The 144179-nt window shown below is 43.7% G+C and overlaps 3 protein-coding genes across 9 annotated transcripts in view; all 3 read right to left on the bottom strand.

Annotated features, from left to right (window-relative positions):
- The window catches only part of LOC125447087 (monocarboxylate transporter 3-like), a 13335-nt gene extending 8778 nt beyond the window's left edge, over nt 1-4557 (bottom strand). For 2 of the 5 annotated variants that reach the window (XM_048521186.2, XM_048521187.2), the window contains exon 1: nt 4337-4557. Coding sequence is in view for 1 of the 5 variants with exons in the window: in XM_048521185.2 (XP_048377142.2) it covers nt 2838-2913 (76 nt within the window). In the remaining 4 variants the exon portion in view is untranslated. Of the gene's footprint in view, nt 1-2641; nt 2663-2837; nt 3822-4336 lie in introns of those variants that run through there. The other 3 variants (XM_048521185.2, XM_048521188.2, XM_048521189.2) reach the window with 3 other exon arrangements.
- Nucleotides 4558-32341: 27784 nt separating this feature from the next.
- Nucleotides 32342-56336, bottom strand: c38h22orf23 (chromosome 38 C22orf23 homolog). Its single transcript, XM_048521463.2, has 6 exons — nt 55641-56336; nt 53404-53466; nt 40284-40463; nt 36822-36953; nt 33327-33427; nt 32342-32511 (listed from the first exon to the last, which is right to left on the bottom strand). Exons 1-6 carry the CDS (start codon nt 55738-55740, stop codon nt 32389-32391), a joined length of 699 nt encoding a protein of 232 aa, XP_048377420.1. The 5' UTR covers nt 55741-56336; the 3' UTR covers nt 32342-32388.
- A 2285-nt stretch (nt 56337-58621) lies between these two features.
- On the bottom strand, nt 58622-141029 carry micall1a (MICAL-like 1a). 3 transcript variants are annotated; one of them, XM_048520961.2, is made up of 16 exons: nt 140478-141028; nt 137159-137207; nt 108673-108814; nt 106009-106109; nt 102637-102773; nt 99975-100846; nt 92094-92160; nt 87244-87566; nt 84728-85083; nt 73885-74019; nt 72715-72841; nt 68919-69009; nt 66252-66325; nt 66051-66165; nt 64907-64953; nt 58622-61345 (listed from the first exon to the last, which is right to left on the bottom strand). In XM_048520961.2, the coding sequence occupies exons 1-16, from the start codon at nt 140615-140617 to the stop codon at nt 61221-61223; spliced, it is 2901 nt and encodes a 966-aa protein (XP_048376918.1). In that variant the 5' UTR covers nt 140618-141028; the 3' UTR covers nt 58622-61220. The 3 variants fall into 3 exon arrangements, with proteins under 3 accessions (XP_048376918.1, XP_059496762.1, XP_048376919.1); XM_048520962.2 differs by having other exon boundaries at nt 61232-61961; nt 140478-141029; XM_059640779.1 differs by lacking the exon at nt 137159-137207 and having other exon boundaries at nt 140478-140589.
- Between the last annotated feature and the right edge of the window lie 3150 nt (nt 141030-144179).

Here is a 144179-nt window from a genome sequence, read left to right as displayed (position 1 = left end):
AGCAAACCACTTCAGGAACTCAACAGTAACAGCATGAGGGAGGAGAGAGTGGCACACTCAGAGACCCCACAACCCACCCTGATCTACCCCGCCCCAATCCACCCTCACCCTGATCCACCCAGACCTACAGACACACTCCACAACCCACCCTGATCTACCCCCGCCCCAATCCACCCTCACCCTGATCCACCCAGACCTACAGAGACACCCCAGACCCACCCTAAAAACTCACCCTGACCAAAACTCACCCACACTGACCCTGACCCGTATGGACATACCCTGACCCACACTGACCCTGACCCATATGGACACACCCTGACCCACACTGACACAACCTGACACACCCTGACCCACATGGACAAACGCTGATCCACATGGACACACCCTGACCCACACTGACACACGCTGACCCACAAGGACATACCCTGACCCATTCGGAAACAAACTGATGCACACTGACACACTGACCCACACGGACACAACCTGACCCACACTGACTCATACAGACCCACACGGACACAACCTGACTCACACAGACCCACACGGACACACCCTGACCCACACGGACACACGCTGACACACACTGACACACCCTGACCCACACGGACAAACGCTGATCCACACGGACACACCCTGACCCACACTGACACACGCTGACCCACAAGGACATATCCTGACCCATTCGGAAACAAACTGATGCACACTGACACACTCTGACCCACACGGACACAACCTGACCCACACTGACTCACACAGACCCACACGGACACAACCTGACTCACACAGACCCACACTGACACACCCTGACCCACACGGACACACGCTGACACACACTGACACACCCTGACCCACACGGACAAACGCTGATCCACACGGACACACCCTGACCCACACTGACACACGCTGACCCACAAGGACATATCCTGACCCATTCGGAAACAAACTGATGCACACTGACACACTCTGACCCACACGGACACAACCTGACCCACACTGACTCACACAGACCCACACGGACACAACCTGACTCACACAGACCCACACTGACACACCCTGACCCACACGGACACACGCTGACACACACTGACACACCCTGACCCACACGGACACACCCTGATCCACAAGGACACACGCGGACCCACATTGACACACCCTGACCTACACTGATACAACCTGACCCACACGCTGATCCACACTGACACACGCTGACCCACACTGACACACTCTGACCCACATGTACACAACCTAACCCACACTGACTCACACAGACCCACACTGACACACCCTGACCCACACGGACACACGCTGATCCACACTGACACACCCTGACCCACACGGACATACCCTGACACACCCTGACACACACTGACACACCCTGACCCACATGGACACAACCTGACCCACACTGACTCACACAGACCCCCAAGCTACCACTGATCCACAAAGACACACCCTGACCCACACGGACACACCCTGACACACACAGATCACCTTGACTCAGACAAGGACTTGACTGAGATACAGATGCTGCAAAGAAATACAAAAAAAGGATGAATATCTGCAGGTTATAGCCCACACGTACAGATATAATCTATAGCCTGCAGATACAGAGGTATAAACAATCTAGTCTGCATGGTACACGCACGTAAACAAAAATCTATAAATGGCACATATATTTGGATATAAACAATCTAACAATCTATAGCCTGCGCGTATACATGTATAAACAATCTATAGACTGCACAAGTACCGATATAAACAATCTATAGCCTGCACATATACAGGTATAAACAACCGATAGACTGCACTTATACAGGCGTAAGCAATCTATAGACTGCACATGTACAGATATAAACAATCTATAGACTGCACAAGTACCGATATAAACAATCTATAGCCTGCACATATACAGGTATAAACAACCGATAGACTGCACTTATACAGGCGTAAGCAATCTATAGACTGCACATGTACAGATATAAACAATCTATAGACTGCACAAGTACCAATATAAACAATCTATAGCCTGCACATATACAGGTATAAACACTCTATAGACTGCACATGTACGGATATAAACAATCTATAGCCTGCACATATACAGGTATAAACACTCTATAGACTGCACATGTACGGATATAAACAATCTATAGCCTGCACATATACAGGTATAAACACTCTATAGACTGCACATGTACGGATATAAACAATCTATAGCCTGCACATATACAGGTATAAACACTCTATAGACTGCACATGTACCGATATAAACAATCTATAGCCTGCACATATACAGGTATAAACACTCTATAGACTGCACATGTACGGATATAAACAATCTATAGCCTGCACGTATACAGGTATAAACAATCTAGAGACTGCACTTACACAGGTGTAAGCAATCTATAGATGGAACATACACAAGTATAAACTGTCTGTAGATTGTACATGTCCACATCTAAATAACCTATAGACTGCACATATGCAGGTATAAACCATCTACAGATATAGTGCACATTTACAAAAACACACAAGCCATAAAGCCAAACACAGATAAATACAAGCTATAGATGAACATCTACGGAAATACAAAAGCAATAGATTCTCATCAGCTGAACTACATAAATTATAGACCACATACCCAGAGAGCTGCGCATTTGTAAACCCGCATACACAGATATACATGCAATATAGACTGCACATTGTCACCATCTCTGGGGTAGTGCGTAGAAGATTAAGCATCAGTCTTCCCAGAGGTCTCACAAAGCTAAACATAGCTCCTGGGAAGTAGCATCACAATTATGTAAAGTGATAAAGAAAGTGTATGGCATGCTTACCTTTATTAGTTGGGGAATTGAGTCGGAGAGTCAGGCTGTAATGTTGCAGATTTATAAGACTTTGGTTAGACAACATTTAGAGTATTGCATTCAGTCCTGGTCACCATTTTACAGGAGGGATGTGGAGGCTTTGGAGAGGGTGCTCAGCACGAGAGGTTTACCAGGATGCTGCCTAGATTAGAGGGTATGAGCTATAAGGAGAGACTAGAAATACTCATTTCTGAATAAGGGCCTAAGCCCGAAATGTCAGCTTTCCTGCTCCTCTGATGCTGCTTGGCCTGCTGTGTTCATCCAGCTCTACACCTTGTTATCTCTAGAAAAACCCACGCTGTTTTCTCTGGAGGGGAGGCTTGATAAAGGTCTATAAAATTATAAGAGCATGGAAAGGGTTGACAGTCAGAATATTTTTCCCAGAATTGAAATGTCAGTTACTTGGGAGACATGCAAGGTGAGCAGAGGAAAGTTCAAAGGACTTGTGAGGAGCAAATGTTTTACAGAGTAGGAGCCTGGAAAATGCTGCCAGAGGTTGTGGCGGAGGCAGCTATGATGGGGGCGTATAAGGGACATTTAGCACACGAATATTCAAGGAATGGCAAGATATGGACCAAGGGCAGTCAGAAGGGATTAAATTAATTTGGCATTTTGTTCAGCACAACACTGTGGGCCAAAGGGCCTGTTTCTCTGCTGTACAGTTCTATGGTCTATGATCAGTCTGAACTAAGTACACAAAGTTCCCCAACATGTCTGTCTTTTAGATGAGATTTGACAAAAAGCATGGCAGATTTTTCTGAATGTAGTTTCTTTTCAGTGATAGATTTTTTTTTCCATTTCAGTCCACCGTTCAAAATACAGACTTTACAACATATTGGGTAGTTACAGTCCCATAGGGCTGCTCTCTCAATGGGGAGAGATGACTGGCAGTGGGTTTAACCTACACCTCAGGTGAGGGGAGAGATTTCAGCAATCTCACCTCTCATTCTTCTAAACTCCAATAAGCACAGGCCCCACCTACTCAACCTCATTAGACAGTCAGCCCACATCCGGGGTCAGCTGTGTGAACCCTATTAGGACTGCCCCCAAGGCCAATCTATCTTTCCTTAAATAAGGTGCCCCAAAACTGTATTCCAGCTGTGGTCTGACAAGTACCTCACTCATTCACTAAGTCAGAATCCATTCCCTAAATGAGGGAAGAACATATTTCCAGTGGTTATTAATATAGGCAAAGGTCAGGAAGCAGTACCTGAGCTCTAGGGACTGAGGGCAAGAGGTCAGCAGGTTGAGTAAAGGGAATCCTTTAGATCCCACCTCACTCCGCGAATTCACTACGCTCCTTCTCTCTCACCCCCACCTCCCTCACACTCTTCATTCCACCTCAACATTGTCAAATTGTCTTCCTGAATTTTTCCAAAGAGACCTGGCCTGGTAGTGAAACAGTTAATGGGCTTGAAGAGGTTCCAGCAGTTTTCTGTGATAGAATAGAGCTGATAATTCCCACTCACCCACAATGGTCTCCCTCTGCTGAGATTGTATCCAGGGTCTGGTGAATGCTGGTGGCGTTGGCAGCAGTTTTGTGTCGGCTCTTTGTCCCAGATTCAGCTTCAGTTCATCACCACGTCCCTGACCCTGCCAATTGCTGGCTATTGGGCTGTGACTTGGCTTCACCCAATTGGCAAAGAATGACTCGACTTATCCCAAAATCCCTGAGCTTGTCCGTGAGTGGTTTCACGTCCAGCCGGAGAACAACATCCGTCTTTACAGCCAGGATTCCTGCTAATCCACGCCTCTCAAAGCCAGGCAAATCCCTCACAGGAGCAAAGTTTACATGTTACACCTTCTCTCTCACTCCATTGACACAATCAAACTGGTCTGTAGAGAGAAGCTTCCTTATTCCAAATTTTACAAGCCCCTTAATCCAACTTGTAGCCATGAGAAACCATCCCCACATCGTGGTCTCCTTTTAGTGAGCTTTGGTTCACTGTTTTCTGGGATACAGGCAGCACTGGCTCTGAGGGCCATTCCTTCCCATTTCTCATTTTGAAACAGTCCAGTTGAACAGTGTGAGTTTGTCCTGAACTGCTCCAAACATTCGGAGATAAAATTACATCCGTGGGATCTCAGGTTGCCATGTGCTTTACCCCAGTCTGGTTTATGAATAAGTTGTCAAGGTATGTTTGTTAGTTGTTGCTGATTTCTATCCGAGAGAATCACAGACTGTTGCAGCACAGAAAGAGGCCATTCAGCCCATTATGCTTTCTCTGGGAATATTACCAAGTGCCAACCTTTTCTCCAAATTATAAAGCCCAGTCAAATCCATGCTAGACCACACTTTGCGGGATGAGGTCTTTAAACTGACAACGGGATTCGATGGAGTGGACACTGAGACACGTTTCCCCTCATAGGGGAGAGCTGAACTGGAGGCTGTCAGTGTACGGTCGTCCCCATGAAATCTAAACAGGAATGCAGGAGAATTGCCTTCCCCTGGAGAGTGGGGAGAATTTGGGACTCGGTCCCACTGGGAGTGAGAAATTTCGTGGGTGAGTGAGAGAGCGTGGGGGACAATGAGAAAGTGTGTGGGAGAATGAGAGAGCGTGGGGAGAATGAGAGAGTGTGGGGAAAATGAGAGACCATGGGGGAGAGTGAGAGAGCATGGGGGAGAATGAGAGAGCATGGGGAAAAAGAGCCAGTGCAGGGGGATTGAGCCAATGTAGGGAGTGCAAATCCAGCATAGCTAAGCATTTAAGAAGGGGCTATATGTTGAACTTTTAACTTTATTTCTTTATTTTCCTTCTTTATACCAATAAGGACTTTAATGTTGAATTTTTAATTTGTTTTGCATATTTTTCAACGTTGTACCTAAGATTTTGTATCTAGTTACCTTCGTACCTAAGATGGTGCCAGGAACGACAACTCTGTAAACTTTTTACTGTACTTCTGTATCCCTCTACCTGAGTATGTGACAATAAAACCTAATATGTATATCCTGTATCATTTTAGCATTTAACAAATATGAAGGGGATCTGAAGGGGAAGGCAACGGCCTAGCGGTGTTATCGCTGGACTGTTAATCCAGAGACCCAGACCCCAGATTCGAAAACCACCATGGCTGATGGTGGAATCTGAATTCAATAATAATCTGGAATTGAGAGTCTAATGGTGACCATGAACCCGTTACCAATTGTCAGGAAAAACCCATCTGGTTTATTAATGTCCTTTAGAGAATGAAACTGCCATCCTTACCTGGTCCGGCCTACATGTGGCTCCAGACCTACAGCAATGTGGTTGACTCTGAACAGCCCTCTGGGCAATTAAGGATGGGCAATAAATGCTACAATGTCAGCAACACCCTCATCTCGTGAATGAATAAAACAAAAACTAATAGCCATTGTCCTCAATATCATCAGCCCCAGAAATATTGAAAGTATTTGACTCATGCAGTTGATAGTTATGGCATTGGTTCTCAGTAGTTGGGATGGGCCCTCACCAGCGAGGGTCAGGTGGTCACACAAGGGTAGGAGATGTTTAGAACTCTTCTCCACAAAGGGTGAGAAATGCTGGATCAGTTGTTAATTTTAAATCTGAGATGGATAATTTTTTGCTAAGCAAAGGAATTAAGGGATATGGGCTAAAGGCAGGTACATACAGTTTGGCCACAGATCAACTAAATTGGTAGAGTGGGTAGAGAGGTGGCAGATCAAGTTCAATGTGGAGAAGTTTTGGGTGTTACATTTAGGTACAAGGACCAGAAAGTGACAGCTCAAAATAAAGGATACTATTCTAAAGGGGCTACAGAAGTAGAGAAATCTGGGTGCAATACAAACATTTTACAGAAGTTAATTTACACGTTACGGTGTTAATAAATGGGCCAGCATTTATTGCCCATCCCTAATTAACCCATGAGAAGGAGAATGAGAAAGTGTGGGGGAGAATGAGAGAGCGTGGGGAGAATGAGAGTGTGTGGGGAAAAGTGAGAGAGCATGGGGGAGAATGAGAGAGCACCTCACAGTGCTAGGGGCCTGGGTTTTATTCCGGCCTCGGGTAACTGTGCAGAGTTTGCACATTCTCCCCATGTCTGCGTGGGTTTCTTCCGGGTGATCTGGTTTCCTCCCACAGTCCAAAGATGTGCAGGTTAGGGTGGATTGGCCATGCTAAATTGCTTGTAGTACCCAGGGATGTTTGGGTTAGGTGGGTTAGACAAGGGAAGTGCAGGCATAGATGTTCGGAGGAGTGGTATGGACTTGTTGGGCTGAATGACCTGTTTCCACACTGTAGGGATTCTATGATTCTATGACTTCTTGAACTGCTGCAGCCCATGTGCTGTAGGTAGGCCCACAATTCCCTTATGGTGAGAATTCCCAGATTTTGATTCAGTGACAATGAAGGAACAGCGATATATTTCCGAGTCAGGGCGGTGACTTGCTTTGAGGGAAACTTGCAGGGTATGGTGTTCCCACGTATCTGCTGTCATTGTCCTTCTAGATGGAAGTGATTGTGGATTTTAAGGTGTTGCCTAAGGATCTTTGGTGAGTTTCTGCTGTGCAACTTATAGATAGTACACACTGCTGCCACTGAGCGTTGGTGATGGAGGGGAATGGAAATGGTCCTAATCAAGCAGGGGCTGCTTTGTCCTTCATGGTGTCAAGTTTCTTGAGTGCTGTTGGAGGTTCATGCATCCAGGCAAGTGGGGAGTATTCCATCACACTCCTGACTTATGCCTTGTAGATGGTGAACAGGCTTTGAGGAGTCAGACGGTGAATTACTCACCACAGTTTTCCCAGCCTTTGGCCTGGTCTTATAGTCACTGTGTTTATGTGGCAAATCCTGTCGAGTTTCTGGTCAATAGTAACCCCCAGGATGTTGATAGTGAGAGATTAAGTGAGGGTAACACCATTGAATATCAAGGGGCAATGATTAGATTGTCTCTTATTGGTGATGTTCATAGCCTGGCATTTGTGTGGTGTGAATATTTTTCTTTAATATTCATTTTGTGGGATGTGGGTGTTGCTGGCTGACCAGCATTCCTTGCCCATCCCTAGTTGCCCTTGAGAAAGTGGGGGTGAGCTGCCTTCTTGAACTGCTGCAGTCCTCCCACTGTGGGTTGACCCACAATGCTATTAGGGAGGGAATTCCAGGATTTTGACTCAGCAACAGTGATGGAACGGCAATACATTTCCAAGTCAGGATGGTGGGTGACTTGGAGGGGAACTTGGAGATGGTAGTGCTCCCATGAGTCTACTGCCCTTATGCTTCTAGATGGAAGTGGTTGTGGGTTTGGTAAGGTGCTGTATGAGAATCTCGCGTGCATTTCTGCAGTGCATCTTGCAGATAGAACACACTGCTGCTACTGAGTGTCAGTGGTGGAGGGAGTGGATGCTTGTGGATAGAGTACCAACCAAGCGGCTGTTTTGTCCTGGATGGTGTCAGGCTTCTTGAGTGTTGTTGGGGCTGCACTCATCCAGGCAAGTGGGGAATATTCCATCACACTCCTGACTTGTGCCTTGTAGATGGTGGACAGGCTTTGGGGAGTCAGGAGGTGAGTTACTTGCTGCAGTATTCCCAGCTTCTGACCTACTCTTGTAGTCACTGTGTTTATATGGTGAGTCCAGCTAGTTTCTGGTCAATGGTAACCCCTAGGAAGTAGATAGAGGGGTATTCAGTGATGGGAACACCATTGAATATCAAAGGGGTGGTGGTTAGATTGTGTCTTATTGGTGATGGTCATAGCCTGACATTTGTGTGGTGCGAATGTCACTTACCACTTGTCAGTCCAAGCCTGAATATTGTCCAGATCTTGCAGCATTTGAACACTTCAGCATCTGCTGCTTCAGTGTCTGAGGAGTCACAAATGGAGTGAACATTGTGCAATCCTCGGTGAACATCCCCGCTTCTGACCTTATCATGGAGGGAAGGTCATTGATGAAACAGCTGAGGGTGTTTGGCCCGAGGACACTACCCTGAGGAACTCCTGCAGAGATGTCCTGGAGCTGAGATGACTGACCTCCAACAACTACAACCATTTCCTGTGTGCAAGGATGACTCCAACCAGTGGAGAGTTTATTCTTATTTTTGGATGTGGGCATTACTGGTGAGGCCAGCTTTTATTGCCCATCCCATTTCCTGAAAGGACATTGAGAGCCAGATGGGGTTTAATGGCCATCAACATTGGTTACATGTTCTCCATTAGATTTGCTTTTTATTTAATTCAACATTCTCCATTGTCCATGATGAAATTTGAAACAATGTCCCCAGAACATTAGCCTGAGAGTCCTGGATTACTAATACACTGACATTACCATGACACCAACACCTTCACTAACTTCCCCTGATACCGACTGAGTCCAGTTTTGCTGAAGCTTCTTGACGCCACACTGGGTTGAATGCAGCCTTGATGTCAAGGGCTGTCACTCTCATCTCACCTCAGAAATTCAGCTCTTTTGTCCATGTTTGAGCCAAGGCTATAATGGGGTCAGGATGAGTGGCCCTGGGCGTCACTGAGCAGGTTATTGCTGAGCAGGTGCTGCTTGATAGCGCTGTTACTGACACCTTTCATCACTTTACTGATGATCGAGAATAGAGTGATAGGTGCTAATTGGCCAGGTTGGAGCTGTCCTGGTTTTAGTGTACAGCGTGTGTCCGGGAAATTTTTCACATTGTTGGGTAGATGCCACTGGTACAGCTTGGCTCAGGATGTAGCATGTTCTGGAGCATGAGCCTTCAGTACTATTGCCGGGATGTTGCCAGGGCCCATAGCCTTTGTAATAATTCGGTACATTTAATCATTTCTTGATATCAATGTGGAGTGAATCGAATTGGCTGAAGACTGGTATCTGTGATGCTGGGGACCACTGGAGGATGCTGAGATAGATCATCCACTCAGCACTTCTGGCTGAACATCACTGCGAATGCTTCAGCCTTTTCTTTTGCACTGATGTGCTGGGCTCTTCCATCATTGGGGATGGGGATATTTGTGGACCCTCCTCCTCCACTGAGTTGTTTAATCGTCCACCACCATTCACAACTGGATGTGGCAGGACGGCAGAGTTTAGATCTGATCCATTGGTTGTGGGAGCACTTAGCTCTGTCGATCATTTGCTGCTTATGCAGTTTGGTGTGCAAGTAGTTCTGTCTGGTAGCTTCAACAGGTTAAGCCCTCTCACTTGGGGGTCTCCAGAGTACAATGCAATGGCAAAGAAGTAGAGGGGATAAATTTAAAATGGATATGAAAAGACATTTCTTCAGCCAGAGAGTGATGGGCCTGTGGAATTCATTGCCACAGAGCGCAGTGGAGTTAAATGTTTTCAAGGCAGAGATCGATAAATTCTTGATCTCACAAGGAATCAAGAGCTAGGCGGAGAGTGCAGGGAAGTGGAGTTGAAATACCCATCAGCCATGATTAAATGGCGGAGAAGACTCAATGGGCTGAATGGCCTCACTTCCACTCCTATTTCTTACAGTCTTATGGACAAAACCACCAGGTCATCTTTCCCCTGCCCCCACCATTAAAAGTGTTGGGACGGATGGGGAGAACACAAACCGTGTTCAAACTTTCATTAATAGGAGCCGGGTACAAGAGCAGAAAGTTCGTGGTGCGATTGTAAGGATACGAGAGCTCAACTGGAGTATTGTGTACAGTTCTGGGCTCGACGCTACCTGAAGGATGTGAACATTTGAAGAGTATGCACAGAGGTTTTAAAGGATGGTTCCAGCATCAGACCCTTCAATAATGAGGAACGATTAGAGACGTTTGGGCTGCTATCTTTGAGATGATAAAGGCAACATTTCAAAATCTATATAGGGGCCTGGACATAGAGAGAAGCTGTTTCATCTTATAAGAGGATCAAACGGACAGAACACAATTGGAGTGTTTGTCAAACAATAAAACATGAGATTCTAGATAAAGTGAATGAGGAGTATAGATAAAATGAACGAGGAGTATAGATAAAGGGAATGTGGAGTATAGATAAAGAGAATGAGGAGAATACATAAGGTGAATGAGGAGAACAGATAAAGTGAATAAGGAGTATAGATAAAGTGATGAAGAGTATAGATAAAGTGAATGAGAAGCGCAGATAATGTGAATGAGGAATATAGATAAAGTGAACGAAGAGTACAGATAAGGTGAATGAGGAGTGTATATAAATTGAATGAGGAGCATAGACAAGGTGAATGAGGGATGTAGAGAAAGTGAATGACGAGTGCAGATAAAGCGAATGAGGCGTACAGATAAAGAGAATGAGGAGTATAGATAAAGTGAATGAGGAGTGTACATTAAGTGAATGAGGAGTAAATATAAAGGAAATGAGGAGTATAGATAAAGTGAATGAATAGTGTAGAAAACGTGAATGAGGAGTAGATATAAAGGAAATGAGGAGTAAAGACAAAGTGAATGAGGAGTATAGATAAAGAGAATGAGGAGTGTGATAAAGTGAATGAGGAGAACAGATAAAGTGATGAGGAGTGTTGATGAAGAGAATGAGGAATGTAGATAAAGTGAATAAGGACTGCAGATAAAGTGAATGAGGAGTCTAGATAAAGTGAATGAGGAGTATAGACAAAGTGAATGAGGAGTGTAGATAAAGTGAATGAGGAGAATACAAAAGGTGAATGAGGAGTATAGATAATGTGAATGAGGATTGTGGATAAAGTGAATGAGGAGTACAGATAATGCGAATGAGCAATAGAGATAAAGTGATTGAGGAGTACAGATAAGGTGAATGAGGAGTGTAGATAAATTAAATGAGGAGTATAGGCAAGGTGAATGAGGAGTGTAGATAAAGTGAATGAGGAGTACAGATAAGGTGAATGAGGAGTGTTGTTAAGGTGAAGGAGGAGTATAGATAACGTGAATGAGGAGCAGATATGAAGTGAATGAGGAGTACAGAAAAGGTGAATGAGGAATATATATAAGGTGAATGCGGAGTGTAGATAAAGTGAATGAGGAGTGATGTTAAAGTGAATGAGGAATATAGATAAAGTGAATGAGGAGCACAGATAAAGTGAATGAGGAGTATACATAAGGTGAATGAGGAGGACATATAAAGGATGTGAGGAGTGCAGATAAAGTGAATGAAGAGAATAAATAAAGTGAATGATGAGTGTAGATAAGGTGAATGAGGGGTGTAGACAAAGTGAATGAGGAGTATAGATAAAGTGAATGAGGAGTATAGATAAAGTGAATGAGGAGTGCAGATAATGTGAATGAGGAGTGTAGATGAATTGAATGAGGAGTAGAGGTAAGGTAAATGAGGAATGTAGAAAAAGGGAATGAGGAGTATATATAAAGGAAATGAGGAGTAAAGATAAAGTGAATGAGGAGTAAAGATAAAGTGAATGAGGAATGTTGATAAAGTGAATGAGGAGTGTTGATAAAGTGAATGAGGAGTGCAAATAAAGTGAATAAGGCATGCAGATAAAGTGAATGAGGAGTATAGATAATGTGAATGAGTGTAGATAAAGTGAATGAGGAGTGTTGATAAAGTGAATGAGGAGTATAGATAAAGTGAATGAGGAGTCTAGATAAAGTGAATGAGGAGTATAGACAAAGTGAATGAGGAGTGTAGATAAAGTGAATGAGGAGAATACAAAAGGTGAATGAGGAGTATAGATAATGTGAATGAGGATTGTGGATAAAGTGAATGAGGAGTACAGATAATGCGAATGAGCAATAGAGATAAAGTGATTGAGGAGTACAGATAAGGTGAATGAGGAGTGTAGATAAATTAAATGAGGAGTATAGGCAAGGTGAATGAGGAGTGTAGATAAAGTGAATGAGGAGTACAGATAAGGTGAATGAGGAGTGTTGTTAAGGTGAAGGAGGAGTACAGATAAAGTGAATGAGGAGTACAGATAAAGTGAAAGAGCTGTATAGAAAAGGTGAATGAGGAGTATAGGTAAGGTGAATGATAAGTATAGATAAAGTGAATGAAGAATGCAAATAAAGTGAATGAGGAGTATAGATAAAGAGAATGAGGAGTGTAGATAAAGTGAATGAGGAGTATTGATAAAGAGAATGAGGAGTGTAGATAAAGTGAATGAGGAGTACAGATGAATTGAATGAGGAGTATAGGTAAAGAGAATGAGGAGTATAGATAAAGTGAATGAGGAGTGCAGATAAAGTGAATAAGGGCTGCAGATAAAGTGAATGAGGAGTATAGAAAAAGTAAATGAGGAGTATAGAAAAAGTAAATGAGGAGTATAGATAAAGTGAATGAGGAGTGCAGATAAAGTGAATAAGGGCTGCAGATAAAGTAAATGAGGAGTATAGAAAAAGTAAATGAGGAGTATAGATAAAGTAAATGAGGAGTATAGATAAAGTAAATGAGGAGTATAGATAAAGTGAATGAGGAGTGTAGATGAGGTGAATGAGGAGTGTGGATAAAGTGAATGAGGAGTGGAGAGAAAGTGAATGAGGAGTGTTGTTAAAGTGAATGAGGAGTATAGATAAAGTGAAAGAGGAGCACAGATAAAGTGAATGAGGAGTATAGATAAGGTGAATGAGGAGTGTAGACTACGTGAATAAGGAGTTTAGATAAAGTGAATGAGGAGTATAGATAAAGAGAATGAGGAGTGTAGATAAAGTGAATGAGGAGAGTTGATAAAGAGAATGAGGAGTAGAGATAAAGTGAATGAGGAGCATAGAAAATGTGAATGAGGAGTATAGATAAGGTGAATGAGGAGTGTAGACTAAGTGAATGAGGAGTGTAGATAAAGTGAATGAGGAGTATAGATATAGAGAATGAGGAGTGTAGATAAAGTGAATGAGGAGAGTTGATAAAGAGAATGAGGAGTAGAGATAAAGTGAATGAGGAGCATAGAAAATGTGAATGAGGAGTATAGATAAGGTGAATGAGGAGTGTAGATAAAGTGAATGAGGAGTGTAGATAACGTTATTTAGGAGTGTAGATACGGTGAACGAGGAGTATAGATAAAGAAATGTGGAGTGCAGATAAAGTGAATGACGAGTATAGATAAAGTGAATGAGGAGTACAGATAAAGTGAATGAGGAGTCTAGATAAAGGAAATGAAGAGTAAAGATAAAGTGAATGTGGAATAAAGCTAAAGTGAAGGAGGAGTACAGATAAGGTGAATGAGGAGTGTAGATAAATTGAATGAGGAGTATAGATAAGGTGAATGAGGGGTGCAGCCAAAGTGAATGAGGAGTGTAGACAAAGTGAATGAGGAGTATAGATAACGTGAATGAGGAGTGTAGATAAAGTGAATGAGGACTGCAGATAAGGTGAATGAGGAGTATAGATAAAGAAATGAGGAGTGGAGATAAAGTGAATGAGGAGTATAGATAAAGGAAATGAGGAATGTAGATGAGGTGAATGAGGAGTCAAGAAAAAGTGAACGTGGAGTACAGATAAAGTGAATGAGGAGTACAGATAAGGTGAATTAGGAATGTAGATAAGGTGAATGAGGTGTATAGATAAGTGAATGAGAAGTGAAGATTATGTGCATGAGGAGTACTGATAAAGTGAAGGAGGAGTGTAGATGAGGTGAATGAGGTGTACAGATAAAGTGAATGAGGAGTGTAGATAAAATGAATGAGGACCACAGATAAAGTGAATGTGGAGTATAGATAAGGTGAATGACGAGTGGTGATCAGGTGAATGAGGATTATAGATAGACGTGAATGAGGAGTATAGATGATGTGAATGAGATGAACAGATAAGGTGAATGAGGAGTGTAGATAAAGTGAATGAGGATTGAGGATAAAGTAAATGAGGTCTATTGATTAGGTGAATGAGGAGGGTTATTACAGTGAATGAGGAGTATAGATAAGGTGAATGAGGAGTGTAGATAAGGAGAATGAGGAGTGTAGATGAAGTGAATGCGGAGTGTAGATAAAGTGATTGAGGAGTTTAGATAAGGTGAATGAGGAGTGCAGATAAAGTGAATGAGTAATGTAGATAAAGTGAATGAGGAGTACAGATACAGTAAAGGAGGAGTTTAGATAAGGTGAATGAGGAGTGTAGATAAAGTGAATGAGGAATTCAGATACAGTAAAGGAGGAGTATAGATAAGGTGAATGAGGAGTGTAGATAAAGTGAATGAGGAGTGTGGATAAGGTGAATGACGAGTGGTGATAAGGTGAATGAAGAATACGGATAAATGGAATGTGGTGTAGAGATAAAGTGAATCAGATGCACAGTCAAGGTGAATGTGGGCTGTAGATAAAGTGGATGAGGATTACAGATACAGTGAATGAGGAGTATAGATAAAGTGAATGAGGAGAGTAGATAAGGTGAATGAGGAGTATAGATAAGGTGAATGAGGTGTGTAGATAAAGTTTTTGAGGAGTTTACATAAGGTGAATGAGGACAGAAGATGATGTGAATGAGGAGTATAGATAAGGTGCATGAGGAATACAGATACTGTGAGCGTGGAATATTGAAAAAGTGAATGAGGAGTACAGATAAAGTGAATGAGGTGTAATGATAAAGTGGACGGGGAGTATAGATAAAGTGAATGAGGTGTATAGATAAATGAATCTGGATTGTAGATAAAGTGAATGTGGAGTATAGATAACGTGACCGAGGACTGCAGATAAAGTGAAAGAGGGGAATGGATAAAGTGAATGAGGAGTATTGATGAAGTGAATGAGGTGGAAAGATAAGGTGAATGAGGAGTGTAGATAAAGTGATTGAGGAGTGTAGACAAGGTGAATGAGGTGGATAAATAAAGTGAAATGGAGTGTGGATAAGGTGAATGACGAGTAGAGATAAAACTGAATGAGGAGTGTATGTAAAGTGAATGAGGAGTACAGATAAAGTGAATGAGGAGTGCAGATAAATTGAATGAGAAGTATAGATAAGGTGAATGAGGGGTGTAGAGAAAGTGACTGAGGAGTATAGATGAAGAGAATCAGGAGTGTAGATAAGGTGAATGAGGAGTGTAGATAAAGAGAAAGAGGAGCATAGATAAGATGATTGACGAGTGGTGACCTGGTGAATCAGGCGTATAGATAAAGTGAATGAGGAGTATAGATGAAGTGAAAGTGGTTTACAGATAAGGTGAATGTGGAGTGGTTGTAAAGTGAACGAGGAGTGTAGACAAATTGAATGAGGAGTACAGATAAAGTGAACGAGGAGTGAGGATAAAGTGAATGAGTAGTACAGATAAAGTGATGGAGGAGTATAGAAAAAGTGAATGAGGAGTGCAGATAAAGTGAAAGAGGGGAATAGATACAGTGAATGAGGCGTATAGATGTAGTGAATGAAGTGGAAAGATAAGGTGAATGCAGAATGGAGTGAAAGTGATTGAGGAGTGTAGATGAGGTGAATGAGGAGTGTAGATAAAGTGAATGAGGAGTTTAGATCAGGTCAATGAGGAGTGCAGATAAAGTGAACGAGGAGTGAGGATAAAGTGAATGAGTAGTACAGATAAAGTGATGGAGGAGTATAGAAAAAGTGAATGAGAAGTGCTGAAAACGTGAATGTGGAGTATAGATAAGGTGAATCTGGAGTGTAAAAAGCGTGAATGAGGAGTATTGATAAGGAGAATGAGGAGTGTAGTTAAAGTGAATGAGTAGTGCAGATAAAGTGAATGAGGAGGACAGATAAAGTGAATGAGGGGTATAAATAAAGTGAAATGGAGTGTAGATAAGGTGAATGACGAGTAGAGATAAAACTGAATGAGGAGTATAGGTAAAGTGAATGAGGAGTACAGATAAAGTGAATGAGGAGTAAAGATAAAGGAAATGAGGAGTGGAGATAAGTTGAATGAGGAGTGTCAATAAGGTGAATAAGGAGTATAGATAAAGGAAATGAGAAATGTAGATAACGTGAATGTGGAGTATAGATAAGGTGAATCTGGTTTGTAGATAAAGTGAATGAGGAGTATTGATAAAGTGAATGAGGAGTGCAGACATAGTGAAAGAGGGGAATAGATAAAGTGAATGAGGAGTATAGATAAAGTGGATGAGTTGGAAAGACAAGGTGAATGAGGAGTGTAGGTAAAGTGAATGAGGAGTGTAGATAAAGTGAATGAGGAGTATAGATTAGGTGAATGAGGAGTACAGATAAAGAAAATGAGGAGTGGAGATTAGGTGAATGTGGAGTGTAGTTAAGGTGATTGAGGAGTATAGATAAAGTGAATGCGGCATGTAGATAGAGTGAATGAGGACAATAGATAAGTTGAATGAGGAGTGTAGAAAAAGTCAATGAGGAGTGGAGATAAAGTGAATGAGTAGTATGGATAAAGTGAATGAGGAGTATAGATAAAGTGAATGAGTAGTGTAGATAACGTGAATGTGGAGTATAGAAAAGGTGAATCTGGAGAGGATACAAAGTGAATGAGGAGTATAGACAAGGTAAATGAGGAGTGCATATAAAGTGAACGAGTAGTGTAGATAAAGTGAATGAGGAGTTCAGATACAGTGAATGAGGAGTACAGATAAAGTGAATGAGGAGTGTAGATAAAGTGAAAGAGGGAAATAGATAAAGTGAATGAGGCGTATAGATGTAGTGAATGAAGTGGAAAGATAAGGTGAATGCAGAATGGAGTGAAAGCGATTGAGGTGTGTAGATAAGGTGAATGAGGAGTGTAGATAAAGTGAATGAGGAGTTTAGATAAAGGAAATGAGGAGTGTAGATAAGGTGAATGAGGAGTGTAGATAAAGTGAATGAGGAGTACAGATAAAGTGAATGCGGTGTACAAATAAAGTGAAACGAGTAGTGTAGATAAAGTGAATGAGGAGTTCAGATACAGTGAATGAGGAGTACAGATAAAGTGAATGAGGAGTGCAGATAAAGTGAAAGAGGGAAATAGATAAAGTGAATGAGGCGTATAGATGTAGTGAATGAAGTGGAAAGATAAGGTGAATGCAGAATGGAGTGAAAGCGATTGAGGAGTGTAGATAAGGTGAATGAGGAGTGTAGATAAAGTGAATGAGGAGTTTAGATAAAGGAAATGAGGAGTGTAGATAAGGTGAATGAGGAGTGTAGATAAAGTGAATGAGGAGTACAGATAAAGTGAATGCGGTGTACAAATAAAGTGAAATGGAGTGTAGATAAGGTGAATGACGAGTAGAGATAAAACTGAAGGAGGAATATAGGGAAGGTTAATGAGGAGTATAGATAAAGCGAATGAGTAATGTAGATAAAGTGAATGAGGAGGACAGATAAAGTGAATGAGGAGGGCAGATAAAGTGAATGAGGAGGGCAGATAAAGTGAATGAGGAGTACACATAAAGTGAATGAGGAGTGCAGATAAAGTGATTGAGGAGTAAAGATAGGGTGAATGAGGAGTGCAGACAAAGTGATTGAGGAGCGTAGATAAGGTGAATGATGAGTGTAGATAAATTGAACGAGGAGTTAGATCAAGGAAATGAGGGGTGTAGATAAGGTCAATGAGGAGAAGAGATGAAGTGAATGTGGAGTGTAGATAAAGTGAATGAGGAGCATAGAAAAGGTGAATGAGGAGCATAGGGAAGGTGAATGAGAAGTACAGAAAAAGTCAATGAGGAGTGTGGATGAAATGAATGAGGAGTATAGAAATGGTGAAGTAGGAGTATAGATGAGGTGAATGAGAAGTATAGATAAAGTCAATGAGGTGAGTGGATAAAGTGAATGAGGAGTGTATATAAAGTGAATGAGGAGTGTAGATAAGGTGAATGAGGAGTTCAGATAAAGTGATTGAAGAGTGTAGATAAAGTGAATGAGGAGTAAGAAAAAGTGAATGTGGAGTGTAGATAAAGTGAATGAGCAGTATTGATAAGGTGAATGAGGAATGTAGATAAAGTGAATGAAGAGTATCGATAAAGTGAATGAGGTGTATAGATTAGCTGAATGAGGAGTGTACATAAAGTGAATGACGTGTTTAGATAAAGGAAATGAGGAGTGTAGATAAGGTGAAAGGGGAGTACAGACAAAGTGAATGAGAATTGGAGATAAAGTGAATGAGAAGTACAGTGAAAGTGAATGAGGAGTGTAGATAAAGGGAAAGAGCAGTGTAGATAAGGTGAATGAGGAGTGTAGATAAAGTGAATGAGGAGTACAGATAAAGTGAATGAGGAGTACAGATAAAGTGAATGAGGAGTGTTGATAAAGTGAATGAGGAGTGTCGATAAACTGAATGAGGACTATAGATAAAGGAAATTAGGAGTGTAGATAAAGTGAATGAGGAGTCGCGATAAAGTAAATGAGGAGTAGCAGACAATGTGAATGAGGAGTGTAGATAAGGTGAATGAGTCATGCAGATAAAGTGAATGAGGGGTATAGATCAGGTGAATGACGAGTGGTGATAAGGTGAATGAGGAGTATAGATAGACGTGAATGAGGAGTATAGATGATGTGAATCAGGAGTGTAGATAAGGTGAATGAGGAGTGTAGATAAAGAGAATGAGGAGTATAGATAAGGTGAATGACGAGTGGTGACCAGGTGAGTGAGGCATATAGATAAAGTGAATGTGGAGTATAGATGAAGTGAATAAGGTTTACAGATAAGGTAAATGTGGAGTGTTTGTAAAGTGAACGAGGAGAGTAGACAAAGTGAATGAGGAGTGCAGATAAAGTGAATGAGTAGTATAGGTGAAGTGAATGCGGAGTTTAGATAAAGAGAATGAGGAGTATAGATAAGGTGAATGAGGAGTACAGATGAATTGAATGAGGAGTGTAGATAAAGAAAATGACGAGTGGAGATAATGTGAATGTGAGCATAGATAAAGTGAATGAGGAGTGTAGATAAGGTGCATGAGGAGTACAGATGAAGGGAATGAGGAGTATAGATAAAGTGAATGAGGAGTATAGATGAAGAGAATGAGGTGTACAGATAAGGTGAATGTGGAGTGTTTATAAAGTGAACGACGAGTGTAGATAAAGTGAATGAGTAGTATAGGTGAAGTGAACGAGGAGTGTGGACAAAGTGAATGAGGAGTATAGATAAGGTGAATGAGGAGTATAGATAAGGTGAATGAGGAGTGTAGATAAACTGAATGAGGAGTACAGATAAAGTGAATGAGGAGTATAGATAAAGGAAATGAGGAGTGGAGATAAAGTGAATGAGGAACATTGATAAATTGAATGAGGAGTACAGATAAAATGAATGAAGAGTGCAGATAAAGTGAAAGAGGGGTATAGATAATGTGAATGAGATCTATAGATAAGGTGAATGAGGAGTATACATAAAGTGAATGAGGAGTATACATAAAGTGAATGAGGAGTATAGATGAAGTGAATGTGGAGTATCGATAAAGAGAATGAGGAGTGTAGATAAAGTGAATGAGGAGTACAGATAAGGTGAATGACAAGTGGTGATAAGGTGAATGAGGATTATAGATGAAATGAATGAGGCGTGTAGTTAGATTGAAAGAGGAGTACAGATAAGGTGAATCTGGAGTGCAGATAAAGTGAAAGAGGAGTATAGAGAAGGTCAATGCGGAGTGTAGATAAAGTGAATGAGGGGTACAGATAAAGTGAATGAGGAGAATAGATAAAGTGAATGAGGAGTTCGATAAGCTGAATGAGGAGTATCGATAAAGGAAATTAGGTGTGGAGATAATGTGAATGAGGAGTTGCGATAAAGTAAATGAGGAGTGTAGACAAAGTGAATGAGGAGTATAGATAAAATAAATGAGGAGTGTTGATGAAGTGAATGTGGAGTGTAGATTAGGTGAATGACGAGTGGCGATAAGGTGAATGAGGAGTATAGTTAAAGTGAATGAGGTATGTAGATAAAGTGAATGAGGTGTACAGATAAGGTGAATGAGGAGTGTAGATAAAGTGAATGAGTAGTGCATATTAAGTGAATGAGGAATACAGATAGAGTGAATGAGGAGTGTAGATAATGTGATTGAGGAGTGTAGATAAGCTGAATGAGGAGTGTAGATAAGCTGAATGAGGAGTGTAAATAAAGCAAATGAGGAGTGTAAATGAGGTCAATGTGGAGTATGTACAAATTGAACGAGGAAGGTAGATAAATTGAATGAGGAGTATAGATAAGGTGTATGAGGAGTACAGATACTGTGAACGAGGAATATGGATAAAGTGAATGAGGAGAACAGATAAAGTGACTGAGGGGTATTGATAAAGTGAACAAGGAGTACAGATAAAGTGAATGAAGTGTATCGATAAGGGGAATGAGGAGTGTAAATAAAGTCAATAAGTAGTATAGTTAAAATGAATGAGGAGTATAGACAAGGTGAATGAGGGGTATTGATCAAGTGAATGAGGAGTATAGATGTAGTGAATTAGGTGGAAAGATAAGATGAATGTAGAATGGAGATAACGCGATTGAGGAGTGTAGATAAGGTGAATGAGGAGTGTAGATAAAGTGAATGACGAGTTTAGATAAAGGAAATGAGGAATGCAGATAAAGTGAATGAGGAGTGTAGATAAAGTGAATGAGCAGTATAGATAAAGTGAATGCGGTGTATAAATGCAGTGAAATGGAGTGTAGATAAGGTGAATGACGAGTAGAGATAAAACTGAATGAGGAGTTTACGTAAAGTGAATGAGGAGTATAGATAAAGTGAATGAGTAATGTAGATAAAGTGAATGAGGAGTATACATAAAGTGAATGAGAAGTTTAGATAAAGGAAATGAGGAGTGTAGATAAGGTGAATGAGGCGTATACATAAAGTGAATGAGGAGTGTAGATAAAATGATTCAGGAGTATAGATAATGTGAATGAGGAGTGTAGATAATGTGAATGACGTGGAGATAAACTGAATGAGGAGTATAGATAAAGAGAATGAGGAGTATAGATAAAGTGAATGAGGAGTGTAGATAAGGTGAATGAGGAGTGTAGAGAAGGTGAATTGCAGGTGTGTTTTCCCTCGGAGTTGGGATTTCAAGTCCAGGGGCGTAGCTAAAGGTGAGAGGAAAAAGGGTTAAACAAGGTATGAGGGGCACAGACAGTGGTTCGTGTGTGCAATGAAGTTCCAAAGAAGGTGGTGAATGTGGGTTCAGTCATGTTTAAAAGACATTTGGATAAATACAGGAGTAGGAAAGGTTTGGAGGGGTATGGGCACGTCAGACTCATTCAGTTTGGAGTTATGGTCATTATGGTCTTTTGGACTGAAGGTTCTATTTCCGTGGTGTATGACTGTATGGGGTGTGGGAGAAGCCTTATCCCACAGCGAGTGGTTAGGGTTTGGAAAGCACTGCATGGAAATGTGGTGGCGACGAGCTCAATTGAAGCATACAAAAGGAATATTATATGATTATTTAGAAGAAACAATGTAGAGGTTTCAGGGGGAACGGTGGGGGATTGGCACTGCTTAGGGAGCCCGAGCAGATATGCTGAGCTGAGTGGCCTCCTTCTGCCCAATAACAGCTCTGTGCCTCTGAGACAATTCTGCATGCTTGATGTTTGGAATTTGAGACTGGAATTCCTTCACCGATTAGCGGTCTCTGCTCGGTCAGAGCTTATACTCAATGAGGCCAATTCATGTAAAACCCCAGCAATGTGCACCACATGACCCTGAATGTTACAGAACAGAGCCATTAAATAAAGATATTTAAATCCTGTCTGATACTCACTAATTATTCAAATAGTTAAACCCAGGCAGCTGGAAATTCTCCAACCTCTGGCCTCACAGATCATCTTAATTACACTGGCATTCTCCCCAATGCTATTCACACTAAACCGCTCAGTGACACTGGTTATAGTGAAACGATTATAAGTAGGTGGACCTATTGCGTTAATATTCGGTTGAAGACTCCAGCACAATGTGAATATTGTCAGGAACATGTGAAACAGTCACGGAAAGTGTTAGACCATAGCCAGTCCCCAGCATTAAACTCTCGGCCAACAAAAATCAGCTGTGAGTGGGTGAGGACACTATCCCTTCATTCCCGTCTGATGTTCGGTGTACAGCAGAGATTGAGATCTATTGGTTATAGATAACATGGTGTGGAACTGGGAGAACACAGCAGGCCAGGCAGCCTCAGAGGAGCAGGAAAGCTCCTTCTTAAGAAGGGTCCCAAACAGAAACGTCAGCTTTCCTGCTCCTCTGATGCTGTGCAGCCTGCTGTGTTCATCCAGCTCCACACTGTATTACCTCTGACTCCAGCGTCAGCAGTTCTTAATATCTTTGAGATCCATTGGTTTCTGTTTGTTAGCATGTGGTTGGCTCTTTGTGCTGAGTGTATCTACTGGATTCTGTGAGGTAATCCTCCACAGTGAGAAACTCCCCCAAGTGAAAGACCCCCACGGTGAGGGACCCCATAGTGAGAGACCTCCACTGACAGACCACCCCACACTGAGAGACTCCACTCACAGTGAGAGACTCTCCCAAACTGACAGACCCCCACAGTGAGAGAGACCTCCCCAAAGTGAGAGACCCCCACAGTGAGAGAACCCCAGAGTGAGAGAGACCTCCCCACAGTGAGAGACCCCACAGTGAGAGACACCCCCAAAGTGAAAGACCCCCACAGTGAGAGAACCCCAGAGTGAGACACCTCCACAGTGAGAGAACCCTTCAGTGACAGACCCCACAGTGAGAGACACCCCCAAAGTGAAAGACCCCCACAGTGAGAGAACCCCAGAGTGAGACACATCCACAGTGAGAGAACTCCACAGTGACAGACCCCACAGTGAGAGACCCCCACGGTGAGAAAACCCCAAAGTGGGACAACCCCACAGTGACAGACCCCACAGTGACAGACCCCCATAGTGAGAGACCCCCACGGTGAGACAACCCCAAAGTGAGACAATCCCACAGTGACAGGCCCCACAGTGAGAGACACCCCATAGTGAGAGACCCCCACAGTGACAGACCCCACAGTGAAAGACACCCCATAGTGAGAGACACCCACAGAGAGAGAACCCCACAGTGACAGACCCCCACAGTGAGAGACCCCCACAGTGAGAGACCTCACAGTAAGAGACTCCCACAGTGAGAGACCTCACAGCGAGAGACCCCACAGTGGGAGAATCCCCCACACTGAGAGACCCCCCCACACTGAGAGACACCCCCACACTGAGAGAACTCCCTACACTGACAGAATCACCTCACACTGAGAGACTCCCCCCACATTGAGAGATTCTTCCACACTGAGAGCCCCCCCACACTGAGAGACCCCACAGTGAGACATTCCCCCCACAGTGAGAGACTCCCCTCACAGTGAGAGATTCCTCCACACTGAGAGACACTCCACATTGAGAGATCCCACGGTGTGAAACCCCATAGTGAGAGACCACCCCACAGTGAAAGATTTCCCACACTGAGAGATGCCCCACACTGAGAGAATCCACAGTGAGAGACCCCCACAGGGAGGACCCCAACATTGAGAGACTCCTTATTGAGGGCTCCCCTCCCTCCACCCTTTCCTTTATTCAGGAGGACCCTCTGTCCCCAGGCCCTTGGTTCCCTTTTCTCCATTACGTTTTCTCACTGAGTTGAGTGCTTTGAAGCTGGTATTGAAGCTGTGATTGGTTGTGAAGTGACTATAAATTTGGAAATGGCTGCACTCTTGACAGGGAAACTCTCCATTATCAGTGTCTTTCCTCAGCAAACATTGGAGCTCAGATGGCCGCACATTTCCCACCAGCAGCATGGTGTGGGCTGTGTTCCCACTGACGGGGTGAATGGTGTGATGACTGTGTCTCACTGACACAGTGCTGCCCTGTCACTCCAGCCACCTCTCCGGGGCTTGGTATTGCTGAGGTTCAGCAGCTGGAGGAGTTCATTCAGCTCCTGGGTCTGGTCAGGCTTTTGTTATCATCATTAAATGGTTGTGGCTTGACCCACAATCCCAAAAAAACCCTCCATCCTCCAACACTCTCCCTTCCACTTAACCCCCATGGAAAAAAAACCTTTGAAGGTTATCCCCTGACCTTAACCTTCAAATATTCAACAACATTGCTCTCTGAGGAAGAGAGTTCTTTAGATCTATCACCTGCTGAAAGAAAGGACATCTTCTCTTCTAAGTTTTAAATAGAAGGCCCAAGGTTTTTCAAGGACAGTGATTTGCCCTCCACAGTGGTCGAGAACGCTCTCGACTGTGTCTCCTGCATTTCCCGCAGCTTATCCCTCACATCCCTCCCTGCAATAACAATCAAAACAGAATCCCCCTCGTCCTCACACCACCCCACCAACCTCCGGATCCAACGCATCATCCTTTTTGACCCATACTTTCTCAATCAGGTCTCTCCCACAAGGGGAATCTTCTCAGTGCTCTCCCTGTCAAGCCCCCTCGGGATTTTCTATATTTCAATTAAGCACTTCTCAATCTTCTCAACCCCGATGAATACAGGCCCAATGTTTCCTCATAAGACAAACCCCTCATCCCAAGAATCTGTCAAGTGAACTTTCTCTGAACAGTCTTGAAAGCAATGACTTTTATTAAATAAGGAGACCAAACCTGCTGCCAAATCTCAAAATGTGTCCTCACCAATCCTCTGTACAAAACAGTACAAACATCCCGACTTTTATATTCCATTTACCTTGCAATAATCAACATTTTATTTTCCTTCCTAATCACATGCTGTATCTGTGCCTATTGGCGTTTATGAAAGCAGCCTGCGATAGACAGAGATAACAAGGTGTAGCGCTGGACAGGACAGCAGGACAGGCAGCATCAGTGGAGCAGGACAGCTGACATTTCGGGCCTGGAGCCTTCTTCAGAAATGGGGAAGGGGAAGGGGAATCTGACATAAATAAAGAGAGAGGGAAGAGATGATAGAGGTGGATAGAAGAGCAAATAGGTGGAGAAAAGACGGACAGGTCAAGGAGGTGGGGATGAAGCCAGTAAAGGTGAATGTAGGTAGGGGGTTGGGATGGGGTGTTGGTCAGTGAGGTGGGAGGAGTGGATAGGTGGGAGAGAAGACAGACAGGTCAAGGAGGCGAGGACGAGATGGGCTGGTCTTGGGATGGGTTCGGGGTGAGGAGATTTTGAAGTCCACATTGAGACAATTGGGATCCAGGGCACCCAGGTGGAGTATGAGATGCTGTTCCTGCAATCTTTGGGTGGCATCGTTGTGGCACTGCAGGAGGCCCGGATGGACATGTTGTCCAAGGAATGGGAGGGGGAGTTGAAATGGTTCGCGACTGGGAGGTGCAGTCATTTGTTGTGAACTGAGTGTAGGTGTTCTGCAAAGCGGTCCCCAAGCCTCCGCTTGGTTTCCCCGATGTGGAGGAGGGCACAATGGGAACAGCGGATACAGTATACCACGTTGGCAGATGTGCAGGTGAACATTTGTTTGATGTGGAAAGACTTCTTGGGACCTGGGATGGGGGTGAGGGGTTGGCGTAGGGGTAGGTATGGCTCTTCCTGCAGTTGCAGGGAAAAGTGCTGGGTGTGGGGGGGCTGGAGGGGAGTGTGGAGTGGACAAGGGAGTCCCAGAGAGAGTGGCCCCTCCAGAAGGCAGACAAGGGTGGGGAGGGAAAAATGTCTTTGGTGGTGGGGTCGGATTGCAGATGGTGGAAGTGTTGGAGGATAATGCGTTGGATCTGGAGGGTGGTGGGGTGGTACTTGAGGATGAGGGGCATTCTGTTTTTGTTGTTATTGCAGGGAGGGGGTGTGAGGGACGAGTTGCAGGAAATGCGGAAGACACAGGCGACGGCATTCTGGACCACTGCATGGGGCAAATTGACATGCAGAATGTCTGGGAGTGGAATGCCTCATCCTGGGAGCAGATACGTCGGAGGCAAAGGAATTGGGAATAGTGGATGGCATTTTTGCAGGAAGGTGGATGGGAGGAGGTGTATTCTAGGTAGCTGTGGGAGTCGGTGGGCTTGAAATGGATATCAGTTTCTAGGTGGTTGCCAGAGATGGAAACGGAGAGGTCCAGGAAGGTGAGGGAGATGTTAGAGATGGTCCAGGTAAACGTATGGCTGTGGTGGCAGGTGTTAGTGAAGTGGATGAACTGTTCGAGCTCCTTGTGGGAGCATAAAGCAGCGCCGATACTGTCATCAACATAACGGAGGAAGAGGTGGGGTTTAGGGCCGGTGTAGCTTTGGAAGAGGAATTGTTCCATGTAACCTACAAAGAGGCAGGCATAGCTTGGGCCCATGTGGGTACTCATGGCCACCCCCTTTGTCTGTAGGAAGTGGGAGGAATTGAAAGAGAAGTTGTTGAGGGTGAGGATGAGTTCGGCTAAGCGGATGAAGGTGTCCCTGGAGGGGACTGGTTTGTCTGCGGGAGAGGAGGAAGCAGAGAGCCTTTGGGCCATCTGTATGTGAATGCAGGTGAGATGAGGTGTTGGGGACCGGGGAATTAGAAGTTCTGGAGGAGATGGAGGGTGTGGGTGATGTCACAGATATAAGTGGGGAGTTCCTGGGCCAAGGGGGAGAAAATGGAGTCCAGATAGCTGGAGATGAGTTCGGTGGGGCCGGAGCAGGCGGAGACAATGGGTTGACCAGGGCAGGCGGGTTTGTGGATTTTGGGAAGGAGATAGCAGCAGGCGGTGCGGGGTTGGGGAATGATGAGGTTAGAGGCTGTGGGTGGGAGTCACCTGAGGTGTTGAGGTTGTGGATGGTTTGGGAGATGATGGTTTGGCACTTGGGGGTGGGGTAATGATCCAGGGTCGGCAGGAGGAGGTATCGGAGAGTTGGCATCTGGCCTCAGCGATGTATAGGTCAGTGCGGCATACTACAACTGCGTCCCCCCCACTGTCTGCGGGCTTTATGGTGAGGTTGGGATTGGAGCGGAGGTAGTGGAGGTCTGCACGTTCTGTGGTGGAGAGGTTGGAGTAGGTGAGGGGATGGAGGGTAGGAGGCCTTGGGGTGGTGTCCAGGAGGAGGGGGTGTGTTGGAGGTGGGAGAAGAGGTCTATAGAGGTGGCACGGTTAGGCTCACAGTTAAAGAAGTAAGCGTGGAGGCGGAGGCAGAGGCAGTGGAAAAACTGAGGACTGACCATTCGTCCTCAGTGAGTGAGAGGTCTGGTAGGAAGGAGAAGACCCAGCTGGGCTGGGGGCTGGTGTTAACAGTGGGGCTGCTGGCTGTTGTGGTGGTGTGCAGAGGGGGCGAGGTGTTGGTGGTGGGCTTTATTTGGACACTTGTGTTTGGACACAGACTGCTTCCATATCTAAGGAGTCACAACTGGTGTTTAATATTGTCAATATCATTTTACTGATGACCAAGAGTGGACTGATGGAACAGAAATTGGCCAGGTTGGATTCCTCCTGTTTTCTGTGTACAGGAAATTAAACAACTCACTGGAGAAGGTGGCTCCACAAATATCCCCAACCTCAATGATGGAAGAGCCCAGTGCATCAGTGTGTAAGATAAGGCTGAAGATTTCACTGCAATCTTCAGCCAGAAGTGCTGAGTGGACGATCCATCTTGCCCTCCTCCAGTGGTCCCCAGCGTCACAGATACCAGTCTTCAGCCAATTCGATTCACTCCACGTGATATCAATAGACAATTGGAGTCTCTGGACACTGCAAAGGCTATGGGCCCTGACAACATTCCTGCAATAATACTGAAGACCTCTGCTCCAGAACTTGCTGCTCCTTGAGCCAAGCTGTTCCAGTGCAGTCACAACACTGGTACCTACCCGGCAATGTGGAAACTTGTCCAGGTATGTCCTGTACACAAAGAAAAGGATGAATCCAAACCAGCCAATTTCTGCTCCATCAGTCCACTCTTGGTCATCAGTAAAGTGACATTCACAGTATTAAGCAGCAGTCCTGACTCCTCAGATACCGAAGCAGTCTGCATCCAAATATAACAAGACCGGACAATATCCAGGCGTGGGCTGACAAGTGGCAAGTAACATTTGTGCCTCACAAATGCCAGGCAATGACCATTTCCAATAAGATAAAATCTAACCATTGCCCCTTTGGATTCAATGACATTACTATCATTGAATCCCCACTTTCAACAACTGGCAGATTACCGTTGACTAGAAACTTAACTGGACTCGTCATATAAATACAGTGGCTACAAGAGCAAATCAAAAGCTAGGAATCCTGCATTCAATAACTCATCTCCTGACTCCCCAACCCATGTCCGCCATCTATGAGGCACAAGTCAGGAGTGTGATGGAATACTTCTTTTTTCTGAAGAAGGGCTCAGGCCTGAAACGTCAGCCTTGCTGCTCCTCTGATACTGCTTGGCGTGCTGTGTTCATCCAGCTCCACACCTTGTTGTCTCACATTTTCCAGCATCTGCAGTTCCTACTATCTCTATGATGGAATACTCTCCACTTCCCTGGATGAGTGCAGCCCCAACAACACTCAACAAGCTTGACACCATCAAGGACAAAGCAGCCCACATGAGTGGCTCTACATCCACAATCATCCACTCCCTCCACCACCGATACTTAGTAGCAGCAGTGTGTACTACCTGCAAGATGCACTGCAGAAACCCCCCAAAAGATGCTCAGACAGCACCATCCAAACCTACAACCACTTCTATCTCAAAAGACAAGGGTAACAGATATATGGGAACACCACCACCTTCAAGTTCCCCTCCAAGCTGCTCATCATCCTGACTTTGATATATATATTGCCATCCCTTCAGTGTCGCTGGATCAAAATCCTGGAATTCCCTGTCTAAGTGCAGGTGGACAGCAGTCATTCGAGAAGGCAGTTCATGAGCACCTGTTCAAGGGTAATTAGGAATGGGCAATAAATGCTGGTCTAGACTAGATACCCACAAAGCCATGAATCAATAAAATAAATATTGTTACGTTTCACCTACTCGGACACTCAGGTCTAAGTAGCCCAGAGTTCAGGAATCTCTCTCCATACTGCTTTTCTATTGTCCTATCTAGATACCTTTGTTGATTCCTTATGCCATTTTATCACAACTTGTCTCTGACCTATTTTGTGTCCTTAATACTATTGTCACTATACCTTCCCTCCCTTCACCTAAATAAATAATTGAAGCCTGACCTGGAGGCACTCAAATTGTTACATCTTGTCAACCCAAAGTGATCTATTTATCCCTATTCTCTTCCCTTGTTTATTCATCAGGGGATATAGAAATCATTGGGTGGGCCTATATTTATTGTTCATCCCTAATTGCCCAGGAGTAACTTCCTTCTAGAGCCACTGCAGTCCCTGGGGTGAAGGGGCACCCATTGTGTTAATACCCTGTCAACTAAGCAATCCTGTAGCCATGTCACCCTTATACCAGAAGCTCTGTTTTTGTGTAGTAACCTTTGAAATCGCCCACTGTCCAATGCCTTCTGGAAATCTAAGTACATCACATCCACTAGTTCCCTGTATCTGCATTGCTTGTTACTTCCTCAAAGAACTCTAACAACATGCTTGTTAACTTTGCCTGAATGCTTTGAGATCTTCTAAAGGCCTTGCTACTACCTCCTTAATCATGGACTTAATTTTCCTGTAATTTCCCAAGACAGATGTTAAATACACCGTCTATTTCCTGTATTTTGTCTGCTCTAGACTTGAATATGCCAGTTACATTCACTATTTCCCCATTTGACAGGATCTTTTGGGGATCGGGCGAGTTTTGGAAATGTAAAACCAATGCTTCGATGTTCTCAGTAGCGATTTCTTTTAAGACAGTGAGATGAAATCTGTCAGGACTTTGGGCTTTGTCAGTCATCAGTCCTAATAATTTGCTCAGTCCCCTTTGCTGGCGATTATAATTGATTTTAATTTCCTCAGTTTCTTTCACTCCAGATTTACAATTTCAGGGTTTTATTAGTATGCATTACTATTTACTTCATTTACCATTTTCTTACTTTCTAATATTCAATTCCCCAGACACGCTCCCCAGGGGACCAATCTGGTTACATTTCTTTTACTGTAACTCAGAAACTCTAGCTATCTGCTTTTAAATTTGTAGCAAGCTGTCTTGACACTAACATATCTCCTTTTTAGTCACATTTTGCTGCTTTTTTAAAATACTACTCAATTTTCTCATTGTCACCAATTTTCACAGAATTTTACAACACAGCTTTCATTTTATACAAGCTTTAATCAGAGTCATAGTCATAGAGTCATACAGTACATACTGCACCTTCAGCTCAACCAGATTATGATGAATTAAATCCCAAACTAACCTAGTCCCACTTGCATGCTCCTGGTCCTTATCCCTCCAAACCTTTCCTATTCATGCACTAATCCAAATGTCTTTTAAATGTTGTAACTGTACCCACATCCACCACTTCCTCAGGAAGTTCATTCCACACATGAACCACCATCTGTGTAAAAGATTTGTTCATGCCTTTTTTAAACCTCTCCTGTGTCCTTAAAAAAGTGTCCCCTAGTCTTGAAATACCCCAAACTAGGAAAAAGACAGTTACCATTTACCCAAAATATACCCCTCATTACTTCTGTAAGATTGCCTCTCAACTTCCTATGCTCCAATGAAAAAAAAACCCAACCTTACCAGCCTCTCTTTATAATTCAAACCTTCCTATCTGGCAATATCCTGGTAAATCTTTACTGAACCTTCTCCAGCTTGACAATATCTTTCCTATAACTGGGCAACCAGAATGGCGGATTCCTCCTCTGGAGTTCCTCCCTCACTAGAATAATTTTTATTTAAAAATTCAAAAAGTATTAAAAGGCAGGAGGCCATCATGTTCACACTGACTCTCTGAATGAGCAATTCACAGTGATCTCAGTAATAGTACATACTGTTATCCCAGTAATCTTATACAGTGACACCAGTGACCCTGCACAATTGATCCCAGCGACTCTGCAGTGATCCCGGTGACCCTGCAGACACCCCAATGACTCTGCACAAAGTGATCTTGGTGAACCAGCACAGTATGATCCCAGTGACCCTGCACAATTGATCCCAGAGACCTTGCAAGACACCCCAGTGACTCTGCACAGTGTGATCCTGGTGACCTGTGCAGTGCGATCCCTGTGACTCTGCACAGTGTGATCCCAGTGATCCTGCACACAGTGAGCCCAGTGATCCTGCGCAATGTGATCCTGGTGATCCTGCAGAGATCCTGGTGACCCTGCACAATCCATCCTGGTGACCCTGCAGAGATCTCGGTGACCCTGCACGACGTGATCCCGGTGACATGGGCATGTGATCAAGTTCTTGTTAGAATTGGAAACAGTTAGAATGGAATTAGTCTTAGGAATATGCAGAAATGGCTGAAGAGAGGTAGTTGAGAAAGAGATGCTGCTGCTGTGAGGGAAAAACAGAATGAGGCAAATAAAAATGATCTGAAAAGACCAAGATCAGAGTCACTGGCTACCCTCTCACAAAATCAAAGGGTGGCTCAGTGGCTCGCACTGCAGCCTCACAGCGCCAGGGAACCGGGGTCGATTCCACCCTCGGGCTACTATGGAGTTTGCACATTCTCCCTGTGTCTGTGTGAGTTTCCTCTGGGTGCTCCGGTTTCCTCCCACAGTCCAAAGATGTGCAGGTTAGATGGATTAGCCGTGCTAAATTGCCCGTAGAGTTTAGGGATGTGTAGCTTTAGGTGGGTTATAAGGGAATGGGTCTGGGTGGGATGCTCCAAAGATCAGTGTGGACTTGTTGTGTCAAAGGGCCTGTTCCCACGCTGTAGGGATTCCATGATCTATGACCCTGGTTAGGATTAAACACAAGGGGACTCATTGCAGGGAACCCACAAATCACAACTTTGGCAGGAATCCACAATGTATGTATCCGTTTTATTTGAAATGAATTTGTTCATTTATATTATTAATTAATTTATAACACTTCAGGCTTTATTTTCATTTTTGATTTGCAACTGTGAACATGTGTTGCTCCTCTCTCGCTCCCTCGTAGCCATCTCTAATTCATGGTTCCTCTTCTTGTCAATGTCCTCCATCTCTTGGAGTTTCTGTAAGAGACAAGGAGATGTGAAAGATTCCTCTCCCTCAGTAAATGCCCAGTCACTCCCATGTGGAATATTGACACTTGTTGATGATGACTGAGCAGATTATAGCAAAACAGGCAGGTGACAGAGTGTGAATGTGGGGGCATCACTATAGTGATCACCTTGAGCCTGCCTGTCTACACTGTTTGTTCTCAGAAACATCAGCTCATGCCAGGGTGGACAGGTTTGGAAAGAACTCTGAGGATGGTACAATCACCTCATTCCAGAAACCAGAAAGTCTTTCACATGAGCCATTGGGATAATGCAATAATGAGCTCTTGCTGTGCTGCAGTTCTGTCTTCAGGACTCTCTTTCTCAACCTCTCCCCTCACCCTGAGGTATGGTGACCCTCAGTTTAAACTCACCACCAGTTGTCTCTCTCTAATGTCAGAGTAGCTTTATGGTCCTTTGGGACTATGGTGACCTCGTTTCAGACTCAGCAATGCCTGTGTTCTGCCAGTGAGAACATTCAATTCATGTTCTCCCTTCAGAGGCTGGAAACCATTGGATCTTTTCCTGTCACCTCATCCCATGATGTTTGCAGTTGAGACAAGCATTCTCACTACTTGTTTCTCAAGAATGGACTCCTGCCTGCATTAGAACAGGGTCTGCCCTCAGCAATGGGGAGGTGATGGGATGGGGACAGTGATCCAACCCAGTCAAGTTTGCAGGGCAGAGACATTTTGTTTTCTGAACAGGGATGGGGACAATCCAACAGCTGGTCTCCCTCCCAGGATTAATTCCGTTTACAGTGACTGTAACAGTATAGCTGCATTCACCTGGGAGATTTCAGTTTGAATGATTGCCCGGAATTCCTTTCCTCGACCAAATGATTCCATCTGCTCCAGAAACTCTCGCCTTTCTTCAATCTCATTACACACTGGAACAGAAATGGAGTCAGACTTCAGAACAGTCACTGTGACGCCCCCTACAGCAAACTCCTGACACAGGCCTCCTTCACAATGCCAATCTCACCCTGCTCTCACCTCCAAGAACAGCACGCTCTCTCAGAGACAGCACCCTCCCTCAGGGACAGCACCCTCCCTCGGGGACAGCACCCTCCCTCGGGGACAGCACCCTCCCTTGGGGACAGCATCACCCCCCACCTCAGGGACAGCACCCTCTCTAAGGGACAACACCCTCCATCAGGGACAGCACCCTCTCTCGGGGACAGCACCCTCCCTCGGGGACAGCACCCTCCCTCGGGGACAGCACCCTCCCTCAGAGACAGCACCCTCCCTCGGGGACAGCACCCTCCCTCGGGGACAGCATCACCCCCCACCTCAGGGACAGCACCCTCTCTAAGGGACAACACCCTCCATCAGGGACAGCACCCTCTCTCGGGGACAGCACCCTCCCTCGGGGACAGCACCCTCCCTCAGGGACAGCACCCTCTCTAAGGGACAACACCCTCCATCAGGGACAGCACCCTCTCTAAGGGACAGCAGCCTCCCTCAGTTACAGCACCCTCCCTCGGGGACAGCACCCTCTCTCAGTAACTGCACCCTCCTTCAGGGACAGCACGCTCTCTCAGAGACAGAACCCTCCCTCAGGGACAGCACCCTCCCTCGGGGACAGCACCCTCCCTCAGGGACAGCACCCTCCCCCAGGGACAGCATCACCCCCCACCTCAGGGACAGCACCCTCTCTAAGGGACAACACCCTCCATCAGGGACAGCACCCTCTCTAAGGGACAGCAGCCTCCCTCAGTTACAGCACCCTCCCTCGGGGACAGCACCCTCTCTCAGTAACTGCACCCTCCTTCAGGGACAGCACCCTCTCTCAGGGACAGCACTCTCCACTGGTGTATATGGATTTTAGCAAGGCATTTAATAAGGGCCCCCATGGTAGGGTCATTCAGAAAGTAAGGAGGCATGGGATTGAGGGAAATTTGGCTGCCTGGATACAGAATTGGCTGTCCAATAGAAGACAGAGGTTGGTTGTAGCATGATGTTCCACGGGGATCTGTTCCGGGACTTCTGCTCTTTATGATCTTTATAAATGGCTTAGATGAGGAAGTGGAAGGGTGGGTTAGTAAGTTTGCCGATGACACCAAGGTTGGTGGAGATGTGGACAACGTGGAGGGCCGTTGTAGGTTGTAACTGGACATTGATAGGATGTACAGCTGGACAAAGAAGTGACAGATGGAATTCAACCCAGAAAATTGTGAAGTGATTCATTTTGGAAGGTCAAATTTGAATGCAGAATACAGGGTTAGGCAGGATTCTCCGCAGTGTGGAGGAACAAAGGGATCTTCAGGTCCACGTCCATAGATCCCTCAAATTTGCTACCCAAGTTGATAGGGTTGTAAAGAAGACGTATGGTGTGCTAGCTTTCATTGGCAGGGGAATTGAGTTTAAGAGCCATGAGGTAATGCTGCAGCTTAATAAAACCTTGGTTAGATCACATTTGGAATATTGTGTTCAGTTCTGGTCACCTCATTAGAGAAAGGATGTAAAAGCTTTAGAAAGGGTGCAGACGAGATTTACCAGGATGCTGCGTGGACTAGAGGGTAGGTCTTATGAGGAAAGGTTAACTGAGATAGGGAATTTCTTATTGGAGCGAAAAAGGATGGGAGGTGATTTGAGAGAGGTGTACAAGACAATGAGAGACGTAGACAGAGTGAATAACCAGCGACTTTTTCCCAGAGTGGAAATGACTATTACAAGGGGCCATAATTTTAAGGTGATTGGAAGAAGGCACAGGGGAGATGTCAGAGGTAGATTCTTTATGCAGAGAGTGGTGGGTGCACGGAATGCACTGCTGGCGGTGCTCAGTGGAGTCAGATACATTATGGACATTTAAGCAACTCTTGGATAGACACATGGATAATAGTAAAATTTTGAGAAGATTTGTAGCTCAGGTTGAGGTTCTGGATGTGAGTTTGCTCGCTGAGCTGGAAGGTTAGTTTTCAGACGTTTCGTCCCCATTCTAGGTAACATCATCACTGAGCCTCCGATGAAGCACTGGTGTTATGTCCCGCTTTCTATTTATCTGTTTAGGTTTCCTTGGGTTGGTCATGTCATTTCCTGCGTTGGTGATGTCATTTCCTGTTCTTGTTCTCAGAGGATGGTAGATTGGCTCCAAATCAATGTGTTTGTTGATGGAGTTCCGGTTGGAATGCCATGCTTCTAGGAATTCTCGTGCATGTTTCTGTTTGGCTTGTCCTAGGATGGATGTGTTGTCCCAATCAAAGTGGTGTCCTTCCTCATCTGTATGTAAGGATACTAGTGATAGTGGGTCATGTCGTTTTGTGTCTAGTTGATGTTCATGTATCCTGGTGGCTAGCTTTCTGCCTGTTTGTCCAATGTAGTGTTTGTCATAGTTCTTGCAAGGTATTTTGTAGATGACGTTTGTTTTGCTTCTACATCTACAAAATACCTTGCAAGAACTGTGACAAACACTACATTGGACAAACAGGCAGAAAGCTAGCCACCAGGATACATGAACATCAACTAGCCACAAAACGACATGACCCACTATCACTAGTATCCTTACATACAGATGAGGAAGGACACCACTTTGATTGGGACAACACATCCATCCTAGGACAAGCCAAACAGAGACACGCACGAGAATTCCTAGAAGCATGGCATTCCAACCAGAACTCCATCAACAAACACATTGATTTGGAGCCAATCTACCATCCTCTGAGAACAAGAACAGGAAATGACATCACCAACACAGGAAATGACATGACCAACCCAAGGAAACCTAACCAGATAAATAGAAAGCGGGACATAACACCAGTACTTCATCGAAGGCTCACTGATGATGTTACCTAGAATGGTGACGAAATGTCTGAAAACTAACCATCTAGCTCAGCGAGCAAACTCACATCCATAATAGTAAAATGTAGAGTATGCAGGGTAGTTTGATCTTAGAGTTGGATAATACGTTGACATAACATCATGGGCTGAAGGGCCCGTACTGTGCTGTACTGTTCTATGTTCTCCCATGGGGACAGCATCCTCCCTCGGGGACAGCATCCTCCCTCGGGGACAGCACCCTCCCTCAGCTCAGCACCCTTCCTCAGGGAAAGCATCCTCCCACCACGACAGCACAGTCCCTCACTGACAGCACCATCCATCAGGGACACACGCACTGACTCCATCACCAACAACAACCTCCTTTACTCACTGACAGCAGTGACCTTCCCTGACATCTGCACACATCCACACTGACACCAAGCCCAACACCACACAATACTGAAGCTGAATCCAAGAATTAGCCAGTGACACATCACACTGAGGATCTATTTAAGGAACACTTACATTCTTCAAACCGATCAATTTCTGGAGCCTCTTCTTCATCCTTCTTGGGTTTTGGTTCGAGATTGGGCTCAGGACCATCTTTCCCAGTTGCCATGAGATTCTGCAAACGTTGCTTTTCTTTTTCCAGGTTTCCTGAAGGAAAACAATGAGGCAGCACCAGAGAGATGAGTGAGTAGCCAGTCTGGAACCATTAGCAGTGAATAGGAGAGGGGGAGAGACAGAGTCTGAGTGAACTGATGGATTGTGAGCCAGGGAAGGAAAACGGAGCAGGAGAGGAAGGGAAGGAGGGGAATAGAAAGAAATGTGTGAGTAAAAGGTACAAGAAAGGGATCTTAATTCAAGGAGGGAGCAAATAGACAGCAGGAGATAAAGGGAAGAGAACAAGAAGAGAAGCAAAGGTAGCAAGGAAGAAGAAGGTGGATATAAAATAAGGAAAGGCAGAGAGGAGGAATGGAGGTGAAGAAGAGAGAAGGGTAAGTAAATGGAGTAGAGGGTGGGGATGGGAAGGAGAGCGACAGAGGTGAAAGGAGGAAGAAAATGCAGTGGGTGGAAGAGTGAAGAGAAAGAAGGATGGAGAGGTGGTGGATGGGGAAAGTGGGATATGCAGAGAGAGGGAAGTGGAATGGCAAACGAGAAGAAAAAGTAACAGAGGGGCAGACAGAGATGGAGAGGGAAAGGGAGGACCAGGGTTTCATGGAAGAACAGGGACAAGAGAGGAATGAGAAAACAAAGAATAACTTGCAAGACAAAGGAGTGCAAAGAGTTAGAGGGAGCAGATTGTCACTGCAATCACTAGGTTAAACGTGGCAATGAGGGACTGACCATTTTGATGGGAAGAGCCATTTGTATATAGAACTGGCTCAAAGGTAGAAGACAGAGGGTGGTGGTGGAGGGTTGCTTTTCAGACTGGAGACCGGTGACCAGTGGTGTGACACAAGGATCGCTGTTGGGTCCATTGCTTTTTGTCATTTTGTATAACTGATTTGGATGTGAACATAGGAGGTTTGGTTAGTAAGTTTGCAGATGACACCAGGACAGTGAAAAAGATTAATCAGAGTACAATGGGATCATGATCAGATGGGCCAATGGGCCAGGGAATGGCATTTGGAATTCAATTTGGATAAATGTGAGCTGCTGCATTTTTGAAAGGCATATCAGGCCAGGACATATGCAATCAATGGTAAGGTCCTAGGGTGTGTTGCTGAACAAAGAGACCTTGGAGTGCAGGTTCCTAGTTCCTTTGAAAGTGGAGTCCCAGGATAGGATAGAGAAGAAGGCATTTGGTGTGCTTGATTTCATTGGACAGTGCACTGTGTATAGGAGTTGGGAGGTCATGTTGCAGCTGTACAGGACATTGATTAGACCACTTTTGGAACACAGCGTGCAATTCTCGCCTCCCTGCTACAGGAAGGGTGTTGTGAAACTTGAGAGGATTCAGAAAAGATTTACCGGGATGTAGCTAGGGTTTGAGGGTTTGAGCTATAGGGAAAAATCGAATAGGCTAGAGCTGTTTTTCCTGGAGTGTTGGAGGCTGAGGGGTGACCTTTTAGTGGTTAATAAAATCAAGAGGGGCATGGATAGAGTAAATGGACAAGGTCTTTTCCCTGGGGTGAAAGGAGCCCAAAACTAGAAGGATAACAAAGTGTAAAGCTGGATGAACACAGCAGGCCAAACAGCATCTCAGGAGCACAAAAGCTGACGTTTCGGGCCTAGAACTAGAAGGAATACTTTTAAGGTGGGAGGACAAAGATTTAAAAGGGATTTAAGGGTCCTTTTTCACAGAGGGTGGTGCATGTATGTAACAAGCTGTCAGAGGAAATAGTTGAGGCTAGGACAATTACATCATTTAAAAGACATCTAGAATGGTATATGAATAGGGAAGGTTTAGAGGGATATGGGCCAAATGCTGACAAATGGGACTAGATTAATTTAGGATATCTGGTTTGCATGGATGAGTTGGATCAAAGGGTCTGTTTCCATGCTATACAGCTCTATGACTCTAATAGAAAAGCAGATTATCTAAATAGAGGGGTGCAGTAAGTGATTAAAGCCTATTTTGCAAGGAGAATGGAGTCTAAACGTAGGGAAACATTGTCAAAACTGTACATGGCATTGGCAAGGCCACACCTGAAGTTTAATGTGCAGGTGTGGCGTCCTGACTTAAGGAGGGATAAAGTTGGATTGGAAGCAGCTCAGAGCAGCTTCACTGGATATCAAAGTCTCTCAGCCAGAATACAGAGTGAGGTGCTCTGTCACCTCAGTGCTTCTTTGAATTGGTGTTCAAAAGGGGAGTGGTGGGGAGGGCTGGTTAATCAACTGAGAGAGTGCAGAAGGTGGTCATCAGCAAGAAGGTTTCTCTTCTGTGTCTGACCTGAAGGCTTCATTGGATCTAGGGTCAATCACACAATCAGAACCATACAGCCCAGGGGCTGCTTGTTATGTTGTCAGGGTCTCAGGGTCATTTCTTCCTGGCTGTTTCCCACTGTCAGCGGGGTAGGGCATACAAAACCCTGGTGATGGGGACACTGGCTGGAAGGTTTGTGAGAGTGACCATGTCATGTTGTTGTTTGACTACTTAATGGGGCATCTCTCTGTCTTGGAAGAATCCCAAGTTATCAGTGAGAACAACATTATGGGGTCAAATATGTGAACCATTCTGGAAAGAGAATATTCAGAAAAGATATTTCAATCATCATCCTGAGCAGGATGGAGGGGTGAAGCCCAGTAGGCACGAGACTGGGAGATTGAGAGCTTGGGATGTGAGTTGGGGTGAAGTCAGAAGTGTTGTAAAACAGGCTTCATCATCAACCTTGGGGGCAAATTCAGTAGTTGGGCATTTCAACAGTATATCCACTCAAAAGGTACTTCAGCAGGAGGTAGGGGGTGGTGGCAATGTCACTGGACTCATATTGCAGAGGACCAGGTAAATGCTCTGAAGCCATGGTTCCAACCCAGCTCAGTAGCTGGTGGACTTTAAATTCAATAGGTAATTAATCTAGAATTCGGATCTGGTTTCCAACTGGCCTACATTTGACTTCAAACCCGCAACAATCTGATTAGCTCCCAACTGCCCTCTGAAATGGCCATAACAAATCCTGAAATAATAAGCAGAAAAAGATTGGTAATTGTGGCAAGTGCCATATAGATTCAAGCCTTCCTTTATTCTTTTATTGATTGGGAAAAAGTTTCAAATTGACGCCTGGCCACCAGGCAAGTATGCTGAGCCCTTCAGTAAAGACCATGAAACAACACAAAAAAAATCAGTGGATAAACATAAAGTCATTATTTTGCATAATCAATGATTTAATGTACATTTTAATTCAAGTCATTTCAAGCAGTTTCTTGCTGAGATCTGTCTCTCTGAGGGGTCTATCTAATCACTAATCCAGTGATGACACTAACTTTGTGACAGATGAGAAAGTGCTGTGAAGTTTAGCACACTGCATACATCTGAACACCTACTTGTTGGTCGTGGCCGAAACCTTTCTCGTACATATGCATCTCCAGCACGACAGCTCTCTGCGGGTCTCAGGTGTGGCTTGGAGGAGGGAAGCAGTCGAACAGAAGGGGCTGTTGGCAGCGGAGGGGCTGCTGATACCTTGCTGGAGCTGGGATGGCAGCTCACAGGAAATGTATCACCCTCTATAATGAAACAACAAACAAGGACCGGGCTTAAACATCCAACAAATATTAGACTGGTTTCATAAAGCGAAGGCCAGATACTCCACTTGGAGATAGTCAGAACTGCTGGAGTCAGAGATAACACAGTATGGAGCCGGAGGAACACAGCAGGCCAGGCAACATCTGGAAAGCTGACATTTCGGGTGGGGAGGCCAGATGGTCCATTCTGTCTGAACTGGCTCTTTGCTAGAGCTTTCTAATTAGTTGCATTCCCCAGCCAATTCCCCACTGCCCTGAAATTCTCTCTCCTAATTGCCTAAATCAAATTCTGTTCATTTCTTGCTTTATCAACAATGCTAAGCTGTGCTCTCTGGTTTTGCTACTGGGCATGATTTATTCTTAACTGCTTAATCAAAACCATTCATGAGTTTGAACAGCCCTATCAAATCTCGTCTTAACCAGCTCAGTTATAAGGAGGATAATTCCAGCCTCTTCACATTAACTGAATTCCCTCATCCCTAGTTTACTTTTTCAGTAGATCTCCTCTGGACTCTCTCCAAGACATTCACATTGGTCCAAAGAATTTGATGCATTCCTCCTGCAAGGGTTCAGCCTGTCAATAGGATGGCTCACTCTTGCTTTTGTACTCATGGTTTCCCTATATAAAGCCATGGAGAATTTTTTTTCTGTAAGAACAGCCTTATCAACTTGTCATACCAATTTAAAGATTTCTTTATGTAACCAATCCCCTCAAGGTCAAGTTTCTGCACCTTCATTATAATTACACCTTTTAATTCAAGGATTTTTAACAAGAGATCTGCGGCCAATGGAACCTGTCAAGAATAATCACAGAAATTGTTTCTTTCCAGCTATGGGAGGTTGTCTTTGCATAAAACTTACCAAACCTCTAGATTGCTCTTGGTGATCGTCCCCAAGCTCAGTTATCCTCAGCAAAGCCGCTCCCATTAGGGCGTCATGAGAGATTTTTGGCTCAGTGGCTCAGTGGTTAGCACTGCTACCTCACAACACCAGGGACCTGGGTTCAATTCTGCGCCCAGATGATTTGTGCAGTTTGCACATTCTCCCTATGTCTGTGTGGGTTTCCTCTCACAGTCCAAAGGTGTGCAGATTAGGTAGATTGGCCATGCTACATTGCCTGTGCTAGGTGGATTAGCCGTGGGAAATGCAGGATAGGGGGCTGCAGATCTGTGTGGGCTTGGTGGGCTGCATGGCCTGGAGGGATTCTATGATTCATTGCTTTCTGAATCTCAAACCTCCCTCCCATCCTCCTCCCATGCTGGGCATGTTGTTTCCAATAAGCCATTATAACCCATCCAGTTTTCCACTGAAGGCATTTTTCTCTATTCATAAACGTTTGGAGAATTTTCATAGAATCATAGAATCTTTACAGCGTGGAAACAGGTCCTTCAGCCCAACACGTCTACACTAACTCTCAGAGCATCTCACGCAATATACACACCCCCGAATGCCACGGGCAATTTAGCATGGCCAATCCGCCTCGTCTCCAAATCTTTGGGCTGTGGGAGGAAACCCACGCAGACATGGGGAGAATGTGCAAACTCCACACAGACAGTTGTCTGAGCGTAGAATCAAACCTGGGTCCCTGGCGCTGTGAGGTTGCAGTGTTAGCCACTGAGCCACCGTGCCACCCTTTTCTGAAGAAAGATCGGGCTATAGGCTGCTAAAAAAGCCCACACGTGAAAGTAGAGCAAATTGCATAAGGGTAAAGTATAACAAAGCAGAAAATAGTGACAAGGTGAACAGATAAAGTGTAGTACTCCGTAGAAAAGTCACCTGAAGAAGAGCATGTCATGTGTTACAGAAGAAAGTAAGGATTGAAACTGGAAGCTGTGGCCAGTCACCAGTCCTCCTTCAATATTAGATTGGTGGCCGAGGATTTTGGAAGGGCTGTATACAGAGTGATTGCAAGTGTTAAAACCCCTGTTCAAAAAAATACAGAGGAATAAACCAGGCAACTCCAGCCCCAGTCAGTCTAACATTGGGAGGATACTTGAGATAATATTTATGACCATTTAGAAAATTATGGGCTAATGAATAAAACTGGCTATGACTAGTTAAGAGCAAATTGTATTTCACTGGCTTGTTTGACTTCTTTAACCTAATGGAGAGAATGGATGATAGCACAGCAGCTGGTATTGTTTACAGGATTTCAAAAGCACTTGACACAGCACCAAATAGACTTGTTAGCAAAATGGAAGCCCTTGGAATGGCAAGGTAATGACTGGCCAAGTCAGGCAGAAGTTTGAAAGTTGTTTCTCAGGCTAGGTACAATACCTGGGGACCTGGGTTTGAATCCTGCCATGGCAGATGGTGGAATTTGAATTCAATTTTTAAAAAAATCTCGAATTAAGAATCTAATGATGACCATGAATCTATTGTCGATTGTCAGAAAAACCCATCTGGTTCACCAATGACCTTTAGGGAAGGAAACTTCATCCTCACCTGGTCTGACTCCAGATCCACAGCAAGGTGGTTGGCTGTCCTCTGGACAATTAGGGATGGGCAATAAATGCTGCCTGGTCAGGGACGCCCTCAACCCGTTTACAAATTAAAAGAAAACACCCATTGCCTTCTCTCCAGCAAACTCCTCCCCATTATGTCCATTCAGAGTATGCACCACTTTTCTTTCTAATGACCTGGATGAGGGGACACAGTAAGTAATGCCAAAATTTACCAAATAGATGAAACTCAGTAAAACAGTAAACAGGAGCTGGTTTCATGAACATGTGAAGAGATTGAGAAATGGGCAGACACATGGTAGCGGAAATTTAACACAGAGAAATGTGAAAAGATACGCTATCTTGGGAAAAATGAACAGAGGCAACATAAATTAAATGGAGCAATGTTAATGACAATGCAGGAACAGAGACACCTGGGGGAAAATGTGGGCAAACATGTTAAGCTGAAAGCAGAACTTGTGGAGGCACATAGCAACATTCCAGGTGTGAAGCATGAAAAGCAAGGAAGTTTAAACCTTTATAAATATAGCTTCGGCCACTGTACTGTGTCTAGTTCTGGGCACTAGAGAGTATGATCCAGTTGTGATGGTGGTGGATAATAAAGCAACTGACAGGAAGAGCAGGCATCAAGACAGCACCTTCCAGTGATAGTGCTATCAAGTGGAATTTGCTCATCAACAAGTATCTGGAGGAACACTTAAAAGATCTACACTTGCCCCATCAAACACATTTGGGACAGGCACAACACAGGGTTAGATGCAGAGTAAAACTCCATCTACTCTTTTAAACGGAGCATAGATTTTATCTACACTTTTAAACTAGAGGTAAATGGAAAGTAAAGCTGTCTCTACTTAAAGCGCTCTAACACTGTTTCCAGCAAACACTCCCAAGGACAGGGACAGCACAGTGTTGGATACAGAGTAAAGCTCTTTCTACTCTTTTAAACTGAAAATAAAACTTGCTCCACTCTTATAACAAGGTGTAGAGCTGGATGAACACAGCAAGCAACAGAGGAGCAGGGAAGCTGACGTTTTGGGTCGAGACCCCTAGTTCCTACTTTCTCTTGCTCTATTCTTAAATGGAAAGTAGAGGTCACTCTACAATTATAAACTTAAACTAAATGGAAAGTAAAGTTTCCGTGATGCAATTCCCAATAAACACTTACAGGACAGAGACAGCATGGGGTTAAATATAGAGTAAAGCTCCCTCTGCTCTAGTAGACTAAAAGTAAAGCTCTCTCTCCTCTTTTAACACTGAAAGGAAATGGAAAATAAAATACCCTTGACACCGACCCCATCAAACACTCCCTGGTTAGGGACAGCGTAAGGTTCCATACAGAATAAAGTCTTCTCAGCTCTTTCATGAAAAGCTCCCTCAACTCCTTCCTGAAAACAGGAAGTTGAAAATAATAACAATGAAAAGATCCTGCTGGGGCACTGTATTGAGATCAAACCACAAATAAACAGTTGTACAGAAACTTTTTGAATGTAACAGAAACTACTAAACTAAATTAACATTGTCTGGGCTGATGATGCACCCTGCCCCTGTGGTGTCCATCGATCTCGAAAGGCCTTAACGCTGTGGTGAGCACTGAATGCTCCCTCTCCAGGAAAACCTGAGCACGGATGAAAGTGGGGCAGACGGTTAGGAACGATGACCACCTCTGTGCCCCGCTGTCTGGATCTGGTGAGGCCACCTTGGCCAGGCCCACATACAGAGCCACAAGAAGGTCTTGAGACTTGTTCATCCCTCTCCATACCAGGTGCCTGCAGATCAGGTACATGCGGCTGAAATGTAACCAAACCTTAAGCAGCAGCCCCTTCAAAAAACTAAAATAGGGCTCCAAACGGACACATTCAACACATATGTGGGAATCCAGGCTACAGAACGTGCAAATAGTCTGGCACCCGGTCACCCTACTTAGCCTACAGTTGCATGGGATGGCCACATGCAGCACACTACACCCCAGTGGAAAAGGGGAGGTCCCCTTTACATAAGGCCTTCCACTTGGGATCTCCAACATTAGTGAGTCAAATATCTTGCCAAGCCAAGTAGCAGTGGAGACTGTGTGCGTCAGCCTGTACAGATAATGTCTCTATGCCATTTGAGAAGCCTTGGAGAGGATTTTCCTAAGACAGCGCAGAATGTGGTGTGCTGCATCACGGGGCTGGGTCCAGTTCACAGGCTGATGTCGATTTCTGGATGGAAAGGGGTCAGTTCATCCGGAAGCACACAGCACACCTGAGCCACCTTGATTTCATGTGACATATTGGGGCTGAGTACCTCATCCCTTAGGCTATGGGTGGCACAGTTTGTGAACTGGGTGTTGACCAATGCCATCTTGACCACCTGCACCAATATCATCCAGTTTGCCCCTCCATCATCCAGTGTGTCCCTGAGTCTGGTCAGCCCAGCATCCCGAACACTCTCCTCCCTCGGCTGGTGCAAATCACACTGAAGGAGGAAACTGTTCCTGAGCAACGGTTACTCCAGGTCCTGAGGTGCTCCCTGCTCAGGCCCAGAGACTTTCTACTGGGAAGTTGGTTGAGGGCACCAGTCAGCTCATCCAGGCTTAGAGGGACATTGAGTGGGCTCATCTTCATTGGAAAGGGTATTGTGTATAAGGATAGACAAATTATGCTGCAGCTTCATAGAACTTCAGTTAGGCCACTCATGGACTATTACATACAGTTTGGTCACCACAGTACCAGAAGGATGTGGATCCTTTGGACAAGGTGCAGAAAGGTTACTAGGTTGTTGCTTGGTATGGGGGATTTTAGCTATGAAGAAAGGTTGGGTAGACAGGGTTTATTTTCACTGGAACGCAGGAGGTTGAGGAGTGATCTGGTAGTTTATAAGACTGTGAATGGCATAGATAAAGTGGAAAGTATGAGGCTTTTTGCTCATACTTATGGGTTTGGAGGGTCAGTTACAAGGGGGCACAGGTTCAAGGTGCAGTGACGAAGTTGAAAAAAGATGCGCGAGGCAAGTTTTTCACACAAAGGATGGTGAGTGCCTGGAATGCACTGCCAGAGGTGGTGGTGGAAGTAGATATAATAGCAGCTTTCAACAAACACCTGGACCGATACGTGAATAGGAAGGGATACGGATCCTGTAAGTGAAGACAGTTTTAGTATGGAAGGGCAAAATGTGTCGGCGCAGGTTGGAGGGAAGAAATGCCTATTCCTGTGCTGTATTGTTCTTTGTTCTTGGGACTGTCCTCCCACAGAACTTTATGTGCTTTGTTGCTGGATGGATCCAGAGAGAAGAGGGCTGTACGTAAGTCCCAGACTTGGGCCCTGGTGTCCTCTGCATCTGAGATGAGGGATCCCTCATCAATGAGTGGCACAAGGAGCTGCTGGTAGATCCTGTGCCTTTTTTCCAGTGAGTAGAAGAAGGAGGAGCTATGGTCTGGATCCCAGAGGAACGGGGCCCATGATCCCAAATACACACACCAGGACCAAATGAGATGCAGATCCTGGTGCACAGTCTTCTTCCTTTCATACATCTCCTGCGGGGCCGGATCCACATCAGACTGACAGAGACATGACTCTGGTCAAGCACCTTCTTCTCCAAATACTCAATCCTGGACTTCCAGCTCTTTGTCAACTCCTGCACGTACTGCTGACAGGAGACCTGGATCTGAGTGTTGCCCACATTCTAACAAAGTCTCAAAGACGGGAAGCCTTTCCCATCGCTGCTTCTTTCTCCAGGTAGTCTAGAAGTGATGGAATGAATCCCAGAACCGCTCATCCTTCAGCAGCAGGTTGTTAAAGGGCCAGTACATCAACCTTGCCCTTGCATTGAATGCGATGTAGTCCATCCATACCAGCTTGTGATTGGTGAATGACATGTGCTGCACAGAGGCCTACAGAACACAGGAGGTATATGCCCTGGAAATGTGTAGGTAGTCAATTCTGGACTCTTCAACTCCAGGCTTCACAAAGGCGAAGGCGATGAAATCAGGGTGGACATTCTGCTAGATGTCTACCAAGTCAAAGGATTGATCAAGTCCCTCAACCTCCTCACTCATGCTGAGCTCCACTGGGCACCTTGATGTACCCTGCTGTCAAAGATGCGATTGAAATCTCCCCCAAGGATAATGACTTTGCCCTCAACAATGGAGCTGAGAAGAGTAGACATTTTGTCAAATAAGCTCACCTGCTCAGGTCCTAGCTGAGGTGTATACATGTTCATGAAGTGCAGTACCATGCACAGCACTGGGTGGCAGGGATTCCCAGTTGGGGGCTGTCCATGTGGGAATGCTTCTTCTTTCCACTAAGGACCTGGGAAGGAAGGTGCTGTACACAAAAGTCTCATTAAACTGCAGACTGCTGCAGTTCACACACCCCAAACCCACATGTTTACTTTGGGGCTCTGTGAAGTTCATGTTTATACTATTTCTGGGCATTTACACTCCCTCTTTAGTTATTTGAGAAACCTTTTGTTGTGTTTTAGTTGCATTTGAGCCCTATGCTCCTGATCTTTGGATATCGGAGGAGTTCCTTGAGGGTCTGCTCCTGGGCTTGGCCAGGCTGGCTATAAAACAGCTCTAGGCAATGGAGAGGCTCATACCTACTGACTGCCTGCCCTCTTCCACGGTTATGTTTGTGCCTGGGTCCTCCTGGAGTGGAAGTACGTGGTGTCCATCAACGCTCTCAATGTCTTTAGACAGAATTGGGCACTACAGGGGATACAGTGCTTTGTTTTCCCCTGAAAGAACTCTTCAGGTGTGGCAACCCATTGCTAATCATCCTTTAATTACAAATGTCTTGTCTTACACAAAAGCACTGCCCCTCACTGTGTCAGGCATTCAGGGGGACCAATATTGCTGGCACTTACCCTTATATGTCAGCCAGGGCTCCCTGAGTGGACCAGATTAACAACTCTAAACAGTCAAGTCTATTTTATACTGTCCTGCTTTCTGACCTCACTACTATCATTATATCCTTCCCACCCTAAGTCCATAGATACTGGGAAGTCCGATTGCTTTGACAGCCTTTTGGGGCATTCTGACACCAGGTCAGTTTCCTCCAACTTGGAATCTGATGAAGGAGGTATGTTATGAATGGGAGCTCAGCTCTTGTGTCTGGAGTACCTTGGTACTTACTTCCATCATATTCATGTATGATTCAGATGACTTGATAATGTTTGATGGAAAGGGTGAATCAATGAATCCCTGAAGTATTTCTAAAAGCTCTGAAGTGCAGGGCAAGTTTTGCTCCCACAATGCATCTTTCAAATGCTTATTCAGGACAGTTGTACCTACCCAAACTTGATAAGTCTCTGGTCCTGATTTCAAGTTGGTCAGGCCTCTTACCCATGCAGGAGCATTTCCATGATTCTTGCACCAAACTTCATCCCCTGTATCAAACTATCCCTTTCACTCAGTGGCTTCTTGAGCCTGGCATTAGTGTTCCTGCTGCTGTTTCACCCTCACTCCAGGTGCAGGATGATCAGACTTAATGTGGTGCGGAATCTTCTTTTCAATGGCAACTTTGCCAGCACTATCCTTGTAGTTACAGGTGGGGTGGTTCTACAATCAAGCACGAACTGTGGCAGCTTGGTATCTAGTGGGGCTACAGGCTGTTACTTCAATCCAACTTTCAAAGTTTGGCCTACTCTATCTGCCAAGGCCATTAGATGATGGGTGGTATGGAACTGTCTTAATATGTTGAATCTCATTTGACTTTACAAAGTAACTAAAGCCGCTGTTGGTAAATGATGGCCTGTTATCCATTACCAATATCTCCAAGATTCTGTATGTTGCAAGAGATGTGTGCAAGTTTTCTATCATTGCTCCAGTATTTGACAAATTGGCCCACTTTGAGTGGGCATCTACAATGACCAAAAACAATGAACCCATGAAAGGACCCCCACTGTTGACATGCAACTGAGTCCAGGGTTTACCCAACCACTCCCACAGATGTGGGGGAGCTGCTGTCAGTAATTTTTGTCCTTGTTGACACTCTGGGCACTGTGCTACCAACGCAGCTATTGTCTGTGTCTAAGTCTGACCACCAGACATAACTCCTTGCCAAAATCTTCATTGTGGAGACCGCTGGATGGCCCTGGTGGAATTCAGCCAGAATTTGAGGGTGACCATGCCTCGGGACAATTACATTTGCTCCCTGTAACAGTATGCCATTGTCTACTGTGAGCTGGTGTCTCTGGGTCCGAAACGGTTTCACTTCTAATCACAATGACCCTATTAAGACTAATTGTTTCAGTTTGGAAAGGACTGGATCTTATTGTGTCCAAAGACTGACATTGTTAGCTGACTCTGGTAGCATGTTCAGAAAATTCAATGTCATGACTGAGTCTTCCACTTGGGATACCATAGGTGATATATTTGCTTATTGAAGGCAGCTCAATGCATCCGAATTTGCTACTCTGCCTCCCGGATGGTGCAGTAATTTGAAATTATAAGCACTTAATTACAAATTAGCCTAGTGCTGAATGTCGTCGAAAGCTATGGGCAGCACTCCCTCATCTTCTTTATGCAGACCAAGTATGTAGTCTCATGATTATCACAAATTTTCACCCATAAAGGAACTTTCTGACTCCAAATGTGACCGTTAATCCTTCTTTTCCTTTTTGGGCGCATTTACGCTCTGCATTAGCCAAAGTCCTGGATGCATGAACTATTGCCAGTGGGCCACCTATGAGCTAATACCACCCCAGTGCCATACGGGGAGGCATTGCACGTCAATATTAGATCTTTTTTGGGATCATAGTGTGCCAACACCATGGAAGAAGATAGCTGTTTCTTTGCTTCATCGAAAGCTAGGGCCTATCTATGAGATCATTTCTAAGGCTGACACTTTTTCAGCAGTTGATGCAAGGGTGTGTATGAACTTGCTGTAATAATTTACCAGACACAGAAATGACCTAAACTCCTGGACAGACTTGGGAACAGGATATCTTTGATCACCCTCACTTTATCTTTCAACTGGTATAACCCAGTCTTGTTGATTCAGCAGCCCACGTAGGTCATTTGGGGATCTAGGACACATATTTTTCCCTTCTCAGGCATATGCCTGCCTCGGAAAAATACTTTAGGACTATATTCAAGTTCTCTAAGTGCTCCTTATTAGTTTACCTGTTATGAGGATGCCATTGAGGTAAATGGTGACCTGAGACAGACTTTGCAAAATATTAAAAACTGAAAGAACTATGGAAGCTAGAAATCAGAAACAAAAGCAAAATTGTTGGAAAAGTTCAGCAGGCATGGCAGCTGCAGAGTGAAATCAGAATTAATGTTTTGGGTCCAGCGACCCTTCTTCAGAACCAGGTTCTTCATTATCCATTGTAAAATTGAACAAATGGCAATAGCCCAAATGGCAGTCTCAGACCATTATGGGTATTAGTTGCAGCACATTTCTGAGAATCCTGGTCTAAATGCAATTGCAAGTAAATGTGGCTCATGTCCAGCATGAAAGACAGAGCTCCTGCCAGCTCCGCATACAAATCCTCTATCTGAGGGATTGGGTATTTATCCAACTGTGAAACATAGTCCATTGTTTGTTTAAAATCCCCACAAAAGTGAATTGGCCCAACAGGTTTCAAAAGTATTATGACTAGTGCCTGCCTTTTGGACTGGTTTGCTGATTTCTTCAATTTCTAGCCTTTTGATTTCTCCTTCTACTTTTGTCCGTAAGGCAAATAGCACTGAGTGGGCCTTGCAGAATCATGAAAATACTTTCTGGTCAACGTGCAAAGTGGCCTTAGCTTCTGTGATACTCACTAGACGGTCCTAGAAGAGTTCTGGATATTTAGTTAGGACATTAATTAAGCAGCCATTTTCTAATTGAAAAATGTTGAGGCAATCTAGGTGAAGAACTCACAACCAATTTTGCCCCATCAAGCTTGGGCCTGAGTGTTTTACTACAATTACTGGTAACTGAGCTAGCTGCACGGGTGTTTACTGTTGGTGGTAACTAGTTGAAAAAAGCAAAAAGAAATAAAAGAAAGTTATGGTGATTTTGGTGGGATTGGAGGGTTGTGGTGGGGGTGTGGGGAAAGAGCTGGAGGTTGATCAGTTGTGTGTAATAGTACTTCTGGGTATAAAATAGACAATTAAGTGTTGCACACCTGAGCTGAACCATGATAGTAAAGTTCTCTCTAATCTTTCCAACTGGAAGTAAAGCTTCCACTACATCATCCCTAGCAAACATTCCCAGGAAAGATATCGAGTAAAACTGCCTCTACTCTTTTTATCTTAAAATAAACTGAAGATAAAGTTTCCCTAACACTGCCCACATCAAACACTCCCAGGGCAGTTACAATATTATATTAGATACAGGGTAAACCTCTCACAATATTGTCCCCATCCATCACTCACAGAACATGGACAGTATGGAGTTAGGTACAGAGAAAAGCTAGCTCTATTCTTTTAAACTGAAAGTAAAGCTCACTTGACACTGTTCACTTCCAGAACAGGTACAGCATGGGGTTAAATACAGAGTAAAGCTTCTTCTACTCTTTTAAGTCGACACTGCTTCCTCAAACACTCCCAGGACAGAGAGCACAGGGCTAGTGTTGGAGTAAAGCTCTCTCTACTGTTTTTAAGGGAGCTTAGAGTTCCCTCAAAATTATTCCCATTAATAGCAGAGCCAGGGATCACAGTCTGAGAGTTCTGGGTAGACCATTTAGGACAGAGATGAGGGACATTTCTTCACCCAAAGAGTGGTGAGCCTGTGAAATTCATTACCACAGGAAATAGTTGATGCCAAAACACTGAATGTATTCAAGAGGTGGCTAAATATAGCACTTGGGGCAAATGTGATCAAAGGTTATGGGGAGAACGCAGAATTAGGGTATTGAGTTGGCTGATCAGCCATAATCATGAAGAATAGCAGAGCAGGCTCGAAGGGCCAAATAGCCTCCCCCTGCTCCTATCTTCTATGTTTCTATGTACTGAGACAATATTGGGTCAGATACAGAGTAAAGGTGCCCCTACACTTTAAACTGAAACTAAAACAACTTCCACTCTTTCAAACTGCAAGTAAAGCTCTTCCTGCATGCTCACCATCACACTCTCCCAGATCAGGTACAACACGGAGTTAGATAGAGTGTAATGCTCTCTGTCCTCTTTTAAACAGCGAGTACAGCTCCCTGTTCACTGTCAACATCAAGCTCTCCCAGGGCATGGGCACATAGGATTACATTCAGAGTAAAGTTGCCTCTACTTTTTCAAAACTGAAATTAAAATTCCATCTAGCCTGTCCCCATCAACACTCTCAGAACAGGTACAGTGCAGTGTTAGATATAGAGTAAAGATCCCTCTACACTGTCCCCATCAAACACTATCAGGACAGCGAGAGTTTGGGATTAGATATAGAGCAAAGCTTCCTCAACATTGTCCCAATCAAACACTCCTAGGACAGGGACAGCATGGGGTTAGATACACAGGAAAGCTTCCTCTACTCTTTCAAACGAAAATCAAAGCTCTTATGACATTGTCCCCATCAAACATTCCCAGCGCTGAGGCCGAGTGGGATTTGATACAGAGTAAAGCTTGCCTTACTCTTTTAAACTGAAAGGAAAGCCCCCTTGATACTGCCCCCATCATTTATTCCCATGACAGGTACAACACATAGCTAAATACACAGTAAAGCTGCCTCTACACTGTCCCAGAGATAATAAGGTGTAGAGCTGGATGAACACAGCAGGCCAAGCAGCATCAGAGGAGCAAGAAAGCTGACGTTTCGGGCCTGGACCCTTCTTCTGAAAATCTACACTATCTGCATAGAACACTCCCAGGCCAGTACAGCATGGGGTTAGACAGAGAATAAACTGTTTTCTACTGCTTTAAACTATAAGTAAAGCTCCCTCTTCTCTCAAGGTGCCGCTACTCTTTTAAACTGAAAGTAAATCTCCCATAACACTGACCCATCAGGTACTGCCATCACAGGTACAGCATGAAGTAGACAGCAAACCGACTGCACTATTTTTAAACAGAAAGTAAAGTTTCCTCTGCTCTTTTAAACTGAAGAAAGTTCTCTCTACACTGTCCCCATTAAACACTCTCCGGACAGGGACAGCAGGGGTTAGATACAGTATAAAGCGCGCTCTACTCTGCCTCCGACAAACATCCCACAGCATGATACAAGGTTAGATTTAAAGTTCCCTCTACTCTGTTAAACTGAAAGTAAAGCTCCACCTACACTGGCCCCATCAAACACTCCCAGAACAGGGACAGCATGGGGTTAGTTAAAGAGTAATGCTTCTTATACTCTTACAAACAGAAAATAAAGCTCTCTCCACTCAATTAAACTGAATGTAAAGCTCTTCCTACATGATCCCCTCCAAATATTCCCAGGACAAGAACAATATGGTGTTAGATACAGAGTAAAACTCTCTACTCTTCTAAACTGAACATGTACTCCCATCAGGACCACACAAAATTTTCTTTATGAAAAGTGCTGAGTGAGATGCTCATGTTTGATTATACTCACCTTGAAGCTTTCTGTTAAGTTGTCTCATCTGGAATTGATTCAATTTGGATTCCTGCATCATCACTGAAAAAAGACAGGGACATACAGTTAGTAAGAGCAGCGACTGGAACAGCAATGGGTGAGGTCACGGGCTCAGACTTCCCAAGAATCAGGTCATGCAATGTCTCCTTCCTCACTAGGCTGGAAGCATGTTGATGTTAAAAGCTCTTCTGAACTACTCTTGAAATTCTAATCTTCTCTGCACTTTGAACTATTACTAATCCAGTTTACTTTTGGATAATTGAAGTCCAACTTTATAACTACTCTCTAATTCTTGTACTTCTTCGTAATCTATTTGCAAATTTGTTCTGAGGGACATAGGAGCAAGAGGAGGCCATTCAACCACTCAGGTCTACTCCCCCACTCTAAATTTCTTTGCTATCATCAACATCTGGAAATATGTCAACTTCTTGAACCTTTCAATGACTGAGCCTCCACTGACTTTGGGAAGAAAATTCCAAAGATTCACTCCCTTCAGAGTGAAAAAAAAATCATCCCCATCTCAATCTGAAAAATCTTGCCCCTTGTCCTGATCCTGCCTCTTGGTTCTTGAACCCCTCCCAGCTACAGCAGAAAGCTTTTCTGCACCCAAACTGTCTCCCCTTTAAGAATCTTGCAAATTTCAATGAGATCTCCTCCCATTCTTCTAACCTCTCTAAGAATACTGTCTCAGCCTCATCAATCTCTCCTCATAAAACAATCCTGCCAATCTAGGGATCTATCTAGTAAATTTTCATGGAGCTTCGTCTGTGGTAAGTACATCCTGCAAGTAAGAACTGTGCACAACATCCCAGGTGCAGTCTAACCAAAGTTCTGTACAATTGGAGCAACACACCGATACTCCTGGTACTCAAATTCTCTTGCAATAAAAGTTAACACACCTTTTGCCTTTCTACTTGCCTGTTCCATATTATTTTCAGTGACTTAGGAACAAGGACATCCAGGATCCTTTGGCCGTTAACACTTTCCAATCTCTAATAAAAAACAAAAGAACTGCAGATGCTGTAAATCAGCAACAGAAACAGAAGTTGCTGGAAAAGCTCAGCAGGTCTGGCAGCATCTATGTAAAAAAATCAGAGTGAATGTTTTGGGCCAGGTGACCCTTCCTGTTCTGAGGAAGGGTCTGAGGGAAGAGTCACAGGATCCAAAATGTTAACTCTGATTTTTCTTCACAGATGCTGTCAGACCTGCTGAGCTTTTCCAGCATCTTCTGTTTTTCTACCTTCCAATCTTTCACCATTTCAATAAAAACACGACACCTCTGTTCCTCCTACCTAAGTGGATAACCTCACACTTATCCATATTATATTCCAACTGCTCACTTGCTCAGCCTGTCTTTGATCAGGGGTCTCCATTTATCTACAACTCCTCTGGGTCTGGGGAATCCAGAATGATTAGGTAGTATTTTATAATTAGACTGTGAAGCTTCATGATACAAGAGGGGGAAATAGAAATTTGGAGCTCTTTGCCTTAGAAAGCTGTGGGGGCGGGAGTCAACTGAAAAATTAAAAACTGAGACTAATGGATTTTTGTTAATCAAAAACATTAGACAAAGCACATGAGAATACCACCCCCTGCAAGTTCCCCTCCAAGTCATTCTTTGTTCAGGATTGGGAATATATTGTTGTCCCTTCAATTCTCCTGGTTCAATATCCTGGAGCTCCCTCACAGCATTAACAGTGTGCCTTAATCCTAAAGACTACAGCAGTTCAATAAGGCAGCTCACCATAACCTTTTCCAAGGCAACTAGGGATGGGCAATAAATGCTTGCCTAACCCTAGCCTCACATTTCCTGCTCTCTACTTCCACGCTGTGCTCCCTGTACAGTTTTTTTCTTTATCTATAGAATCATAGAATCCCTACAGCATGGAAGCAAGCCATTTGGCCCATTGAATCTACACCAAACCTCTAAAGAGCATCTCACCCAGACCCACGCCTCTACATCATAACCTTTCATTTCCCATGGCTATCTCACCTAGCCTTGATGTTGCTCCCCATTATGGGCAATTTAGTACGGCCAATCCACTGAACCTGCACATCCTTTGACTGTGGGAGGAAACCAGAGCACTTAGAGGAAACTCACGTAGATGCAGGGAGAATATGCAACCTCCACACAGACAGTTGCTTAAGGATGGAAACAAACCCAGGTTCCTGGTGCTGTGAGGTACCGTGCCAACCTAAACTACGAGCCATCTCACCTTTTAACAGGTCCTGGGTCTCTTTGCTGTATGAAGCTCTGGCACAATTCCAGAATCCAATGCCAGTTTGCCCTTTAGCTGCTCCCTGATCACTGGCCATGTTCCAGTGGTTGACAATCTAATGCTGGTGTTGATGAATAGGCTGGACCAGGTCAGTGTTAGACAAAGAGCAGAAAACTCACAACCTGAACTTCATTAGTTACCGGAAAGGACAACAACCAGAAACTGGACCACAGCTCAGATAGATAGTGACCAAAGACTGACCATGGGCTGGGATACAGAGACAGGACAAGGGGCTGGTGTGAAACACATTTACCAGTGACTGGACTAGGAGCCAGGTCGATACTAATTGGCGTGGACAGGTAGGAACAGTGACCAAAGAGTGAGGAGCTGGGTTGGAGGCTTGGAGGATTGTAACCAGCGACAGGCCAGGGACTGGTTGGGTGGAGGACACTGACCAATGTCTGATTAGGGGCTGGGGTCGATGGTGACCAGAGATTGGGCCAGAGGGACTGTGATCAGTGACTGACCAGGGTCCGGTAGTGGTGGGTGTTTTGGGGGTTAACACTGACTGATGACTGTTTAGGGGCTGGGGGCGTGTACAGTGACCGTGACAGGGGATGAGAGACAGTGACTAGGGGGAGGGATAGTGACCGGGGTGCAGTGACCAGGGGGGGACAGTGATCAGGGGGAGGTGACCAAGGGGATAGTGACTGTGGGGACAGTGACTGGGGTGGGGGGGGGGGGGGGTAGAGTGACCAGGGGGTCAATGACTGGGGGAGACAGTGACCAGGGACACAATGACTGGAAGGGACAGTGATCAGGGGGGCAGTGACCGGGGGGACAGTGATCAGGGGGGCAGTGGCCGGGGCGACAGTGACCGGGGGGGGGGGGGGTGCAGTGAGGGGGGGGACAATGACTGGAGGGTAGTGACCCGGAAGGGGGATGGGAGTCAGTAATCAGGGGGCAGGACAGTAAAGGCCGGCTGAACCGGGTGGGGAGAGTGACCAGTGGCCGGAGGGACTGTGGTCACATCAGGGCACAGAATGGTTTGTCTCTGTTGCTATGGTGACGGAGACCCCGCCCCTACCCCCAGAATGCAGCGCGCGGACAGGAAAGTGAAGTTCGAGGGCCCGGGAGCAGCGGCTGTGGAGCCGGTGCCGGTGTTCACTGAGCTGGGTCACCCCAGGGCTGTTGGAACCGGTACCTTTACACTGGCTACGGGGCAATTGAAACATGTGGCCATGATCCTGTACGCAGTGGGAGGGAGAGGGACCATCACACCAGATCCAGGGGAGGGTCTTCAGTACAAGAGCAGGGAGGTTATAATGAACAAAAACAGAAGCTGCTGGAAAAAGCTCAGCGGGTCTGGCAGCGTCTGTGAAGAAAAAAAAAGTTAACGTTTCGGGTCCGGTGACCCCAGCTCCAGGTTATATTGGAGCTGTGTGTAATGTTAGTTCGGCCACGGCAGAAGTATTGGTGGTGTAGTTCTGATCACTAGAACACAGCAGACCGGGCAGCATCAGAAGAGCAGGAAAGTTGACCTCTCGGGTCGGGACGCCTGGCTTGTTTGTCGAGCTCCACATCTCTGTCTCAAGCATTGGCAGTTCTTACTATCTCTGAACCAGTATTGGAAAATTGTGTTTGCACTGGAGAGGGAGCAGGAGACATTCACCAAGATGTTGCCTGGGCTGAAGCACTTTAGGTATGAAGAGAGGCTGGATAGGATGAAGTTCTTTTCCTTAAGAGATGTCAGAAGGTTGATTTGTTTGAACTGTACAAAGTTCGTGGGACATTAACAGGGACGACAGGGAGAAACTCCCCCTCCCATAGAGATCAGTAAGCAAAGGAGCAGGAGGTTTAGACAGAGTTTGAGGAACAATTTTTTTTCACTGAGAGGGTCCTGGGTATCTGGAATTCACTGCCTGAAAGGGTGGTAGTATTTCTGTAGTATTTGACTGAGCACCTGAAATGCCACATAATATAAGGCTACGGACCAAATGCTGGAAACTGGGACTTACGATACAGGAATAATGGGAACTGCAGATGCTGGAGAATCCAAGATAACAAAGTGTGGAGCTGGATGAACACAGCAGGCCAAGCAGCATCTCAGGAGCACAAAAGCTGACATTTCGGGCCTAGACCCTTCATCAGAGAGGATACAGGACTTCTTCCCATGCTATAAATACTCCGACTCTAAAGTGGATATTGAGGCACGTACAGGTGGGCTTTCGACCACACATTTTCATTGTCGATAAATTTTAGTCATAACATTGTCAATTCTGTTCATCAGCTCCTGAAGCCTCAAATTGTACCTTCATACCTCTGGGTGTTTGGTCATATATTTTGTGGCCTGGTGACATTGTTCTGTTTTGTAATTTATCTTCAAAACTCCTTTTGATGTTTGAATATGTTAAAGGCACTACTGCAATATAAGTTGCTGATCTGTTGTTGCAGACAAACAACTATCAGTGATTGACAAGCAGGGCAATTTCTTTTGTATTCACTCGTGGATGTGAACATTGCTGGCTATCCAGCATTTTATTGGCTGTCCCTAGCTGCCCTTGAGAAAGTGGTGGAGATCTGCCTTCTTGAACAGCTGCAGTTAACATTCTGTAGATTGAACTTTATGGAGGGAATTCCAGGATTTTGGCCCAGCGACAGTAAAGGAATGATGACATATTTCCAAGTCAAGATGGTGAGTGGCTTGGAGGGTTACTTGGAGGTGGTGGTGTTCCTGTGTATCTGCTTTTGATCTTCTAGATAGAAGTGATCATAGGTTTAGAAGGTGCTGTTTAAGGATCTTTGGTGAATTTCTCACTGCATCTTGTGGATAGCACAGGGGCATTTAGAAAACACCACATGCACAGTAACACGCTGCTAAAAGAGAAATGTTCCCCTTGACCAGGGTACTTGCATAAAATTGATTCATAAGCTTGTTGACACCAAAGTCAACTGTCATTCATAAACCAGACACATACTTGGACAACATTTCATTTTATTTGTCTCAATTTTACCCATTTTGTTAGAATAATATAGCTTTAGAACAGTGTTTGGGTGTTTCAATAAATATTATATACAAATAGGTAAGGCAGAGTAACAGCTAAAGAAAATATCTGCATTAGCAAAACCATTCAGTTCACTTGAAGACAGCAACTTTATAACTACCAAAACAAAAGAAATGGCACTAATTCTCATTCTACAGTTAGTATAAAAAAGCTATCAATAAAAGGTTTGACATTAAATTGAATTAAGGCTTATATTTGGCATCTGTTCCTGTATGTGTTAGATAGAAATATAATTAATACTAAGAACATAAAAATCACAAAAATAAATTGTTAACTAGGGCAACTGTGTATATGCCACAGCTTAGAGCAATGTATGTATTTTGCATTCAAATGTCTGGAAGCATAAAGTTTCAAAACACAAATCTGAAAGCCCCTGATAAAACTCAGTTTGTTTGAGAATGCAAAATAATGTTTAGTTGTTTGTTGGTTCTGTGTTCAAGTGTAAATGAACCTTCACAAGATAGAACTGACCATTTAAATCCTAATCAATCAGATACGAAGACCTTTACTGTCAGGTTAGTGTTAGCAGCCCATCAGCGTGCTGAGGGTTAGGCTCAGGTCGAAAGCACAGTCATTCACCAGCTCGGGGTAAATGCCCATCGCTAGAGTGGATCTATTGCAGGATGGGCACTGTGACTGGCAGATTAAAAACCAATGAAGGTTTCAGATTGCACCTGGTGAAGAATTACATCAACAGTACAGTGCAAGTTGAGAGACTTGAAGCACAATATTATCATGGACATGACCTTCATTACAGATAATAAATTAAACCATAAAGCCACCCAGTGCCTGCAGCTGCACTCTGTCAAAACAGCTGCTTGCATTGTGCTCAATTCGCATGCTCAGATTACGTTCGTACTCCTTACTTTCCACAGATAACAAACTCTACTGCTAAGCATTGTTTGCATCAATCAGTGTCTCACTTCTGAAACTTAACTCTAACAGAAGTGATGTGAGAATATGACAACTGTAGCAGAATTGAGTGTATTCAGTTTTGAAGTTTTCAATCTGCAGCTTTGTTACTGTTCAGATATTCCCCTGATGATAAATAATGAGTTGGAGGTCCATAGCGCAAAGATTCTATAAAGATCATGAACACACATTGTCACTTCTGTTTCATTCTGAAAAGTGCTTCTTATTTACTCGTATGGTGCAAAATTCAGGAATAAAGCCATGCTCATAATGAGCAGTGGACTGGTGTCAGCACTATGTCTCAACAACAACCATTTGGGATCTACAGCAAAACCTATGTGACATATGAGAGAGTCTTGAGAAACATCTGAACACCTTGGGCTCCAGCCCTGCTTATCCATTCTCAAACATGTTGATTCTGTCACTGTGACCGCTCATGATTTGGATGCAGAGTGCCCAGTGTCTGATCATGATTCATTGCTTTAAGCGCTCTCTGCATTAAAAAGACTGCTTTTATCTAGCAGAAGAGAGACACAGTAATTGCAGCAGTAACTGGCATCATAACTCCACAGATAGTGATCAAGTTGGATTCTGGCCACGCAGAGTCAGTTATTGGCTAAGGATACCCTCTGACCTTGATTACTGATAAGCAGAGGGCAGTAATCATTCTATTGATCTGTTCAGACTCTCAACAATGGGTAAATAAGATAATAAGAAATAGTATCCATCACTGGCATTGGGCAATACAGTGAAGAAATTATTTAGACCAATCTCAGCCATGACACAGAATCTTATGGTTCCAGCCACCACACCAGAATCCAGCAACTGCATCCGCAGCATTGTCAGTGCTCCTTATCTCCAGAGTATACAGCGCACTGTACTAAGTGTCAGTATGTGTGCACAAGACATTGATATGTTGTCACTGGTAAGGTACTGTTTTGGGAGATTTTGATAGCTTCTTTGCAAAGATTTCAGTTGCAACTGGGAAAGATTTATAAAACTCTTGCAGTGATAGATTAATAGTACATGCTGTACCACAAGATAACCAGCACACACAGGCAGGTAACAACCTGGTGAGTTCAGAACTGTTGAGAGTTGTTAGGTCTCGCGACAACTATTTGTGCAGTGAAAGGGCACTGCATAGCAGGAACTGAACAGAACATCACACACTAAACAAAACTCCACAGCAATAAGTGATGCCAGTTTGACTTGGCCACAGAAAACAACAACAGGGTCATGCACAGGCTGGTCCCGAGCCTGTACCTTTGAAACAGCACAAAAAACTGGAGAGTGGGAAAATGCAGACTGAAGCTTGAGAAAGACTAATGAATGTGTCTCAGCCGTTGTGTAAAATGCACTAAAACATAAATTATACAGGACTGTAGTGACTTCTATTGCACATAAACTAAGGATACATAGTAAATAATCTCAGCCAGCACAATGACGGGCCTGTCTAACGTCAGTGTGAGACCACATCTTCTTTCTATGAACAATCACCAGATGCTGTCAAGTTGAACCAGTCCCAAAAGGGGTAGTCCTGTTGGTCAAAGTCAGCTGTGCTACACACGCAGCTTCCCATTCTTTTCAGCATTTCCACCAATCATAAATTCTTCTCTTTGGCAGTTTTTGACCTTACTTCTGGCTTGTTGCCTAGAAATTTCAACATCTTGCTGGGCTTGAATTTTAACTTCTTCTTTATTTCACTATTGGAATCCTTGTGAAAATCTGTTTTTAAAAAAAAGCAGTCGTCATGTCTTTCAAGTAGGTAAATTGCATGGTCAGGGCCATCTGTTGTACCACAGACCCTCCCCCTCCCCCTCAAAAGCATCCAGGAGGGGTCATGGTCTCATCCTCAAAAGCCCAAACATGACAACTAGCAGCTAAAATGTAAAACATGTTCCAAGGTGCTTCACAGGTTCAGTACTGAACACAATTGGACATTGAGTCAGGCAAGGAACTACTGGCACAAAGGACTGAAAGTCTGGTCACGAAGAGAGGTTTGAAAGGACCATACGTGAAGGCAGAACGGGACGGAGAGATTTATGGAAAGAATTCAGTGTTTAAGATCTTATTGGACAGGTGAAGGTGCAGCTACCAACTGTGGAGTAATTAATACTGGGGAATTGCTGGAAGCCAGAACACGAGCAGACATATCGTGGAGGATCTAACGACAGTAGGATTGGGGAAGTGAGGCCAGAGAAGGATTTGAATACGTGGACACAATTTTAAAATCAAGGCATTAGGCAACCAGGTACCACAGTAGCTCAATACACATAGTGAGCTGGACAGGCGACAGTGCCCTGCCCATTGTTTTGATATTGGTGAACACTATTTGATGGACCTGTGAGGGAAAAAAAACAGCATTAGAATGAATATAAAACCATTACTAGACACAGGCAGAAATCATGTCTGAAAGATCCCAGCAAGATGGGAAAGGTTACTCCATAGAGTAATGTGACATTACTATTAATGTATTTAACATGATGATGTCCAGCAGTGGGAAAACTTGAATCTTCCAACCAAGAGATGGCCGACAGGGCTGGATTTAATGTTCCATCCTTCACCATTGCCTGGGAATGCCAGATTATATTTCCAGAAGACATCCGATTAGGTGCCCCATCTAGTTACCGCAGAAAACAAAAGCATGTGGAGCGAGGGTAGATGTGGTGAGCAGGAACCATAGAAGTATGCATAAATGGATCCTTGTTTGATCAGCAGGATGTGATGAGTTGAGTCCTGCAGGGGGTAGGGGATCCCAGCATATTACAATCTACACCAATGACTTAAGTGTTGGGTGCAAAGGCATGGTGGGAAAGCTAATGGGATGCTATATTTTATGACGAGATCTTCAACATAAGTTAGGATGTTATGCTTCTATTATACAGGGCACTGGTGTGATACAACTCAGTATGTGTATCTTGGAACAACTTATTTAAGGAAGGATGTAGTTCAGAGAATGTTTACGAGATTGATACCTGGAATAAATCTGCCAGGTTGGACAGACTGGGCTTGTTTTCACAGGAGTTTAGAAATATTTAAAATCCTGAATGGTCTTGACAGGGTGGATGCAATAATAACGTTTCTTCTTGTGGATGAGTCCAGAACTAGGAAATGTTATTTTAGATTTCAGAGATTGTGGAGATTGTGCTACTTCAGAACTCCCTGCCTCAAATCTGGTGGAGGTGGGGTCAAGGAATGTATGTAAGACAGATGATTTTCTTTTAGGCATGGGGAAATGAATGGTCAGAGATAGATGGCAGCATGGAATTTAAAACACAAACAAATCTTATTAAATGGTGGATTAGGCTTCAAAGGCTGATTGGTCAATTTCTGTTCGTATTTTGTATGTTTATATGTACATTTATGTCACTTCTCTGCAGTATGACGGCAGTGCAAGGTTTTGTGTGGTGAGAAGGTACAACACCTTGACATGTTGTTGGTTGTGACTGGGTGTAAGTCTGCACAGTGCTAGCTGGCAGCTCGCAAGTTCTTCATCGAGTCAAATTCATGGAGATGCGACAGTCTGACATACAGTGTAACCAATGACCGGCTCTTGGTGGAAGTTTTGGAATGCAAATTAAATGCTAAAATATCCACTCATAACAGCACTGGATGTACCCATTTGGCCCACAATGCTATGCGGTGCTAGGTCCTCAACTGAGTTTTATTCCAATCCCAACTTAATACCTTCTTTTGAATACTTATCCAATTCCCTTTGAGATTATGATTCAGTCTCTACCTTGTTCTCAAATATTCACAGATCCAATAACTCTAAATGTAAAAACACTCATTCCAACTTCTCCCTTTGTTTTTCAGTAGGTGTGGTTTGGGTTTGCATTTGGGTTAGGTCAGGTGGCCTGGGCCAGGGTTAGTCTGCGGTATGGGGGATTTGGGGATAGTGTGGGTTGTATAGGTGCCCATCGCTACTGAGAGTGCTACTACCCTGCAGCTGAACCCAACTAACCTCTCAGTTTCTGGGAGAGGTCCTTTATCTTCTTAGTAACTGAGATCCTGCTTCCAGGTAACATTCACACTAACTGCCACATGTAGCCCTCCAACTGAGTTCCAGAAAGGGAGGCCCAAAGACCAATATAAGTCCCTCGCTGCAGACGTGTCTCCATAGCAAAGATTTTGGTATCTTAGCAAGACCCACCCTCACCTCGTCCACTTCCACATCCCCCACTGCTCAGGTTACAGGGGAGTATTCAGATCAACCCTCATCTCATTTCTCCACACCACCCCCCCACCAGATTCAGGAGAATACTCAGACTCATCCTCACCTTGTTCTCTGTCCCCACTCCAGGTACAGCAGAGTTTTCTGACCCACCCTCACCTCATCCATCACCATCCCACCCCCAAAGTTCCAGGGGAGTATTCAGACCCACCCACAGCTTGGCGCTCTCTCTCCCTCCGAGCTTCATGTGCTGCAATTTTTAGTGGACAGAGAGAGCAATAGAATAGGGCAGGAATCAGCCTGAATTCAAACTGAACTGTTTAAAGAAACTGTCTTCTCTTATACATGTTAATCTCTTTAGTCCAGAAATACATTGTTCAGAAACAGCAGTTATCCAGAGATGTGCTTAGTGGATCCAAGTGACCCTCAGCACCATTTTAGTTCCATTCTTCAGGACCAGAACTATAGAAGGTACAGTATTTAGATAAGAACATTTTTATTATTGCTGTAACACCGTTTTATGCTTCTGGTAAGTATTTCTATTGACTGTGTTCTCTGGATAGACATTCTAAACTTACTCTATATATTCAGAAAACGTCAAAATCCAGAAAGACTTGGTCCCAATATTCTGATCTGGAGAGGTTACAGTATATATTATAGCATCTTGCATTTAAATGGTTCCATTAAGGTAGTGAAACATTGTGCGACGATTGACAGAAGTGTTGTCAAACCAAGTTAACACCAAACCAGGTACGGAGATATTGGGGGAGATGACCAAAAGCTCAGCCAGAGAAGTTGCTTTTAAGAAACACCTTAAATGAGAGAGCAGAGGCAGTGACATTTAGGAAGGCAAATCAAGAATTCAGGGCCTTGGCAGATGAAGACAGCATTAATGGAGGAGTGATGAAAATAATCAGGGATGCTCAAGAGTCCAGAATTAGAGGATAACAGATATCTTGGAGGGTTGTAGAACTAGGGGTGATTAGGGATGAATGGGCAGGACCATCGAATGAGGAAAGTGAATTTTTACATGTTTTTAACAAAGTCAATGTAGTTGTGTCAGCAAGGTGGTGGTGTATAAATTATATTTACATTTGGAGCAAATACCTTACCTTTGTTTTTTATCATTGCTGCCAGCAATTTATCCTCTTCTTCCTCTCTGTAATACAGTAATATGAGAATTACCTCATCATTTTCTCTCTCACATTGAGAAAAATTACAATGCACTTGACAATCCTGTAGTAGTCACCCCCAGATAGGAACCTCAATATCCCGTGTCAGTTAATCCTACAGAAAGCTGGTAACCCACTATCCTACATCTATTACTCCAGCACCATAACAAAATGACTCTTCTCTCACCTGATCCATTATCTGATCTATCGCAGACTCTTTCCTTCCTTAATTTCACTGTTTCTATTTCTTGGGATAGGGTGTCCAAAAATGACTCCCACAATTACCTTGACTGTACCTCCTCACACTGCTTCCTGCCAGGTTTCCATTCCCTTTTGCCACATCTGTTCCAACAGTGTCTCCTTTCACCAAACTGCCTTAATGGATGACTACTCCTCTGCTAATAAACATGGATAACAGAGCTTTCAGCCATGTCGGTCTCAACTCCCACAGTGCTGCTCTCATCCCTTCCCCACTCTCCCAGATCAATGACCGGGTTCTTGTCCTTATTCTTCACCCCATTAGTCTCTGCAAAGGATCATATCCTGCCATTTCTGCCTCCCCCATCAGCATACCACCACCAAACACATCTGCTCCTCGTCTCCTACACTGTCAGCATTCCAGAGGAAACATTCCCTCTATTACATCCTGGTACACTCTTATTAGACCTAACACTTCCTCACTGCCCCATGATACATCTCCTGCACATGCATGGCCAGGTAACATTTACCATATCACCTCCTTACCAAGGTCCTAAGCACAGCTTCTTTCAATCTGTATTCGCTGCTCACAACTGCAGCCTCCACTCTGTGTCGACACCAAACACAGGCTGGATGACCATTTTGTGGAATACCTCCTGTCAGTAAGAATGACAGTGACCTTCCAGATGCTTGCTACTTTATACACCATCTTGCTGTCATGTGAACATTTCAACCTAAACTACCATTTTCCAGCCCCTTTCAGTTCTGAAGAGGAGTCATACTGAAATTGCAATGTTAACTGTTTCTCTCGCCACAGATGCTGCCAGACCTGTTGCATTTCTCCAGCACCCTCTATTTGTGTGATCCTAAATACTGAATAGATTACCGCTGCCGGTCTTCATCCAGGCTGTTGATAATAGCATTTCTTTGCTCGATGACTGTAATCAACTCCTGCATCAATTCTGCCTCTCGCGCTCGATCCTCATCTGTCCAATCTTTTTCTGCAGGAACAAGTGAAGCAATGATCAGCCCGACGGAATTGACTGCGGAAGGTAAACCCCGAATGCATCGTGCAGCTATAACTCACCTGGTTTGTTGAGCAGACAGCGCAGTTCATACTCCACATCAGCTTGCCGCTCCTCCAGATTCTGTTGTTTGAAACTGCAACACAGGACAGGGTTCACATTATGGCAAGACTTCAGACTGTGGCAGCCTCCTCAGTTAAACAGCAATGATTAGTATATAAATTACCTATTCACAACTCCTTCATTAAGCCAATGGGGCTAGGAAATTGCAGCTGCACTTTTTCTAATAGATCTTGTCCTCATTCCCTCACCATCTGTGCAATCCCTGGAGACTGCCAATGTATCGTCAGTTCAGGCCCATCAGTCATGGACTGGGGACTGGGGCAACTCATTGATTTAAAGCTCTACTGCAGAATGGAGCAACAACCTAGGCCAAAACACAGGGGCCTGGCTGATAGACCAGGCAGTACAAGCACTGCAACACTGAACCTGACAGAGGAAGAGGCGCAGGGAGCATGGAAGTACAGAGATGAGGGGGATGGGAGTCAAGGGAAAGAACTGGAAAGGTGGAAACATGGAGCTGGAATGGCACTATCACTCTGTTTCATTTAAAGACCAAAATCAGATGATAAATTACATCAGTCTGAGTTGATCTTGCTGTGCTGCAGAGGAACACAGGTGGAAACACAGCTTTGTATAAACACTTAAGCTTACGCAGTGCATAAGAACTTTAATGAAAGGTCTTGTCTCACAAATTTAATTGAGTTTTTGAGGAAGTGACAAAGCTGATTGATGAGGGGGTAGGGCAGTGGATGTTGTCTACATGGACTTTATGAAAGCATTTGACAAATACCTTCATGGTAGGCTGGTCCAGAAGATTAAATCACACGGGATACGTGGTGAGTTGGTAAGTTGGAAACAAAATCGCTTGATCGTAGAAGGTAATTGTGCAGGGGTGTTTTTCTGATTAGAGGTGAAATAATTCTACACAGAGGCCAGTACTCCATCACCAAGTCATCCTTTATTTACATGTGGAGAGTCTTTGACACTGATCCAGCTCCCTCAGAGCCAGCTCTCCAAGAGAACAGACGTCTGACATTCCTGGTCTTATCTGTCAGTCAGGGCTCCCCAAATGGACCAGATTAACAGCCCCAATCAGGAAACTCATACTCTGTTTCCCACCTGGCTGACCTCTTTACAATCACTACAGGAGGTCTATGACCTATGGTGTTTTGCAAATGTCAGTGCTGGGACCTCAGTCATTTATAAATGAATTGGATAAAAATGTAGGTGGTCTGAGCAATAAGTTTGCAGACAACACAAAAAGTGATGGATGTGTGAATAGTGAAGAAGGTTGTTCAATGGTACAGCAGGGTATGGATCAATTCAAAAGGAAAGTACACAGTAAATGGTAGGACCCTTAGGAGCACTGATATACAGAAAGATCTTGGGATGCCAGTCCACAGCTCCCTGAAAGTGGCAACATAAGTGGTACGGTTGTAAAGGAGGCATATGGCATGCTTGCCTTCATCAGTAAGGGCACAGAGTATAAATATTGGCAAATCAGGAATGACACAGATAGGGTAAATAGCCAAGGTCTTTTTCCCAGAATAAAGGAGTCCTAAACTAGAGGGGCATAGGTGTAAGGTGAAAGGGGAAAGATTTAAAAGGGACCTGAGGGGCAACATTTTCACACACAGGGTGGTGAGTTTATGAAACGAGCTGCCAGAGGAAGTGGTAGAGGGGTTAAAATAACAACATTTAAAAGGCATCTGGATGGGTACCTGACTAGAAAGGGTTTACAGGGATATGGGTCAAACGCTGGCAAATGAAACTAGATCAGTTTAGGATATCTGGTTGGCACAGACGGGTTGGACTGAAGTCTGGTTCCTGTATAACTATGACTCTAAGTTACGTTGTAGCTGAATCACAGTTTAGTTCAGCCACATTTGGAGTATTCTATGCAGTTCTGGTTGCCACACTATGGGAAAGATCTGGAGGCGTTTAGACAGGGTGCAAAAGAGTTTCACCAGGAAGATGCCTAGATTGGAATGTAAAAGCTACAATGAGAGGTTGCACAAAGTTTTGACTAGCCCATGAGAGGCTGAAGAGTGATGGAAGCATATAAAATTATGAGGGACACAGATAAGATGGATAGTCGGAGTCACTTTCCTGGGAGGAAATTTTAAATTAATAGGTTTAAGGTGAAACAGGAATGTTTGAAGGATGTATGCAAAGTTTTTTTAATGCAGAGTGTGGTAGATGCCCAGAATGCAATGCTGGGGAGACGGTAAATACAAAGCAATGTTTAAGAGGCATTTAGACAAATATACGAACAGGGACAGAGTAGATGGATACAGACTGTATGCAGGCAGGTTCAAATGGCATCATGGTTGGCTCGTACATCATGGGCCGAAGGTCCTGTTCCTGTGCTGTCCTCTTGTACATTCTTAACGAGCTAGCTCAGGACTAGCTGATGTCAGACCGACAGGTGATACGACAGGGGTCCCTGCAGACAGCTTTTCCTTTCTGGCCCCCTTGCATACCTGTCCCTCAGCCGCAGACACCTCGGCAATGCCCCATCACCATCAAAAATAAATGAATGAGGGACCGGGAATGGCTGGTATCTCTATTCCATGGCAATCCAAACATGCAACAAAGTTATTGTGACACAAGTAGTTAATATGTGGTAAAGGGAAGAGAATGAATGCAATAAAACAGCAACTCACGTGTAAACTAGCTCTGACTCACGACGAACCAGCATGTGCTTCTCATGGATTAGTTTGAACCAATCAACCAGGAGATCATCTTCATCTTCATCTGTGAATCCAAAAGAAATCGAGAACGAATACTGACTGGAGATGTATCAAGCCCTCTTTCCCTTCCTCGAATCATCCCCACCTGCCCCTCCCTCCTAAGGGGTGCCACCTCCCCATAATGTGACAGATCGAGGACCACTTCCCAACCCCTCCCTCAGCCTTTAGTTGTGAATGCTTTAAATCCTCCAGCCAGCTGAACAGCACACAATTCAGGGATAGTACTCCTACAACCTCCAGCAATCCAGAAATTCTGTATTGTTTCAAACTGTGGTTTCTTCTCCATTCGTGATTTATTTCGCTCTGCAACTGGAGGCCATGTCGTCAGTTGTCTAGGCTCCAGATGATGGCGTTCCCTCCCTGCACCTCTCCCACTTTTTCAGAAAACAAATTCAACTTAAAGAGTATGATGTTATTGGCCATCACAGCATCCTGATTCAAGCTGGGCATAAGTTGGAAAATTGTTTACAATGTCTTTAGAAACAAAAGGGAGATTGAAAGAGATGAAGATGTGGCTGTATCAGGATAGAAGACAGTTACAGCATTAGAAATATTAGGAGTGAGCACTAAGTGGAACTGAAAATCAAAAAGACTTTTGGATTAGATTACTATCTTTGGATCACAGTGATAAAGTAACAGGATATAAAAGATAGAGGAATAAGTGTAGCTCATTCAGTCCCTTAAGCCTGTTCCACCATTCCGTTGAGATCATACCTGATCTACGGCCTAATGGCATATACTTGCCATTGGCCCATATCCCTTAATACCCTTGCTTCAATCTCAGATTTAGAATGAACTAATCCAGCATCCTTTGCTATTTCTGGAAGACAGTTCCAAACATTTACCACCCTTTTGTGTATAGAAGTGCTTCCTAACATCTCTCCTGAATGGTCTGGCCCCAATTCTTAGACTTGCCTCCAGGTCTAGAATCCTGAACCAGCAGAAATAGTTTATCTACCCTTTCTTTTCATGTTAATATTTTGGAGACTTTGAATAGATCACCCCTTAGCCTTCTAAATTTTAGAGAAACCAGACCTAATTTTTATAATCACTCCTCATTATTTAACCCAGACATTATTCTTGTAAACCTACGTTATACTCCCTCCAAGGCCAAAACATCCTTCCTGAGATGTGGTGCCCAGATCTGCTCACAATAATCCAAGTGGGGTCTAACCTGTGTTTTGGATAACCACGACATAACTTCTGCATCCTTACAATCCAGTTCCCTAGATGTAAAGGCCAGAATCCTACTAGCTTTCTTGATCATTTTCTGTGTCTGTTTATAATCATTTTAGGGAGTACCCTGAGCAATACTTTATCAATTCAAAATGGATAACCCCACACTTGCTTTGCCTAATCACTTGGTCTATCAATATTCCTTTATAATTTTATGCTATCATCTACAATGCCTACAATGTCACCTTGCTTTGTCACACTATCTTAGTCACCTCTGAGACCACCTCTTCTGGTCAGTTCAGAAGAAGTGATTGGACACAAAGCATTAACTCTAATTTCTCTCCACAGATACAAACAGACTTGCTGAGTTCCTTCAGCAATTTGTTTTTGTTTCAGATTTCCAGCACTCACAGTTCTCTGTTTTAGTTTAGAGATCAGAGACACTTGCTGCAAAGGCAGTGGGATATAAGTTAATTTTCACTTTACATTAACTTTCATGTTAAGTTTAGGAAACCTGGTCAGCATGGAGGAGTTGGGCTGAAGGGCCTGTTCCTGTGCTATATGACTCTATATAGGCTGGGGAAGCAGAATAGGATAGACAATTTCTGATGATTGCTCTCCGCGCTTTCCAGCCACATCCCTCTCGCCTCTTGGAACCTTACTTCTCTTCCTGTAATCAGGAAAAACTCACTGCCTAGAATTGTGATAGAGCTGGGAACCCCAACTACACTAAAGAAGTATTTAGATGATAATTTGAAGCACAAAGAGCATACAAAGCTACAAGTTAAGTGCTGGGAAATGTAATTAGGATAGATAGATGCTTCATGACCAGCATGGTCACAATGGACCAAAGGGTGTCTTTCCATGCTTTAAATCTATATGACCATAAGGCAACGTGTTAGTTGGGGGGGGCACTTTGGGACCAGTGACCATAATTCCGTCAATTTTAAAATACCTATAGAGGAGGATAGGTCAGGTCCTCAAATAAAAGTTGAAATTGGCCTTGTCCCAATTTAGAATGGTCTTAGACAGGAACGTTCAAAAGTTGATTGGGAGAGGCTGTTTGCAGTGAAAGGGTCTTCTGGTGAGTGGAGGTCTTTCAAAATTGAGTTAACGAGAGTTCAGGACTAGCATGTTCCTACGAGAGTGAAGGATAAGGCTGGCAGGAAGAGGGAGCCCTGAATGACTAGAGCTATTGAGGCCCTGGTCAAGAAAAAAGAGGCATATGACACATACAGACTGCTGGGATCAAATGAATTCCTTGAGGAGTTTAAAGGGTGTTGGAGTACACTTGAGAGAAAAATCAAGAGGGCTAAAAGGGGATGGCTTTGGCAGACGAGGCAAAGGAGAATCTGAAGAGATTCTACAAGGATACAAAGGGCAAGAGAGCAACTAGGGAGAGAATAGGGCCTCTTAAAGATTGACCAGGTCATCCGTGTGTGGAGCCACATGAGACGGGTGAGACCCTAAATGAATAGTTTTCGTCAGTATTTATTGTCGGCAAAGGCAAGGATGCTGAGGAACTCGAGTAAATAAATAGTCTTGGAGATAGTCTACATTACAAAAGAGGTGGTGCTAAAAGTCTTAAAATGCACTAAGGTAGATAAATCCGTGGGATCTGAAGCAGTGTATCTCAAGACTTTGTGGAAGGCTGAGGCAGGAAACTGCAGGATGCCTAGCAGGGATTTGTATCAACAGCCATAAGTGAAATGCCTGATGATTGGAGAATGGCTAATGTTGTGCCATTATTTAAGAAAGGCTGCAGGGAGATGCTGGGAACTAGACTGGTGAGCCTAACATCTGTTGGGTAAGTTGTCAGAGAGGTTATTTTGAGAGACTGGATTTATATGCATTTGAAGAGGCAACAACTCATTTGGGATCGTCAGCATGGCTTTGTGCATAGGAAACTGTGTTACACGAATATGATTGAGTTTTTTTTTGAAGGGGGTGAGCAAAAATGTAGATGAGGGCAGTGCAGTAGGCGTTGTCTACACGGACTTTGGCAAGACCTTCGACAAGATTCCGCATTGGTGGGTTGTTGAGCAAGGTTAAATCTCACAGGATTCAGGGATAGCTAGCCAATTGGATATAAAATTGGCTTGACAGTAGAAGACAGAGGGTGATGGAAGAGGATTGTTTTTCACATTGGTAGTCTGTGACCAGTGGTGTGCCACAGAGATTGGAGCTGAGTCCACTGTTATTGGTCATTTATATATACGATTTGGGTGAGAATTTAGGAGATATGGTTTGCTGATGACACCAAGATTAGTATTGTGGACAGTGAAGGAGGTTATCTGGGAACGTGGTAGGATCTTGATCAACTGGGACAGGGGGCTGACGAGTGGCAGATGAGGTTTAATTTAGCTAAATGCAAGATGTTGCATTTTGGTGTGTCAAACCAGAGCAGGACTTAGTCAATGGTAGCACCCAGGCGAGTATTATAGAACAGAGAGATCTAGGGAAACAAGTTCATAGTCATGTACCATCAGCCAATTCTGACTTCCCAAGTTCAAGGAGTTTCCGCTGAACTCACCATTGTCACAGCTGCGAAGTTTCTCCTCCAGTGCAACCCCATGATGTTCTAGTTCATCCAGGCTCTGTTCTAGTTGTTCCAACTCTCCCTGGATGTTCTCCTCAGGAATATATTGATCTGCATGCACCTTAAAAAAAAAATCACAACAACAAGAACTTAAAGCTACTGAGAAATTACAAGCCTTTCAAAAATAAATAAAATATATCAGTACAGAAAAACAGAAGTGTGAATCACCCTCAATTTCTGTATTCAAGGTACAGATCTAGGGATACAGGGTCCATGTACTCAATCCCATTTGCCTCGGATCATCTGTACAATTGAACTGTACTCTCAAATGGGTGCCAGGCTTTGCACTCATGCTATGCTCACTTCTGAAGTGAGAGCAATACTCTAAGGTTTTGGAGTAGATTTGTAGCTCGGGTTGTGGATGTTGAGGTTGGTTGGCTCGCCAAGCTAGATTGTTGTTCTGCAGGTGTTTCGTTACCGTGCTTGGTAACGTCCTCAGTGCAGCTTCTGATGAAGTGATTGTGTGTTTTCCCACCTGGTTGAAAGCAATACTGCCCAAACAATCCTGCTCAATTTAAACATCCTACTGTTACATCAAGTAAAAAGTCAGTCTGAGTGAGGCAGCAGCACGGGGGACAATCAGTAGAAGTGATAGCAGCTCTCTCTATCTCACTCTCAGACAATCATCAAGTGTGATAACAGGTCAACCACACATGGCAGAATAGTGGTAACAGATTAAACATATGCAGGGCACAATCAGCGAATGTGATAAACTCCTGCTCCCTCACACAAGATGGTGCACAAGTCAGGGCATCAGAGATAGTCAGCAAGGTGGTGTTGGAGGAGGCAGTGAACAAGGAGAGGAGGGAGGGGGTCCAAGAACGAGGAGACTGAGCATGACACAAGTAGTGAAAGTGAGGATTCAGCAGATTCAGGCAGAAACCAGAATGACCAGCAGCTGACAGAGGCATGGTGTTAATGTCAGCACTGAGACAGACGCAACATACACCGACAAACAGATTGGGTGCCGAGAATGAACATACACACAGCTTATCCTGTTCAGCATCAGCATTAATGTTTCTGACATCAGAAAAAGCAATTTAACTGCACGTAATTGAACAAAAAGATTCATTTCCAGCAGGAGATGAAAAGCCTTACACTTACCTTGCGCTTAATCAATGGGAATCCATGTCCTGGGGCTGGAGGACGTGCTGGTTTTGGTCCTTTCCGAGGGCGGGGTGGAGCAGTTAGTCCAGTTGGACTGGATTTTCTGTCAAATGGATTTTCTTTGCATGAAGACTGTAAAAAAAAATTATTCCCTGAACAAAGTGAGATTTCCCACTTATAATCTTCCAAAGTTCTCTCAATTTGGGAACTGTTCAGAGTTTACAAAGATAAGAAAGTCACTAGGATACACGATTCAACAGTTAAGGCAATAACTGACACTTCTGAGGCTGCAGGATGGTGGGTCATCTCCCACTTGTTAAGGTCAAAGAGGTCACTGGGCGGTTCGCAGAGTCCTGAGGGGCGAGGATGAACAGCAATGAATTGCGGTCTGCATTGGTAAGAAAAGGGTGGGAAGTCCTTTAGGCAGATTGCCAAGTGCTGGAAATGAATTAAAAAGTAGGACCTTAAAAGGTAGCAACACCTGAATTACTGCAAGGTCATGAGTTGGCAAATACTGAAATAGGAGGATACAGCAAATGGAAAGATGATGTAGAAACAAATTCTTTAGACTTCTGGGGAATTGGGACTGGTTCTGGAGGAAGGTGTAATGTGTGTAAGGCAGACAGGGTGCGCATCACTAAAATAAAACAAAACTTTGGATGGTAGAGACTTGCCTCGATGTGGCTGAGATCAACATCAATAGTGGGTTTTGTCAGTGCTTTTGGAAAAAGTTTAAATTAACCTGGCAGCGGGCGAGAAGCCTAAGCACAGAATCAGAAAGGAGAGTCAGGAATACAAAGGATAGCATTTGTGAAGGTGCATGGAAAGCAGAGGAACAAAGTCTAGAAAACAGACAATGGAGTTGTTCCAAGATCAGTAGTACAGGGAAGATAATGGCACCTTGGAGAAGGACAACAGAGTAATGCCTGAAATTTGGCTGAAGGAGGAATGGAAACTCAACATTGCTGGTTATTTTTCTTTAGCAAAATAGGATGAAAAATGGACCCCGACAAGAGGCAATTCTGAATTCAGATGGGAATGTTTAGCTAGTAATGAAGCAGGACAAGTGGAAGGGGCTGCTACATGACGTCCTTCAGCAACATTTATCCAAAAGCAAGATTTTGGTTTGTATAGGTTTGTTGCCAACACTCAGCTCTACATAAACCCCTCCGCTGTTTCAAAATTCCCAAATTATCTGACTTCCAGATCTGGATCAGCATAAACTATTCCAATTAAATATTGGGAAGATTGTTTTTTTTGTGCATCCTAAATTCAGTTCCTGAACCATTGATTTCACCCTCTTCCTTGGCAGAGTTCAAGATGGTGACAGTCTGTTTGGTGTCATGTGACTGGATCAAGTTTTTGACTTCATATTTGCCCCAATACTAAAACCGTTGATTTCCACTGATGTATCATTATCCTTTACCCTGTGATTCCGTCTCTTCTCCATTCACACACTGACAGTAGATTAAAAAGCAGGTCTCAATGGTTGTAATCTCTGGATTACTACCAGTCCCATGTTCCAGAGAGTTTAGAAAAGGAAAATAGGACAAATTAGATGAAGAGATGTACAGCTCGATGAACACAGCAGGTCAAACAGCATCACAGGAGCAGGAAAGCTGACATTTTGGGCCTAGACCCTTCATCAGAAATTGAGGAGGGGAAGGGGGTTCTAATATAAATTGGGAGAGAGGGGGAGGCAGATAGAGGATGGATACAGGAGAAGATAGGTTGTCAGGAGACAGACCGGTCAAAGAGGTGGGGATGGAGCCAGTAAAGGTGAGTGTAGGTGGGGAAGTAGGAAGGAGATAGGTCAGTCCAGGGAAGATTGACAGGTCAAGGGGGTAAATTAGGTTAGTAGGCAGGAGATTGGGGGGGGGGGGGGGGGGTGGGAAGGTGTCGGGGCAGGTGTAGCGCATCCTGCGGTTGCAGGGAAATGTGCCCGGTTGGTGGGGCTGGAGGGGAGTGTGGAGTGGACAAGGAAGTCACAGCAAGAGTGGTCCCTTTGGAAGGCAGATAAGGGTCAGGATGGAAAATGTCTTTGGTGGTGGGATCAGATTGCAGGAGGATGGCATTTTCCTTCCTTAAGGGACATCCTGAGGATGATGCGTTGGATCTGGGAGGTTGGTGGGGTGGTATGTGAGGACATTGGAGATCCTGTTTTGGTTTTTATTGCAGGGGTGGGGGTTGTGAGGGATGAGTTGCAGGAAATGCGGGAGACGTGGTTAAGGGTGTTCTCGACCACTGAGGAGAGGAAGTTGCGGTCCTTGAAAAACAAGGATATCTGAGATGTATTGGAGTGGAATGCCTTATCCTGGGATCAGATGCGGTGGAGGTGAAGGAATTGGGAATAGGAGATGGCATTTTTGCAGGAAGGTGGGTGGGAGGAGGTGATTTCTAGGTAGCTATGGGAGTCGGACTGCTTGAAACGGATATCGGTTTCTAGGTGGTTGCCAAAGATGGAGACAGAGAGGTTCAGGAAGGAGAGAGATGTATTAGAGATGATCCAGGTGAATTTAAGGTTGGGGTGGAAGGTATTGGTGAAGTGGATGAACTGTTCGAGCTCCTCGTGGGAGCACGAGGCGGCGCCGAAACAGTCATCAATGTAACGGAGGAAGAGGTGGGGTTTAGGGCCAGTGTAGCCATGGAAGAGGGATTGTTCTTCGTAACCTACGAAGAGGCAGGCATAGCTTGGGCCCATGCGAGTATCCATGGCCACCCCCTTTCTCCGTAGAAAGTGGGAGGAAATGAAAGAGAAGTGATTGAGGGCGTGGATGAGGGGGAGGGGGACCATGGAACTGCAAGTTCTGGAGGAGGTGGAGGGCGGGTGTGGGTGGTGTCACGGATGGAGGTAGGGAGTTCCTGGGCCAAGGGGAGAAAACGGAGTCCTGAGAAGTGGGGATAAGTTCGGTGGTGCAGGAGCAGGCGGAGACAATGGGTTGACCAAGGCAATCACGTTTGTAGATTTTGGGAAGGAGACAGAAGTGGGCGGTGTGGGGTTGGGGAACGATGAGGTTGGAGGCTGTGGGTGGGAGGTCACCTGAGGTGATGAGGTTGTGGATGGTTTGGGAGATGACGGTTTGGTGATTGGGGGTAGGGTCATGATCCAGGGGACGGTGGGTGGTGGTGTCGGAGAGTTGGCATCTGGCCTCAGCAATGTATAAGTCATTGCGCCATACGACAACTGCGCCTCCCTTGTCCGCAGGTTTTATGGTGAGGCTGGGATAGAAGAAGAGGGAGCGGAGGGCTGCACGTTCTGCGGGGGAGAGGTTGGAGTGGGTGAGAGGGGTGGAGAGGTTGAGGCGATCGATGTCATGATGGCAGTTGGAGATGAAGAAGTCGAGGGATGGTAGGAGGCCTTGGGGTGGTGCCCAGGAGGAGGGAGTGCACTGGAGGTGGGAGAAGGGGTCAGTAGAGGGAAGGTTAGGCTCACAGTTAAAGAAGTAAGCGTGGAGGCGGAGGCGTCGGAAAAACTGCTCAACGTCCAAGCGTGACCAGTATTCATTGATGTGGGTGGAGGGGGACAAAGGTGAGCCCTTTACTGAGGACTGACCGTTTGTGTGGGGGGGGGGGGGGGGGGGAGAGGGGGGAAGAGATGGTGAAGACTTGGCAGGGCTGGGTGCTGCTGTCTCCTCTGGAGCTGCTGGCTGTGGAGGCGGTGGGCAGAGCGATGTTGGCATCTGCTGCAGGCGGAGTTGCATCAGCATCGGTGGTGGACAGAATGGGGTAGGAGGCGACAGCAGCGGTGACAGTAGGTGCACCCTCAGTATCGGCCTCGGAAATGGAAGCCGTGGCGTTCGCTGTCCCGGAAGTGGTGTATCCGGTGGCAAAGGATATGATGTCATCCATGGTTGCTCCGACAGTGGCCGCAAGGCCAATGGCGGCGGGCACATAGTGAGGAAGGTCCTGGGTAGGGTTGGGGTTTTGGGAGGTGGGGTAAGCCCATTTTGGGTGGTAGGCACCAGTACGTTTACTGTACTTATGGTTTTTTTTTGTCCACTACAGCCAAGTAGAATTGCGAGTTCAGGTTGTGGATGCTACGAAGAATAAAAAACAGGAGGGGTCCTTTGCAGGTCTAGGAGAGGGAGGCTCTGAGCTGGGGTAGACTTGATTGGTGCCTGGAGATGCCTGTGCATTGCTGCGAGTGTGTGTTTCAGGTGTCGCAGGGAGAAATGCTTCTGAAGGGTCTCAATGTTCTGAAAGTAGCCTTTGTCACGGTTGGAGCCAAATTGGGAAGGCTTGAATTGGACTGTAGTCCATTGGGAATGATCTGGTTCCATAGGCAGGTACTAAAAAAGGTGATTGTGGCTGTAGTACCTGGTTTGCTTCAGGATGTGGTCAAGCAGTTTAAAGGCCGAAGGGATTATGAGAAAGTTACAGTGGGAGAGAGATCCACTGAGGTTTTTCAGGAGGGAGAAGGGTAACTTCTTCATGGCAGGCATCCTTAGAAGAGGTGTCGCAGTGGGGTTAAAATTGTTTCAGATAGTCAGAACTGCAAATGCTGGAGAATCTGAGATAACAAGGTGTAGAGCTGGATGAACACAGCAGGCTAAGCAGCATCACAGGAGCAGGAAAGTTGATGTTTTGGGCCTAGACCCTTAGACCCTTCTTACCCACCAACTCCTACAGCTACCTAGAATACACCTCCTCCCACCCACCTTCCTGCAAAAATTCCATTCCCTATTCGCAATTCCTTTGTCTCCGCCACATCTGCTCCCAGGATAAGGCATCCCACTCCCATACATCTCAGATGTCCACATTTTTCAAGGACTGCAACGTCCCCCCGCTCAATGGTCGAGAATGCCCTTGACTGTATCTCCCGCATTTCCTGCAACTCATCCTTCACACCCCCTCCCCACAATAAAAACCAAATCAGAAACCCCCTCGTCCTCACATAGTACCCCACCAACCTCCAGATCCAATGCCTCATCCTCCGACACTTCCGCCATCTGCAATCCGACCCCACCATGAAAGACATTTTTCCCCTCCCCACCCTTATCTGCCTTCTGGAGGGACCACTCTCTCCATGATTTCCTTGTCCGCTCCACACTCCCCTCCAGCCCTACCACACCCGGCACTTTTCCCTGCAACCACAGGAAGAGCTACACCTACCCCTTACCCCCATCCCACGCCCCAAGAAGATGTTCCACATCAAACAGATGTTCACCTGCACATCTGCTAGTGTGATATACTGCATCCACTGTTCCTGTTGTGGCCTCCTCTACATCAGGGAAATGAAGCGGAGGCTTGGGGACCGCTTTGCGGAACACCTACACTTGGTTCGCACTAAACAACTGCACCACCCAGTCGCAAACCATTTCAGCTCCCCCTCCCATTCCACAGATGACATGTCCATCCTGGGCCTCCTGCAGTGCCACAACGATGCCACCTGAAGGTTGCAGGAACAGCAACTGATATTCCGCTTGGGAACCCTGCAGCCCAATGGTATCAATGTGGACTTCACAAGCTTCAAAATCTCCCCTCCCCCCACTGTATCTCAAATGTAGCCCAGCTCATCTCCGCCTCCCTAACCTGTCCTTCCTCCCCTCTCAAGCCCCACCCCCATCTCCTACCTACTAACCTCATCCCACCTCCTTGACCTGTCTGTCCTCCCTGGACTGACCTATTATCTCCCTACCTCCCCACCTAAACTCACCTTTACTGGCTCCATCCCCACCTCTTTGACCAGTCTGTCTCCTCCCCACCTACCTTCTCCTCTATCCATCTTCTAATCAGCCTCCCCCTCTCTCCCTAATTTATTTCAGAACCCCCTTCCCCTCCCCAATTTATGAAGAAGGGTCTAGGCCTGAAACGGCAGCTTTCCCGCTCCTGTGATGCTGCTTAGCCTGCTGTGTTCATCCAGCTCCACACCTTGTTATCTCAGATTCTCCAGTATTTGCAGTTCCTACTATCCCTGAAACTAATTAGATGATTTTGTGACTCAAGCATTGGTGCAAGAGGGAGGGTTTTAGATTCCTAGATCACTGGTACCAATTCTGGGCAAGGTGAGACGTGTAAAATTGGGACACAGAACATAGAACAATACAGTGCAGAATAGGCCCTTTGGTCCTCGATGTTGCGCCAACCTGTGAACTAATCTAAGCCCTTCCCCTACACTATACCATCATCATCCATATGCATATCCAAGGACTGTTTAAGTGCCCCTAATGTGGTTGAGTTAACTACATTGGCACACAGGGCATTCCACGCCCTTACCACCTGCCTCTGACATCTGTCTTAAATCACCCCTGAATTTGTAGCTACGCCCCCTTGTACAAGCTGAAGTCATCATCCTGCACCTGAACCACACTGGGACCAACATTCTTGCATGCAAATTTGCTAGTGCTGTTGGGAGGAGTTGAAACTAATCTGGCAGGGAGAAGGGGCATATCGATGAAACACAGACACATCATGCTACAGCAAAGGAAGCAAGTTACGACGAGTTCAACTATGTTGAATGTCAAGAGTAAAGCAAGGCTGAATGGTCCTTAATGCAAGAAGTGTAATAGGTAAGACTGATGAATTAATGACATGGATTGAAACACAGAAGTATGATATTGTTATATTCACAGAAGCACGTTTGAGGAAAGGACTGGAGTGGCAACTCAACAGTCCATGCTATACAATCTTCAGGATAGACCTGAGGGGGATGTTAAAAGGGCAGTTGTACAGCACTATTAATTAAGGAGTCAATTACTGTACTAAGGAGAGATATCTTGGAAAGGTCCTCAAATGAGGCTTTGAGTGTAGAACTGAGGAATGTTAAGGGGCATCTACTTTATTGGGATTATATTGTAGGCCCACAAACAGTCAGCCATAAAAAGTGGAGCAAATACGTCAACAGTGCATAAGAGTAATAATCAAGGTATTGGAATAGTCATAGTGTTAAGGGTTTAGAGGGTGCAGATTTATTGAAATATATCCAGAGAGTTTTTTATATTAATACGTAGAGGGTGCACTGCTGGTTTTGGTTCTGGGGAAAGAAGCCACACAGATGTTCCATGTTGCAGTGGGAGAACAGTTTAGCAATTGCAACCATAATGTTGTACGGTTCAAATTTGTTCTGGTAAAGGAAAAAGCTGGCCTGCCAAAGACAGCTTTGGATTGAGGGAAGGCAGATTTTTAGAATAAAGCAGCATCTGGTCACACAAACTGGGAACAGCTGCTTACAGGTAAGTCTACAGCAGAGCAATAGAAGGACAATCAAAAAGGAGCTGAGCAGAGTACAGATCCAACCTGTATCCTTTAGAAGGAAATGTAGGAGCAATAAGTTCAGTGCACCCTGGATGTCCAGGACAATAAGAATAAGCAAGGAGAGTAGGGGTTTTATCAAGTCCAAAGAGAACAATTCAGCTGTGGCCCTCGAGGAATATAGGATGTGCAGAAGAGAACGCCAGAAAGCAATTAGAAGGGCAAAAAGGGGCATGAGAAAGAACTTGTGAACGGGAGTAGGAGAATCGCAGGATAGTTTATAAATACATTAAAGGGAAGAAGCTAACCAGAGAACGAGCAAGACCCATTAAATACCAAGGGAGCAACTGTGTGTGAAGCCACAGGATATTGGAATGGTGTTGAATGAATACTTTTCTTTGGTCTTCACTCTGGAAAAGGAGAATATGGGTATGGGATTCAGGAGGAACTTGTGCAGGTTGACCTAGGAAAGGAGGTGGTATTGGAGGCTTTGTTGGGCCTAAAAACAGATTAAATCCCCGGGTCTGGATGAATTCTAACTCAGGCTGCTGTAGCAGATGAGGGAGGAAATTGCAGGGGCTGACAAATTTTCAATTCCTCTGACTCCAGGGAAGTACCAGAGGACGGTTAATGTGGTTCCACCTTTTAAAGAGGGTGACAGAGATGAACCAGGAAATTGCAGACCAGTGAGTCCCCTGAGAGTGGTAAGGAGACCACTGGAGAAAATTCTGAAGGAGCATCTTAATAACCACTTGGAAAGGCACGTGTCAATTAGGGACAGTCAGCATGGCTTTGACAAAGGGAGATCATGCCTAACAAATTTGCTAGAATTATTTGAAAAGATGATCAATTGTGCGGAACAGGGAAGTTCAGTTGATAGAGTTTATATGGATTTTAGCAAATCTTACGACAAGGTCCCACATGGGAGACTGATTGACAGGGTTAAAGCACATGGAATTGAGGGAAACTTGGTGAGATGGATCAGAAATTGGTTTAGTAAAAGGACACAAAAGGTAGAAGGCTGTTTGAGTGACTGGAGGCTGGTGTCTAGTGGTGTACCAGGAAGATCAGTACTGAGACCCTTATTTATTGTTACAGACATAAATGATATAGATGAAAATGTGAAGGAGATATTAAGCAAATTGGCAAATGACACCAAGATTGGTAGAGCGGTTAATAGCAAAGATGATGGTCACAGGAAGACACAGACAGGTTGGTCAGATGGAGAGACCAGTGGCAGATGGTATTTAAACTTCATAAATGTGAGGTGATGCACTTTGAAGGAAGAAACAAAATGAACAACTATTTAATGAATGGCAGGACAATGGGTAGCTTAGAGAAACACAGGGATATTGGGGTAATTACCCATAGATCTCTGAAGTCAGCAGAACACGTGAATAGGATAATTAAGGCAGCATATGGGACACTTGTTTTCATCAGTTCTGGCACGGAGTACAAGAACAAGGAGGTAACATTGGAGTTGTATGGAGTGTTGGTCAGGTCACTTCTGGAGTACTGTATGCAGTTCTAGGCACCTCATTATAGGAAGGATGTGATACCATTAGAGGGGATACAGAGGAGGTTCATCAGAATATTGTCTGAAATAAGAAACTAAGCTATGAGGAGAGACATAGGCTTGGATTGTTTTCTCGACAGCAGAGAAGACGGAGATGTACATGATTGAGGTGTATTACAGTTATGGACATGGTGAAAACACAGCAGCCATTCCCTTTGGCTGAAGGGTCAATCACAAGGAGGGGGCATAGTTTAAGGGTAAGGGACAGGAGATTCAGAGGGGATTTGGGGAAAAAAACTTTTTCACTCAGTGGGTGGTGGGATTCTGGAATGCAGGAATGCACTGCCTAGGAAGGTAGTGAAGGCTGTGATGGCCAGAAACTTTACAAAAGTTTAAAAAAGTATTTAGATGAGCACTTCAAACGTCATAACATTCAGGATATGGGATAAGTGCAGGAAATTAGAATTATGCGCCTTTAGTGGTAGGTATTGTGGGTGCAGACTCGATGGGTCAAACAGTCTTTTCTGTTTTAACCTATTAATTGGCTGAGAGACAGGAAACAAGATGGGAGAATGGAGGCAGACATTCCAATTGGCTGGATGTCATTATGTCTTACATGGATCCATGTTGGAGCCTTAATTATTTACCACATTTAAAACATCATAGATGATCCGATATAAAGTCATTTAAATACATTCGCTAACTGAAAAAAAGATAGGCAGGCATTGTAGGAAGTGTGGCTGTAATTTGAAACTGCCAAGAGAAATGGACAAATGAACTGAATGGGCAAAGTTGTAGCAAATGGATACCAGTGCAGACAAATGGGAGATCATCCACATAACAAAAATGAAAATGTCCAATGAGAAACAGAGGACGTTTATGTACTTGTATCACTAAAATGTTTTAAACTGGTACAGAAAGTAATCAAAAAGGCAAACGAATCTTGGCCTTTACATCACCAGGACTGGAAAGAGGGGTAGAAGTCATGCTTGAGTTTTATAAAGATCTGATTTGACCATGTCACAAATATATTGTTTAGTTTAGGAAGCATACGTTGGCCTTAGAGACAATTACCTGAATGATACTTAACAGTCTGACAGAAAATAGAAAAAACAATTACACTGCCTAGAACTTTGTGTTTTGAGCAAAGTTATTTTCAAGTTATTAAGAAGAATGCATACATAAGCTGTTCTGTAGGGCTACGGGAATAGCCTAAAGCCAAGCTTAATAGAAACTGTTTGACTCACAAAGGATGGAAGAAGTTTAAATCTGTGTCTGTAAATGACAACTGATACTTGTTCAAATGTTAAATTTAAACAAGAGATTATACGTGCTTTCGACCACCAAAGAAATTGTGGGACAGCCATTGGTTTATGGAGTTAAAACAATATTAATTACTAAAGTAGGATCATACTTGACTTGAAATGTTAATATCATTTCCCTCTCCAGAGATACTGCCAGATCTGAGGATTTTACCACTTCCTATTTTTACTTCACCTTTACAGCATCTGTAAAATTTTATTTTTAATTAAAACTACTTCTTTATTTGTTTAACCTGTACATGTAAAATGCAGGTAATGCAGGAACTAGTTGTGGGATACTGAGAACAGTCCCCAGAACTGAGACTTGGAGCACTGCTGTGACTAAAGTTAACACTTTGGGTCCAGTGATCTTCTCTCCACAGATGCTGCCAGACCTGCTCAGTGTTTCCACACACTTCTGTTTTTGTTTCTGATTTCCAGCATCTGCAGTTCTTTCAGTTTTTTTGTTGTGATTAAAATGTTTATTCTTGTAAGCTGCTTGAGCAAAAGTTCACAACAGAAGCAAGCTAAAACCAAGGTGGATAAATTGCAGGTAGATGAAAGGGGAGATAAAGGGAAATTCTCAGATTAGTGGGTGAAACACATAAATACTACCCACTTTCTGTGCAACCCTCAGGATTTGCACTGTAGCCAGTAAGTAAATTGTAAATAAATAATCTTTGAATGATAGCTGCCTCACATATAATCAGCTAGTATACTCTGCTCCAAGAGGCAGTCTCTACAGAACACAACTTGACATTCCTGGTGACTTGTGTCTTTATGGAAGGATTTATACTGTACTATGCAGTTATGCAACAGCATTATAACCTACCTTTGGCTGAAGGTCAGTGCTGCAGAGTTTTACCCTGTTTGTTTCAGGGGATGGATGAGCAGGTAACCTCGGGCTACGGCTGACGGGAGGCTTCGGTGGAGGTCGGTGATAACTGGATGGTGTGGGACTCTCAGTATTTGACAGGGCGGTCTCACTGGCTATCGGACTCCCATTGGATGTGGCAGGACTCCTGCTGTCTGTAGCTGGACTATCGGCTGCCTCAGCTTCACATTTTCTATGCAGTTCTGGAGTAGACTTTGCAGAATTCCCAGAAATACTCTCCATGCTCAGGGAAGGGGATGGACTTGGTTCAGAAACTAAAGAATTGTGGGTCTGATACTGGAGCGAACGAGAGGCTGTAAAAGAGGAAATACTCTGAAATCTAGTCTTCTAAACACAGAAATGGAATAAATGAGAACTACCAAACGAAGGTGCGCTCATTTCATTGAAGTGACCGTAACAAACACAACTGCTGATAAAACTTAAGTTTGACAGAACAGAGCAATTTAATTGACTTTCACAGTGTACATAATCTATATACACTTAACAAAATATAGGAGGCATTTGTGGGAGTTTGTTTCCTTACTACACTGCAACCCCAACAATGTCAAGGAGTGAAATGAACCCCACCCACATCCTGTAGGGTATTTGAGAACATTGTGCCAAGAAGAAATAAAGTCAGACACTGTTAGTTCCAGTGTTTTTGGCACATTTACCTGTAGTATTTGCAAGTCAAACAAATAATTGGAAGAGATCTTATTCTAAAATCCAGCCTCTGATTTCACTTGCAATTAAGACTCATGCGATTAGAGACTGTTAAAATTCTGGAACTCCCTCCATATGAAGCAGATGACAGACATTGTGTGGACTGATCGAGAATGAGTGGCCATAGTTTTACGATAATGGGTAACAGATTTAAAACACAGGAGGTTTTGCTTCTCTCAAAAGGGTTTCAGTCTGTGGATATGGAATAAATTTGAGGAGATATACAGATTTTTTTCTTATTAGCAACTGGGAGAGCAGGCAGCAAAGTGAAGTTGTGGCCGTGATCAGAGCAGCCGTAATCGGACTATATGGCGGAACAAGCTTGAGGGATTGAATTGCCTACACCTGTTCCCGTTCCAACACCATTACAGTATACCTAATATCCTATGGCCTGTAGTGGCTCAAGATCATTATGAGCTTCTGCGGGGTAATTAGGGATTGACAATAACTACTGGTCTGGTCAGTGGTGTCACAGCCAATAAACAATTTTTAAAAAATTGAGCTCGACAGGAATGCTTAATTTAACCAGCACCACTCTACCTATGATAGAGGTGCCAAGGCAGAACTGAACCACTATTACTGGGAGTAATGTCACTAAAGCAATAACACTGGTCATACCTTTCCGGTAATTAGGCGGAGGCCAAGTGACCTGTTGGGAGTTTATTTAGATTTTCAAAATACAAAGTCTGTGTCAGGTTAAGCCCCCAGCATAGATGACAACTTATGTGACTGGCTCAGTAATGCCAGCAGAGAAATAGAAAATTTTGAAATAATCTTGTTCGGGAAAGAGCACCACAGGTACCTGTCCTGGCCCGGCCCCTTGTTACTTTTAATATTTGTGAATGATGTGAAACAGACAATGGTATTGCACAAAAGGAGGTCATACGGCAGGCTCTAAGACACAGCTATCAAATGAATTCATGCTGCTCTTCCATCATGGCGCTGTGAACTATTTCTATTTGAGTATTTATGCGCTTCTCTTGTGAAAGTTACTAAGGAGTATGCCTCCAGTGTCATTCCATTCATAACAATGCTGCATCAAACCATCATTCAAATTGCCCTGAGTTACTGACTCTTTAGGGTTTTTAAATTGCTGATAACAATGTACCTTCAGGCCAATTTGAACAATTATGTAAATAGCTGCAGTAAACAGATTGAGTATACTGGGATAACTGTATATGTATTTTATAACCTATATTGTATCTGTAAAGATTATGTACACATATACCTTAACATCAGCCGAACAGACATGAAGACTGAGACAGATTTGAGATTCCAAATTATGGGGAGGACAAATCTGGTAGCATTTTGTGGATGTTTACCTAGGTAGGAAGGAGGGATCTGACCAGACATAGGAGATATTACCATTGCCCAAAATGCCTTAGAGTGCCTCATGAGCTTCGAACCTGGGCTCACCCTGCAGTGACCTTAAATAGTATGTTACGTTACATAGTATTTTGCTGCTTGTCGTTTGCACATCATCCACAAACTGCAACACCAGCTCCCTCTCGCTTTTCATTAGTTTGGCAATGCTGAGCAGCCAAAACTGAAATTCTGGAAAAGAAAGGTCATTTTACAAAGCAATAAAGGACTTCAGATTGGGCTCTATCACTGAATACTGTTGCCACTCTAGATATCTCTGTTTGCAAAAATCTCTCTTTTCAGGAACACAATCCACTCTAAACATTCTACACATATCCAACATGAACCCACAGTGAGCTGAGAGTACAGGAACTCAGTATCCGACTCACCTGAAGGGGATGCATTTGGTGCTGGGGGTGCAGGCCGCTTCTTGCTCCTAGGACTGTTGGCTGGTTGAATGCCATACCATGGATGGTTTGATTTGGGAGTTGTTTCCATGGGTGCTGCACTCTGCACTTTCTCAGACACATTGCTTGTTTCCTCCTCCTCATCCACTTCAAACGGATTTAAGGGAACAGATTCTGTGGTTTCTTGCTGAGTGCTGCTGGGGTTGGTGGGTGCTCCGGGCCGGGGGGGCGCGGGTCTTCTCTTCACTTCGGAATTCACCAATGCCATCCAAGGATGGTCTTTAGGTTTGTTGTCTTCGCCTTTCCTGTTTGAAACAATTAAATGATCAGAAAACCATGGCAACAAAACTGCCACATTTCCTACAAAAGGCATTACTGCAGAAATTTTACTAAATTGAATTCAAATTGTGGAGTGGTGGAAAGGGCATGATTAGGTCTGGAAATACGCAAACAGCTTCAAAACGAATGTAGTCATATAAAGCATTCAAATACTTCAGTCTGTAAGTTATAGCATTACTTTGTACGACACTACTCACTTTAACGTTGATATCCATTTCCAAATGAGATATGTAAATAAAATACCGAAGTTTGGCTTTAGGGAATGATTTGTGCCGTGATTTTCAATTTGATCAGGCTTTTTCGGACAGTAGTTACATTTCTTGCCATTTAAGCCATACCTGTGCTTTATACTGCCATTGCAGACTTTGAAATGAAAAACCTTAACAAACAAGAAACTAAGATGATTACTGGTGACTTGAGAGATACTGAGTTTTATCCAAAAGTAACTGCTCACCAACAAACACACTGCAAGATCACCAGACATCACTTTCAAAAGAAGGAAAGATAATTGCATCTAACAGGCTAAAGCAATACAGCTTCTGTCCCTTTGCAGCTCAGCATCCAGCAGCCTCTGAACAATGTAACAGCTTCAAGTTCACTCTCAATTATATGCTTCCTCCAGTTGAGAAGTGAATTGGAAGAGAAGTGAATTGGAAGAAAGGCCCATCCATTGGGACACTCAGGGCAGGGAAGATGCTGCAAAACACACTTTCCTGGAGGATGATCCCTTCCTCCCTCATTCATATTTTAACCTGCAATCAGAGCCCAACTATTGAACGAAATAAAAGAGAGATGTGAAAGGACAACGATATTTCCACTGCAAAGTCATTTCTTCCTTCATCCCAAAAGCAGTCAAAATTCTACAGCTTCAAGACCTGAAATGCTCCACAGGCTTGAGTGACAAAATACACATTTGGGACGGATTGTATCCAAGTGTAATTATTAGACAGAATAAATGGCAATGTCACAATGATGAGAGGTGGAAAAGAGAATAGTATGAGCAGAATGGGGAACATAGTTCTTATCATCAAAAATGGAGCTGAAACTGTGACTTTGCTGAACACTGGTGGTAGAAAGGATAATAGGATCTTTACTGAAAGATATAACAGGAAAACACGTAAAAATTGAAACAGTCAGCATAGATTACAAAAGGGAAGTTCATGCTCTCAACCTTATTGAATTATTCTACAAACATACAAAACAGAAGCAGAAGTACACTATTTGCCCCTTGAGTCTGCTCCACCGTAAGATCAAATGATCTGTGTGTTTCAAATTCCACATTCACATTTACCTCCAACAACTCCCAAATCCGCTGCCTTACAAGAATCCAACCACTTTGGTCTTAAAAGTAGTCTAGGACACTCTTTCTATCTCCTTCTGAGGCGGTGTGTTCCAAAGCCACACAATACCCAGCCAAAAGTTTCTTCTCATCACTGTCCTAAAAGCATGACCCCTAATTTTAGAAGTGATGCCTGTCCTAGTCTGACCCACAAGGACAACCATCTTTTCTAAGTCCATCTTGTCAAGACCATTCAGGGTCTTAAAACACTTCAACCAAGTCTTCCTCACGCTAACTTCCAGTGGAAACAATCCCAGATTGTCCAACTTTCCTCACAAGATAACCTGTTCATTCAAGCTGTCATCTGGTAAACCTCTTATGAAATGCGTCCAACGAAATTACATAATTCCTAAAGGCTCCCCTTGGTGTGTGTCACTCTTTCAAAGAACTCCAATAAATTGGTTCGACATGATTGCTTTTTGATGAATCCATGCTATCCGTTCCTGATTATGTTGATTTTTTTTTTACTTGAACTGTGTAGTTTATAATCTCTTTAATGATCAATTCTAATATCTTTCCCAAGACCGACGTCAAGCTCACTAATTCACATTTTCCTGTTTTCTGCCTCTTCCTTTCCTGAATAGAGGGGTTAAATCTGATACTTTTTAAAACAAGGAAACCTTTCCTGAATTTGGGAAATTTTGAAAGATCAGTACGAACACATTTATTACCTCATTAGCAATCTCTTCTAAGACCTTAAGATGAAGTCCATCAGATCACTGAGACTTGCCAGCTTGCTGCTCCATCAGTTTGCTCAGTACTAATTTCCAAGTGATTGTAACTGCACCAGTATCCTTTCTCCTTTCCATCTCCTGATTTACAGGCATTACTGTGACTTTCCTTGTATCCTCAGACAGAAACAAGATATTTATTTATTACATGTGCCACTTCTTTACCTACCATTAGCTCCCCATTTTCACTCTCCAGAGACCACTACTCACTTTACTTGCTCTTTCCTTTTTAAGGACTGGTAGAAACTCTTGCTATCCGTTTTGCATTCCTAACTAACTTTGTCTCACAGTCTAATTTCTTCCTTTTGGTTAAAGTCATTCTATACCTTTTTAACATTCTGATCAATAATCTGACCTGTCCTTTGTCTTAGTGCTGTTCTATGCATTTTCCTCAAATTTGACATTGCCCTAACTTTAGTTAACCACTGAAAGGTGGGTTCTCCTCTTAGAACCCTTATTAATAATAGGAATACGCTACTAGAGTCAGGCATAAGTGGCAGAATGGACTGCTGCTGGCTTAACTTAAAAAAAAGAGTAGGAGTAAAGGATGTTTTCTCAAAATGGCAGGAGGTGTGAACTGCTGCTCCACAAGGATTGGTGCTGAGATTCTGTTCACAATTTACACTAACCGCTTGGACTCTGTAATCAAAGTTATCAGATCTAAACTCGCGGATTATACCCACTTAGAGGGAACATGCTGTCGTGGAGTGTAAATAGTTACAGGTGGACATGAACAAATGGGCTAAATGGAATATAATTATCAAATTAAGTCCAACATAGATAAATGTGAACAAGTATGTTGTATGTTGTGATAGAAAGAATAAAGAGGTCACTTATTACCAGAAAAGGTGCATGTCTAGGTGATGTAGAGAAAAGAACACTGGTAATTAATTACACCAATGAGACTACAATCACTAATGGGGTGAACAAGACCGTAAAAACAAATCAAACACCAACCTTACTTCTACAGGGATAGAACTGAGAAATAGGGAAGGTCTGATAAACTGCATAGAGTCTTGCTTAGCCAAATTTAAAATTCTGCATGCATTTTTGGAGAAAGTTCTTCTGGGCAACAGCATAACCAGATTCCATCAGTATTAGATAATCACCAGAAAGTTCAATTGGAAATTCAGAAGAAGCTTCTTTATTATTGGCAATGTGGAACACATCACCACTGGAAGTAGTTCAAGTGAATGTTAGAGATGGGTTTAAGAGGAAATTAGATAGGTATATGAGACAGAAGGGAATAGAGAATTATGTTAGATTTAGATGGGAGAATGTTCGAACAAAGAACAAACACAAGCATGGACTCATCATGGATACCTGGAGCTAAAATTCTCAAACTCTCTAACAGCACTATGATTGCAACAATGCATGATGGACTACAATGGCTCAAAGGCGGCAACCCAGCACCTTCTCAATGGCAATGAGGGAGGGATGACAAATTTTAAAATAATGCAGTCCTATGCTCTAGATGGTCAGAAATAGAGAGAATTCATGCTTTCAAAAGGTAGAGAAATATTCATTTAAGAATGATGGGAGTCGGGGGATGCAAGAGTGAACAGGAAGTTAGGAGCAAAAGGTAAGATGACAGGTTAGATGATGAAGTGAATGTGCCACTACGATAACTAAATTAATTAATTAAAGGATGGGTGTAAAAAGCCAATGCTTACACTCCTGATCAGCATCTAGCAATGACTACTGGAAAAGATTTCGTGCACACAAAAGAAAGACAATGTCGTCCATAGCCCCAATCCAATAGATGGTCAGCATCAGTAGAACAGCAGTGAAAAATGAGGCAAGCACCATTTCTCAAAACAGCCATAAGGAAAATCACAACAATTGGAGTGGAGACTAATTCAGAAAGAAGTTGATCAGATGTTCTTGAAGAGACTGAAAGCGACCTGAGGAGCTAGGAGATACTGGGCTACATGAATTACAAAGATTCAATCCAGTGCATAAAGCCATCAAGAGATCTCAATGACTAACACCAAGTACCAAGCAGTTTCCCATCAGATAATAAAAAAATCACAACTGATGCAGCATGTCATATTAACTGAAAATAGGACCTGGTTCCCTGTCCAAGTCCTGTGCCCTGACAATGACATTGTCCAATTCAGTTAAATAAAACAATTTGTTTTCTAACAAGTTCAATATCAATATCTAACAAATGAAAACAATAAACATTAATTGCTGGAGAAACACAGAAGGTCTGGTAGCATCTGTGGAGAGAAAGCAGAGTCAAAAGAATCCAGTGACCCTTTCATCCAAAATGTTGATTCTGCTTTCTCTCCACAGGTGCTGCCTGATCTGTTGATTTTCTCCAGCTATTTTTGTTTTTGTTTCAGAGTTCCAGGTCCACAGTTCTTGGTTTTATGATATATTAAATAAGAGTCTTGGTTAACCAACCAGAACACAGATACCTCTCTGTAAAGGTTTGCGGACGGTCACGTGGCTTTGGTATGGGTGCAGTTTGCTCAGTCACTCCTCCTAAACAAATGGGAAAAGAAATGATTGAAACTTCTGCAGGAGAGATTTAATAAACAGTGACAAGGACAGTTGATGCAATGTTTGCAAATTCCTCCACTTTTTAAAATTAAACATCATTAACTCTTACTGGTTACAAATTTCATATATGTTCTCCAGAGACTTGCAGGTTCAGTGTCATCGGGATTGCTCGTAAATGGATCCCACATGCTCGAAAATCAGTTTACATTTACTGTCTAGTTTTGAGTGTGGCTAGGTGACCCAGGAGTTATAAGAGTGAACTGCTGTCCGAACTGGGTCACAGAATCACACGCACTCAACAGTTAGAGCTTTCCCAGCATCTCAAAAAGGGAAGGGTCTGAAGAAGAGTCACTGGTCCCAAAACGTAAATTCTGCTGTCTCCCCACAGACCCGAGTGGTCAGGTGTCAGACCTGATGAGTTTTTTTCAGCAATCTCTATTTGTGATTCCAAATATAGAAATTAACTCATATTTTAGTGAAAGATACCAAACAGGCTCTTTCAGTTCCTGCACACACAAGTGACATTACTTGTCTGCTTCCTCAAATTCCACAGCATACATTAAAGTACAGACAGGGAATTATTGCCGGTATCCTGGTCAATATCTTGTCTGACAGCTATCATTAAGACAAATCTCATCATACAGTTTGTGGGATCTTGCTGCGCACAATTGGCCTGCGAGTCGCCCATTTTGTGGGAATGACTGCCCTTCAAAAGTATTAAATTGACTCTAAGGCACTTTGGGACACCCTGAAGGTGTGAAAAGCATTATAAAATGTAAGTTTTTCCTTTGTTCTTAAATTATGTAGCTCGATATCAATTGTCATTCCTCTAAGAATGAAACCTTTAATATTTTGGCCAAGTCAAGACTATCCTCTCTGAAGAGTCATTTTGGGTTTGGAGCAATAAGTCTGTTCCTCTCTCCACAAATGTTGCCTGACACACTGAATTCCTCCAACACTCCCCTTTTCATTCAGATCTCCAGCATCCACAAGACTTGACTTTTATACTTGAATGTGTAAAATGAGTTCACTACGTTCAGAGACAATGCATTTTGGAGCTGGAGGAACACAGCAGGTCAGGCAGCATCAGAGGAGCAGGAAAGCTGATGTTTTGGGTCAGGGCCCTTCTTTTCTGAAGAAAGGTCCCGACCTGAAACGTCAACTTTCCTGATCCTGTGATGCTGCCTGGCCTGCTGTGTTCCTCCAGCTCAACACTGCCTTAACTCTAACTCCAGAATCGGCAGTTCTTACTATCATTACTTTCAGAGTACTAATTACAGATTGCTACCTTCCCTGGTCTAGATTCTTAGCTTAAATTTCTAAACTATAGACATTGTATGATCCAGACTTCAATATTCCAGTGAAAATAACTGTTCCCTTAAAATACTCAGCACTGTGGTGACGTCTAGTACCTTTACAGTTCTCCTCTATATATGGTCTCGTTCTCAGCCATGTCTGCTTCTGTTTATAACCTTATTCCATAAACCAGCTGCCAATTCATTTTACACAAGTTTACACAATGACCCCATGGAATTTGCACACAACAGCTTTGCCGTAACTAGAAGCTTACTGTCCTTCCTAAATAAGATCTATATTCATACAGCACCTCATCACACTGAAATGTCTCACAGGATGTGACCGCAATTCAGTGTCTCCACTAATTCTTTAATGTTAGCTGTTTACAGTAATCATATTTCCCTGCATCTTTTATAACCTCCCTTTTCAATTCCTTATCTAATTTAATTATAAATGTCTTGTCACTGTCTCAATAATATGGCAAATCATTCTCCACTCTAATTATCCGCTATTTGAAAACATTCCTTCTAACTTTCCCCGTTCATTTGCTGAGTATTAAATTTTAACTTCTGCTCATGATCGAAATGCTTATTACGCCATATCTCTAAACTTTGAAATCGTCTTCTGTTTCAAGTGAAACGGTTTCACATTTCCCAGCTTTCTGATTACTGAATCTGGGAATCATTCATGTAAACCTTTCTTATGCCTTCCTTCTAAAAAAGTAGTCACATATCAACTACACAGTGTAGGAACAGGTCATTCAGTCCAGGAGATCCAGACTGGTCATAACGCTTCACACAAGCTCCATGTAACTCCATCAACTATCTCTCTAAGTACATCTAAGCTACTTGCCACAGCTATACTGAGTTCCGCAGTCTAATCATTCTCTGGGTAAAGAAACTACTCCTGAATTTTTCATTCGATTTTTTAAAGTGATTATCCATTGTCAAGATTACAGGTGCTATCAACAATGAAACCAATGAATTTTCAGAGGCCTCAAAGGCTGCTCCAGGCAGATCGCCCATTGGGAAGAGAACTTGTATTTCCTTTAAGCATTCTTGAGGAAAGTTACATACTATCACTCACTCTTTAGTCTAGGCATACACTCATCGAAAACAGGAGGCTTTTATGAGTAATTGAAGAGGAAGGTGTAGGACTGTGAGGTGTGAAGAAATGAGCAGAGAACTTGTGCCCAATGGATCACTACATCCCCTTATATTTAGGCTCATAAGTTTCCACAGCTTTTCTCCATCACCACTTTTACAAAACTCTAATTTGACCATGTCTTGAACCTCTGTAAAGAGACCCACCCACACCCTCCAGTCTATCCCAACAAATTCTCAGTTCTAATGTTATTTTATCGTTGAGTTAATTAGCCTATAGATGGAAAAGTGACAGAGTGCTTTAATCATAGAATCCCTACAATGTGGAAGCAGGCCATTTGGCCCATCGAGTCTACACTGACCCTCCAAATGCATCCCACCTAGACTCACCCACTGCCCTATCCAAATAACCCTGCATTTCCCATGGCTAATCCACCTAGCATCCACAACCCTGGACACTAAGGGGCAATTTTTTTTAGCCTGATCAATCTACCTAACCTGCACATCTTTGGATCGTGTGAGGAAACCTGAGCACCCAGAGGAAACTCACACAGACACGAGTAGAATGTACAAACTCCACACAGGCAGTTCCCTGAAGCTGGATTTGAACCCAGGTCTCCGGTGTTGTGAGGCAGCAGCACTAACCACTGAGCCACCCTGCTGTTATTTTTGAAGCAATAGCTTGTTAAGTTTACAGTTATTGAGTAATATTGTAAAATGTGCTATAAAGATGAATGCGGAAAGGACGAACTGTACTGGGATAAAGAAAGATTCCTGATCACGGCACACAGTGATAATAAAACATTGTAGTCAACCTGTTGGTCATGTGAGGATTTGGCAAAACGTAGCTGTCACCACTTAAAAATAGCAGCTCCCATTCCTCGGTGACTGACTCACTCAATTGTTACAACCCATTCTACAGCATGATCCTATTTAGTTTAAACTAGAACATCCCCGATGGAAAAGGGGTGTCATAAAGTTTTATAATAGATTGTCCTTTACGAGAGATCCCGCTGATCCAGGCTGAATTCTGGCAATAATGTGTGCAGGAAACAGAGGAATGTTGGTATTGCAGGCTCTGCAATTATTACAATGAATCATGCGATACTGAGAGCACTATAATAAAATCATAAAAAGTAGGAGTAGATCATTCAGCATTTTCAAGCCTGTTCCTCCATTCTATATGGTTATGGCTGATCATCCAATATAGTCCTGTTCCCACTTTCTCCCTGTACCCTTTGATCATTTTAACCCGAAGAACTGTATTTAATGCCTTCTTGAAAATATTCAAGGTTTTGGCCTCATCCCTGTGCCAGAGATTTCTACAAGCTCTCATTATCCGGTTGAAGAAATTTCACCTCATCTCCGTCCTAAATGGCCCACCCCACATCCTTAGATTGTGTTTCCTGCTTTTGGACTGTCTGGAATACTGGAATACTGCGTCCAGTTCTGGGCGCCCTATTATAGGAAAGATGTGGATGCTTTGGAGAGGGTTCAGAGGAGGTTTACGAGGATGCTGCCTGGACTGGAGGGCTTATCTTATGAAGAGAGGTTGACTGAGCTTGGTCTCTTTTCATTGGAGAAAAGGAGGAGGAGAGGGGACCTAATTGAGGTATACAAGATAATGAGAGGCATAGATAGAGTTGATAGCCAAAGACTATTTGCCAGGGCAGAAATGGCTAGCACGAGGGGTCATAGTTTTAAGCTGGTTGGTGGAAAGTATCGAGGGGATGTCAGAGGCAGGTTCTTTACGCAGAGAGTTGTGAGAGCATGGAATGCGTTGCCAGCAGCAGTTGTGGAAGCAAGGTCATTGGGGTCATTTAAGAGACTGCTGGACATGTATATGGTCACAGAAATTTGAGGGTGCATACATGAGGATCAATGGTCGGCACAACATTGTGGGCTGAAGGGCCTGTTCTGTGCTGTACTGTTCTATGTTCTATGTTCTATGGTCATCAGGAACATTCTTCCTACATTTAGTCAGTACAGTCCTGTTAGAATTTTTAAGGTTCCTATGAGATTCCCCCTTCATGTTTCTGAACTCTAGTAATTTAGCCCTAACTGATCAGTCTCTTTTCATATGTCAGTCCACTATCCCAGGGATCATATTTTGTGGCACTCGCTCCATAACCACAACATCCTTTCTCAGATGGGGGAAGGTAATAGCCTAGTGGTGATTTCATGAAATTGTTAATCCAGAAACTGAATTTGAATTCAACAGAAAACTGAAATTAAGAGTATATAATGACCATTAAACTATTGCCAAATGTCAAAAAAAAAACCATCTGATTCACTTTAGGGAAGGAAATCTGCTGTTCTTACCCCGGCACTGCCAACGTGTTGGCATTTGTGGCAAAAAATGTTAACAGGAAGGGTTTAAAAGTGTGTCATCTTGAGCTACCAAACAGCCTGGTTCAGTCTGATGCCCAGCTCACATTCCATACCAAAGCTGGCTGCCCACAGACTACAGGAACAATCCGAAGGGTTGAGCCGCACAGCGTAGATCAGGCTGACTACAGCTGCTTTCAGATTTAGTCAGTCCTGGTTCATTAAATTTGTGTAAGTTCTGGCTGCTTATTCAAGCATGTTCATTCTGCACTGTTACAAATGATTTGTTAAGGTTGAAGGCTTTACTTAAAGCAATTAACATGAAGCTGTACAATCCGGCCTCTCCAGCAGAAACCCAAGCAAATGACAAATTGGTAACTGAATGGCAATTGTTAGTGCAGTGGTGGCTCAGTGGTTAGTATGGCTGCCTCACAGCTCCCCAGAGACCGGGGTTCAATTCCAGTCTTGGGTGACTGGCTGTGTTGGCACGTTCTCCCCGCATCTGTGGGGTTTCTATGGGGTGCTCTGAATTCCTCCCACATTCCAAAGATGTGGTCAGGTTAGGTGGATTGGCCATGCTTAATTAATTGTCCTGTAGTGTCCAATGATGTGCAGGTTAGATCAGTTAACCATGATAAATGGGGTTTCACAAGGATAAGATGGAGGCGTTGGGCGTGATGAGATGCTCTTTGGAGGGTTTGTGCAGTCTCAATAGACCAAATGAACTTTTTCTGCTCTGTGAGGATTCTGATTCCTAATTCTCTGCCCTCTCAGATAGTAATCTGCCTCTCTGCTTTTGCTACCAAAGCAGATACTCTCAAATTTATCCACATCATACTTTACCTGCTGTACCTTTGCCCAAATCACAGAAACATCTCTGCATCCTCCTCACAGGTCATTCTCCACTCAGCTCACCATCACAGAATCTCTACAGTGTGGAAGGAGGCCATTCGGCCCACCAACCCTTGAAAAAGCATCCCATCCAGATCCACCTTCTGAGGTAGATGTAAAAGATCCCTGTGCATTATTCAAAGGGGACAGAGAAATTATCTCTTGTGTCATGACCAATATTCCTCAATGATAAAAAAAATTCTGTTTATCATCACATTGTTGATCATGGCATCTACCCATCTGCAAACTGGCTGGCATATCCCTAACACTGCAACCACTTCAATCATTTCCAAGAAATTTCAACATTCTTAGGTCAAAACGTTCATTTAAAGTTTTGATTCATCAGAATGACATCAGGACAATAAAAATATTAAGTTAAGATTTGTGAGTTTCTTAAGAATTTCTACATTTTTCAAGCACAAATCTTAAAGACGGCATAAAATGATATAAAAATGATCTAATGGGCAAATTCAATTAAACATCAAAGTAACATTAATCCTTTTAATTTATTTCGGTCAAAACCTCATCTTGGACGTGAAAAATATCCATTACTAATACAGCATAAAATGCTTGTTTATCAACAAACATGATGTGGAGGTGCCGGTGTTGGACTGGGGTGGACAAGGTCAGAAATCTCACAACACCAATTTATAGTCCAACAGGTTTATTTAAAAACACAAGCTTTCAGAGCTTCAGTCCTTCTTCAGGTGACACGTCAAGGAGGAGCGAGTCTCCGAAAGCTTGTGCTTCCAAACAAACCTGTTGGACTATAATCTGGTGTCATGTGATTTCTGACCCTGATCAGCAAACATTGTAAGATCCTATAATAAATAATTTCACAGGTAGTTTCCATATTAAACATGAGAGCGTTAGAAACTTTGTCACCAGGAGGGTCTATTGATAAAAGTACTGCTCTTGCATGCATTTTCTAAAATATGTGCAAGAGCAGTATTTTTAACATATTTTCAATGTAGCCTCTCTCCAGCCAAACTGAAATAATCCTGTTGAACAAGATTTTAAAATATTATGCAATCAGGTGACAGTAAGATATAACAGACTTATAACAGAAAGACATTCAAAAGCAGTAGGAGTTCCATGGCTGCAACTGACCATGGTTTCTGCACTAATCTACAACTTGGTTATGAATATAGAAATAGGTGGTGGCATCTCAGTTGCTATATCCTGCTCCAACATTAATCTGGAATATGACACCTGTAAATTCTACAATGGTATCACACCTCCTCACACAACATCTAACAGAAATCTATCAATCTCAGTTTTGGAGTTTTTAATTGACTCTCAGCCGCTCAACATTTTGGCAGTGTTCAGATTGCTACTTACCTTTGATAGCTTTTGACATCATCACTGTGGGCGTGGCTCTAAATTTGAAGTCCTGCCCCTGACTCTGGATATTTTATCCCTGAACCAAAAATGAAACCCTCCCCTAGAAGAGGTGATAGCCTCTCCCTAGACACCCTATAATCTCCTTTAATCACCTGAAACACGAGTGTGTTGCAGGGGCAGAATCCATGTGTACATTTAAGGCTGAGATAGATAGATAGATGATTAGTAGGAGAATCAAAGGTTCCGGGCAAAGCAGGAAAGTGGATGTCAGGAATGTCAGAACAGCCATGATTCCATTGAATAGTAGAGCAGATTTGGGATGCCAAATGGCCTACTTCTGTTCCTACATCTTATGGAAGACAGTAAGAATGAGTCGAGACTACAATCAGATCAGCCATTTTATCAAATGGTGGAGCAGGCTTGAAGGGTTGAATGGCCTCCTCCTGATCCTAAGGCCTATGTTTCTGTTAGACATCAGTTCCACACAGAGAAAAGTACAGAAATTAAGTGAATACATTAGCATAAATGGCATACCAATTGTAAACATTCTCTTCAGCTTTACAACTCCCATTTTGATCTCTAGCAATATATACACTGTCTTCCTCTGTCTCTGGCCCAAAGTCAGGAATTTCCAACTTTACATTCTTGAACTATCCATTCATTTAAAACTTTCCTTAAAATCCAATTGTTATCAAACTTCTGTACCAACCAGCTTTACTCTTGTTCTTTAGCTCAGTAGTCAAGCCTTTCCTCACTGACACAATTTGTGACATTTTTCTACATTCAAGACACTGTACCAATAAAAATGGCAATCATTCTAGAGTTATCACCTACCATTTACCAGCAAACTGTCTTCCGGTTTTTGGACAGATGTTTCACTTGTTCCACCACCACCAAAGCTAATTCGTGGTCGAGGCACTGGATGTGGGGTTGCTATGGGTGATGATACAGAGTCAATCGTTTTCCTTGGGACAGGAATCGGAGGCTTCAGCTTCTCATCAGGCGTTGTTTTGTTTACTGAAACGAAGTTTGTGTTCTGGCTTTCATTGACATATCTGGCTGGAGTCCCCGAGGTGTTGCTGTTCACCACATTCTCTGTGGCATTGCCCATGTCCATATTTGTTGCTTGCTGCTGCTTGTTCTGAGACTCTTGCAGTTTTGGCTCCAGTCCTGATAACAGCTGTTCGCCCATCTCATGCTCAGCCTGTTCTTTGGGATCAGAAGAGTCTGATGATCTTCGTGCTTCCTTTGTTAGGTGAGATTCCACTTCAGGCTCTGATGTGCCCTTGTAATCAGAACTGTTGGAAAGCTCCAGCAGTCCTGATGCTGTGCCAGTGCTAGGGTGGCTCTTCTCAGTGGAGACTGAAAAGGCTGCAGAAAGCTGCTTAACTGAAATGGAAAGGCCCTCTTGGGTGCTTGATGGCTCCACTCCTTCCTCTTCGTTTACTTTTGGCTCTAATGACAGGCTGCCTTTATCATCTTCTGATCCTTCTGTGGTTCCTAGGGAATAGTGCAATGACAGTGGGGTAGCTGATGAAAGTGTCTGTGCAGGCAAGGAGCCAGAGCCCTGATGCGATTGCAGAACGGACAGAGGACGTTGCAGCCGACCGGTGACTTGCCCTCGATGGTGCGTACAGACAAAAGTGCCCAAATCTGAGCCAGGTTTATAGGCTCCAGGGAGCAGAGTACTGGAGCACTCCTTACACCTGCATGGAAAGGGAACACGTGAATGATTAAATCAGCAGGGCAGAGCATGCAGCAGTACTTGACCAGGATAAAAACAAATTGGTGTTGAAACCCAGGTCTGACAGCATATGTGGGATGAAAGCAGAGTTAACTTTTGGTGATTCTTTATCAGAATGACAGGTTGGTCACAAAGGTTTGGGGTACTTTTCCCAACATAATGTAAACTACCTACCCCCCCAAACCTAAACCTCCCCATCACTATAACAACACTTCCTATACCCGTTGCTCTAGGAGAAGCTGATCTGCTTCAATATTTTCTTTCATATTTTATTATACTGCCAAGCTTGGCACTTTTTTTAAAATCACAGAGGAACATTTAAGCTTTTCACTTTTGTTAAAAAGAAATTGTTCATGGGACAAACATGTTACTAGCAAGGTTAGCATTTATTTCTGCCTCAAAATAGATCTTGAGAAGTTTTAGGACAGTGGTCATGATAAGACCAGGTCAATGATGGTCACAACACAATTCTCAATTGCTATTATTCAGGTCGCTGCTTCTGTTTTTACATTAGAAATCAGAAAGTCCTTTCTTTCTGGGCCAGTTTCCACTCTTTAGTCTGTATATATAACCAAAGAATTTCAGAATATGAAGCCACTGAGGAGTGGGGGCGTTTAATAAAGGGAGTCACACTCGACACAAATGTGATTGTCAGAGCCAGTTACTCAGCACAGGACATCCTTGCACGATTCAGTCTAACCATCTCCAGCCGCTTCACCAATAAACTTTGCTCCATCATAAGATCAGGTCTGGGGCTGTTCACTGACCGTTCTGGTGTTCAGCTCCAAATACAATTCCTCTGATAACGAAGCAGCCACTGTATAGCAGAATCTGGTTCATACACAGGCAGGTGCTGACTTGGGGATGGTAGCATTTTTACATATAGCTGCCCTCTTAGATAATCAAAAGCCCAGTGACTTCAAGTCCCCAGCAGCAGCATCTGGCAGGTCATCATTGGCCAGAACCTTAAAGTCAATCATATCAACACCCTGAATGCAAGCACAGGCGGGATAAGCAACTCAAACTCTGACTTCACCCCCTCCAAAAAGTCTCATCTAGGTTGAACATGGAAAGCTGATTTGCTTCAATATTATCTTTCATATTTTATTGCTTAATTTTCACTGCTTATGGATGGAACAGGCAGCAATACTCAAGAAGGTTGACACCATCCTAAACATAGCCTGTTGCCGTGTTCATGATTCCTAATCCTTTCATGCATTGGATGGAATACATATAATTCATAGAGCATTGGTTATCAACAGCACCTTAAATCAGTAGCAGCGATAGAGAAAGCCACTATCTCCAGGTTCCACACTGGCCTGATCTGACCACACATTTGTTCCTCCGCTATAGCTACATTAGAATCCTGGAATTCCCTACTGAACAGCATTATACTTCACCATACAAACTGTAGTAGCTGAAGACATACAGCACCAGCTCCTAGGTCAGCTATAACGGGGCAGAAAATGTGGTTGTGTTAGTTCTCAGGTTGTGGAAGACACTAAGAAAAAACTAGAAAAGCTAAATTAAACACACAATATATAATTGATATTGATATCCTGTTAACGTTCTTCATAAAGATTACTCATGTGCCTGCTGAACTGGGCCTATGTCAATATAGGAAGCCACTAAATAACCCTGGTGAGAAAACATTACAGGTCTAAGTAAGTGACTTTTACTGTTGTGCATTGTGTAAATGAACTTAGATATCAACAACTTCAGCCAGGAATCTGTACTTGCATTTCACCTTACCTAAAGCAGTTGCGATGATATAGTTTCCCATCCACCAAGTATCTCTGCACCAAGTGAACGTGCTTGCTGCAAATTGCACATGTGCTGCTGAGCGTATTCCAGCGAGGCCTCTCAGCAACTTCCTCTGAGGAGTGACTCTGGGAGATAAAGGACGTGGAGGTTAGGAATGACAAATCAACTACAAGGAATCTGTGAAGCAGACTGACACCCACCCTTTACACAGACTTACGTAGTGCACAGCTTAGAAGCAGGCCATTCAGCCCAATAGATCCATTCTCCAACAGCGTCCTTCCATCCTTCATCTAATCCTGTACAAAAGCTCTTCCATCCTTTCTTTCATATGTTTATCCAGGTGGTATCTACGCAATTTATCAGCCACTCCCTGTGATAGTGGGTTCCACATTCTTACCATTCTCTGGTTATGAAAGCTTCCTCTACAAACTCACAATTCATTTTACTGGTGACTGTTTTATATTTATTTCCCCACAGACAGAAATATGTTCTCACTGTCTGCTCTGTCAAACTCTTTCATATTTAAAGACCCTTAACACTGCCCTCAGTCTTCTCTTTTCTAGAGAGAGAAACTCTGCTGTGTTCAATCTTTCATTATAATTATAACCTCTCGGTTTTGATGACTGTTTATAATAGGAACCAAAAACATGCATGGTGGGTATTAATTCTGAGCACATGGGGTTTGAGGGAATGCAATCACTTAGTGCCAGGTGGCTGGCATATCCTTTCCAGACAAATGATGTTAAATTTTAAGAATGCTGACAAGTTAAGAGGCATAGAATGCAAACCAGCAGCTGAGAGATTGCTTTAGATGGTTGATTTGACAGTTTTACACTCTGAAGTGAAGAGCCTTAGGCTAATTCAACAATTCACCTGATCAAAGCATTTAGTTTCAAATTGTAGTCAGAGACTCCACTCTCCCCTTCACCCCACCCTCTTCCCACACACCAACTTGACCCTCCCCTCCCCAGTGACCATCTTTCTCTCTGCCAGCTGAACACCGAGCTAATGAAGAAGGCTGCTGCCCTTTAAAGGACACAGCTCACCTTTTCTGTCCATTGTATTACAAAGAAATAAAATTAGTTGAGTCCAATAACAGAGCCTCACCTTACTCTGTCCCACACCAACATCAGATTACTTCCCAGGTAGATATAGACTAAACATTACCACATATACTACCCATAACTTCAGCTGAAGAATTCCAATAAAACACACCAAGAATTTCTGAAACAATTCATGTCAGAGACAGAATAAATGAATGTAAGTAAAAACATTATCTCAGCTCGTTATTTTTGTCTCTTTTTAAACCAGGCCTACCTGTTTCAGCAATAGAGAGACAGTATCATTGCTGTTGCGTACTGCAATGGCAGGATTTGTTATTTGCTAGCTGGTAGTCTCCAACAGCTTTGCGTATTCAGATCTCATCTTACACAGAATTACGGGTACAGCAGACAGTTCATTTGGCCCAATCAGCTCATACATCACACATTTCATCACATTCAGCCACTTCACTGTTGAGAAGCTTCAGTTATGAAGGTAGATTGGAAACACTGGGACCATTCACCTCAGAGGATAAGAGCAGATCTGACAGGAATGTTGAAGATCATGAGGCAGCAGAATAGAATAGCTATGGAGAAACTGTTCCTGCTCATTAAAAAATCAGAAATGAGATGACACAGCAATAAAGTGATTTGTAAAGGAAGCAAACGCCACGTGAGGAAAAAAAAAGTTTTTCACAATGGGTATTTTGGGTCTCAAATGCACTGGCTGGAGGTTTGGTAGAGCCAGGTTCCAATGAGGCATTCAAGAGAGCATTAGATGATTATTTAAATAAAAACAATATGCAAAAATAATGATCTAAAAGCAGGAGAATGGTACTAAGTGTGCTGGTGCACCCACAAGGGCTAAGTGGCCTCCTGTGTCATAACACTTCTGTGAAAAGAACTTCTGGAGATGAGAAATGGTAGCATGTATATAAAAGGACACAGAGGCATCAAAGCTTAGATGATTTCAGTGGGGTAGTGCAGGTAGGATGCTGACAAGCTCCAGATTCAGAAACTAAGAATAGGCAATGTTACATTTGCTACAGCTGCTTTCGTTAATTTAAGAAAAACTGCTGCATCGACTGTTAGAGGTGAGAAATGTTGTAAGCAGAGGTGTGGAAGTTGAACAGATGCGTCTCACTTCTTTAAGACAGTGCTGGCCGACTAGAGTTTGTTGTGGGCTGCTGTCGACAGGAGACAAGAAACTGAAATTCTTTGCTAAGGCAGATTCTTGAAGGACGTTGTGACTGAAATTGGTGACATATATGCTGAATGGACTGCCAAGCCAATTTAGAATATCTGTCTTAGATACAGCTGCCATTTAACATGTCATTTATAGTGTAAAATTAACTACAAGTGGTTGATTAATGCTGGTTCTGAGTATGCATGCTTTCCAACACAGTATTTAGTGTTTGCTTTGTTGACTCTTGTACAGTAAAAGCTGTTATGTTTAAATAATGGAATCTTGTGGTTTCATTTTTTCAGTAACTAACTGGGAATCCAGGGTTCATTTTAAAAATGAACCACTAGTTTTGATTAAATCATAACAATTATCAACAGTTATACTTCTAATGCTAAACAAGTGTGGATGCTGGAAATCTGAAACAGTAACAGAAATAATTGGAGAAATTCAGCACGCCTGGCAGCATCTGTGGCGACAAAGCAGATTTAACATCTTAGGCCCAGTGACCTGAAGAAGGATCCAATGTTGCTGCTTAGATCCTATTTGTAATGACTCTTGAAGAGCTCCTCGTGGTCCCAGTCTCTGAGCCAGAAGGCCCCGGTTCAATTTCTGCCTGCTTCAGAGGTATGTCATAACATAGCAGAACAGGTTGACTAAGAAATATCTATAAATTCTATGAATTTAAAATTATTATCCCTCAATTCAAATAATTTATAGTCTCACCACTCCCTGCCTTTTTCTAACTCTATTCCTAGAACTTTCCATTCTGTTGAATCGCTGCATTCCCTCTAATTACTCCACCACTGGTAATCAGGCCTTCAGCCAACTTGGCCCAAATTCTTGAATTCCTCACCATCAATCCTTTCCTTTTTCCTTCCTCTAAGTTCTCCTAATTAAAAACCACCTGTTCTTCAATATCTGTTCCTTTTGGTCTGCAACAATTTTTTTTTCACACTCATGCCTCTGCCAAGACCCTGGGATGCTACTCTGCATTAATGATGTTATCAAAATACAAATAGTTGTCAATGAGATTACAAGGACAACGTGATTGTCAAGAAATAATTTTCTTTCTAGTTAGTAGGATTACCAGAGTCAAGCTATTCAAATTGTTTTGAATGAATGGCACAGACTTACATTTGGTAAGAGGACTTGTTTGCTCACGGTGACTGGTTTTTTGATCGATGGTTCTGATGGTGATATTCCAGCAGGTCTCTTCATGGAGGGGGGAACTCCAGCTACAGAAAAAGCGAAAACATAACCCTGGAGTCTTCAAAATCCTAACTAACCATTCACACTGTTTCCCTTTTTACAGGGTGCATGTCAACAGCAAAAGGAAGAAACAAAAGGTCTTTTAAAAAAAAAACTGACACACATTCCATACACAAAAGCCATCACCCTAAATATCATTTTCACTGACTGGTGAAATTACAGCTAAACTATTGCATGCTTGCCTGTAATACACAGTCATTTCATCTCAGTAAGTAAAATGCTTGGATTTGTGATAACATATTAATGTAAATCTTTATGGAATTTTTTTCAATAAAAATTGCACAATTGATATTTTATTCACTACAAAACCATCCACATTTACTCTGTATATAGTACCTCCTAAACTGCTGTAGCTTTAAACGAGAGACTCCAGGCTGATTTGCAAGGAATTCAATGTCCGCTTGGACATTCAAATGAGAGAAATTCAATTGGACAGTGACTTATTGGACTCTCTAACGCACATGAGTCAATTCGATATTTCACTATCCTTAACATATCTGGTCTACATGAAATCCCAGATCCACAGCAACGTTGATTTCTAACTGCAGTTTGGGATAGGTAATAAATTCTAGCCTAGCCAGTGACACTCAATGCATGAACCAATAGGGGAAAAAATGTCTTAGACATTTGTAATTTATAATTTCCATCCTTTCTCTTTCTTGAATGCATGACTCTGTTGTAAACCATTATCAATGAATGCAGTAATAAACCTTTGCTTTAAGCTTAAAGAATTTGCTATGGCTAGAAAACAGAAAGACTTCCATTTCCCAGAGCTGTTTCTTATTTTTCCAAAGCAATTGGTAGAGCCTAATAATTATAAATATAAATGAGCTTTTTCTCTTTCTGGCAGGTAAATGGGGGAAACTCCTTGGCCATTACTGCTTTGAGATTGTAGTCACATTGAATCAAACAGATGCATTCATTCTGCACCCTTTCATATCGCCAAAGATACCACACCTATAAAAGGAGCAACAGTAGCTTGGAAGACTTGCTACCAACATTTTCAGGCAAAACCTTGGTGGGGAATGCACGTTCATTGTGACCACAATCTCCAAGCAGTCCTCCCTCCGGAAAAACCTCAGGGGATCTCTCTCCCACTGCAACTCTCTTGTCCATCCCCGCCTCTAACTTGGCTGTCTCCTCTCCACCTATCTTCTCCTCTATCCATCTTCAATCTGCCTCCCCCACCTCTCCCTATTTATATCAGAACCCTCTCCCCCTCCCCCTTTTCTGATGAAGGGTCTGGGCCCAAAACATCAGCTTTTGTGCTCCTAAGATGCTGCTTGGCCTGCTGAGTTCATCCAGCTAAACACTTTGTTATCTAGCAACTAAAGAGCTCCTCCTTTCAGCTGACAGAATGAGAAATGGATATTTTCAGCTTCTCAAAGCATGCAATATGACAAAGTATCAGTTTTGGTGCCAGTTTAATGGCAGTTTAGTGACCATGACTGAAAACTGTTTTATTGCGTTCCTTCACTTCTGTCTTGTTTTATTTTATTCAACTGTGAACATATATCAGCTTTCACATTTCACAAGACAATTATTATTCTAGATGCCCTTGATCAGATGGGCCAATGGGCCAAAGAGTGGAAGATGGAGTTTAATCCACACTTTATGGTAAGGTCCTAGGAAGTGTTGCCAAACAGATATTTTGGAGTGAAAGGTTCATTGAAAGCGGAGACGCAGGTAGATAGGTTAGTGAAGGTGGCATTTGGTATGCTTGCCTTTATTGGCCAGTGCATTGAGAATAGGAGTTGGGAGGTTCATGTTGAGGCTGTTCAGGACATTTGGTAAGGCTACTTTTAAAATACAGCGTTCAATTCTGGTCCCACTGCTATAGGGAAGATGTTGATAAACTTGAAAGGGTTCAGAAAAGATTTGCAAGGATTTTGCCAAGGTTGGAGAATTTGAGCTATAGGGAGAGGCTGAATAGGCCGGAGTTATGTTCCCTGGAGTGTCGGAGGCTGAGGGGTGTTCTTTTAATTTTTTAAACCTCTATGACGAGTATGGATAGAGTGTACAGTAAAATTCTTTTCCCCAGGGTAGGGGAGCCCAAAACTAGGTTTAAGGTGAGACGGGCAAGATTTAAAAGGGACCTAAGGGGCAATTTTTTCATGCAGAGGGTGGTACATGGATGGAATCAACTGCTCAAGGAAGTGGAGGAGGCTGGTAGAATTACAACGTTTAAAAGGCATATGGATGGATATATGAGCAGAAAGGGTTGAGATATATGTGGGCCAAATGCTGGCAAATAGGACTAGATTAATTTAGGAATTCTGGTCGGCATGGACGAGCTGGACCAAAGGGTCTGTTTTTGCGCTGTACATCTCTATGACTCTATGTAATAGCCTGCAGAGTAGGTAGACTGCGCCTGAGAGTTCCTCAGTAGCTCACGCATAGAAATGACTGTACTTCACTAACTAAAACAAGCTATATAATTACCAGGTTTCAAGTTTCAATGGAAGTAAAAATCTAATCAGAGTTCCAAAATGCAGCGGAACTGCAGTGGCTCAGTGTGCAACTCCATACCGTGGGTTTGGTTGGTGAAATAGTTGTAGAGCTGAGAAACATAGGTCAGAATGCTGAGACGGTCTGGAACACGCATGGCCACCATATCCTCTGGGTCCAAGAGCGCTGGAATTCCCAATTCCTGTTCAGCCACTTCAAATGCCTATGGAAACAGAGACACACAAGAAATGAGCGCTAAGCTGTTTAAAGGTCTAATGTTTCAAGTTCTCATGAAAGCTTAGTGATCTTTGTTATCACTTTATAGTGGATTAACTCATATAAACAGTATGCACACATTATCCAGACCAGGACTCTGACAACCTTTGAGCAATCAGGATGGCCTCAAAGCACCTCTCCCTTCCATGGGAGTAAGGCCATAAGACACAGCATAAATTAGGCCATTTGGCCCATCGTGTCTGCTCTGCCATTCAATCATGGCTGATACGTTCCTCAACCCCATTCTCCTGCTTTCTCCCCGTAATCCTTGATAATCAAGAACCTAAGTCTTAAATGTACTCAATGATTTGGCCTCTGCAGCCTTCTGGTAGTGTATTCCATAGACTCACCATTCTTTGGCTGTAGAAGTTTCTCTGTCTCCATTCTGAAAGGTCTTCCCTTTACTCTAAGGCTGTGTCCTTGGGTCCTAGACTCTCCTACCAACGGAAACATCTTCCCAACATCCATTTTATCCAGGTCATTCAATATTCTGAAAGTTTCAATTAGATCCCCCCTCATCCTTCTAAACTCCAATGAGTACAGTCCAAAAGAACAAAGAAAATTACAGCACAGGAACAGGCCCTTCAGCCCTCTAAGCCTGCGCCGATCTAGATCCTCTATCTAAACCCGTCACCTATTTTCCAAGGATCTGTATCCTTCTGCTCCCTGCCCATTCATGTATCTGTCTAGATACATCTATCATACCCGCCTCTACCACCTTCAGTGGTAACCTGTTCCAAGCACCCACCACCCTCTGTGTAAAGAACTTTCCACACATATCTCTCTTAAACTTTTCCGTCTCACCTTGAAATCGTGACCCCAAGTAATTGAGTCCCTCACTCTGGGATAAAGCTTCTTGTTATCCACCCTGTCTATACCTCTCACGATTCTGCAGACCTCAATCAAGTCCTCCCTCAACCTCCGCCTTTAGTGTAAATAATCCTAATCGACTCAACCTCTCTTCATAGCTTGCACCCTCCATACCAGGCATCATCCTGGTGAACTTCCTCTGCACCCTCTCCAAAGCATCCACATCGTTTTGGTAATGTGACGACCAGAACCGTACGCAGTATTCCAAATGTGGTCGAACCAAAGTCCAAAACAACCGTAACATGACCTGCTAACTCTTGTACTCAATACCTCGTCCGATGAATGCAAGCAGGCCATATGCCTTCTTGACCACTTTATCAAACTGCGTTGCCACCTTCAGGGTACAATGGACCTGAACACCCAGATCTCTGTGCAATTTTCCCCAGGGCTCTTCCGTTTACCAAACAGTTCACTCTAGAATTGGATCTTCCAAAATGCATCAACTCGCATTTGACTGGATTAAACTCCATCTGCCATTTCTCTACCCAACTCTCCAATCTCTCTCTATTCTGCTGCATTCTCTGACAGTCCCATTCACTATCTGCTACTCCACCAATCTTAGTGTCATCTGTAAACTTGCTAATCAGACCATCATTTATGTATATCACAAACAACAGTGGTCCGAACACAGATCGCTGTGGAACACCAGTGGTCACAGTTCTCCATTTTGAGAAACTCCCTTCCACTATAACTCTGTCTCCTCTTGCCCAGCCAGTTCTCTATCCATCTCGCTAGTACACCCTGGACCCCTTGCCTATCATGGGGAACCTTATCAAACGCCTTCCTGAAGTCCATGTATATGACATCTACAGCATTTCCCTCATCTATCAATTTTGTCACTTACTCAAAGAATTCCATCAAGTTTGTAAGACATGACCTTCCCTGCACAAAACCATCCTGCCTATCAGTAATAAGCCCATTTTCTTCCAAATGTAAATAGATCTTATCCCTCAGTATCTTCTCCAGCAGCTTCACCACCACTGACGTCAGGATCCCCATTCTATAATCACCTGGATTATCCTTGCTACCCTTCTTAAACAAGGGGACAACATTAGCAATTCTCCAGTCCTGCGGGGCCTCACCCATGCTCAAGAATACTGCAAAGATATCTGGTAAGGCCCCAGCTATTTCCTCTCTTGCTTCCCTCAGTAACCTGGGATACAGCCGATCTGGACCTGGGGACTTGTCCACTGTAATGCCTTTTAGAATACTCAACACTCTCTCCCCCCACCCGCCCCCAACTTATGCCAACTTGACCTAGAGTAATCAAACATCTACCCCTAACCTCAACATCCATCATGTCTCTCTCCGCAGTGAATACTGACACAAAGAACTCATTAAGAATCTCACTCATTTTCTCCGACTCCTCGTATAACTTCCCTCCTTTGTCCTTGAGTGAGCCAATCCTTTCTCTGGTTATCCCCTTGTTCCTTATGTACGAATAAAAGGCTTTGGATTTGCTTTAACCCTGTTTGCTAAAGATATTTCGTGACCCCTTTTAGACCTCTTAATTCCTCGTTTCAGATTGGTCCTACTTTCCCAATATTCTTCCAAAGTTTCGTCTGTTTTCAGTCACCTAGACCTTATGCATGCTTCCTTTTTCCTCTTTGCTAGTCTCACAATTTTACCTGTTCCCTAATCTTGCTCTTTCTATCCCTCATTTTCAGAGACATGTCTGTCCTGCACTCTAATCAACCTCTCTTTAAAAGCCTCCCACATATCAAATGTGGATTTAGCCTCAAACAACTGTTCCCAATCCACATACCCCAGCTCCTGCTGAATTTTGCTATAGTTGGCCTTCCCCCAATTCAGCACTCTTCCTTTAGGACCACTCACATCTTTGCCTATGTGTATTCTAAAACTTACAGAATTGTGATCTTTATTCCCAAAGTAATCCCCTACTAAACCATCAACCTCAAACATTCCTCATGGTACAAACCATCAGAATTTTTCTTACCTAGGTATGCACAAAAGAATGGAGGTAAAATTGTCTGCTACAAACATGTCAAGTTGTTTAATCAAAGAACTATACTATTAAAGGAAGAATGACATTCTAGTAATTCATTCAGTCAATAGATCAGAACAATCTAGCAGTTAAAGCAGTTGAATGAAGATAGGGACCAAGCTACAGCTGCCCCACCAGGAGCTGTCTACAACATTACTGTTCATTTAAATGAGTTGAATAGTTACAGTTCAGGAGGTCATTCAGCCAGTCAAGTCTATTTCGACTCTCTTCAAGAACATTTCAGCTAATGTCACACTCCTACCCTACAAATTATTTATCTTCAAATATTTGTCTTTTGCAAGCCACTCTTGACTCTGCTTCCACTGCTCTCTGAGGCAGTGCTTCCAGATCGCCCAACTGCCACAGAGAAAAACATTTCCTTCAACCACTGAAACATGCAGCCAGCCAGATCTCTGCTCGTGTCCGCTCTTGACCTGGATTTTTTTGACTCAGAATCTCTGCAGTGCAGATAGAGGCCATTTGGCCGATCAAGTCTGCAACTACCTTTTGAAGAGAATCCCAGCCACACCCACAGCACCCCCACCCTAGCCCCATAACCCCAAATTTAGCGTAGCCAATCCACCTAACGTACATATCTTTGGACTGTGGGAAGGGATCGATGCACCCGGTGGAAACTCATGCAGACACAGGAAGACTGTGCAAACACCACACAATCATCACAGGCTGGAAGCGAACTCAGTTCCTTGGCGCTGAGAGGCAACAGTACTAACCACCGTGCTGCTGTGCTCTCCTTGTTCTTTTGACCAAAATGAATCATATCACACTTAATCCCTAAACTTCAGCTGTACCATGTCAACCCAAACCACTAGACTGCGTGCTCTTGAAGTCTACTGCTAACCTCCAAGTCAAATGTAAATCTGGAAATCGTTTCCAAGTCATTAATGTAGATGAAGAAAAGCAGTGGGCTGAATGCCAACACATGGGGGAACACTAATGGGTACATTGCTTCAATCTGGAAAAACAGCCACTCATTACTTCTAAATAAAGAAGAGCTGATGCTGTAAATCAGGAACAAAAACAAGTTGCTGGAAAAGCTCAGCAGATCTGGCAGATCTATGAAGAAAAAAAAAAAATCAGAGTTACCATTTTGGGTCTGGGGTGACCCTTCCTCAGAACTTATTTGTATTTGACTTCTGAGGATGGGTCACTGGACCTAAAACGGTAACTCTGATTTTTTTCTTCACAGACCTGGTGAGCTTTTCCAGCAACTTCTGTTTTTAGAACATAGAACAGAGAAAAGTACAGCACAGTACAGGCCCTTCGGCCCACGATGTTGTGCCGTGGAATAATCCTAAACCAAAATTACTTCTCACAATTTGCTGTCGCTCAGCCAACTTTCTAATGATGTTGCCTCAGCCTCCTTCATTCCACAGGCTTTATCTCTGCTGACAGGTCTGTTACATAGCACTTTATCAAATTTGTTATAATGATACCACACACACAACTATATCCCCTGGATGAACAGTTTACATTTTCAGTCTGTCTGTAGGAATGATCTCGATTATCCAGTGGCTTGCCACTTCAATAAACCAGAAGGGTTCAATCAAATCAAAGCTTTCAAGTTTTCATTAACTACTACATTGCTCAGTGTTGATAATAGCTATGGATTCTATGTTCAATAAAATGGAGAATCCTGCTCTCAATGCTCCAGAATCCTCCCTGATTTCAGAGAGGGAATGGAATAAATCACAAACAAAAATCATTTGTTAACACTGTTTATTTTGCTCCATAAGAGGGGGGTCTTGTACAACATTAATTACCCCAGCCTCTGAGCCTGGAGGCCCATATTTTAGTTCCACTTGCACCAGAGGTGTCATAACATCTCTGAACAAGTTGATTATTTAGCTCCATGATGGCTGTTTTAAGAACATTGGATTGGTAAATTGTGATTAGATTAGATTCCCTACAGTGTAGAAACAGGCTCTTTGGCCCAACAAGTCCACACTGCCCCTTGAAGTATCCCACCCAGACCCATCCCCTATAACACCCACGCACACCCCTGAGCACTAGGGGGAAATTTAGCATGGACAATCCACCTAGCCTGCACATCTTTGGACTGTGGGAAAAAACCGGAGCACCCGGAGGAAACCCACAGAGACACGGGGAGAATGTGCAAACTCCACATAGACAATCACCCAAGGCTGGAATCGAACCTGGGTCCTTGGTGCTGTGAGGCTGCAGTGCTAACCACTGAGCCACCATGATGGAACTGAAAGTCACAAAGCATGCTAGTGACGTACACTCCATGTTGCTGACTCTCTCTTTTCGCACCCTGACACAAATAGCCCTGTCCTGAAAAGTATCATGTAAGACATACTGGTCAGAAAATACTGGAGAAACTCAGCAGGTCTGGTAGCATCTGTGCAGAGAGAAAGAGTGTTAATGCTTCAAGTTTGTTATGTTATTACTGGACATGTCACAATTATAAAGGGGGACAGACAGAAGATCCTGTGGCCGCAGAAAAGACACCAGGGTTGTATATTGCCTCCTGGGCGCCAGGGTCAAGGATGTCTCTAAGTGGTTGCAGAACATTCTGAAGGGGGAGGGTGAACTACCAGAGGTCATTGGTACAAATGACCGAGGTAGACAATGTGCACAAAGGGATGGGGTCCCGTGAAATGCATTAGGTAAGAAGTTAAAAAGCAGGACCTCAAGGGCAGTGATATCTGGATTACTCCCAGTTCCACGTGTCAGTGAGGATAGAAATAGAAAGATTGGCCAGATGAATGTGTGGCTGAGGAGCTGGTGCAGGGGGCAGGGTTTTCATTTCTTGGATCATTGGGATCTCTTTGGGGTACAGGTGATCTGTACAAGAGGAACAGGTTGCACTCAAAGCGGAGGGGGATGAATATCCTTGTGTGGAGATTTGCTAGTGTTACCCAGGTGGATTTACAACAGTTTTGCAGGCGGATGGGACTCTGAATAAGAGAGGGGCCATCGAGGAGTCGGGGAAAATACATTACCCATCGAGGGCAAGCTTACTATTCAGGATGGCCAGGGGCACAATAAAGGGAGGGAAAAGACTTTTGGTTTTAAATGCATTTATTTCAATGCATGAGGCCTGACTGGTAAAGCAGACGAGTTCAGAGCATGGACTGGCCCTGGTGATTGGGATATAATTGCCTCAACAGAAGCTTGGCTGAGTAAAGGGCAGGACTGGCAGCTCAATACTCCAGGATACAGAAGCTACGGGAGTGACAGAAGTACAAGTAAGTGAGGAAGGGGAGTTGTCCTTTTGATAAGGGAGAACATAACAACACTGCTTAGACAGGATATTCTTAAGGGGTCATCAAGTGATGCCATATGGTTAGAATTTAGAAACAAGAAGGGGACAGTCACTCTGTTGGGGCTGTATTACAGATCCGCAAATAGGCAGCGGGCTCTCGGAGGAGAAGACATGTAGTAAGATTGCAGGTACCTGTAGGAATAATAGAGTTGGTTGGAGATTTTAGAGGGCCCTACTCGGGAGGGTGTAACACTGGACCTGCTCCTAGGAAACAAGATCGGGCAAGTGAGTAAATTGTCAGTTGGAGAACATTTTGGGTCCAGTGACCATAACTGTCTCAGTTTTAACATAGTTATGGAAAAAGATAGAACACATCCACAGGTTAAGGTGCTAAACTAGAGCAAGGCTAAATTTGAGGCCTTTAGGCAGGATTTAGGAGAGGTCAACTAGGTGAGTCTGTTTGAAGGAAAAGTTACGACTGGAAAACGGGAGGCTTTTAAAAATGTGATATCAAGAGTCCAGGGATAGTATGTCCCTGGCGGAGGGAAAAGGTCGCAGATTTAGGGATCCCTGGCTGACGAGGGATACTGAGGCTCTGGTCAGGAAAAAGGAGGCGGCATACATTGGGTTTAAGTTATCAGGCTCAAATGAATTCCTAGATTAACAAAAAATCTAGGAGCGGAGTCAAGAGGGTAATCTGAAGAGCAAAAACAGGGTACGACGTGGATCTAGCAGATAAGGTTAAAGATAATTCCAAGAGGTTTTATAGCTATATTAAGAGTAACAGGGTGGTTAGGGAGACTTTAGATTCCCATAAAGATCAGCATGGTGGTCTATGTATGGAGCCACAGGAGATGGGGGAGATTTTTAATGAATACTTCTCCTCAGAGTTTACTGCGGAGAGAATCATGCATGCTAAAGAATAAGGGAAACAGGTGGGGATGTTTTGAGCCACACATTACCAGAGAGGAGGCGTTTGTAGCCTTAAAGCATATTTAGGTGGACAAATGCCCCAGGCCTGATCAAGTCCATCCTCGGACATCATAGGAGGCTAGGGAAGAAACCGCACAGGCTCTTGCAGAGAATTTTGCTTCATCTTTAGCCACTGATGAAGTTCGAGAAGACTGGAAGGTGGCTAATGTTGTTCCATTATTTAAGAAAGGCAGCAAAGACAAAGCCAGGGAACTACAGGACAGTGAGCCTGACATCAGTAGGAGGCAAATTATTGGAGAGGATATTAAGGGACAAGATCAATCAACATTTGGACAGTCAAGGTCTGATTAGGGATAGTCAGCATGGATTTGTGTGCAGGAAGTCATGTCTGACAAATCTTTTAGAGCTTTTCGAAGAGGTAACCAAGACGATGGATGCGAGGGCAGTGGATATTGTCTACATGGGCTTTAGTAAGGCCTTTGACAAGGTCCCACACGGCAGGCGAGTCACAAAGGTTATGTTGCATGGGATCCAGGGACAGCTAGCTAATTGGATTCAAAATTGGATTCAAAATTGGCTCAATGGTAGGAAGCAGAGGGTGATGGTTGAAGGCTGTTTCTTGGAATGAAGGCCTGTGATCAGTGGCGCGCCACAGGGATTGGTGTTGGGACCTTTGTTTTTTGTCATTGACAATAATGATCTGTGTGTGAAATTAAAAGGCATGATTACTAAGTTTGCGGATAATAAAAAAATTAGCAGGTACAGTTGATAGCATGGAAGATTATCAAAAATTACAGAGGAATCCTGATTGGATGAGAATTGAGCTGAGCATTGGCAAATGCAATTCAATACAGATAAGTGAGAGGTGTTGCACTTTGGAAAGTCGAACCAACATAGGATTTACACAGTAATTGGTAAGGTCCTGTGGAATGTTGTGGAACAGAGGGACCTAGGAGCACAAGTACATAGTTCACTGAAAACGGTGTCACAGGTAGACAGGGTGGTAAAGGCGGTATTTAGCATGCTGGTCTTCCTCAGTCGAGACACTGAGTACATTAAGAGGGTGGACAGCACAGGACTTCATTCCTTGGAACGTAAGAGAATAAGGGGTGACTTTATTGAGTTGTAGAAAATCATGAGGGGCATAGATAGGATAAATGCGTATAGTTTTAATTCCCAAGGGTTGGGGAATTGCAAACTAGAGGGCATAGGTTTAAGGTGAGAGGGGAAAAATTTAAGATGGACTCAAGGGGCTACTTCTGCATGCAGGCAGTAGTGCGTATATGGAAGGGCTGCCGGAGAAAGTGGTTGTGGCAGGTATCACAGCAAAATTTACAAAACATTTGGATAGGTACACAGATGGGAAAGGTTTAGAGCGGCATGAAGCAAACCTGAGCAATCAGAACTAGCTGAGTGGGCACCATTGTCAGCATGCATCAGTTTGGGCCGAAGGGCCTGTTTTCACACTATATTACTCTATGACTCTAAGTCAGATCACTGACGACTGTCTGACCAGCTGTGCTTTTCCAGCTTCACACCTGTAGACTCTGGCTTCCATCATCTGCTGTCCTTATTGTCTCCAGATCACAGACTAACTGAAACCTCGCTTGATAGATTAAAACAAATCAAAAACAGATCGATGTGGTGCGTTGCTGAAACATAACTATGCAAAGCTGCAGATTTTGCTTGAACAATAAAAGAGAAGCTTATTAAAAGAAATTAAGATAAAATAGAATAAGCCAAACTATCTACTAATAAAGATTTTGAAACAAACGGTAAAAATATTTAACCCATTAATTCTAAAACAATTTTCCCTATTACAGAAACATTGAAAATAGCATTAGGAATATGCCATTCAGTCCTTCAAGATTGCTGTGCCTTTACTATGATCATGGCTGATCACTCTACTCAGTACATTGCTCCACCTTTTGCTCCATACTCTTTGATCCTTTTAGCTCGAAGAACTACATATCCTTCTTGAAAACATTCAATATATTGGCCTCACCAGTTGTTTATGGCAGAGAATTCCACAGACTCACCAGGGTCAGAAGAAATTTTCCTCATCTCAATCCTCAATGGCATACACCATTAACTTTGACTGTAACCTCTGGTTCAGGGCTCCCTGGTCATTGGGAACATCCTTCCTGCATTTATCCTGTTAGAAATTTATACACTTCTATGAGATTCACTCTTCATTCTTCTACACACTGGTGAATACAAGCGATCTAGTGTCTCAACATATGTCAATCCTGTTATTTCAGAAATCAATCTGATTAATTGTCATTACACTCCTTCCATTTTCAGAAGGTTCTTCCCCAGTTAAGCAGACCCAAACTACACACAATACTCCAGGTGTCGTCTCATCAAGGCCCCGTACAATTGAAGCATGTCACCCCTGCTCCTGTATTTGAATCCTCTCATTAAGACTACCATTTGCCTCTTCCCCGTCTGTTGCACCTTCATGCAAACTTTCAGTAACTGGTGCAGAAGGGCACTCAGGTATCGTTGCACCTCTCTCTTTCTCGATCTATCGTCTTCCAGAGAAATAGCTGCCTTCACGTTTTTGCAACCAAAGTGGATAACCTCATTTATCTACGTTATATTTTTATCTGCCGTACATTGGTCCAATCATTAAGTTGTCCAAATCACATTGAAGCAGCCCCCTCACAGTTCACTTTCGCCCCCAGCTTTGTCTCATCTGCAAAGGCGGAGTATTCACATTTAGTTCCCTCATCTAAATTACTCATATATATTGAGAATATTGGGGGTCCAAGCATCAATTCCTGTAGTAACTCACTGGTCGTTGGCTGCCACGCAGAATATTACTCTTGGTTTAAAGTTTTAGCAAAGATTTGTAGCTTGGTTATGGGTGAGGTTGTTGACTTGCTCACTGAGCTGAACTGCTTTTGTTCAGACGCTTCACCACCATGCTAGGTAACATCAATGAGGCCTCCAATGAAGCGATGTTGTTCCACTTCAGTTGGAATTTATACTGCCGGTCTGTGATAATGAGTAGTGTGATTTCCAGGTTTGTATAAGGGGTCCAATTCTATATGTTTCTTGTTTGCCTTAGGGGTTGAGAACCATGCATCTAGGAATTCCTGTCTGTCTGTGTTTGGCTTGGACTACAATAGTTACGCTGTCCTAGCTAAGCTGATGGCCTTCATTGTCTGAGTGTACTCATATTAAGCAAAGTTCATTGTGTTGTTTTGTTGCTAGCTGATGTTCATGTATTCTGAGAGGCTGAAACACCGAGTTGACAGATCTCCCCATTCCATCCACTCAATCCAAGAATTCCTCAATACCCTCAAGAACAAAAATCAGTGACGACAAGATTATAGCATCTTTTGACGTCACAGCATTATTCATCAATCAACATCCCACTACCCAAACAAACACTGGCCACATTACTAGAGGAAGCAGGAATGCAGGCCAGCAGCTCCATCAGCAATGACAACATACTCAAACTACTAGACCTTGCCTCACCACACACTTCGTCTTTAATGGTCAAGTATACAAACAGATCATTGGCACAATGGAGCCACCCATCTCAGGACTAAACACACAGACAGTCATGCAAAGATTAGAACACACCACCCACTCTCACATGCAACCTAAACTGTGGATCCGGTATGTAGACGACGCATTTATCATTATTAGACGCAACAAATTAAAAGAAACCTACCACCTCAAAGTATTCGCAGGGACTAAATTCATGAGAAAAGAACAACAATCAGCTTCCATTTTGGCGTCCAGAATTCCTCTGTTCATTACTCAGTTTCATGCCCGTCAACCAGTTCTCTATTCATGTTGGTATATTACACCCAATCCCAGCGCTTCAACTTGACATGTTAATCGCGTATTTAGGAACTTACTGTAAGTCTTCTGAAAGTCCAAGTAAAGTACAGCCACTGTGCACCTCCTTATCAACTCGACTTGTGATATCCACCAGAAAGTCTGGAAGATTTGCCAAGCATAATTTCCTTTTCATAAATCCATGCTGACTGTGTCCAATCCTGTCACTGAATTCAAAGTGCTCAGCTATTAAATCTTTTATAATGGACGCTTGCATTTTTGCTACCACTGATATCAGGCTAACCAATTCATAAATCCTTGCTTTCTCTCCATTACGTTTTTTTTTAAAATAGTGGGGTTACAATAGCAACCCTCTAAGTCATAGCAACTGTTCCAGAGTATATCATATCTTGAAAGATGATCACCAATGTATCCATTACTTCTTAAATAGTCTGAAATGTAGATTATTCTTTCAGTTTCTCACCCTCATTAGACCACGTAGTTCCCAATATATCTGGGACGTTGTGCCCTCCTTTGAGAAGACAGGATACTCATTAAATTGGTCTGTCATCTCTTTATTCCCCAATATAACTTCAACTGCTTGACTATAAAGGGACCGACATTTATCTTCATCTCTTTACATACTTGTACAAGCTTTTGCAATCAGCATTTAGGTTTCCTGAAAGCTTGCACTCTTACTTAATCCCTTTGTGTACTTCTGCTGAAATCTAAACTGCTCCCAAACCTCAAGTCTGCTTTTTTTTTTCTGACCAATTTGTATGTCCCTTCCCTGGATCTAATACTATTCCTAAATTTGCTCCTTAGCTATGGTTAGGCTGCCTATATCCCCATTTTATTTTTGTGCCAGACAGGAATGAACAATTTTTGCAGTTCCTGCATGTAGTCTAAGTGTTTGCCATCAGCTATTATTATAATCAGCTCATGCCACATACCATCAATAACTTCCCTATAGGTGGCTCAGTCATGGGCACTGCTTCCTCACAGCGCCAGGGACCCGGGTTCAATTCCAGCCTGTGTGGAGTTTGCACATTCTCCCGTCTGCATGGATTTCCTCCGACAGTCCAAAGATAGGCAGGTTAGGTGGATTAGCCATGCTAAATTTTTGATTGTGTCCAGAATTGTGTAGGTTAGGTGGATTATACAAAGTAAATGTCAGATAACAGGGAATGAGTAGGGGTGGATCTTGGTGGGATGGTGCGGACTCAATGGGCCAAAAGGTCTGCTTCCACACTGTAGGGAAGCTATTTATATTCTTACCCTATTTGCAGATTTAACTATGTCAGTAAAATCAAGAATTTTATCATTTTTGGCCACTCTTCCCCAAGGGTCAGTGCACAGCTGGCCTGCAAGTTATCTTTTCTCGTTACACAATTCCCAGTCTAGGCTGTTCTGCATTTGGAAGAAGGGTCATCAGACCAGAAACGTTAACTCTGCTTTCTCTCCACAGATGCTGCCAGACCTGCCAAGTTGTTTCTGTTTCTCTCCCAGCCTAGAATGCCTTGTCCTCAAGTTGGTTCCTTAATGTATTGATCCAGAAAACCACCTTGTACACACTGCAGGAACTCTTCCCTCAAGATACTATTACTTACCTGTACATTAAAATGGAAAACAGATTTTGTGTTGTAAACAGAACACCTCCAGGACAGTATTCACACCAGTGTCCCTGTCTTTGACATCTCAGAAGGTTTAAGTCATTCACGACTTTAACTTTTGGACTGGAATTGCAGGTAGCTTCCTCCGGAGTTATTCTACACCAGAGTTTAAATGTACTCAGTTTAAAGTACCCTCTTCTGGATCTTATCCCAACACTTCTAGTCTGGGACTAACACTGCTCTCCTTATCCTTCGTTTCTCAGAAGCACTGGTCATTATAAGCATCTTAAAAATAGAGACTCCTCAGGAATGCACAAAAGACAAAGTAAAAGAAATTTCCCCTCCAAAGTGTGGGGCTCCCTTAAGCTTAAAAAAATTTCCAGAAGTATTTGATTTATTGATGTTATGTCTACCTAAGTACAGTGAAAAGTTTTGTTCTGTGAACATTACAGGCAGATCATAAGGATATACAGATCATAGGGTACTTAGATAGAGCCGAGATATACAGGCTATGGCTGCACAGGAAGTGCACAAAAGCAAGGTCAACATTAGATTTGAAGTTAGTGGAGTGCAGTAGTCGAAATACAGAGGGGATTGCAGTACGCTTTCAAGCCTCTATATCTTCTGCTGGTTGGAAGAGAGTGTTACTAAGGTGGGAAGGGTCTTTGACGATATTGGCAGCCTTTCTACAGCAACAAGTCTGAATGAAGTCCATGGATGGGAGGTTGGCTTCTGTGATGATCTATGCTGTGTTCACAACTTTCTGTAGTTTCTTAAAGCTCTGGGCAAAGCAGTTGCCATACCAAGCTATTATGTACCCAGGCAGAATGCTTTCTATGGTGCATCTATAAAAGTTGGAGAGGGTTCTTATGGACATGTCAAATTTCCTAAGCCTCCTGAAGCATTGTTCTGCCTACTTGGCTGTCACATCTATAGGGGAGGTCCAGGACAGACTGTTATTTTAGGCACCATTATTGACTTTGCTGGGGCCCAAAACACTACAGGTAAGCAAAAAGTCAATAATGGTGCACAAAAGCCCATTATTTCTAAAGTAGGCTTCAAAAACTATTCTAAAAGAAATCACCATGGCTACAAAAATACACTCAGTTTAATTATTAACTTCAGGCTCTCAGAAAAGCCACTATAGTCTACTGAGATAGATATAAGATAGGAATAAATGGAGATAGTAAAAACTGCCAATGCTGGAGTCAGAGAAAAGACAGTGTGAAGCTGGAGGAACGCAGCAGGGCTGACAGCAGAGGAGCAGGAAAGTTGACGTTTCAGATCAGGACCCTTCTTCAGAAATGGGGGACGGGGAAGGGGGGGGGGGGCTTGGGAATATTGGTGGAATGGTGATGGTTGAGTGCAGGTAGGGAGTAGTGGGGATTAATCAATGGAGGTGGGAGAAGCGGATAGGAGAGAGAGAAGATGGTGTCAGGTCAAGGAGGCAGGGATGAGAGGGAGGGTTGATCATGGGATAAGGCTGGGGGCTGGGGAAATTTTGAAACTGAAGTCCCTACTGAGATCATTGGGTTGTAGGCTCCCAAGGCAGAATAAAATGAGGGGCAGCACTGTGGCTCAGGTGGTTAGCACGGCAACCTCACAGTGCCAGGGACCAGATTCCAGCCTCGGGTAACTGTGCGGAGTTTGCACATTCTCCCCGTGTCTGCGTGGGTTTCCTCTGGGTGCTCCGATTTCGTCCCAAAGATGAGCAGGCTAGATGGATCGGCCATGCTAAATTGCCCATAGTGTTCAGGAGTGTGTGGGTTATAGGGGGATGGGCCTGGGTGGGATGCTCCAAGGGGCGGTGTGGACTTGTTGGGTCGAAGGGCCTGTTATCACACTGTAGGGAATCTAATCTAAAAAAAAACCTTCTCCTGAATGAGATGGGTAGAGCAGGGATTGATGTTCGGACCCCAGCTATTCACATTATAATGTAAATGATTTAGACTATGGAACTAAATGTAATCTCCCAAAACGTGCAGATGACAGAAAACTGGTTGGATGGGTGAGTAGTGACAAGGATGGAGAGATGTTGCAGTGTCATTTGGACAGACTGAATGAATGGATAAATTCACGGCAGAAGCTGTGTGTGGACAAACGTGAGGTTATCTACTTTGGTAGTAAACACAGGAAAGCCAATTATTTTTCAAATGGCTGCCAAATGGCAGAGGGGAACATTCAGCAAGATTGAGGCGTCCTCATGCACCAGTCACAAAAAGTAAGCACACAAGTGCAGCAGGCAGTATAAAAGGCAAACTGCATATTGGTATTCCTATCAATAAGATTTGAATACAGGAGTTGGGATAACTTGCTGCAATTGTATAGGGCCTTGGTGAGAGCACTCATGGAGTACTGCAAGTTGTGGAAATCCTTCCGAGTGAGTTTGAATAGACCAGAATCATTCTGAACCTCGCATATGTATAGAACAGTTCGGCCACATTTGGAATATTGTACACAGTTCTGATCACCACACTACCAGAAAGATAGGAGGATTTGGACAGGCTACAGAAAAGGTTTACCAGGATGCTGACTACAAACTACATACCTTTTGAGGTATACAAGATAATGAGAGGCATAGATAGTCTCTGGCTATCAACTCTATTTCCCAGGGCAGAAATGGCTAGCACGAGGGGTCATAGTTTTAAGCTGGTTGGTGGAAAGTATAGAGGGGATGTCAGAGGCAGGTTCTTTACGCAGAGAGTAGTGAGAGCATGGAATGCGTTGCCAGTAGCAGTTGTGGAAGCAAGGTCATTGGGGTCATTTAAGAGACTGCTGGACATGTATATGGTCACAGAAATTTGAGGTTGCATACATGAGGATCAATGGTCGGCACAACATTGTGGGCTGAAGGGCCTGTTCTGTGCTGTACTGTTCTATGTTCTATGTTCTAAATGCTCCTATCTTCCATGTTCCTATTAACTCAAAAGCCAAAAATTCGATCTTACAGTAAATGATATTAAAAAAGACTCTCAGTCTCCACCATAAGTCCTTTTGCTGGAACTGGGAGAAGTTCAAGATGATACAAGTGGAGGGAGGGAAAGTGAAGATTGAGGCATGAAAACAATTGCTTGGAAATCAGGGAATTAAATGACAAGAAGAATGACAGTATAAAGGCAAAAGCAGATAGGACAAGTGAAAAAACGAAAGATGAACATTGCAGAATCTTTACCAAGATTTGTTATCCCAAAAAAAAGGAATGACTGAGATTATTACACTCAATATGGAGTTTGGTAGCTGAAAGATCAGGTGCTGTTCAGTGAATTGACATTCATCTTCGCTGGAGTTACATAGGACAATGGAAGAAAAGGGGCCAAGAATTAAAATGATTGATATATGGAAACACTTCTAACTGCATGGAACAAGGAGTCAATGGTAGACAGAATAGAAACTAACAGATCCATAATAACTGATGATGCATCTATGTTATACTGAGCTTAGAACACTTACTCCTTTCTGAATAGAACTGAAAGGAAAATAGAAAATGATGTCATGGGTAACGCAGCTGCAACACAGCAGAGGAAAAAAGTGAGAAGCTGGAGCTAACTGGCACAGCTGAATGGGAGCTGTGCCCAAATATGCTGCACCCTGACCTGTTCAACCACAGCTTGAAAGCTCTCCCTCAGTTTCAATATCAATCCCCTGAATGCACTAGCACATGAGCAGATCAAATTGAACACAAACTAAATGGCATAGTCAGCTTGCAAAATAACAAGTGAGGGCATATGTTGGCACTTAAAGGTTGGGTACCAAAAAGAGAGAACCTCTTTTAAACAACTTCAGACCTGTTTGCCGACAGTGAACCACCCTCGGGAGAATATTAATTAAGCCCCTTCACAATCAGCTGATTTTCTAAACTTCACCTGGACTGGAGATAATCAAGCATCTACCTGATCCCTTGGCCCAAACCTCCAGTTAAAACATGCCTGGAGCCATGGAAGAGCACTTAGACCGCAGACACCCTACCCAAACCCCCACCCTCCCCGAATGCCAGATCTTAAAAGAATAAACACCCAACTCTAAGGCTACTCCCAGATCACCAAACATTACCTAGAACCCCAAGACAGCGTCCCGCAATCCCAGACTCCGAGAAGCACATTACATATCACAAAGACGCACAAGCCAACACCCTAATACCACAAAACACTGCCGAGAACACACAAATGCCTGCCTTCCTCTGCAATGTCGCCAAAGTTTCAACTCCCCTGCCCAGTTGCCATCCAGGCCCCTAGCTCCTCCCCAGTCACTGCTTGGACTTCAGATCTTCCCCAGTTCCTGACCGAAGCCACTGCTCCTCTGCAGGCCCAGATGCTTACATTCCCCATCCATCAGTGGTCAGACTCTCGGCCTCTTCCTTTCACTGGGCTGCCCCTCTCTGTGGCCCTCCACTTTCAAATCCCCACTGTCTCCATATCTGGATTTCTGAGGAGCTACACCCATTAAAGCAATGCTTATTTGTCAACATGTATTGTAATTAAACAGAAACTGCATCATTTACATTGGATCCACCACAAAGCTGCCAATTTGTCCAGACAGTGTCAGGCTTCTTGCAGATAATAGGCTGTCCCACAAAAGACGAGGAGCAACATTAAAAATTCACAAATTTGTACAAACACCAGATAATCACAGAGACAGGGTAAAATTAATTGTGCTTAATCCAAAATTCACTAACTACAAACATCTCAACTACAGCTTCATTTCTGTCATTTCTGACCTTCTTGAGTCATGAAGGTCACCACAAGACTTATTAAATTCATACAGCTCAGAAAAGGCCCTTCAGCCCAACGAGTCTACACTGCTATTACCGCTAAAATGCATTAATTCCAGTTTCCTACACTTGTCCCATATGAGAAGTACTTATCCAAATGTTTTTTTAAAGATTGTACGGTTTCCAGCCTCCGTTACCTTTCCAGGCAGTGCACTGCAGACTCCCACCATCCGCTGAGTGAAAAGATTTTTTCCCTAAATCCCTTCTCAATCTCTTGCCCCCTCATCCTAGAACTATGCCCTCTCGTTATTGATCCCTCAACAAAGGGAAACAGCTGATATCTATTTACCCTGTTCGTACACCTCAATCATGTCCCCTGCCTCGGTCTTCTCCAGGCTGAAGAAAAAAACCCAAACCTATCTAGCTGCTTCTTATAGCTCAATTCCTCCATCCTATTCAATATCCTGGTAAACATCCTCTGCAACTTCCTACTGCTATCACACCCTTCCTGTAGTGACGTAACTAGAACTGCATACAGTACTCCAGTTGCAACCTGATCAACACTCTATACAACTCCAACATTATCTCCTCGCTCTCCTACAACTGATGAAAGCAAGTCGTAGACTAAAGGGACTCTGGAATCTCAGATAAAATGCTTTGATGACCATTCTTCAACTAGTTCCTAGACTACAGCACTACTTCTGCAATCGTAGCTGATGTTTGCAGCCTCCAGCTGGAATACTGAAAGGCTTTGATATGTTTAAATAGGATTTATTTAAATGGGTAAAGAAAGCACCTCATACGGTTTGTACTTGGGGGCATGGCCACTGGCGCATCAGTGACAAATAAATTGTTTGGATTGAACTCACTCTCACCGTCTGCAAGTGCATGCTACTATTAATATCTCTCAGACCTAGTGTCGCATCAGCACATATTTTATTCAAGCTGATTATTCATTTAGCTTTCAACAGATCCTTATTAACTCTCACAGCACAATCCAATTAAGTAATTGAATTAAGAGTTTCAGAAACAGCCTGATCTCAATTCTCTAGTCACCTGAGGCAGTACCAGGATCATTATTTTTCTTGCTAGACATTTGTGACCTGGACGTGGGTGTACAAGGCATTATCTCAAAGTCTGAAAGTATTATGAACTGTGAGGACAGCAGACATTGATTTCAAGTGGAACCAGACAAGCTGCAGATTAAATTTAATGCAGAGTAGTGAGTTCACATTTGACAGACAACCAAGGAAAGACAACAAAACTGTGCAATTCTGAAAGGACACAGGAGCAGAGACCTGGAGAAATTTGTGTACAAATTGTTGAAAGTGGCAGGGAAGGTTGAGAAACCCCTTCCCGAGATGTATAAATAAAGGCATAGAGAGCAGAAAACAAAAAGGAAACAATTGTGAACCTTTAGGTTTGGTCCAAATACAAACAACGCACTGGAGAAAGAATGCAAAGATTTTAGAGAGTGTGCAGAAAATATTGATAAGAATGGTTCCATGAATGAGGGGCTTCCACCATGTGGATAAACTGGAAAAGCTTGGATTGCTCTCCTCAGAGGAGGGGAAATTATAAAGGGGAAATTATAAATTATTATGGATATTTCCAAAATCATGAGGGGTCAAAGACAAAATAGGAAGAAAGAATCCATACCCAATAACCAGCAGGCACAGATTTAAATAATCTAAACTGTACTATGAATTACACCAGAAACGAATTTAAAATCAGCCAAGAGATTTGCAGAGTGCTACATCTGTGTGTGATACAAGCTACATATATTAAACATAGAAATTACATTAAAATTACATAGAACAGGGTTCTATGTAAAGGAATCTGTACATACATTGTATCTTTCTTTTCTACAGTAGAATATCCTTTTATCGTCAAGTATACTCCATTGTACTACAGTCAAAAACTTTTACAATGTCTGTCTTCTTATGGCAACCACTTAGGTACGAGTACCTATGTACAATCCTTGGATACAGCAGACGAATAGAAGTAGTTGCTTAATTATAAAGTTAAAGTAGGAAAATATTAAGGGGTTAACATTACAGCATTCTAAGGTAAGGATTGTCCCCTCACATAGGTCTCTGCCCAGGACTTGCTGCCAGCGCGTTGCTCCGGGGCTGCTTTCCATGTGGGGCTGCGGAGCTTCTTTCCCGCACTGCTCCAGGGGTTCGCTGCTCACAGGGTTCTGGGGCTCACAGGGCATGCCTGCAGGCCCCAGAGCACAAGGCTATGCTGCCCATGCTGGTTCTGCCATGGGACTCAGCCGTTGTCCACTCTGGTCCACCATGGGACTCAGCCTGTATCCATTCCGGTCCGCCGTGGGACTCAGCCGGTGTCCACTCTGATCTGCTGCAGAACTTGGCCCATTCACTTCGGACAGGGAAAACAAAAAGAGCGGAAAAATAGATAAAAGGGACTGGCGAGCAGAGGATCTGCCACCATCTTGGCCATTTTTTATTCACTCATTAGACAGTGACATCACTAGCTGGACAATATTCCACACCCAGCCCTAGTTACTCTTCTGAAGATGATGGTGAACTGACTTCTAGAAATTCACATGCTGTGGGTGGACCCACAATGATATTATGGAGGGAATTCCAGGATTTTGACCCAGCAACAGCAAAAGAACAGTGATATATTTCCAAAGCAGGAATGGCAAGTAGCTTGGAACTTATAGGTGGCTGTGTTCCCAGGTACATGCTGCCCTTCTCCGAGACGGAGATGCTCGTGGGTTTGGAAGGTGCTGTCTGAGGATATTTGGTGAAATTCTGCAGTGCATCTAGTAGGTAGAATATACTGCTGCTACTGATCACTGGTGGTGGAGGGGTGAGTGCAGGCTGCTTTGTCCTGGATGGTGTCAGGCTTCTTGATTGTTGTTGTGGATGCACTCATCCAGGCAAGTGGGGAGTATTCCATCACGCTCCCGACTTGTGACTTGTAGTTGATGGGCAGGCTTTTGGGAATCAGGTGGTGAGTTACTCGCTGCAGTTTTCCTAGCCTCTGACCTGCTCTTGCAGCCACTGTGTTTGTGACTAGTCCAGTGAGTTTCTGGTCAATGGTAACCCCAAGGATGTTGACAATCTGGGATTCAACGATGATAACACCACTGAATGGCAAGGGGCAGTAACCAGATTGTCTTTTATCGTCAGGCCAAGCCTCGATATTGTTCAGATCCTGCTGCATTTGAATAATGATAGTTTCAATATCTGAGTGATCACATATGGTGCTGAACACTGTACAATCATCGGTGAACATCCCCACTTCTAACCTTATGATAGAGGGAAGGTCATTGATGAAGCAGGTGAAGATGGTCAAGCCTAAGACACTGCCCTGAGGAATTCCTGCAGAGATGTCCCCGACCTGAGAAGACCGATCTTTAACAACCACAACCACCTTCCTATTCAGGTATGATTCCAACCACCAAAGAGGTTGTCCCCGATATCCATTGACTCCAGTTTTGCTAGGGCTCCATGATGCCACACATGGTTGAATGAGGCCTTCATGTCAATGGCTGTCACTCACACCTTACCTCTGGGATTCAGGTCTATTGTCTAAGGCTGTAATGAGGTTAGAAGCTGAGTGATATAAACAGGGTCATACAGGCTGTCAACCTTTGCCACATTCCCATGACAATACCCTGACTAATCAAATTTACCTGCCAGGCCTAAGAATTCAGACTATTAGTAAGCTATTCCAGAAACATAGAAAACAAGTGTAGACCATTTGGCCCAGGAGTTGGCTCCATTATTCAATATAATCATGGCTGAGTATCCAACTCAGAATCCTGATCTCTTTAGCCCGAAGAACTAGATCTAACTCCTTGAAAACATTCAATTTTTTGGCATTAACTGCTTTCTGTGGCAAAGAATTCCACAGGCTCACCACTCTCCAAGTGAAGCAATTTATCTTCATCACAGTCGTGAAGGGTTAAATGATAACCCTTGGTTCTCGACTCCCCACTCACTGGCAATACCCTTCCTGCATTTCCATGTCAATGACCGTACAACCAAGTAGCACACACTTTCCACTCTGTATAAATTGGTGTTGCTTTTACTGAATCTGCTTTTTGCATCATAGTCCTGGAGGGAGAGAGATGGGTCTGGGTGGGATACTTCATGGGGCGGTGTGGGCTTGTTGGGCTGAAGGGCCTGTTTCCACACTGTAGGTAATCTAATCTAATCTAAAAGCTTCAACTTCTTGTCTCCTTTTAACAGTGTTTTAAGATTTAAAGTGATTGGCAAAACAATTCTTTCAATATCAACATTTCACAGTTGTGTTTTTAAAAAGTATTCGGTTCTATTTTTGTCAAAGTGAATCACCTCATGTTTCCCACATTATACTATCTGTGGCACAGCAATGTTACATGTTGCACTTTGTATATTTATGTATATAACACTGCAACAAATCTGTTTCACCACCAGCTTAATTTTGCTTCCTTGCTGGGCTAGAATTGTAGAATGGTTGCAGCACATTTGGGAAAACCTTTTTACAAATGTGTAATAAGCTGACACAGAGAATGGGGAGGGAGATTCAATTGTGGTGTTCAAAAAGAGAACTGGATAAAGGACTAAGAGAGAAAACAATTGCAGGACCACAGGTAAGGTGCAGAGGAGTAGGATTAGCTGGTTCACTCCTGGACAGAGCTGGCATTGACGAACTAAATTCCATCTGCAGTACAACCTTTTTAGCAGTTCTAACCCACAAACAGAGGGAGTCAGATAGTTTGTTCAGCCTGTCAGAGAACAAACTCTATCTCCATATTGACTTGATCTCCTTGAAACATTCAAGATTCTGAAGATGCTTGATACGATAGACCCAAAACAGGGGATCTACTGGGATACAGTCACAGGATAAATGACTGGAGTCATTTTAGTCTGAAATAATCAGTCAAAAGGCTGTGAAAATCTTCAGAATTCTCTACTGCAGAGGACTGTAGATGCTCCATCATTGAATTCATTTGGGGCTGAGAGATACTGATTTTCAAGCGATTCACATTCTAAGATACAGGAAGCTAAAGGGAAAATAGAAACGGGACAAAAGTTCACCTGTGATCATATTGAATGGCGCAGCAAACTCAAGGGCCTGAATGGCCTATGGCTGTTCCTATAAGCTGTATTTTTGACAGACAAATAGACAGTAACTGAGACCAGACGCAAACAAGGGGAGGAGTGAGAATTCAACATCCCACTCCACAATGCATTCAGGAGGAATATTAAAGTGTGAAAACGGAGTGAGTAGTACAATTAGAGATACTGTTACAGCAGCAGGAAGGTATGACGTGCTTGAGGATTCAGAAGCTCGGTGAGAAAGCAAGAACAATAGAGGACTGGCTACACCGCTGGGTATATGCTATAGACTAATACTGGAAAGAGATAGAGGAGCGCATTTACAGACAACTTAGAGATTCATGAACTACAGGGCAGTGATGACGTGGGAGATTTCAAATATCCACATTGGGAAAAAAGTATCATTCACTGGGCCGGTAATCCAGGGGCCCAGGCTACTGATCTGGTAACATGGAATACCATCATGGCAGACGGTCAAATCTGAATTCATTACAGGTCTGGAATTAAATAATCGGCCTAATGGTGGCCATGTAACCGTGGTTTATTGCTGTAAAAACCCATCTGGCTTACAAATGTTCTTCAGGCCATCCTCACACATGGTCTGGCCAACATGTGACTCCAGCACCACAGCAATGAGGTTGATTCTTAACTGCTGTATAGGTGATTAAGAATGGGCAATAAATGCTGGCACAGCCAGCAACACCCACGCAGATGAACAAGACAACAAGTAGTAAGATTATAAAGTATACAGCAAAGAGGGGCGGAATCCCTGAAACATGTAAATGAAAACTTTTTGGATCACTGCATTTCCAGCCCAGTGAGGAATCAGATGGACATCTAGGGAGTGAAGCACAGCATATTGTAAAACCATTCAGTGGCTATAGCAAGGTGTCTACCATTTGGCCCAACAACATTACGACAGCTTCCTGCAAGAGCAATCCAGAAACTACATTTCCAGACTTGTCAAAGACTGAACGCAGCAAATGGCAGTCTTCAGTTCTGGATCATTCTGTGATGAAAATCATTTAGTTTATTATTTAGTTGAAAGGCTTAGAAAGATCTGTTGAATATTCTGCACTACTTGGATAGCCATTCCTAAACAATATTAGGCTTTGAAATACTGCTGTTCAAGCAGAAGTCACATTCTCTGTACAAAGAACTTCCTGGTATCAGTTCTAACTTGACCAGTATCTACAGGAAGCTGTATCCCATTGTTCCATGTTTATAATTTTATTTGCTCTATCCCACAAGCCTTAACTGCGTTGTCCCTTAGTGGGTGCAGATGGAGAGAAGTTGAAGTTTTTCCAGTCACTCTTTCTATCACAGCTTTCTGACATTAGGAATACATAGCTCCTCTAACTGAATAAAATGTCCCAAAGCTCTTTGCAATAAAACAAAACATAAGATTCATGACGATCACCATCTTCCTAGATCGCAGAGCTGAACAAAGCAGAACAGAGCATTCAAGGACCCAGGCTTAGCAGAGCAATCTATGGCATTAACAGAGAGGCTAGAGGGCTCTGGAGTAGGATATAAACACAACTTCTGACTCAGAGTGAGACTGAAACCAATGGAGTCATGGCCACACCCGAAGCTTATCCTTGCAGATTTAAGCAGTACCGCCTGAAGCGAGGCACAGGCAGAAAAAAGTAAGATTGAGCAAAGAATTCAGTTAGGGAGGTTCGCACTCAACACTGGTAACAGTAATCCTCTACCTGAAAGGCCAATTTCACCTCTTCACCATCATCTCTGCAACATCATTAATCTAGAAGCTTCTCTGTATCTCAGCCTGAATCTACTGTTTTGAATTTGTGGCAAAATATTAGCTGTATTCAATAATTAAACCAATAAAAGTCCTGACAGAGAAGCAAAATCTGTCCTTTTGCAGCCAGTCTATATGGAAATTTAGATATTCGAGTTACAAGCCCCCAAAAATTGATTCAGGAATTGCTCCCCCTTGATTTGAAACCTATCAAGATCACTCTAAAATAAAGGATTATTGAGAGAATTAACAGACCAGAGGGCAGGATTTGGACAAGTTACTCAAACCTGTTGCTAGGGAGAGAGTTATTGCACGTGTGGACAAATATGAACTGATCAGAGGGAACCTGAGCGGATTTGTAATGGGTGAGTTATCTTTGGCAAACACTGAATTTTTGGAGACCTTAAATCAGGTGGTGGATAAAAGTGTAGCTATGCGTAGTGGTGTTCTCTGGGAATTTATAACAGGGACTTAGATTTCAGAATATTTTCAAATGAATTAAATGAAGGAATGGTGAAACTTGCATCTAATTTTGATTAAGGTGACACAGTAAATAATGTAAAGCCAGGCACAGATTTGCTAAGGGTCACTGAAGCATTAAGTTTGCAAAACTGTGACAGATGGAAAGCGCAACATCATCCACTTTCTTTATTAGTCATTCATGGGATTGGGCATCATTGGTTTGACCAGCTCATTTATTGCTCATCCCTAATTGCCCAAAGGGCAGTTAGGAATCAACTATATTGTTGTGGGTTTGGAATGATTGAAGGCCCGACCAGGGAAATATGGCCGTTGCCCTCCCTAAAGACTTTTGTAGAGTCAAATTCTACTGTCTGTCATGATGGGGTTTCAACCTGTGTCCCCAGATACTACCTAGCTCTCTGGATTTACAGTCGAGAGATAATACGACTAGGTATTACTCCCCACTCAGAAGTCAAGAACTATACACAGAGATCATAAAACATAAATTAAAATAGGTTTTACAAAGCTAATGCAAAGTTGGCCATTATTTAAATAAGTTGCAGTGGTCATCAGCAGTTTTAACAGATTCAGAGCTGAAGCTGTTTTTCACTCAGACAGGGAGCATGAGAAACCTATTCTCCTACTCTGCATTCCTTACATTTCTAGGCTGCTCTGTAACAGGGAGGATTTTATGTCAACAGTAATGCACATTAAGGGTTCAGAAATCAAAGGGTCCATATTAAACAAACAATCTCAGAATTGTTACGGTGTAGGCGGTGGTCCTGCACTAGCTTTCTGAATGTGCATATTTTAGTGTCAGTCTCTTCCCTGATAAATATTACTTATTTATGTCTTTTCTACAATGGCGTTTCTTGTGATTAAATTACAACATCGCATAAAGCAGAGATTATAAGAAATCTACTCATAAGTAGAAGAGTACTTAGGCTACTCAGCCCGCTGAATGTGTATTACAATTCAATAAGATCATGTCTGATTCAGTTTACATTCTCAATTCCACTTCCCTTCCTGTCACCATGACTCTAGACTTCTTTGTAGATCAAAAATCTCTCTAACTCAACCTTGAATGTATTCAATGGTCATGCTTCCATGGCTCCCTGGGAAGCGAATTCAAAACAGGAAAGTTTTCTAATTCTCTGTTTTCAATGGGAGACCATTATCTTTAAACTATGTCACCTAGATCTAGATTCTCCTGTTAGTGGAAATATCCCTCTGCACTGCCCAGTCTACCAAATTTTACTTGTTTCAATGATGTCACATCTCCATCTTCTAAACGTCAACGAATATAGAGGTAAACTGATCAACTTTTCCTCATAAGACAATTCCTTTTCCCCAGGGATCAGCCCAGTGAATTAACAAACCTCTTCTGCCTTGCTCTTCCTTACTGACTTTCCAAATCTTCCCTCATGAGACTCTTCCCCCTACTATTTAGTTAAAAGCACTCTATTGTCCAAGCTAAATGATTCACAAATACACAGATTCAGGTGACGATTATACTGGTAGAGGTTACACACTCCCTAGTTCTGGTGTTAATGCCCAATGATTTGAAACTCATTGTCCCATAACAATCTCTGAGCCACACATTCAACTCCCTTATCTTATTTTCCCTACACCAATTTACTCACAGCTCAGGTAGGAATCCAGTAGTAATACTACCTTTGTGATTCTGCTTATTATTTCAGTCCCCAACTGCTCATGCTCCATTACAGAACCTCTATTTTTAATCCTATCAATGTTACTGGGACCTACATGGCCCTTAGCAGTTGAATCAGCCCTTCACTCCCAATCCAAGATTCTCTTTAGACTTGAGAAGATGTCTTTAACCTAGGTACCAGGCAGGCAATATATTCTCAGTGGCACAGAACCACATCTAACACCTATACTGTTCTTTCTGTAACTACATTTTTAAACTCCCTGCACTTGCATGGCTTCCTACACCGGGGGCCATGGTCAGTTTGCTCAACTTTCCTGCAGTCCCTGTTCTTGTCCAAGGACTGACACTCTTTCTGTACTTTCTGTCTCCTGGATACATATCGTCTGAATTATTTGCAGTGACACCCTCCAGCTGTGACCACACAACAAATCTGAAGTGCCTATTCAGGACTAAGACTTCTTTTTCCTATTCATTTGTGGGATGTGCACATTGCTGACTGACCAGCATTTCTTGCCCATCCCTAATTGCCCTTGAGAAGGTGGTGATGAACTGCCGTCTTGGAATGCTGCAGTCCATCAGCTGTGGGTTGATCCACAATGTCATTAGGGAGGAAATTCTAGGATTTTGACCCAGCGACAGTGAAGGAGCAGCGATATATTTCCAAGTCAGGATGGTGGGTGGCTTTGAGGGGAACTTGGAGATGGTAGTGCTCCCATGAGTCTACTGCCCTTATGCTTCTAGATGGAAGTGTTCATAGCTTTGGAAGGTGCTGTCCGAGGATCTTTAGGGAATTTCTGCAGTGCATCTTGTAGATAGTATGCACTGCTGCTACTGAGCATCTCAGGAGGGAGTGGATGCAGTGCCAGTCAAGCAGGCTGTTTTGTCAAGCTTGTTGAGTGTTGTTGGAGCTGTACTCATCCAGGAAAGTGGGGAATATTCCATCACTCTCCTGACTTGTGCCCTGTAGATGGTGGACAGGCTTTGAGGAATCAAGAGGGGAGTTACTCTCTCCGCGACACCCTTGTCCACTCCACACTCCCCTCCAACCCTACCACACCTGGCACTTTCCCCTGCAACTGCAGGAAGTGCTACACTTGCCCCCACACCTCCTCCCTCACCCCCATCCCAGGCCCCAAGATGACTTTCCACATCAAGCAGATGTTCACCTGCACATCTGCCAATGTAGTATACTGCATCCGCTGTGCCCCTTGTGGGTTCCTCTATGTTGGGGAAACCAAGCAGAGGCTTGGGGACTGCTTTGCAGAACACCTACGCTTGGTTCGCAATAAACAACTTCACCTCCCAGTCGCGAACCATTTTAACTCCCCCTCCCGTTCCTTAGACGACATGTCCATCCTGAGCCTCCTGCAGTGCCATAATGATGCCCCTTGAGGTTGCAGAAACTGCTACTCGTATATTCCGCTTGGGAACACTGCAGCCCAATGGTATCAATGTAGATTTCACCAGCTTCAAAATCTCCCCGTCCCCATTGCATCCCAAAACCAGCCCAGCTCGTCCCCACCTCCCTAACCTGTTCTTCCTCTCACCTATCCCCTCCACCCACCTCAAGCCACACCTCCATTTCCTACCTACTACCCTCATCCCACCCCCTTGACCTGTCGTCCTCCCCGGACTGACCTATCCCCTTCCTACCTCCCCACCCATACTCTCCTCGCCACCTATCTTCTCCCCTATCCATCTCCAGTCCGCCACCCCTCTCTCCCTATTTATTTCAGAATCCTCTCCCCATCCCCCTTTTCTGATGCAGAGTCGAGGCCCGAAATGTTAGCTTTTGTGCTCCTAAGATGCTGTTTGGCCTGCTGTGTTCATCCAGCTCCATACTTTGTTACCTGCCTGTTACTCCCCACTTTCTGCAGGCTGAGAAAGGATGTAAAATGCAGCACAGCCACCCTCCTTGATGCCTGTACCTTGTCACACTCTGTGCTCCCACGCAATTTACTTCTCAGCCAACCAACTGTAAAACCGCAACCATTGTATGTTTTCAGTGAGGGCCAGAAGAGCACGAGCTAGGGGTGCAACTATTTCCAGAGATTTTAATATAAACATAGATCTAATCCAGGAAATGATTGGCTAGAACCACAACAGGAAATGTGGTGACGTTTATTAATAATGAAACACTCACCAGGCGATTGTTCTCATAGACATTCTCTTTGGAGAGTGAATCAAAGTCTCTGCAAAAAACAAAAGTATCACATACAATAGATTCTGCAATTAGATAGGGAGGGCACAGAGTAAAAGCGATGGCAGCATAAGTAGAGGGAGGGGAGTAGAGATTTCCAATTCAGGGCGGTATGTGACTTAGACAGAACTTGCAGGCAGTGGTCCTCCGCTGTATCTGTTGGTCTTGTTCTTATTGTGGTAGGGGTCAAGGGTTTGGAAGGTGCTGTCACAGAAGCATTGCTGAATTGCTCTAGTGAATGCTACAGATGCCACAGACAGCTGCTAAGGTGGTGACAGGACTGAGTGTTTGTGGATGCACTGCCGATCAAATGGGCTGCTTTTCCTGGCTGACGCCAAGTCCTTTAAGGGTTGTTGGAGCTACACGCATCCAAAGGAAGTGGGGAGCACTTTACCTCTCCTGATTTGCATATTGTTAATTGGGAAATTCAGTGACGGTTATTCCATTAAATGTCAAAGAATTTAGCATAAACACTCCGCATCACTGAATCACAGCCTTATTTATGGACTCTCATGAAAGTCATAGTTTATAATAAAGAGTTAAACATAAAAGGAAGGCTGTTAGGTTTCAGTTAAACAGGGCATTAGTGAGACTACATCTTGAATATTGTGTGTAGTTTTGGTCTTTTTATTTATGGAAGGACGTAAATGCATTAGAGGTATTTCAGAAATGATTTACTAGATGGATTCCTGGAATGAGTGTGTTCTTTTTAGGGAAAAATTGGTCAGGTTGGGCTTGTTTCCACTGGAGGTAGAAGTGAGGGGTGATTTGATTGAACATGTGTAACAAAGGTTCAAGAACAGCTTTTTCCCTGCTGTTATTAGACTGCTGAATGGACCTCTCCAATTAAAAAACTAATGCTGATTCTGCTTTGTACACCTCCTGTGCAGCTGTAACCTTGTGTGCCTTGCTCTGTCTAAACACCCTACAACCACATACAGGTTGTATGCCATGATCTCGGGTACTGTGACAACAATAAATCAAATCAAAATCAAAGTAAACAAGATCTTGAATGGTGTCAATGAGGTGGATGTAGAAAAGTTTACTTTTGTGCATGAGTCCTGAATTATGGTGTACTGCTATAAAATTAAGGTCATCCTCTTAGGACAGATGAGGGGAAATTTACTCTCTGAAAGTTGAGAAACTTTGGAACTATCTGCCTCAGAAGGCAGTGGGAGGACATCACTGAATATTTTTAAGGCAGAAGTGGGATGGGATTCTTATTAGACTGGAAAATCAAGGTTTGTCAGGGGTAAATTGAGATTTGGAACAGAAACAGATTAGCCATGATCTTACTGAATGATGGAGTAGGCTCGAAAGCCCAACAGCTACGCTGTTCCTATTTTATATGTTCTTATTCCAGGCATAATGTAATGACTCCTTTTATCATAGAATCCCTACAGTTCAGAAAGAGGCCATTCATCCAGCTCACCGACTCCCACAGCTACCTAGGATACACCTCCGACCGCCCGCCCACCCACCCCCCTGCAAAAATTCCTTCGCCTCTGCCGCATCTGCTCCCAGGATGAGGCATTCCACTCCCGCACATCCCAGATGGCCACGTTCTTCAAGGACCGCAACTCCTTGGCCCCCCCACCCCCAAAGAGAAGTCAAGAACGCCCTAAACTGTGTCTCCCGCATTTCCTGCAACACATAACTCACCCCGCCCCCGCAATAACCGCTCTAAAAGAATCCCCCTCATCCTCACATACCACCCCACCAATCTCTGGATACAATGCATTATCCTCAGACACTTCTGCATTCTACAATCCAACCCCACCAACCCCATCCCCACCCTTGTCTGCATTCCGGAGAGACAACTCTCTTCGTGACTCCCTTGTTCGCTCCAAACTCCCCTTCAACCCTACCACACCTGGCACCTTCCCCTGCAACCGCAGGAAGTGCTACACTTGCCCCCACACCACCTCCATCATCTCCAACCCAGGCCCAAAGATGACTTTCCACATCAAGCAGATGTTCACCTGCACATCTGCCAATGTAGTATACTGTATCCACTGTACACGGTGTGGCTTCCACTATGTTGGGGAAACCAAGCGGAGGCTTGGGGACCACTTTGCAGAACACCTCCGCTTGGTTCACAATGAACAACTGCACCTCCCAGTCGCAAACCATTTTAACTCCCCCTCCCATTCCTTCGATGACATGTCCATCCTGGGCCTCCTGCAATGGCACAATGATGCCACCCGAAGGTTGCAGGAACAGCAACCTATATTCCGCTTGGGAACCCTGCAGCCTGATGGTATCAATGTGGACTTCACAAGCTTCAAGATCTCCCCCTCCCCCACTACATCCCAAAACCAGCCCAGCTCATTCCCGCTTCCCTAACCTGTTCTTCCTCTCACCCATCCCCTCCTCCCACCTCAAGCTGCACCTCCATTTCTCACCTACCAACCTCATCCCACCTCCTTGACCTTTCCATCCTCCCTGGACTGACCTACCCCCTCCATACCTATACTCTCCACCTATCTTCTCCTCTATCCATCATCGGTCCGCCTCTCCCTCTCTCCGTATTTATTTCGGAATCCTCTTCCCATCCCCCTCTCCGATGAAGGGTCTAGGCCCGAAACATCAGCTTTTGTGCTCCCGAGATGCTGCTTGGCCTGCTGTGTTCATCCAGCTCCACACTTTGTTATCCTGGATTCTCCAGCATCTGCAGTTCCCATTAGCTCTGATCTCCATTCATCCCACTGCGTCTGCTGTGATCCCCCAAAGAACATCCCGCTAGATCCACCTTCCCGCTAGATCCACCTTCCCACCCCCATCCCTGTAACACCACATTTACCTTGTGGCTAATCCAGCTAGCCGGGACTCTATGGGGCAATTTAGCATGGCCAATCCACGTAACTGAAAAATTTACACTTCAGCAGTCAGTTATTCTGATCCCTGCTGTTCTGTGCTACTCTAGAAGCATGCCCTGGGCCAAGGAGAACGTGGCACGGGGTGAGACTGGGTGCTCACTTTGCCCAGCTCTGTCCAGGCCGGAGCAGTTCCAACAGGGACCAACAAGCCAGCTTACAGCCAGAAGAGATGAAGGAACAGTTCAGGGTCCCGAAGCCCCGTCTTTCTCACTCCACTCTCCATGCTGGGTGAAACACTGTACCGAGAACTCCCCTAGGGGATACTCTCCCTGACCAGGTACCCCATGGTCACTCAGGGCTGGGGTAGAGAGCCCTGTACTTCTTCACCTCAGGGCTGGGGCGGGGGAAGAGACCCTCCCTGCACGGCCTCCCCAGACACTCACATCAGCTCAGGGCGGTGCCGGTGGATGATGGCACAAAAGGCAAGCCCGTCCCTGAAGCTCGAGCTCATGTTCGTCACCTCGACCCCCGGGTATCCCAACACCTGTAGACGGGCCCATTCCTGCAGCGCTCGGGTCGCCATGGGAGCGGCTCCAGACACCCGCCACTTCCGCTCCTCGACACTCCTGTTCCGCCTACTGCGCCCCCTACAGACGCCCAGGGTACTGCAGCGCGACACAGCGCGCCCCCTCCGACCACCAGGGGGACTGCATCGGTCCGAGATAATGGGATCTGCAGACGCTGGAGAATCCAAGGTAACAGTGTGGGGCCAAGCAGTATCTTAGAGGAGCACAAAAGCTGACGTTTCGGGCCCTGCATCGATCCCTAAGGTCTGGGCCTGAAACGTCAGCTTTCCTGCTCCTCTGATGCTGCTTGGCCTGCTGTATTCATCCAGCTCTACACTTTGTTATCTCAGATTCTCCAACTCTTATCATCTCTGTTAATGCATCCCGACACAGCGCGCCTCCTAAGGCCACAAGGGGAACTGGATGGCTACACAGCGCGCCCACTCTGGTCAACAGGGGAATCGCACACCGACACGGCGCGCCTACTGCGGCCACCGGAAGGAAACTGCACACCGACACAGAGCGCCCACTATGGCCACCAGTGGAACTGCATAAAATCCAGAAAAAGTGGATGCTGTAAATCAGGAAGAAAAACAAAAATTGGTGGAAAAGCTCGGCAGGTGTGAGGGAGAAAACAGAGTTAACGTTTCAGGTCCGGTTACCCTTCCTCAGAACTTAGAGCTTACTAGACCTGAAACACTAACTCTGTTTTCTCCTTCAGATGCTGCCAGACATGCTGAGCTTTTACAGCAATATGTTTTGTTTCCTGATTTACAGCATCTGCAGTTCTTTAGTTTCTTACCTGCACTAATCCAACTGCATTATTACTGCCCTATTAGTCTACTCTCAATCATCTGTAAAGTGATGGATGGTGTCAACAACAGTGCTATCAAGCTGCACCAGCTCAGCAAAATCCTGCTCAGTGATGCCCAGTTTGGGTTGCTCCAGGGTCACGCGGTCCGTAACCCCGTGACAGCCAAAAGAGCTGAATTCCAGAGGTGATGTGAGTGACAGCCCTTGACCTCAAGGTCACATTTGATTGTGTGGTATTAAGAAACCCTAGCAAAACTGAAATCAGTATGTATGGGGGCAAGCTCTCCACTGATTAGAGACATACCTGGCACATGTGAAGATCATTGAGGTTGTTAGGGGTCAGTCATCTCAGCTCCAGGACACCTCTGCAGGAGTTCCTCAGGGTAGTGTTCCATGCCCCAACCATCTTCAGCTGCTTCACCAATGATCTTCCCTCCATCAAAAAGGTCAGAAGTGGGGATGTTTACCAATGTTCAAAACCATTTGACTCAGGTACTGAAGCAGTCCATATTCAAATGCGACAAGATCCAGGCTTGGGTTGAAAAGTGGCAAATATGATTTATGCCAAACAAATGACAATGACCATCTCCAGTAAGAAACAATCCAACTTCAACCCTTGACGTTCAATGGCATTACCATCACTGAAACCACCACTAGTCACATCCTGGGGGTTACTAAACTGAACTCAAACTTAACTGGAGTAGCCATGTAAAGATTTGTAACCACAAGAATGGGCTACAGGCTAGGAATACTGTCATGAGTAACTCCCTTCCTGACTCTCCAGATCTCATTCACTATCTACAAGAGAGGGTGGAATAGTTCCCACTTGCCTGGAAGAAAGTAACTCCTACCACATTCAAAAAGCTCAATACTATCCAGGAAAAATTGTTTCTTGATTGGCAGTTCATCCACAAGCATCCACTCCTCATTAGCAGCAGTACATACCATCTGCAAGTTGCACTGCAGAAATTCACCAACAGTCCCCAGATAACATCTTTCAAACCCACAATCACAACTGCCTGAAAGGGCAGTAGATGCATAGGAATGCCACCACCTGAAAGATCCCCATCTGAGCCACACAACCCTCCACTGGCTCCCTCTGCCTTCAACTTCTGAGCCAGTTCTGTATCCAAATGGGTGGTCCTCCCTGTATTCCATGTGATAACCTTGCTAACCAATCCACCATGAGGAACCGATGTGGAAGCTTTGGAAAAGGTGCAGAGGAGATTTACTAGGATGTTGCCTGGTATGGAGGGAAGATCTTATGAGGAAAGGTGGAGGGATTTGAGGCTGTTTTCGTTAGAGAGAAGAAGGTTGAGGGGTGATTTAATTGAGACATATAAAATAATCAGAGGGTTAGGTAGGGTGGATAGGGAGAGCTTTTTTCCTAGGATGGTGACAGCGAGCACGAGGGGGCATAGTTTTAAATTGAGGGGTGAAAGATATAGGACAGATGTAAGGGGTAGTTTCTTTACTCAGAGTAGCAATGGAATGGAACACTTTGCCTGCAACGGTAGTAGATTCGCCAACTTTAAGTACATTTAAGTCAGCATATGGACAAGCACATGGAATAGTTTAGGTTAGATGGGCTTCAGATCGGTATGACAGGTCGGCACAACATCAAGGGCCGAAGGGCCTGTACTGTGCTGTAATGTTCTAAGTCCATAGAGATTACATCCACCGCTCTGCATCGTCAATCCTATGTTACTTCTTCAAAAAAATCTCCATCAAGTTAGTGAGACCCAATTTCCCCCCTGTACAAAGCTATGCTGACTATCCCTAATCAGCCTTTGCCTTTCGAAATGCATTTAAATCTTGCCCTTCAGGATTACCTCCAACAACTTGCCCACCAATGTCAGGCTCACTAGTTTGTAGTTCCCTGGCTTTTCCTTACCACCTTTCTTAACTAGCAGCACCATGTTAGCCAACCTCCAGGCTTCCAGCACCTCACCTGTGGCTATCGATGATATAAATATCTCAGCAAGGGTCTCAGCAATCACTTCCCTAGGATCCCATAGATTTCTAGGGTGCACCTGACCAGGTCCCAGGGATCTATCCACCTTAACGTGTTTTAAGACATCCAGCAACCCTCCTCCGTAATATGAACATTTTTCAAGATGTCGCTATTTATTTCCCCATGTTCTCTCTCTTCCATATCCTTCCAGCTTCTTGTTTGAATAGGAATGTCGGAAAAAAAAGCAAATAAAAAGATTACAATAGGTAAGTGCTTACTATCTGGATTACCCTAGTGACAACAACTCCCAATTAAAAATAACAAACATGTTCCGTTGAAAAACATCGAAAGATTGATCTCCAAGAGTTCCTGTATTTATCAGCAAAGTGGTTTTGCTGATAATATTTTACTCATTACCATATCTACACCTCGCATAGTTGCTCAAAGTGAAATGTCAGATGTTTCTCACCCAACAAAAAGAAATGAAATTTAATGTTTGTGATAAGCTCATATGTAAACCTGGTGCAGATAACTTTAGGGACATCATGTGCATTTTTTTTTTAAAAAAAAGGACTAACACGTCATGCCAGAATTCAGAAAGCAAGAATTATCATTTTCTCACAGCTAATGCATTTGTTTTTAGACACAAACTTCTAGAAAATCAAGAGGAGCAAGCATATAGCAAAGCATTTTCCAAAGTAGCAACTTTCCACTACTTAAGTATCCAAATACAATTTAGCAATTACCCATCTTTCCTCTGTATCCTCAAATAACATAATACAGCAACAAGTAGTCATGGAAATATGCATGTC

The sequence above is a fragment of the Stegostoma tigrinum genome, chromosome 38 (assembly GCF_030684315.1).
Source record: "Stegostoma tigrinum isolate sSteTig4 chromosome 38, sSteTig4.hap1, whole genome shotgun sequence".
In the NCBI taxonomy this organism is placed as follows: domain Eukaryota; kingdom Metazoa; phylum Chordata; class Chondrichthyes; order Orectolobiformes; family Stegostomatidae; genus Stegostoma; species Stegostoma tigrinum.
Note: the sequence above shows the minus strand (reverse complement) of the source record. Positions and strands in the feature narration are given on the sequence as shown.

Excerpts from the sequence above, each read along its gene's own strand:
- c38h22orf23 (XM_048521463.2), bottom strand. The coding sequence starts at position 55,740 with ATGGCCAGTGATCAGGGAGCAGCTAAAGGGCAAACTGGCATTGGATTC. Across the intron at positions 53,467-55,640 it reads GACCCAGGACCTGTTAAAAG|TGATGATGCAGGAATCCAAA; the intron begins GTGAGATGGCTC and ends GTCTTTTTTCAG. Across the intron at positions 33,428-36,821 it reads AATTGATCGGTTTGAAGAAT|TGTGTAATGAGATTGAAGAA; the intron begins GTAAGTGTTCCT and ends TTTCTGTTCCAG.
- micall1a (XM_048520961.2), bottom strand. The coding sequence starts at position 140,617 with ATGGCGACCCGAGCGCTGCAGGAATGGGCCCGTCTACAGGTGTTGGGA. Across the intron at positions 64,954-66,050 it reads CTGGATGAAGACCGGCAGCG|AGAGGAAGAAGAGGATAAAT; the intron begins GTAATCTATTCA and ends ACTGTATTACAG. Across the intron at positions 61,346-64,906 it reads AGCAATGATAAAAAACAAAG|ATTTTCACAAGGATTCCAAT; the intron begins GTAAGGTATTTG and ends TTTTAAAAACAG.